This window comes from Cetorhinus maximus, chromosome 6, assembly GCF_964194155.1.
Source record: "Cetorhinus maximus chromosome 6, sCetMax3.hap1.1, whole genome shotgun sequence".
NCBI lineage: Eukaryota > Metazoa > Chordata > Chondrichthyes > Lamniformes > Cetorhinidae > Cetorhinus > Cetorhinus maximus.
This window is the reverse complement of record NC_135884.1, coordinates 66,167,180-66,279,193: the sequence shown is the minus strand read 5'-3', so window position 1 is coordinate 66,279,193 and position 112,014 is coordinate 66,167,180. Positions and strand designations below refer to the sequence as shown.

The following is a 112,014-nucleotide window of genomic DNA, read 5'->3' as shown; positions in this document are numbered from 1 at the left end:
CAGCACCCTGCATACCAGCAGCACCCTGAATACCAGCAGCACCCTGTGCAACAACAGCACCCTCAATATCAGCAGCACCCTGAGCACCAACAGCACCCTGAACATCAACAGCACCCTGAACATCAACAGCACCCTGAATACCAGCAGCAGCCTGAATAGCAGCAGCACCCTGCGCATCAACAGCACCATGAATAGCAGCAGCACCCTGCGCATCAACAGCACCCTGAATACCAGCAGCACCCTGAATACCAGCAGCACCCTGAATACCAGCAGCAGCCTGAATAGCAGCAGCACCCTGCGCATCAACAGCACCCTGAACATCAACAGCACCCTGAACATCAACAGCACCCTGAACATCAGCAGCACCTTGCATATCAGCAGCACCTTGCATATCAACAGCACCCTGAACATCAATAGTGGGAAAGTGCTGGAATCTATTAGTAAGGAAGTCTTAGCAATGCTCTTAGAAAAGCATGGTATGATTAGAGCAAGCCAACATGGTCTTATGAAGGGGAAATCCTATTTATCAAATATATCAGCGTTTTTTGAGGATGTAACTGGTGGAGTAGATAAACAGGAACCAGTAGATGTAGTATATCTGGATTTCCAAAACCGATAAGGTGCCACACAAAAGGTTAACACACAAGATAAGGGTTCTTTCAGTTGGGGGTGTTTATATTAGCACAGAGAGAGGATTGGTTAATGGAAAGGAAACAGAGAATAGGCATAAATGGGGCATTTTCAAGTTGGCAGGCTGTGACTAGTGGAGTGCAGCCAGGATCAATGCTGGATCCTCAGCTATTTATAATCTATATAAATGACTCAGACGCAGAGGTAGAGAGTAATGTAACTAAGTTTGCTAATGATGCAAAATTAGGTGTGAAGGCAACCAGTGAGGAGGACACAAAGAGGCTGCAAAGAGATATAGACAGGTTAAATGATTGGGCAACAAGGTGGCAGATGGAGTATAATGTGGGGAGGTGTGAGGTTATTCACTTTGGTCACTTGAATAGAAAAGCAGCATATTTTATAAAGGCGTGAAACTTGTAAATGTTGTTGTTAAGACCGACTTGGGAATATTTGTAAGAGGTACTCAGAAAGTTAACACGCAGGTACAGCAAGCAATTAGGTAGGAAAGGTGCATGTTGACCTTTATTGCAAGGGGATTGAAGCACAAGACTAAAGAAGTCATGCTACAATTGTACAGGGTTTTGGAGAGACCACACCTGAAAAACTGTGTTTAGTTTTGGTCTCCATTTTTAAGGAAAGATATACTTGCATTGGAGATGGAACAGCAAATGTTTGCTGGATTGGTCTCTGGGACATGGGTTGTCCTAGGATAAAAGGCTGAGTAAATTGTGTGTATATTCTCTGGAGTTTAGTAGAATGAGAGATGATTGCATTGAAACATTCAAGATTACGAAGAGGTTTGACAGGTCTGAGAGATTATTACCCTTGGCTGGGGAATCTAGAATAAGAGGGCAACTTTCAGGATAAGGAGCTGATCATTTAGGACTGAGAGGAGGAGAAATTTCTTCACTCAAAGGGTTGTGAATTTTTGAAATTCTCTACCCCAGAGGGTTCTGGAAGCTTCATCATTGACTATATTTAAGGCTGGAATAGATGGATTTTTGGTCTCTCAGGCAATCAAGGGATATGGGGAGCAGGCGGGAAAATGGAGTTGAAGCCCAGGATCAGCCATGATCGTATTGAAAGGTGGAGCAGGCTCAATGGGCTGTATGGGTCTACTCCTGGTCCTATTTCTTATGTTCTTAGGTTGATATTGTCTCTCCCAGTGATCATTCCTAGTAGGTATTTCTCCTTCTGTCCATGTCTATGCTGTGTTACTATTACCTCTCACTCAGTGAACATTCCCAGTGGATGTCTTTGGGGAAGTGGTGGTGTAGTAGTAACATCACTGGGCTAGTAATCCAGAGGCTGAGGCTAATGCTCTGGGGACATGGGTTCAAATAGCACCATGGCAACTGGTACAATTTAAATTCAATCAGATCAGCCAAGATCTTATAGAATGGCACAGCAGGCTAAATGGGCCAATCGATCTACTGCTACTCCTATTTCTTATGATCTCTCCCTCAGTCATTGCCTCTGCTGGGTCAATATTATCTCTCAGTGATCATTTCTAGTAGATTGCTCCTTCAGCCATTGACTCTGCTGAATTAATATGATCATTCAGTGATCATTCCCAGTAGATCTCACTCAGTCATTGTATCTGATGGGTTAAAATTATCTATTAATCATCAGTCGTAGCAGATCTCTCAATCTGTTATGTCTCTGATGGGTTAAAATGATCTCTTAATGATCATTTACAGTAGATCTTTCCCTCAGCCAATCCCTCTGCTGGGTCAATGTGATCTCTCAGTGACCATTCCCAGTAGATCTCTCACTCAGACATTGCCTCTGCTGGTATAATATGATCTCTTACTGTTCATTCACAGTAGATTTTTCCTTCAGCAATTGCCTCTGCCGGGTCAATAGTATCTCTTAGTGACCATTCCTAGTAGACCTCTCCCTCAGTCGCTGGGTTAATATGGTCCCTCAGTAATCACACCCAGTAGATCACTCCCTCAGTCATCGTCTCGGCTGGGTTAATATGATATCTGTGATCATGCCCAGTGGGATCTTTCCCTCAGTCATTGTATCTGCTGGGTTAATATGATCTCTCAGTGATCATGCCCAGTGGGATCTTTCCCTCAGTCATTGTCTCTGCTGGGTTAATATGATCTCTGTGATCCTGCCCAGTGGGATCTTTCCCTCAGTCATTGTCTCTGCTGGGTTAATATGATCTCTGTGATCCTGCCCAGTGGGATCTTTCCCTCCGGGACACCCTGGTCCACTCCTCCATCACCCCCTACTCCTCAACCCCCACTTATGGCACCTCCCCATGCCCACGCAGAAGATGCAACACCTGCCCCTTCACTTCCTCTCTCCTCACCGTCCAAGGGCCCAAACACTCCTTTCAAGTGAAGCAGCATTTCACTTGCATTTCCCCTAACTTAGTCTACTGCATTCGTTGCTCCCAATGCGGTCTCCTCTACATTGGAGAGACCAAACGCAAACTGGGCGACCGTTTTGCGGAACACCTGCGGTCTGTCCGCAAGAAAGACCCAAACCTCCCTGTCGCTTGCCATTTTAACACTCCACCCTGTTCTCTTGCCCACATGTCTGTCCTTGGCTTGCTGCATTGTTCCAGTGAAGCCCAACGCAAACTGGAGGAACAGCACCTCATCTTCCGACTAGGCACTTTACAGCCTTCTGGGCTGAATATTGAATTCAACAACTTTAGATCTTAAACCCCCCTCCCCCCATCCCCACCCCGTTTCTTTTCCCCCCCCCACCCGCCTTTTTTTTCAATAATTTATATAGATTCTTCTTTCCCCACCTATTTCCATTATTTTTAAATCTAAAACTAAAACCTTTAGTCTTTCCACCCCACCCCCACTAGAGCTGTACTTTGAATATCCTGTCTTGCATTCTTAATTAGCACTTTTCTCAGACAAAGACCACCACCTTCAACACCTCTTTGACCCTTTTGTCTCTGACATCTTTTGATTATCTGCTCACACCACACCCTCAATGTGTCTCTTCCCCCCCACCCACCTTAAACCAATTTATATTTCTCCCTTGTTGAAACTATGCTTCAGTTCTGCTGAAGGGCCATGAGGGCTCGAAACGTTGACTGATTTCTTCTCCGCCGATGCTGCCAGACTTGCTGAGTTTTTCCAGGTAATTCTGTTTTTATTTTGTTTGGGATCTTTCCCTCAGTCATTGTCTCTGCTGGGTTAATATGATCTATGTGATCATTCCCTGTACATCTCTCCCTCAGGGTGTTGCTGTGAGGTGAACTCCCGGAAGGTGCCACTAGGTCTCGCTGGGGGGACTGCGGGTCGCCGGCCGCCGGCACAGTCTCCCCCGCTCTCCTGACGGCGATGGTCTTTCCCAGCAACCTCTAACCTCCGGTTAACGTCAGCTAAGCGCCATCTTCTCTCATGGAAGAGCAGCGAGGAGCTGCAGGATCAGTGTCCGCAGCTCGGAGTCAGGCCTCACACTCTCCACAACATGGCCAACATATCCTATCACATCTCCAACCTGCTGGAGAAGATGACATCCAGTGACAAGGACTTCAGGTAAACAGCCAGAGCCACTGCCGCCTGCTTTAAACAGGGATTGTCCTGTTCCTGACTACTGAACAAAAATGTCACAATTCTCACCTAAAACTCAATTCCCTCTTCTGAACACTTGAGTCTTAACAGTTTGTGAGTGGTACCGTCCTTCTGCTCTCAGTGCCAGTGCTCAGGGAGGGTAGCTGCTTGGTTTCTTGTCTAACTCCAGCATTGCACCTTCCTCAACTTCACAGAAAACATTAATTGGGCTATTTATTTTAAAAACAAAAAAACTGCGGATGCTGGAAATCCAAAACAAAAAATAAAAAATACCTGGAAAAACTCAGCAGGTCTGGCAGCATCGGCGGAGAAGAGCACAGTTGACGTTCCGAGTCCTCACGACCCTTCAACATTTTGTTTGCACAGCGCGAAGCTTATAGCCAGCTCGTTGATGCAGCCTGCAGCCATATACAGGACTGTTTGTATAAGTCCAGGCCACTCTACTCTGAATCAATTTAACTCACTGTCCCTTATTGCCTGTTTCTGACACTAGGTTGGTGTTCACGTGGGGTGTGTTCACGCACTGGGTCGCAGTGTATATGAGCTTTTTCCTAAAATGCATGCTGTGCAGAAGTCTGCTTATGGCTGTACCTGTTATCCCTAGTGTTATCGTTGTGTTTGAAGTGTCTCAGTCAAGTGATAGTGCAGAGAAAGAGAAACAGAAAGTCATTTATTTAAATGATTGCTCAATATTATAGGCCCAGGATCTGCAGGTTATGATCATCTTTAAAGGAGCCATGCACCATTGTTTTGTAAGTAGCTGAACTAAGGCTTCTGTAGGTAAAAGGAACCAAACGTGTCCAAAAGGCTGCACAGAGGTTTTTGAACTCTTGTGATTCCTGCATAGAATTATTAAAAACCATATCATTTTCTCCTTTCCCATTCCTTTCAAGAGCTTTGGTAGGGTTTTCTTGAAAATTTCTGCAGTTTTTATCTTGTACTAATTGTTTCTCACTTTACTTGAAATTGAACTTTAAAACAAGGAACTTTTATTTATGTGAAGAAAGAATGAACTTGCCTTTATTTATTGCCTCCCATGGCCACAGTACATCCCAAAACACTTTACTACCAATGAAATGCTAGTAATGTAGGAAATGACTGACACATTTTTCTCACTGAGCAATCCTTCAAACAGCATTGATGTGGGTTGAGGGAAGAATGTTGACCAGGACAATGAGAGAGAGCTCCCTTGAGTATTGCTGAAAAAAGAGATGTCGAAGTTTTTTGCCTTGCACTTGTCAGGACTCTTTGCAAGAGTACCAATTTGAGGGGAAAGCAACAATTTATACTGTATGTGAAGAGAGTGCTGATTGGTTGATAAGTGGACTCTGATTGGTAGAGGTGTTGCCATGGAGAATGCACCAGTGATGATGACTGACAATTAATTGCCAAGCATTATTTGAAATTTAAACCAAGCAGCTTGAGCCTGATTGGTCCTCTTCCAATAGTATTTTCGGATCTTTTATATCCACCTGAGAGGGCAGTACAAATGATCTAACATCTCACCTGATGAGTGCAGTAGTGTAGTGGTCATGTTACTGGACTGGTAATCCAGAATGCTAGACCAATAAACCAGTTTATAAAATTTGGAAATAAAAAGTTGCTGCAGTATAAGTAAAATGACCATGAAGCTTTTAGATTTTTTTAAAAGAAACACAGCTGGTTTATTAATGTTCTTTAGGGAATTAAACCTGCGATCTTGACCTACATGTGACTTCAGCACCACATCAAGCTGCTTCACGCTTAACTGCCCTCTGAAATGGCCCAGCAAGCCACTCAAGGCATATCAAATCAGAGTTTGGGGCAATTAGAAATGGGTAGTAAATTTCTGGCCTTGCCAGTGACGCTTACATCCAAGAATGAATTTTTAAAAAATAAGTGATTTACCAACTGTTGCAGCCAGTTGTGCAAATACACAAATGTCGGAATTAAACTTACAGCTGCTCTTTACTGAGACTGTATGAATGTAAACGTGGGACAGCAGTGCACTTTAGGCCACTCTCCCTTGACCTGGTCTCTAAATCAAAGAGCCAAGTGTTGTTACGAGTAAGTTCTTGACTGCAGACGCAGGGTTTCCTGAATCACTGTTTATCATGAGTCTCCCAGTTAGACTCCCTCTTGTGTCCTGCTGAATACACAGCCAGTTCGTTGTGTTGGCATGCTTGTACTTTGACATGGAATTATATTGTGATACATGCACGCTGATCAATAAACCTACCACAACATCAAAATTCCTGCCCGTTACAATGATGTTTTGGCAAGTCTGTCTCCCCACCCCCGCCCCCAAAACCTCCCTCCTCCCCTCAGTTGATCATTGACAGGACTGTATGAAGACCAGAACAAGATGACATGATAAATGGAGATGGCTATAATGACTGTCCTTGCTTTTGATCCCACTGGATCCTACAACCACCTAAACCTGTGGGTCTTTGTTTGAATAGGTGATAGTTTAGTAGCAAGCAGGTTATGATTTCAGATTGTTGTGTAGTAAAATTGTAAAGCTGTTCAGTGTTAAAACCATGGGTCTTGGGCTCTGTGTCATGTATCTCATCTACCTCAACATTTCCCCCCCCTCTCTCTCTCTCTCTCTCTCTCTCTCTCTCTCTCAAAGGAATTAAGCAGGATAAAAATCTCGCTCTTTCTGTGGGGGCATTGTACTTAGCGGACTTCTGGAAGCTGTTTATCCATGAATGTTCTGGAAATGTATTTCGCATTCCCTACTGCACAGCCATGCTGAAGGACTTTTTTATTCCAAGAGGCTGAGAGAGCAGCAAGCTCTTGGAATATGCATTCAAGATTTATATGCATTTTAAAGGCATTATCTTGCACCATAAAGGATCTGCTTCAGATATTTGTTCTAGTAGGCTTGTAAATATGCTTGATTTGGTAACTTTGGGCTGTATAAATGAAGAATATGAGTGTGATATTTTCTGTAATCCGAAAGAGCGGGGATAATAGAACCATACAGCACAGAAGGAAGCCATCCAACTTATTGTGCCTGTGGAGGCTCTTTGGAAGAGCTATCCAATTAGTCCCACTCCTTTGCTACATTTAAGGCCAATTTTGCTGGGTTTTTTTTTGAAGATTTGTATGAGTGTCTATTGTTGTCTAGGTTCATGGCCACCAATGACCTGATGGTAGAGCTGCAGAAAGACTCCATTAAGTTGGACGATGACAGTGAGAAGAAGGTGGTGAAGATGTTGCTCAGGCTGCTGGAGGATAAAAACGGGGAGGTGCAGAACCTGGCTGTGAAGTGGTAAGTGACAGTTGCTGAACCTGTATCTGTGTATTGTTTTAGGCCAGCCATTCTGATTATGTAGCCTGGTTCCGATTTTCTGCCAGCCTCTCCTCGACTGGTGGCTCTGGATCTACATTGTCTCATGTCCCTTGAGCCTCCAGCCTACCTAGTGTTGATGGGAGTTGTCAATTTGGTGCTTGACTGTATAGCAGAGAATTAATGCAAGGTTATTGTGACAATGTAAGTGTTTTCCACACGTTCACCTGTTTGGCAACAGTGAATCCATTATATCACAGTCATCACTGTTATATCCCCAGTGACAACCTGGCTCTCCATCTGTTTGCGTAATGCATGAGAGCAGCAAGTAGCCATTTGTGTGCTGATTTATTCCTACCATTGAAGGCCATTGTCTATTTCTGCCTGAGAGTTAACATTGGTGCAGGCCAAAGTCAGGGTCTTGTGTGTGCTCATGTGTTAATCTACCTTGAATGCAATCATAAGAACATTGGAACAAGAGTAGGCCATTTAGCCCCTCTGGTCTGTTCCAACGTTCAATTAGGACATGGCTGATCTGTGACCCACCTCCACACATACCCACCTTTGCTTCATATTCCTTGGTACCTTTGGCTAACAAAGATCTATCAGTTTCAGTTTTAAAATTGATAATTGAACTAACATCAATTTCTGTTTATGAAAGAGAGTTCCAAACTTCTATCACCCTTTGTGTGTATGTGGAAATGTTTCCTAACATTTAGGCAATAGTTTCACTAGTCGGGAGCAGTTGCTCTCTATTTACCTTATCCATTCCCCTTAATATCATGAATGTTTTGAAAAAAATAACCCTGCAACCTTCCAAATTCCATGGAATACAATCCTGATTTGTGTAATCTGTCCTCATTACCTGGACTCCAAGGGTTAAGCTTTTATTCTACACTGCTTTCCTGCTTGATCTGCACCCCTTACCCCACCTTAAACACGCACTCCCTCCATCACCAGTGCATAGTGACAGCAGTGTGAACGATATACACAATGAATCGCAGCAACTTGCCAAGCCTCCTTTGCTCCTTTGACGGCACCGTTCAAAGCCACGATCTCTACCATCGACGAGGACAAGGGCAGCAGATGTGTGGGAATGCCATCCCCCACAAGTTCCCCTCCGAATCATGCACCACCCTAACTTGGAACTATATCACCATTCATTGACTGTCACTTGGCTGAAATCCTGGAGCTCCCTCCCTAACAGCATTGTAGGTGTACCTACGCCACGCAGACATGGGGGTTCAAGAAGACGGCTCACCACCACCTACTCTGAGGCAATTAGGAATAGACGACAAATGCTGCCCTTGCCAGCAATGCTTGTATCCCACGAGTGAATAATAAAGAAAAATAGTTTCCTTAGAATGTCTGGCATGCTGACCTCTTCTACTGTAAATACTGACACAAAGTAATTGTTCAGCATGTCTGCCATTTCCTTGACGACTTCACCATTATCAGTTTTCAAGTGACCCGCATTGCTTCTGATCACTTCTTTTCCTAATATAACTTTGTAAAAGTTTTTTTGTTGATTTTGATATTTCTTGTAAGTTTCATTTCGTACTCCCTTTTTCTATCTCTCACTATCTGTTTTGTGATCCTTTGTTGTTCTTTGTATCTTCCCCATTCAGCACAATCTGTACTATTTTTTTGCATTTTTCCTATGCCTTTTTTAAAGTTTTATGTTGTCTCTTAGCTCTTTATCCATAATATTTAGGCAAGTGGGACTCTAGCCCTTTTGGGCTATAAACTGGTTTTGTATCACCTTTTTTTGAATACCTCCCACTGATCTTCTGTTGCTTTTTTTCACTCAGGGTTGTGAATCTTTGTCCCCAGAGGGCTGTGGAAGTTCAGTTATTGAGTATGTTTAAAGCAGAGATTGACTGATTTCTAAATACCAATGACATAAAGGGAGATGGGGATAGTGTGGGAAAAAGGCATTAAAGTGGGTGATCAGCCATGATATTGAATGGCCGAGCAAGCTCAAAAGAGCTGAATGGCCTACTCCTCCTATATTCCTATGTTTTACCCATTAACATATTTTCCTAGTATACTGTGGACAGTCGGTCTCATCACATTGAAGACAGCCTTGCCTAAATACAGAATCTCAGTAGCTGTTTCGTGTTTCTGCCTTTCAAACACTACGTTGAACTTGATCATACTATGACCACTGTTAGATAAAATTTCGCGCATCATTCGTCTATTACCTATATCTGATTCTTTGCTCATTACAAAATAGATCATGACCTGTCTACTAGTTGTTTCTTGGACATATTGTTTTGGAAATCTAACCCGGCTGCACTCAAGAAATTCACTACCTTTACGGCATGTGCTAGTCTGCTCATCCCAATCTATATGAAGATTAATTTGCCCCATTAAAACCATTGCCTTTGCTACATGCTTGTCTAATCTCAGCATTTATACAAGCTATCACTTTACCTGATGGGCCTTTTGGTGTTGATGCAGGAGTGTTCCTGCAGCTTGCTGAAGGGATGTAAAATTGTTGGGGAATGGGAGGAGAGGCAGAGAAAGGGGAATAGTGACGGTGTCAAATGCCAGGATCACAGTATTTCATTTGTTCACTCACTCAGCTTGGGCCCACTGGTCAGCAAGGTCAAAGAATACCAGGTGGAGACGATCGTGGACACGTTATGTACGAACATGCTGTCTGATAAAGAGCAACTACGGGACATATCCAGCATTGGCCTGAAGACTGTCATTGCAGAGCTGCCTCCTGCTTCTAGTGGTAAGATTGTCCTTCGTTTGTAATCTTTGAATGTTGCCTCCTTTACACTTACCTCCTGCCAATTCTGACACAATAGTGTATTTTCAACTTGCTACCAAATATGCAAACCTTTCAGCACCAAAGCACATGATCACTGTCCATGGTTTGAGGTGTGACGTACTTGGGATGTGAATATGTCAAATGCAAACAAGCTGCAGCTAATTGTTCCTTGTGTATTTTAAGGATGGGATTTTCAGTGTTTTCTCTTATTTTTCAGTTTGCCTTCTTCCTATCATAGCAGTGTTGTCTCTCTGGATACTGGCTTCACAGCAATCAAAATCATCAGTACCAAACTCAAATGGCTTTTTTTTAGCTTGCTGTTAGGTCATGAGTGGCATTAGCCTGACCCTTCTTCACCTGACATCCACATGCATGTATTTCCAGTAACAGGTTACTGGTAAGCGATCATGAGTGCAACCCTAGTTGAATTGTTTTTCTTTGACCTTTGCACCCTTGAGGGTCAGTGAGGCAATTGTCATGTCCCATCTGGTTGAGGCCAGCTAACTTGGCCCAACCCTGGATTAAAGCTAGGTCTTCACTCTTCTGTAAGGTTCAGTCACTCACTGTCTCAGTTGGATGAGCCATTTGGGGCACACCAATTTTCATTGTTACTTAAATATCGACTTAATAATTAGTCAGCTCAGTCCCAGACTTCCAGCAAAGCTGCTCTATGAGCAACCATAAGGGAATGATCCGCTTTCCCTTGAGCCTCATGCAAAACGCTCAGTAATTGTGGCTGGGAACATGAGGAACAGGAGTAGGCCATTCAATACCTTGAGCCTGTTTTGCCCAACATTCCGTTAGGTCCTGGCTAATCTGTGCCTCAAATCCTTTTGCCTGCCCTGGCTCCAAATTCCTTGACATCATTACCCATTAAAAGCCAACTCAGTTTTGAAAGCTCCAGTTGTCTCAGCATTCACAGCCTTTTGGGTTCAAGATTTGTACTGCCCCTTGTGTGGATTAAGTGCATCCTGATTTCATTCCTAATGACCTAGCTCTCACTTTGGGCCCCTGTATCCTACCACTCCTTGGCGTAATATGATTCAAGCATAAATTGCGGACGTTAACATTTCTGGATGGCTTAAAGAAAGCCCGAGCTGAAGGCGTGAAAAGGGTCTGGGCCTTAGAACTGTTTTATGCTGTGTGAACTTGTCTCAGTGGATGACAGAAGCTGTTGAGTTGTCAGAGCAAGTGATGTGTGAAGAAATGCTTCACTCCCATTCAACCCAAAATATACTGCTGTGAAATGCTTCACAATAGAATTTTGTTCCCCAGTTTTCTTTCTGCTTCTGAAGCTGTTGACTCAATAGGGTTCCACAGGCACCAGCCATCCTCTGGTACTTCTATCAAGGATCCATATGCAAGCCTTGGCGTTGAATTCCAGTAAACTACTAGAACAAGGCTTGCAAGTCTAGTCCTGGCATTTCGTGATGTCTGTTGTCCATCTGTCATAGGATAGTCATTGAGAGCAGGAGCACTGGATGTTTTTCTTCCCTGTTTATCAGAGATCGACTTACTTGGAATAGACTGGGAAAGGAACCTGGAGGCTTTCTGGTTTTGTATGGCTCACCACACTGGAAACTTTTTTATTCGTTCATGGGACGTGGGTGTCACTGGCAAGGCCAATTAACTGCTGCAGCCTCTGGTCTGGTGCTATTAGGTAAGTAGTTCCAAGCTTTCGACCCAGTGCTGATGTAGGAACGTATGCTGTCCTTGTTCTAGGCAGTAGAGGGAGTGGATTTGGAAGAAGCCTTGGTGAGTTTGCTGCAGTATATTTTGTAGGTGATGTATACTGCAGCTATGGTGCACTAGTGGTGGAGGCAGTGAATGTTTAAGGTGAAATTCATTAATCTGTGGATTAATTCAAAAGCTCCTTATATAATTGCTTTTAGTACGACCTTTTTTGATTAACGTGCTCCCTGTAGTATGTCCTGTTGGACTGCACGTCTGGACTTGATTGATAGGACCAGCAACTGATTTGCTTTCCAGTAAAGGATGGTAAAATTAATCTGGACTACCCTTTAGGCTTTTGCCAAGTGATATGGGCTGAGGTCTTGAATCTTTGAGGCTGCTATAGCATTTGCCAAGGCCCAAGGGCCACTGGATAGTGCTGGCAGAGGCCTTGCAGCAGCCTAGGGACATTAGCCAAGTCCTCAATGTTTGAATGAGACTAACTAAAGATTCAAGACTACCAAGGAACACTGGAGCTTTCAGAGTCACCAGATTGTCGTCATAAGATGGTGGTAATTTAACAATTTTTACTTAGTTGCTTCTTCGTTGCAACAATGAGAAATGGGAATTTTGAGCACAAAAATCTAGGAATGAATGGGCGCACTTTCCTGCCTTGGAGCCTGCTGGCCAGGGAAAGGAAATGTAGAATTTACTAAACTTGGTCATTGCTGTCAAAGTAAATAAACCGAGAAAATACCTGCAGTCAGTAAACGTTTTCTGCTATTCTAGGTTTAGCCCTGTCCGCCAATGTCTGCAAGAAGATCACTGGACGCCTAACGAGTGCTATTGCCAAGCAAGAGGATGTGTCTGTCCAGCTGGAGGCCCTAGATATACTGTCCGATATGCTAAGCAGGTAAACTACAGGGTATCTTAGACAAAAATGTTCCAATTATTATCGAGAAACTACTCTCTGTACTATCCTGGTATATAGGCATGATATGTGGAGTAATATGCTTCATGCTGGTAAACTGACACTGTTATTCCGAGTAATATTCTGTAGCGGTTCACAAGGATGGTATTATTAGAAGTAAATTATTCTATAGTATAAACGGGGTGTTATCTTGAATGAGAGATCCTAGAGCTAAATTCTATAATTGTGCATATTAGATAGAGCTCCATGTTATAAGACAGCAGCCACAATCATTGTGATGGTGGGAGACAGGAACAGCATTGCTGAACATCCACTGAATGATGAAAAGGAAGAAACAGTGAGAAGTGTTGGGATCAGATGGCATAGGAACCTGCATGACATGTTATCTTGTGGTTTTGACACCATCAGATGCAGCTGAAGTGACCCAGGGTTTTGTTGAAGTTCTTAATGGCTGAGGTGAGGGAAGGGGGCTGGTCAGCTGTGACTTAACATCTTCCATTTTTTTTCACCCTGATAGCATCACAAGGTCAGCAAAAGGACAGAGGTTGGATGGTATAGAGGGTAATAACTCTAAATCAGAAAATCACAATCACAACACACACATCAGGCATTCTCATTTCACAAAGCACCTTGCAGAGCCACAATTTGCATATCTGTGTGGCAAATTTCCACCAGTTAAACTGCTCCTACCAAAGCGCCCACTCATTAAAAAATAAAGCTTTTATTTGCATAGCACCTTTAACACAGTAAAATGTCCTAAAATACTTCACAGAAGTGTAATCGGCCAAAAAGAATTGACAGCCGAAGAGGGAGACATTAAAACAGGTGATCAAAAGCTTGGTCAAAGTGATAGGTTTTAAGAAACATCTGAAAGGAAGGGAGAGAAGTGGAGAGGTTTCGGGAGGCAATTTTGGAGTTTTGGTCTGTACAGTTGGAGGCACCACCCTCCAGTGATAGGATGAAGGATGTTGGTGATGCGCAAGAGGCCAGAATTGGAGAAACAAAGATCTTGGAGGATTGTAGGGCTGGAGGAGGTTATGGAGCTAGGGAGGGCCAAGACCATGGAGGGAATTGAATGTGAAGATGAGAATTTTAAAACAGAGGCACTGAAGATCAACAAGACAATGAGGTGTGGATGAGGGTCTCAGCAGGATCTGGGATGAGGCAGGTATGGAAACAAGCAATGCTATTAAGATCAAAGTAGGCAATCTTGGGGATGGTGAGGTTATGGAGTCAACCTCAGCTTGATCAAATAGGATGCGAAGATTGCAAACAGTCTGGTTCTATGGTCGAGGAGGGGGGTTGAAAATGGAATTTGTGGAGGGAAGTGGCTTTGGTATTCTGAATGTTTAATTGGAGGAAATGTCTGCTCATCCAGTGCTAAATGTTGCAGAAACCTTAATATACTATTTATACTGCATTTCTGACATTGGTGCAAAACCCTGACACTGACAATGCAGTATGACACATAGTCTCATATTTAAGGAAGGATATTCTTGCATTGGAAGTAGTTCAGAGAAAGTTCACTGGGCTGATGGGATGTGGGGGTTGTCTTTTGAGGAAAGGTTGAACAGGTTGGATCTATGCTCATTGGAGTTTAGAAGAATGAGAGGTGATTGAAATGTGTAAGATCCTGAGGGGGTTTGACAGGGTAGATGCTGAGAGGGTGCTTCCTCATGGGAGAATCTAGACTGGGGGCACTAGTGCAACTTTTTAAAAATAAGGGGTCTCGCAATTAAGGCTCAGATGAGGAGGAATTTCTTCTTTCAGAGTCTCGTTCATGTTTGGAATTCTCTTCCATAGCAGTTGTGGTTGGGTCATTGAATATATTTCAGGCTGAGTTAGACAGATGACAGGGTAGTCAAGGGTTATGGGGGACAGGCAAGGAAGTTCTATTAAGGCCACAGCCAGATCAGCTATGATCTTATTGAATGGCAGAGCAGACTCAAGGGGCTGAATGGCCTACTGCTGCTCTTATTTCTTAGATCTTATGATTTTAAGTGTGCACTTGTGCATTGTCCATTAAGTGACTGGTCTCGTAAGCACAAGTGTCGACTGGAATGGAAGAACAGCTAGTGGGCAGATCCCACAAAGGTTCTATTCTGGGGTGCACTGGACCACTTTGAGCCTGCAGGTGAGCATGGCTGATATCCAAATAACTAGCAAATGCCCCATTGGCATTGTAGCCACACTCTAGTTGTTTGTTGAGGGAGCATGGTGGGTGTTGCTGAGATCTGTTCAGATTTCTTGGCCTGCTGGTAGCAGGAGGAATATCTGAGGTTGGGACTGAGTCCAAGGGATCCATGACTATTCAAGCTGGGCCGATGTCTCTAAGAAATCCTAAGAAAAATTTGGAGGTTGAGGCAGGACCAGTGTATAGGAATTTGGTCTTGTGGCCTTATTTCAGCCAGGGAAAGGTGGAGCTGTTGTAGGTTTGTGCAGGGTAAGGACCATACAGTGAAGGATTCTGAGGTGACTCCCTCTCATTCTGCTGCAGGTGGAGGTCATGAGGGTCAGTCTTAGAGCCTCCATCCAATGTTATCCTGAGAGTTGGTGGCCCAGGTCACACTCCCAGGAGACATGTAAGTTTTCCATGTCATCTGGTGCTGAGGAAGATGGCATTGATTGGAGAGCAGTGGTGATACCTGCAGGGCAGCTCTTATTTGTTCTCAGGAAGTGGGCCTCTGGCAAGGTTACCCATATCTAGCTACCCTAAGAAGTTGTTGGCAGCATCTCCTAGTGACGATTGTTTTTAATAACTGATTGGCTCACGAGGCCTCTTCAGGGGACATTGAGTCAGCTACTCACTGTGGGACTGTAGTTCCCTCTAGGCCAGACCAGGAAGGGGTATCAAGTTCTCTTCCCTAAACCATTTGAGTTTTTAACAACAATCAGGCAGCTGTTGTGATCAGTTTATTTCTGTTACTGATTATCTCCTCAGTTCTGACAGATTAAAAGTCGCACTAGTGAAAGGCAGATTCATGACCGTGATTGAGTGGGAAAACCTAGCTCCCGTTCCCTTTCCTCCTCCTCCCTTTTATTCTAGTTATTTTTGCTTGTATCTCTTACCTCTACCTCCACACACACATCTAAAGTTTGGAGCCCGCTACTATTCAGTGATGTTCTTTTTCTGCTACATTGCGGAAAGACTTAGTTTATAGAGCTCCTTTCACAACCTCAGGATGTCGCGATGTGCTTTACAGTCAATGATGTACTTTTAAATAATAGTCCATTGTACTACAGAAAACCTGACAGCCAATTTGCACACACAAGGGCACATAAATGTGAAAGAGATGAGTGACCATTTTAGTGATGATGGTTGAGGAATAAATATTGACCAGGAGAGAGGCAGTAGCTTCCTTCTGTGCTGTGATTCGCTTGCACTAGGGCGAATGCTCCTGCTCTTTGAAGTAGTGCCGTGGGATCTTTTAAGTCCATCTGAGAAGACAGATTGGGCCTTAGTATAATGTCACATCCAAATGACTACACCTCTGACAGAGCAGTATTCCCTCAGCACTGCACTGGAATGTCAAGCTATGCTGTATGCTCAACTTTCTGAAGTGGGACTGAGCCTACAAACTCTGACGGAGGTGAGAGCAATGATCCACAGCTGAAAACACAACATATTGTATTTGAAATACTATGGAAGTAGGGCAAGCTCAGCATCCACAACACTAATGAAGGAACTACATAAAATAAAAGAACCTTTAATGTTAATCGAGCATTTTCAGTTGAGGTGTGGATATTGAGTTAGTCTCACCTCCATAGTCTTCTCTTGCTGGAGAATTAAGGCGGAAGAGAAAGTGTTTGAGCAGGAAGTGCTGGTGCAAATCAGGCAGCGAATAGTTATTATCTAGAATACACTGTCTGAAGGAGTGGTGGAAGCAGATTAACTAGTATTTTTCAAAGGGGAATTGGATATGTACTTGGAAAAAATTGCAGGACTATGTTAGGACTAATTGGAAAGCTGCTTCAACAAGCTGGCACAGGTGCAGTGAGCTCAATGGCTTCCTGTGCTGTATGATTCTATATATAAGTGGGTTAATAAACACTAGAATAGAGTCATCCTAGACTATTCAAGGCAATACTGACCTTTCACTTCTAGGATCTGCTTACAATCCCAATCTAGGCTGATATTGATGAAGATCTCTCTGCTAATTTAAGGCAGTTTAGCATCCAGTTTAGTTGGATTGAGGGTGGCCAAAAGCTGGCAGGTGTGAGATGGAAATGTCGCAGAGCTTTGGGTTAATACTTCTCAAGAGTAGGGCAGAGGGAGCTTCATTAAACGGGTGCGACATCTAAGGCAGGTATACCTATAACTGTGGGGATTATGCATTCTGAATGTCTCTTGTTTCTCGTTGCAGGTTGGGGGGGACCCTGATCACATTTCACTCTTCCATCCTGAGCTGTCTGCTGCCTCAGCTGTCAAGCCCCAGGCTGGCTGTTCGCAAGAGAACCATCATCGCCCTGGGGCACTTGGTCATGAGCTGCAGCAGCTGTCTCTTCTCTGAGCTAATGGATCACCTACTGGTCGAACTGTCGAAGAATGAATCTACCTCCATGACCAGAACTTATATCCAGTGCACCGGTGCCATCAGTCGACAGGCTGGACACAGAGTTGGTGAGTAACTGGCTTTACATTCTCGTGGTCATTTCAGTAAATCGAAGGGATTGTTTAGCATTTTCCCTGTTATTTGACAAGCTTGTGGATGAAAATAAAACAGTGGGTTCCGTTCCTGCCAATGAAAGGGATGTGATGGTGCCATTTGCTGAAGTACCCTCCACATGGACAGAATGATATATTGCATGGACTGACAAACCATGGACCTCTGCTTACTGAGAGCTTGCTAGAATAGTGTGGAGCAAGCTTTGCACTATTTCTAACTGGTGTTGCACCTGAAGTAATACTGCGGATGCTGGAAATCTGAAATGAAAATAGAAAATGCAGGAAGTACAGAGGTCAGGTAGCACCTGTGGAGAGAGAAATAGGGTTAATGTTTTGGGCCGATAACCTTCCATCACTTGAATGGAATGTTAACTCTGTTTCTCACTGCATAGCTGCTGCCTGATCTGGGTATTTCCAGCAGTTTCTGTTTTTATTTCATTTTATACTTACATTGACGCTATTTGATGCATGGAAGAAGGAAGTTTTGCTCTGTATCTGACCCATACTGTACCTGACCTGGCACTGTTTGAAATAGTGTAGAGGTAATTTTTTTCTGTATCTAATGCATGTTGTACTGCCCTGGGAGTGTTTGGGACAATTTCGAGACAATTTCTGTTTCTATCCTGTGCTGTACCTAAGAATGTGGGAACAAGAGTAAGCCATTCAGCTCCAAGAGGCTGTTCCACAATTTGGTTAGACTGTGGCTGATCTGTATCTTGATTCCATCCACCTCCCTTGGTTCTGTAATCCTTAATACAGTTGCCTTAGAAAAATCTATCAATCTTGGTTTTGAAATTGACCCCTAACTTCAACAGCTTTTTGAGGGAGAGTATTCCATCTTTTCACTATCCTTGTGTGAAGACGTGCTTCTTGATATCCCCTCTGAATGGTGAAACTCTTAATTTGAAGGTTATGCCCCCTTGTTATGATTTCCCTCCGTGTATCTTATCCCTTACCAACACCTGCATTAAATCACACCTTTATTTTCTATACTCAAGCCTAGTCCATGCATATTGTACTCTTAATTTAAAATGAAAACAGAAGAAGGGTCATACAGACTCGAAACATTAACTCTGTTTCTCTCTGCACAGATGCTGGCAGACTTGCTGAGTTTTTCCAGCGTTTTCTGTTTTTATTTCAGATCTCCAGCATCTGCAGTATTTTGCTTTTATCTTAGTGCACTCTTAACTCTTAATTTAATTCTTTTAGCCTGTTAACATTCTGGCAAATCTGTGCTGTACTGCCTCCATGGTCGTCATATCCTCCTGATCTACAATGCCTAGAACTGAACACAGTACTCCAAACCAAAGCTTTTATATAACTTTGCCACTTTATATTCCAGTCCATTGAGATAGCGCTCCATATTCCGTTAGCCGGGGTGTGGTGGGGGTGGGGGGGATGGCAGCTGCTGTAACAATGGCTGCATTACAGATAGCTGTCAAAATACTGACCCATCTACAGCATAGGCCCATCCAAATTTGCTAAATTATGCACTCATCAATAAATATGAGATTAATAATTACCAAGAAACTTCTCGGGTGGTAGGGGGAGTGGAGAGAGTAGCGCCGTGGTAATGTTACTGGGCTAGTAATCCAGAGGTCCAGGCTAATTCTCTGGGTGCACAGATTCAAACCCCACCATGGGATTTAAATTCAATTAATAAAATCTGGAATATAAAGTTAGTCTCAGTAATGGTGACCATGTCATAAAAGCCCATCTGGTTCACTAATGTCCTTTAGGGAAGGAAATCTGCCACCCTTGCCTGGTCTGACCTACATGTGACTCCAGACCCACAGCAATGTGATTGACTCTAGCTGCCCCTTGAAGTGGCCTGGCAATCCACTCAGTTCAAGGACAATTAGGGATGGGTACCAAATGCTGGCCTTACCAGCGATGCCCCACATCCCATGAAATAAAAAAAAAATTCTAGCTGAATTAATGTGATTGAGCTGCCCAAGGTAATCAGCAAAATGTGAATTTTAGCCAATCCATCTTGATCCAAATAAATTAACATGAATAACATCCATGCAAATAATATTGCTAACATTTTGGAACTTGCAATTTGGTCTATTCCCAGTCATTTACAATTGGAATCTGAATATTTGACACAGAATGTGGTGAGAACTTGTGACATGCCATTATTGAATGAACAGCAAAACTGTCATAAAAGCAAAATACTGCAGATGCTGAAAATCTGAAATAAAAACAGAAAATGCTGGAAAAGCTCAGCAGGTCTGACAGCATCTGTGGAGTGAGAAACAGAGCTGACGTTATGAGTCCGTATGACCCTTCTTCAGAGCTACCCTTCTTCAGATGCTGTCAGACCTGCTGAGCCTTTCCAGCACTTTCTGTTCTTGTTTCAGCAAAACTGTCATGTTATGTGGCTGGGTTCATTAAATATATTGAATAAAGTTCATTTAATAAGTCTTCTATTCTTGTCAATGTTATGCTTGGTATTTATTTAATGCGTAGGGATTCATTAGGTGAGAAAATGATGGTAAAATACATTGGGTGAGACTCCCAGTTCAATGGATTTTTCAGAAACTATAGCGTAAATGATTTAAGGATGATGGTCAAGTTAATTGAAAGGTTATTTTACTATATAACCAGAAATATTTCAAGACAAAATCACATATTTTCTAGCAACAATCTAGAAATACCTTGTGCCTGAGAGATCCAGTATTTGAGCTGTCACTGCCCAGTCACTGAATCTCCTGCATTCACCAAGTCTCATGAAGTACTGTTGGCCTCTAGTTGGGATGTTCACAGAAGGTCCGGTAACTGTTCATCAATGGCAGAGTGAATGTCACGATAAGGAAACGATCGCAGACAGATGGACATTAATCCAAGAATTCTATCATCTGTCCTCCAAAGCCAGACCTTTCCTAAATCCTCATTCTGTAGGAGCCACTTCCATGCCTGTGTGGGTGAAGGAGAAGGGAAGGCAGGGGCGGAGTGACAGGGGAATGGGAACAGAACCTGCGGCATAGGAATGAAACCGGGGCTGGAAAGGTGCCAGCTGTGCAGGAGAGATTTGACACTCCTGATGACTTAAAGGGCTGCGCTCCTGAGCAGGCTCTATGCCTGCTTAGAGTAGCTATAAATAAATCAGTGTAAATATTGAGGTAAGTACAGGGCAATCACGGGTCCCAGCAGGATCATCAGCATAGGCTCCCCTGGAGTCCATTCATGTGAACCACAACTTGAGATTTGAGCGAATGTGGACTCCCGGGAACTTGTGGTTCCATTGCAGCCCTCAACAGTGGCTTACTTTTCAACATACGCTGCTCTTGGCACCGTAAGATCTGGGCCAATAGAGCTCTTTGATTCATGTGAGAGTTAGGGAATTGAAGTTCCTTTGATCTTGCATAGGGGATAATTTTGATGTTTGGGGTAGCCATGGATTGTGTGGAGATGGAAAGCATGATGGGCTGAAAGGCCTTTTCTCATTTCAAGTTTCTTACGTTCATGGATAAGTGCTGGTATCAACACGTATAGATTCTATAGACCCCACCCAAACCCTCAGTCCCTCTAACACAGTATCTTGCATGTTGTCTTTTTCAGGAGAACACTTGGAGAAGATTATTCCACTGGTTGTGAAATACTGCAATGTGGATGATGATGAGCTGCGAGAGTACTGCTTCCAGGCATTCGAGTCCTTTGTGAGAAGGTGTGTTACTGCGTGACAGTTACTAGGCTTCCATTCCCTCCCTCTTCTTTCTCTTCACCTTGATTGAAGCTCCTGGCTCAGCCAAGTGACCTGTTCCAGTACCAATCTTGCTCTGTAATTAGGTACCTCAAGGCTGCCCTGTACTTTGCCCTCAAACTCCCTCTCAATTCCTCTTTCAACGCCCCCCCCCATCTCCGCAGCTCTTGTTCCAAAGCATACTATGCTACCAGACTGATTTATAGATTTAGACAGGGCTGGTACTGCCACCACCACTTCCTTCAGGTACCGTGCCCTAACAGGGTTTTGGCAACCATTATGCTTGGCAAAGCACTGCAGTGGTTTGCCATTGTCTTCTGCAGTATGGCTGACCAGGAAACTCTCCTGCTCTTACCATCTGCCATCAGGTGTATTGGAATGATTTACAGGTTGATAATCAACCTGTTAGACCACGTTATGACCGCATCTTCTATGGCCATTAAATATTGAAGTGGGACTTGAATCTGGAGCTTCTGGCCTAGAAGTAGGGACGCTACCACTGTGCCACATGACCACCTCCCTATACCGTCACAGCATCTCAAAATGAGTGGGTGGAAAGGGGGGGCGGGGTTGTTGAGGTAGTTAACCACTGGAACAAGGTTTTACTAACTTAGATCATGAAGCATCCAATCTTATCAGATTAATGTAACAGTTGGATCCATAGCTCAGTGGTTAGAGCACTGGTCTTGTAAACCAGGGGTCACGAGTTCGATCTCACTGGGGCATGTAATTAAAATTTAGTTGGTGATACCAAGTTAGATGGAAATATAAGCTGTGGGATGGACATGAAGGCTGCAAAGAAATATACACAGCTTGGGTGAGTGGGCAACAAGATGGCAGATGGAATATAATGTAGGGAAGTGTGAAGTTATTCGCTTGGTCGTAAAAATAAAATAAAAGCAGAATAATTTTTATTCAGGACAGAGATAGATAGATTCTTGGTAAACAAGGGTGTGAAGGATTTTCGGGGGTAGGTGGAAGGTTATAGTCAGATCAGCCATGATCTTATTGAAGCGGAGCAGGCTTGAAGGGTTGAGTGGCCTCCTCCTCCTAATTCATAAGTTCATATTGAAACTGTTCTGTGACACCTCTGTGTGTTGCACAATCGCTGGTTTACTAGCTTTACTCTGTGACTTTCTTGATCTTTTTCCCATGATGCTGCTTACGGGAAAAATTCTGCATTGGGGCTATCATGTCATTCTGTTTCTTTTTATCTCTCTGACACTTGTAGGAACTTGTAGTAAGCCATTGACTCCCTCAAGCTTGTTCCACCATGGTCCCATTCCATGCCGCTGTTCTTCTCTGCTTTGCCAAGCTGCAGGGCCATGACATTGCACATGGTATTCTCGCTGTAGACAGCAGAAGGAATCTCAATTTAATTGATAGGGTAAACTGAAGAGAAAATTTAGTTTATATAAAAGATAAAGGGGGAAGGAATTTGTTCACGTTGTGCTACGCAGATTTATGTAGGTTCTCCCCAGGACAGAGGTGCTGTGGGCGGCTACCTGCACGGTCCACGCAGCTTTCTTCATTGATTCCTTTTTGAAAATTTTCCTGCAGGTAGTGGGCCACACACTGCCAGCCCCAGTGAATCGGCACAAATCTGTATCCGTGTACGTACATGAACAAATTTCTCCCCCACACTGTTCAAAGCTTGGGGCTATCCAGTATATATGAACCCATTGCCAGGGATCCTGTGCTTTCTCTACTGACTTGATAAGTCAGTTTCTTGTTTGTAACTCTGCCACCTAATCTATATATTCCACATAACACCCTTGTCCATTCAATGGCTCTGTACAGATAAAAATTGCCATCTCTGTGCCTGTTAACATCTCTGTAAAAGGGACACATTAGTTGGGTATAGTGGAATTTTCTTGATTTCAGGATAATGAAGCTTTTGAAAGGGTACAACACAGATTTACTAGGATGCTGTCTGGTATGAGGAAATACAAATATGGAAGACCGATTTGGAAAAATTGAGTCTCTGTGTTAGAACAATACAGATTATGGACAAGGTAATAGACTTGTTTAAAATCATTTAAGGATGTGACGATAGTTAGAAGCAGACAGTTTCTGAAAATTTGAGGGGGTCAAGAACAAAAGGCCATAGATATAACGTTAGATGCAAGAAATATATAACAGGACAGGTGAAACGCCTTCAGAGTAATTTTGACTTTGGGTAATTGTGTAAAATGGATGACATTAGTTTCATGTTTTCCATTCTCTTGCTTTTCATTTCCACTCAATATCACCCCCAGAGAGTTTTGAGACTGTGTGGTAGGTTTAGTGAAAGAGGTGATAATTATGTCAAGATTCAAGATTTGTTTGGATAATTGGTTGAAGGGCTATGGGAACAAGATGTAAATATGATTAGATCTGTTTGCTCTAGTGGAAAGTTTAATGCTGACAAATATTAGTTGGGCCGATTGGCGCCTTTCCATGTTCTAACTTTTATTTGGTGATATAAATCGGGCAAATTCTAATGGCCAGCCACTGCCTTAACTGAGATAAATTACAGACAGGGGATTCAATTTGGAACCTTCATGATCTGTATAAATCACGTAGTGAGGAGTGTTTACTTACTGAGGTGTTAAGCGTGAGAGCTTGTGATCTTCTATTTTTGACTTGGTCATCAATGTCATTCTGTTTCATTTACCTTGCCTCAGTGTAGGACCATCAAAACCTACTGTCCTCCATTCTGAAAACCTGACTGTTTGACCTTTTAACTCATGGTAGATTCTGATTTGGGATGTACTGGGCTTTGATAAACAACAAACCATCCTAATGTGGACAGAAAGCACTTGTTTGATACTACGGAGCATGGTGGAAGAATTAAATACAAAACCACCAGCTTACAAGTCTTATTATTTGTCCATAGCAAAACATTTTTCATTTTTGTGCTTACTCTTAAGGTGTCCAAAGGAGATGTCCCTTCACATCCCTGCTATGATTGGACTGTGCCTCAAATACATCACATATGATCCTAATTACAACTACGACCAAGATGAGGAAGATGATGATGCCATGGAAACAGACAAGGGTGATGAAGAAGAGGATCAAGGTCAGTACCTTGAATTGTTGGGTGTGATCTTTATAATTTGCAAAGGGAAATGTAAGTGCAGAAGTTGGCTTGACCTGAGTCACTAATGAGGGAAAACAGGTGAAAAAAACCCTGTTGCACATCCTGCACTAACTGCAGATATGATGTGATGTCAACTCCACCAATGGCTGAGCAGATTAATACTGCGAATAGCTAACTAGGAAGGCCCTACATTTGATAATGAGTATAAACTGAGTTGGCTAATCTGGCTGTGGGTTGACCTGAGTGTTCCTGGCTGGGGAGAGAAAAATAAGCCAGGATTAATAATCCTGGCAGCTAACCAGCTGGAAGTATGTCTGTGGAAATCAGACGAAGACAGGATCGGGATTTGCAGTGATGTGCCCACACACACCCCCCCCCCCCCCCCCCCCCCCCCCCCCGTTCCCTGGCTCACATGTGAATAAATGACACTTTGAGGTATCCAAAATTAATAGTGCCCATGGTACTATGCCCCAGGAAGGAATCGGCACCTTTGGGGGAACATAAGAACAGGAATAGGCCTTTCAGCTCCTCAGACCTGTTCTGCCGTCCATGGCTGATCTGTACCTCAACCCAATTTACCGGCCTTTACCCATATTGTTTGGTAGGCTGACCGGACAAAAATTGGCCATCTCAGTCTTGAAGCTCAGTTGACCCAGCCTTTTGGGGGAGAGAGTTGCACAAACTACCCTTGGTTTGAAAAAGTTCTTCCTGTTTTTTTTATTCCTAAATGGTCTAGCTCTTTTTTCGAGTTTTACCCCCTTGATCGGCATATGCCCAGTAAAGGAAAAGGGGGAAATAGGGAATATCACTGATGTCTTTAGGTTGGAGCTGAGTTGAGTAGTTTGTTAATTGAGGTAGGGAAAATGCTGGAATCTATTATAAAGGATGTGATAACAGGAAATTTAGGAAATGATGGTGGGATTGGGAAGAGTCAACATGGATTTATGAAAGGGAAACCTTTTGACAAACCTGTTAGAGTTTTTTTTGAGAATGTAACTAGCAGAATAGACAAAGGGGAGCTAGTGGAGACCAGTGGACGTAGTGTATTTGGATTTTCAGAAGGCACTCTAGGTTAATAAGCAAAATTAGAGCGAATGGGTGTGGGAAAATATACTGCCATGGATTGTGAATTGGTTAATAGACAGAAAACAGTTGGAGTAAACAGGCATTCTCAGGTTGGCAGGCTGTGGGGCACCACAAGGATCAGTGCTTGGGCCCCCAGCTGTTTACAATCTTTATCGATAATTTGGATGTGGGGACCATATGTAATATCTCCAAATTTGCTGATGACACTAAACTAGATGGGAATGTGAGTTGGGAGGAGGCTTCAAGAGGATTTAGACAGGCTAAGTGAGTGGGCATGAACATGGCAAATGGAATATAATGTGAAAAAATGTGAAATTATCCACTTTGGTAGGATAAACAGAAAAGCAGAGTATTTTTTAAATGGTGAGAGATTGGGAAGCGATGATGTCCAAAGGGACCTTGGCATCTTTGTTCATGAGTCACTGAAAGCTAGCAAGCAATTGGGAAGGTAAAGGACCTTTACAGCAAGAGGATTTGAGAACCGGAGTAAATAATTGCAATTGTGTTGAGCCTTGGTGAGGCTGCACTTTGGAGTATTGTGTGCAGTTTTGGTTTCCTTACCTGTGGAAGGATATACTTACCATAAAGGGAGTGCAATGAAGGCTCACCAGATTAATCCTTGGGATGGCAGGACTGTCCCATGAGGATGAATTGAGGAGACTGCATCTGTATTCCTTAGAGTTTAAAAGAATGAGAGGTGATCTCATTGAAATGTATTAGAATTGCTTTCTCTGGGGTGAAAACTAAAAATTAAAAATTTGAAAGCAGTGTAAAATTAAAACTTTTATGGTATGAACTGACTTTGCTTAGTAACATACAACTTTTACAATAAATATAGAAAATTAAAACAGGCAAATAAACTGTGCTGTCAGACAGCCCCATTTTATTATTTCCCAATATTTGTTGAGGTGTAAGAGGCGTAAAGCAATTAGTGTGCCTCTTTTAAAATATGTGCTGATAAAGTTCCTGAAACAACTTTATGGAACATGTGGAAAGAAAAGAGCATATGCATTCAATTTATTTTCCAGGACTGAACCTAAAACGTAATCAAAAATTTTGAGAGCAAAGCTCTTGGCTATGTTTTTAGGATCATAATCTTTTCCCGAAAAGAAAACAGACTGTCGGCTTAGAGGCGGAAATCAAGTAATCAGTGGCTAGGATATAACCCTTTCAACTCTGGGATTAGCGTCAGATCTAGCTTAGACTGTCTTTTCAAATATAACCTGGGGCTATTGGGAGCCAAAGTTCAAATGTAGTTCAGAGACTTGGGTTAAAATGCCATCCCACTAATGTGGACAGAAGTGTCTCTCCTCTCTGCTCACTGTAAAGATGCTGAATTATCCAATTTTTGGGGATCTCAACTCTATTCCTAGCAAGATTAGGCCTACAAAACCAACCATCATTTGGTTTAAAATGACTACCTCCATTAAAGAGGTGTAAAGGATGTTCACTGGTTTGGGGAAACACCTGTAGCAGGATACTTTTCCAAAGTTGAGGTTAAAGCACATTGTAGGGCATGGTAGAACATTTTACTGCATTTAACCCCTATAATATGTGACCTCGAATTACTCAATAAAGTAAGATCATAAGAAATAGGAGCAGGAGTAGGCCATTCAACCGCTCAAGCCTGCTCCACCATTCAATAAGATCATGGCTGCTCTGAGGCCTTAACAGCACTTTCCTGCAAGTCCTCCATAACCCTCGACTCACTTGTAGACAAAAAATCTCTTTAACTCAATCTTAAATCTATTCAATGTCCCAGCCTTCATCGCTGTTTGGGGAAGAGAATTCTAAAGATTGAAGGCCTTCTAAGAGAAGAAATTCCTCCTCCTTTCTGTCTTAGTCAGAGACCACTTATTTTTCACTGTGCCCCTTTGTTCTATGAGCGGAAGCATTCTCTCAGCAACTACCCTGTTAAGTTCCCTCAGAATCTTGTATGAGACACTAGTTAGACCTCAGCTGGAGTATTGTGTACAGTTCTGGGTGCCACGCTTTAGGAAGGATGTGAACACATTGGAGAGAGTGCAGAAGAGGTTTACAAAAATGGTTTCAGGGATGAGATACTTCCATTATGAAGATAGATTGGAGAAGTTGGGACTCCTCATTGGAGAATAGAAGGATAAGAGGAGATTTGATAGAGGTGTTCAAAATTAAGAGGCGGCTGGATAGAGTAGCTAGGGAGAAACTGTTCCTGCTCGTAAAAGGATTGAGAACAAGAGAGCACAGGTTTAAAGTGATTTTAAAAAGAAGCAAATGCGATGTGAGAAAAATCTTTTTCACACAGCGGGTGGTTCAGGTCTGGAATGTGTTGCCTGGAAGTGTAGAGGAGGCAGGTTCAATCGAGGCATTCAAGGGAGCAATAGATGATTATTTAAATAGAAAAAATATGTAGGGTTATGGGGAAAAGGCAGGAGAATGGCACTGAGTCATAATGCTCATTCGTGAGCTGGTGCAGACACGATGAGCCGAATAGTCGCTTCCTGTTCCGTTATGATTCTGTGATTCAATAAGGTCATCTGTCATTCTTGTGAACTCCAATAAGTACAGGCCCAACCTGCTCAACCTTTCTTCATAAGACAATTAACCCCTTCATCCCTGGCATCAGCCTAGTGAACCTTCTCTGAACTGCTAATTCAAGTAAATCCCTCCTTAAGTAAGGAGACCAAAACTGTACACTATACTGTAGGTGCAGTCACACCAATGCCCTGTACAGTGGTAGTAAGACTTCCCTACTTTTATACTCTATCCCCCTTGTAATAAAGGCCAACATTCCATGTATCTTCCTCATTACTTGCTGCACCTGCATGCTAACTTTTTGAGATTCATGTACAAATGCCCCTTTGTACCACAGCATTCTGCAGTCTTTCTCCATTTAAATAATATTCTGCAGTTCCATTTTTCCCCACCAGAATGAACAACCTCACATTTTCCTATGCATGTACTGGCCTTGTCATTCCAGGTGGTAGAGATTGTGGCTTTGGAAGGTGTTGCCTGAGAAACCCTTGTGTGTTGCTGCAGTGCATCTTGTATTTAGTACACGCTGCTGCCACTGTGTCGGTAGTAGAGGGATTGAATGTTTAAGGTAGCAGATGGGGTGCCAAGTAAGCAGGCTGCTTTTTCCTGGATGGTGCTGAGCTTCTCGTGTTGTTGGAGCTGCACTCATCCAGACAAGTGGAGAGTATTCCATCATACCCTTGACTTATGCCTTGTAAATGGTGGAGTCGGGCTTTGGGGAGTCAGGAGGTGTGTTACTCGACTCAGAATTCCCAGCTTTTGACCTGCTCTTGTAGCCACAGTATTTATATGGCTGGTCCAGTTCAGTTTCTGGTCAATGGTAAACCCCCCAGGATGTTGATAGTGGGGGATTCAGCAATGATAAAGCCGTTGAATGTCATGGGGAGATGATCTCTTGTTGGAGATGGCACTTAGGTGGTGTGAATATTACTTGCCACTTATCAGCCCAAGCCTGAATGCTGTCCAGGTCTTGCTGCATATGGGCATGGACTGTTTCAATATCTGAGGAGTCGCGAATGGTGCTGAGCATTCCCACTTCTAACCTTGTGATAGAGGGGGAGGTCATTGATGAAGCAGCTGAAGGTGGTTGGACTGAGGACACTGCCCTGAGGAACTCCTGCAGTGATGTCATTAGGCTGAGATGATTAACCTCTAACAACCACAGCCATCTTCCTCTGTGCTAGGTATGACTTCAGCCAGTAGAGAGTTTTCCCCTGATTGCCTTTGTCACATCTTCAATTCAGCTCATTTGTCCTTGTTTCAACCAAGGCTGCAATGAGGTCAGGAACTGAGTGGCCCTGTTAGAACCCAAACTGAGCAGTTATTGCTGAGTAAATGTCACTTGATAGACTGTCAGCAACACCTTCCATCACTCTGCTGATGATCAAGAGTAGTCTGGGGTGATAATTGGCCAGATTGGATTTGTCCTGCTTTTTGTGGATAGGACATGCCTGGGCAATTTTCCACATTGTGTGTTGTAGCTGAACTAGAACAGCTTTGCTAGGGGCATACCTAGTTCTGGAGCACAAGTCTTCAGTATGATTGCTGGGATATTTTCAGGGTCTATAGCCTTTGCAGAACCCAGTGCCTTCAGCTATTTCTTGATATCACATGGAGTGAATCAAATTGGCTGAAGACTAGCATCTGCTGGGAACCTCTGGAGGATGCCGAGATGGATCATCCGCTTGGCACATCTGGCTGAAGATGGTTGCAAATGCTCCAGCCTTGTCTTTTGCACGTCCCCTATTATCGAGGATGGGAATATTTGTGGAGTTATCTCCTCTGATTAGTTGTTTAATTGTCCACCACCATTAATGACTGGCTGTGGCAGGACTACAGAGCTTTTATCTGATCTGTTGGCAGTGGTATCACTTAGCTGTGTCTATCTCATGCTGCTTCTGCTGGTTGGCACGTAAGTAGTCTTGTGTTGTAGCTTCACCAGGTTGACACCTCATTTGAAGTATGCTTGGTGCTGCTCCTGGCATGCCCTCCTGCACTGTTCGTTGAACCAGGTTAATCCCTTGACTTTATGGTAATGGTAGAGTGGGGGATATGCTGGGCCAAGGTACAGATGGTGGTTGAATACAATTCTGCTGCTAATGGCCCACAGTGCCTCTTGGATGCTACTGGTTCTGTTCTGACACACAGCACGATGGAGGATAACCTCAAGTGTGAAGACGGGTTTTCACCTTCACAAGGACTGTGCGGTGGTCACTCCTACCTATATGTCATGGGCACATGCATCAGCGACAGGTAGAATGGTGAGGACAAGGTCTAGTAGGTTTATCCCTCTTATTGGTTCCCTCACCACTGCTTCAGGCTCAATCTGGCAACTATTCCCTTCAGGCCAACTGAAGGGATGGTGATACCGAGCAATTCTTGGGGATGGTGATACCGAGCAATTCTTGGTGATGGATAATGAAGCCCCCCACCCAGAGTTCATTCTGCGCCCTTGCCATCCTTGGTGCTTCTTCCAAATGGTGTTCAATGTGGAGGAGTACTAATTCATAACCTCAGGGAGGGTGGGTGGTAATCAGCAGAAGGTTTCCTTGCCGATATTTGACCTGATGCCATGAGACTGCATGGAGTCCGGAGTCGATGTTGAGGATTCCCAGGGCAACTCCCTCCCGACTATATACCACTGTGCTGCCACCTCTGGTGGGTCTATTGGTGGGACAGGACATAGCCAGGGGCGATGGTGGTGCCTGGGACATTCTGTAAGGTATCATTCGGTGAGTATGACTATGTCAGGCTGTTACTTGACTTCTATGAAGGCAGCTCTCCCTATTTTGGCACAAGCCCGCAGATGTTAGTAAGAAGGACTTTGCAGGGTTGATCGGGCTGGGTGTGCTATTGTTGTTTCTAGTGCCTAGGTCAATGCCAGGTGGTCCGTCCAGTTTTACTCCTCTTTGACTTTTCTGTAGTGGTTTGGTACAACCGAGTGGCTTGCTAGGCCATTTCAGAGGGCAGCTAATAGTCAACCACAATGATCTGGGTCTGAAGTCACATGTAGGCCAGATCAGATAAGGATGTCAGATTTCCTTCCCTAAAGGATATTAGTGAACCAGATGGTTTTTTATGACAATTGATAGTTTCCTGCTGCCATTACTGAGACTAGATTTCCATTCCAGAAGTTGTTCTTAATTAATTAAGCTATGACCAAGTCTTGGCTAAAAGAAGGGCAGGATTGGCAACTCAACATTCCTGGTAACAGGATATTCAGACGTGATAGAGAGGGGGATAGAAGAGGATGGGGGGTCGCAGTATTGATCAAGGAATCAATTATAGCAGTGAGAAGGGATGATATCTTGGAAGATCATCAAATGAGGCCATATAGGTAGAAGTAAAAAAAACACAAAAGGGGCAAACACACTGTTGGGTGTGTACTATAGGGCCCCAAACAGTCAGGGAGAGATAGAGGATCAGATATGTTATCAAATTTCAGAGAAGTGTAAGAATAATAGGGCAGTAATAGTCAGGGATTTTAACTATCCAAATATTAACTCGGATGGTTTTAGTGTACAAGGCAGAGAGGATGCAAAATTCTTAAGTTGCATCCGAGAGAACTTTTTTAGCCAGTATGTAGAAAGCCCAATAAGGGAGGGGGCAGTTCTGGACCTCATATTCAGAAGTGAGCCCAGGCAGGTGAAAGGCGTATCAGTCGGGGAGCATTTTGGAGATAGTGACCATAACTCCGTTAGATTAAGGATCGTTATGGAAAAGGGTAAGGTTGGGCCGGGAATAAAAGCTCTCAATTGGAGAAAGGCTAATTTTACTAAGATGAGATACGATTTGGCCCAAATGGACTGGGAGCAGCTACTTGCAGATAAAGCTGTGTCGGAGCAGTGGGAGGCATTTGAGGAGGAAAAAACGAGAGTACAGGGCAAATATGTTCCCGTAAAGACAAGGGGTGACCAAGTCTGGAGATCTCTGGATGTCAAAGGACATAAAGGTTAGGATTAAGAAAAAAAGAGAAGCTTATGGCAGGTACCGAGGGCTCAATACAGCAGAGTTGCTAGAGTATAAAAAGTGCAGAGGGGAACTTAAAAAGGAAATTATGAAAGCTAAGAGAGTGCATGAGAAAGCATTGGTGGATAGAATAAAGGAAACCCAAAGGGGATTTTTAAATATATAAAGACCAAGAGAATAACTAGGGGAAGAGTAGGGCCAATTAGGGACCATAGAGGTAATCTGTGTGTGGACCTGGAAGACGTGGGTCCTCAGTGAATATTTTGTGTCGGTCTTCACAATGGCAAAGGATGACGCGGGTATAGACATCAGGGTGGGGGACTGTGAAATATTAGAGGAAATTAACATAGAGAGAGAGGAGGTGCGAGCAGGTTTAGCAGCCTTAAAAGTGGATAAATCTGCAGGCCCGGATGAGATGTTCTCCAGACTGTTGAGGGAGGCAAGGGAAGAGATATCGGGATCGGGGCCCTGGCAGTAATTTTCAAATCCTCTCTGGCCACAGGCGAGGTGCCAGAGGACTGAAGGACTTTTAACATTGTCCCATTATTAAAAAAGGGAGGAAGGGATAGATCAGGAAATTACAGGCCAGTCAGTCTAACCTTGGTGGTGAGGAAGTTACTAGAAAGAATTCTGAGGGACAGACGTTGGAGAGACACGGATTAATCAGGGATAGTCGGCGTGGATTTGTTAAGGGAAGGTTGTGTTCCACAAATTTGATTGAATTTTTTGAGGAGGTAACGAGGAGTGTTGATGAGGGTAATGCATTTGATGTAATCTACATGGACTTTAGTAAGGTTTTTGGTAAGGTCCCTCATGGCAGACTGGTCAAGAAAATAGGAGCCTTGGGATCCAAGGCAAAGTGGCACATTGGATCCAAAATTGGCTGAGAGGCAGGAAGCAGAGGGTGATGGTAGAGGGATGTTTCTGTGACTGGAAGTCTTGTTTCCGGTGGGGTTCTGCAGGGCTCGGTGCTGGGGTACGTAAATGATTTGGACTTAACTGTAGGGGGTATGATCAAGAGGTTTGTGGATGATACGAAAATTGATAAGGTGGTAAATAGTGAGGAGGATAGCCGGAAACTGCTGGATGATATCAATGGACTGATCAGGTGGGCAGAGCAGTGGCAAGTGGAATTCAACCTGGAAAAGTGAGAGGTAATGCACATGGGGAGGGCTAACAAGGCAAGGGATTACACTATGAATGGTAGGACCCTGGAAAGTACTAAAGATCAGAGGGACCTTGGTGTGCATATCCACAGATCCCTGAAGGTAGCAGGGCAGGTAGATAGGTGGTTAAGAAAGCTTATGGGATACTTGCCTTTATTAGCTGAGGTGTAGAATACAGGAGCAGGGAGGTTATGCTGGAACAGTATAAAACATTGGTTAGGCCACAACTGGAGTACTGTGTGCAGTTCTGGTCACCACACTATAGGAAGGATGTGATTGCACTGGAGAGGGTGCAGAGGAAATTTACTAGGATGCTGCCTGGGCTGGAGTGCCTGGGCTATGAGGAAGGATTGGCTAGGCTGTGGTTGTTTTCCTTGGAGCAGTGAGTGTTGAGAGAGGACCTGATAGAGGTATATAAGATTGAGGGGCATAGATAGGACAGATAGGAAGGCATATTTTCCATTAGTAGAGGGGTCAATAATCAGGAGGCATAGATTCACGGTACGAGGTAGAAGGCTAAGAGGGGAGTTGAGGAGAATTTTTTTTACCCAGCAGGTGGTGGGAGTCTGGAACTCGCTGCCTGAAAGGGTGGTTGAGTCAGAAACTCTCGTAATATTTAAGAAGTATTTAGATATTCACTTGTGTTGCCGTAGCCTCCAGGGCTATGGGCCAAGCGCTGGAAAATGGGATTAGTGTAGTCAGATCTTTGTTGACGGGTGCGGACACGATGGGCCAAATGGCCCCCTTCTGTGTTGTAAACATCTGATTCAAGGAGTTTTTTTTTTATTCCACGAGCTGCTGTGTTGAGATTTAAGCCCTTGCCCCAGGGTCATTACCTTGGGTCTCTGGGATACTAATCCAGTGACATTACCACTACACCACCATCTCCTGTACTTACTCCCTTAATAATGGATTCCAGCATTCTCCTAATGACAGATGTTAGGCTAACTGGCCTGTAGTTTTCTGGGGCAGAATTTTGCCCTTGATGGGCGGGCAGCCAATCACCGCCGCCGAAACGGGCCCTGCTGCCATTTTAAGTGGGCGGGCCAATTAAGGCCAGCCTGATGGAAAGTGCTATGCGCTTCCTGTGCGCGGGGGGTGGGGTTTCCCCAACTGTCAGTGCGCTCTTTCACGCACATCTCCCTGAGACTAAGTGCTGCCTCAGGGAGAGCGCTGACAGTGTTTGAAACTTTAAAAATAAAAAAATTATTAACATGTCCCCCTCATGTGACAATGTCACACGAGATGGGACATGTTAATAAATATCACAAAAACTTTATTAAACTTTTTTAAAACAGACATGAAACCTCATCCCGCAGGTGGATGAGGTTTCATGTTTTTTCAGAAGCCCGCTGGGGCTCCTGGCCTGCCCACCAGCCTTAAGGTTGGATGGGAAGGGCCTTGAATTGGTTTAACTACCCTGTCAATGGCCTCAATTGGCCATTGACAGGTCGGCAGGCGGACAGCTGATCGTGCTGTGCCCCCGCCTTCCTGAATATTTAAATAGGGTGGGTTTCCCCCGACGTCATCCCGCATCGACGAGCAGGGTCTCCCCCCTCCCCAAGCTTGCCGACGGAAAAATTCTGCCCCTGCTTTCTGCATCCTTCCTTTCTTGAATAGAAGTATTGCAATTGGGGTTTTCCAATCCACTGGAACCTTTGCAGAATGTAGGGAATTTTGGAAGGTTGCAACCAGTGGATCCACTTTCTCTGCAGGTAATGTAGAGAGTCCTCACTCTGTACCTACCCTCTGCTTTGATCTGAGAATGCTTGATGGCATAGTGTAGGGAAAGCTTGACTTTGCCTTGTTCTCTGTGCTTAATATGGGAGTTGTTGATGCCTAGAGTCGGGGGAGGGGGGGGAGAAACGCTCCTTTCCCTCTGTATCGACATACCATACCGCACCTTGATCATAACAAAAATCCAAACAAAAGTGGGGAACAGAGAGAAGCAAATCTCTGTTCTGTGCTGACAAATTTCATTAGCTGGTTAAACTCCAAGCAGTACCCATGTGCGCACTTGAAAGGTTCCTGAGCTGCAACTTGCACTTCAACTCTCTGGGTTTGGATAAGAGGGGTGGATCCCAAAATGGAGTGATTGTGTTCTCCAGACCCATCAAACATACACTCCACCTCTGTGGGTTCTCACTAACTTGGTTTGGAACTCTTTGGCAAGGTTGATGCACCTCTCAAACCCAGCTGACAAAAAACCTTAATGGCAAGCTAATTTTTGGGATGACTGGATTTTCCATGTGATGGGACCATGACTTTCAGTGCCCCCACCAGCCCCCCTCCCCCCTGCCTCCCCAAACAAAGGAAGGAAGAAAGAAAGACTTAGACATACATAGTGCCTTGCATAGCCTCAGGATGCCTCTAAGTATTTCACAGCCAGTGGAGTACTTTTGAAGTGTGGGCCCTGTTGTAACATAGGAAATGAGGTAGACAATTTGAGTACAGCAAGACCACAACAGCAATGAGGCGAATGACCAGATCATCTGTTTTAATGATGTTGGCTGAGGGATAAATATTGCCTTATGAGAGTAAGGAGACCTCCATGCTTCATTGACCCTAAAGGAAAAACAAACATCTTGGCCTATTACACTGTTGGACTGCATTGCTTTTAAACTCCCCAGAAATGTTTTGAGGTAGTCAGGCTTGACCAGGTGCTTTAGGAAGGGCTTTGGTGCCTTTCTAGGCCATGGACCTCATTGTGTTTCCTGTGCTCGCCCCAGATAGCGAAGAAGAGTACACGGATGATGACGACATGAGCTGGAAGGTGCGCCGAGCCTCCACCAAGTGCTTAGATGCCATCGTGAGCACTAGGCATGAGATGCTGCAGGAGTTTTACAAGACGGTTTCGCCGGCCCTAATCGGGCGATTCAAGGAGCGAGAGGAGAATGTGAAGGCTGACATATTTCACGCTTATGTGTCTCTCCTGAAGCAGACCAAACCAGTCCAGAGCTGGTTGCAGACTGCAGATGCCTTGGGACAGGGAGATATGCCCCTAATGATGCTCCAACATCAAGTGAGTATTTTCTGTAGGCTGGTATTCTTCCCCAGTGTTCCCTGTTCTTTCCCTTAGTCTTAGCCTGTCATCATAAAACATACATGCAGGAGCTGAGAGAGTGGAGGGAACTGTACCTCATTCTTTCCTTCCAATCTCAGGGACACTGAGACCAAGCACAGTTCTCTGTCCCTTACTGAGATCACTAACTCAGCACAGACTGGATCAGTCCTAGGTAATTACCAGGCTGGCAGTGAGTGGCATATGTGAAAATACGTTGTATGTTATAGGCAATGATAATAGGTTGGTACTAGATTATACACAGGGCAATAGTTGGGGCACAAATGGTCCATAACGTAGTAACAATACATGGAAGAGCAGCTGAGCAGTAGGTTAGAATTCTTGTAATGATAATGAGCAAATACAGTGGAATAGCAGACTAGCAATGAATTGCTTGCACTGTGTAGTAATGGATTGGGAATAAGTTACATGTGCAGGGTAATAGGTTGGGAATGTGTTACACAGAGGGTAATAGCAGCCTGCAAATCACTTACACAGGGTGATAACAGTCTACAAATAGGTTATACACACAGGGTAATAGTCTGCAAATTAGTTACACGCACAGGGTAATAACAGTTTGCAAATCAGTTACAGGCAGGGTAATAGTCTACAAATCATTTACACACACAGTAACAGCAGCCTGCAAATCAGTTACACAAGCAGGGTAATAGTCTACAAATCATTTACACACACAGTAACAGCAGCCTGCAAATCAGTTACACAAGCAGGGTAATAGTCTACAAATCAGTTACACGCACAGGGCAGCAACAATCCACAAATCGTTTATGCGCACAGGGTAGCAGCAATCTGCAAATCTGGATCATGGGGGTTATCATTAATCAGAAACTGAACTGGACCAGCCATATAAATACTGTGGCTACAAGAGCAGGTCATAGGCTGGGAATCCTGTGGCGAATAACTTGCCACCTGATTCCCCAAAGCCTGTCCACCATCTACAAGGCACGAGTCAGGAGTGTAATGGAATACTCTTCATTTGCCTGGATGAGCGTAGCTTCATCAAGAAGCTTGTCACCATCCAGGACAAAGCAGCCCACTTGATTTGGCACCCCACCCTCAAACATTCACTCCCTCCACCACTGACGCACAGTAGCAGCAGTGTATACCATCTACAAGATGCACTACAGCAATTCGCTAAGGCTCCTTAGACAGCACCTTCCAAACCCACGATCTACCATCTAGAAGAACAAGGACAGCAGATAGATGGGAACCCCACCACCTGGAAGTTCCCCTCCAAATCATTCACCATCCTGACTTGGAAATATATCGCTGTTACTTCACTGTTACTGGGTCAAAATCCTGGAACTCCCTCCTTAACACCACAGGGACTGCAACAGTTCAAGAAGGCAGCTCATCGTCACCTTCTCAGGGCAATTAGGGATGGGCAATAAATGCTGGCCTAGCCAGCGATGCCCAGATCCCGTAAATTAATTTTTAAAAAGCTACATGGTGTAATAGCAGTCTGCAAATCAGTCACACACAGGGGTAATAGCAGTCTGCAATTTCATTACACACAGGATAGCTGCATTGACAATTCAGAAATCAACAGAGCAAACCCTGAAAATTTGCAGAACTGCAATGAATATAACTTGCATAACCCCTGCAGCAAAATTGCTTATTGAGTTTGCGTACCAGTATTGTCATGGTCATGTGCCATCTTTGGTTTACCTTGGAGTGATGTGTAATTACATAGACCTGAATTTTCACTCCCCGGTCGGGAGTGTAGTTGGGAAAGTCCTGGCTCCGTAAACCTGACTTGGGAGAAGGTGTCCCAGATGTTCATGGGGGTTGGGTGGAGGGGCACAGGTTGGCACAAAGGGAATAAGGGGCCATGGGTGGTGGAGGTGGGGGGGCGGAAATGAGGTGTCATGGATGGTGCATGTAGAATCTGTGGGGGAATGAGGGCTATAAGGCTGTTTTTTGTTTTATTGTTTTTCCTTTTTGCAGCTGGATAAGGTGCTGGGTCGCTAAAGCCCGTCTTTCACCCAGCCCACCTCCAGACCCGGCAGACCCTTTGCTCCCTCTGAACTGTTTCCAGGGGGTGATAGGCATGACTCCTGTTAACATCCACCCCCACTCCCGGAATGAAAACCTGACCATCTGGGGCACTTTCTCCCAAGTTTGGTTTGCAGAGCCAGGGAAAGTTCAAGCCTGTGGAATTACATGTGGCATCCTCTGAAATCAATCTTAACAGATTAGAGAGTAACTAATTCATGTGGCTTTTAAATGTTTTCTCTTCTCCTTCATATTCCTCCTCACTTGCATGTGTATACCCTTTCTTTTCCCTTTTTTTTTTCTCCTCCCTGCCTCCTTCCTGTACCCCTTCCCCTGCAGGTACCTAGTATAGTGAAAGCTTTGCATAAGCAGCTCAAGGAGAAGAGCATGAAGACTCGACAAGGCTGTTTCAACCTCCTCACTGAATTGGCCAGTGTCCTACCCGGAGGCTTGTCAGAACATATACCAGCCTTGGTACCAGGTATGAACAATGGCGGCGGTGGGATGCAGTTAACACCTTAGTTCTAAAATAGGTAGGGTGCAGAGAAACTCAAAACAGTAACATTTCCTGGGATTGGTGCAGGAGCATACAAACAGGCCATATTTGCAGAACAGTGGGGCACTGCTTCCTCCCACACATTCTAAATTCCTGATCTCATACATGTTGCTATCTGGAATCCCAAGCGGAGGTCACTCATCACAGGCTGAAGCGAATTACTCAGGCCATCATTATGCAGTTGGCATCAAGGTGACCTCTAGCCTACCCTTTTGGCCATGGATTTTGTTTGGTGCTAGGAGGTCTCCAAAACAAAAGGGGCAATTCTTCTAAAAGCAGGATTCACAAAACGCTTCTTTAAACCGACGATCCCATAGCTAACTCAGCAAAATAAGGATTTAAGAAAAGAAGCATAGAATCAGAAAAGGCAACCCTGACCATCCTGTGCATTCCTTCCACTGATACTGTCCAACTTATACTGTCATGGCCTCCAGCCAATCCATTTAATCTCCTGAGGAGAGTCTTGTACAAATACTGCAAGATTCACAAAGGTAATCTAGGAAAAATGGAGGATATTCATTCACCCTCACATCTCTTATGATTCAGCTGACCTGTGACCCTCCACAAACAACATGTCTCTTGTATTTAACCATTTTGATTTGTACCTATATCCTGATTACTGTTAATACATATTCCCTTGGGAATGGCACTCAGTTCGATTTTGGGAAAAACTAATTGATTGGGAGTCTGTCGCAAGAGTTGGGAAAAAACGTTCCACCATTATCAAAGGCTGTGTGGTGCCACTATCCTGATTGAGAACTGCATCATGTGGTGTGAAACAGCTACACAGACCAGTAAAAGCCCAGATTCTGTTCCCAGTCTGTGTTTAGTTAACTGCTCTCATTTAGGACAAGAGTGGAGATGCTGTAATTGACCTTGATGTGCCTCAACCAGCAATGGAGGCTAGATTGGACCAAAATTTCCTATCCAGTGATAGCTGTTGGGAAGTTCAAACTCTCACTTTGCCCAAGGATGGAAAAAAAAACATGAGGATTAAGTGAGACTTGGCATGGAAATGATCACGGAATGTGAAGACCGAGGAAGATTTGAGTTCTTAAGAAAACTTGGGAGTAAGAGATAAATCCTGATTTCAGTGCAATGTGCGTGGAGCTGGCAGAAACATTGGTGGATGAGATGTAGGAGCATAGAAACAGGAGGAGGCCATCCAGTCCCTCAGGTCTGTTCCACTATTCATTTAGATAATGGCTGATCTGTATCTGCACTCCATCCCACTGCCTTGACTCCATAACCCTTAATACCCTTGCCTAAAAAATCTGTTGATCTTCATTTTGAAATTTTAATTGACCACCCCCTCAGCCTCAACAGAATTTGGCAGGGGAGAGTTCCCAGATTTCATTGTGTGAAGAAAGGCTTTCTGAAATCACCTCTGAACAGCCTGGCTCTAATCTTAATCTTGTATCCCCTTTTCCTGACTCCCCCACCAGAGGAAGTAGGGACAAGAGACAAAAGTTCAAAGGAATACAGACTTTGGCGAGAATAGAATAGAGGCCTGAAAGGTTGCATTGTGAGAAGGTGATATGAGGTTGGATGTGAGAGGGTTTGTATACCAAATGAGTTGCTTTTTCCTTGTACCCTGTCCATGCGTGTGAGATGCTTGCTATTAGAGGAATTGACAAATTGAAGTCTTAGATGGACTTGGGTTTTATAGAGAATTAGACTTGTGGAGAAGTGTTTATTTAATAGTATTTGAATGCTCAGTCACAATAAACAAATTCCATTTTCTTCATTTTACAGGCATTATTTACTCTCTCACGGACAAATCGAGTACCTCAAATATGAAGATTGATGCACTGACCTTCTTCCATGTCATCCTTTGCAATCATCCCCCAGAAGTGTTCCACCCTCACATCAAGACATTGCTGCCACCAACAGTAGCCTGCATTAGTGACCCATTCTACAAAATCACTTCTGAAGCCTTGCTTGTGACCCAGCAACTTATAGAAGTGATCCGTCCACTGGGCAAGCCTTGTTCATTTGACGCTAAGCCTTACGTGAAGGATTTGTTTAGTAGCACTTTAAAGAGATTGAAAGCATCTGACATCGACCAAGAGGTGAAGGAGAGAGCAATAGCCTGCATGGGACAGATCATTTGTAATCTTGGAGACAACCTAGGTGCTGACCTGAATCCCACTTTGCAGATTTTCCTTGAACGACTGAAAAATGAGATCACAAGACTGACCACAGTGAAAACCTTGACCCTGATTGCGAGTTCTCCTTTAAAAATTGACCTGCGCCCAATTCTTGGTGAGGGTGTTCCCATCCTGGCCTCCTTTCTTAGGAAGAACCAGCGTGCATTAAAGCTCAGCACCCTAGCTGCACTGGATATTCTGATTAAAAATTATGGTGACAGTCTTAAGCCAGTGATGATCGAATCAGTCTTAAAGGAGCTTCCATCCTTGATTGGGGAGAGTGACATGCATGTCTCCCAGATGGCCATCACCTTCCTGACATCACTGGCCAAAGTCTATCCATCGTCTGTGTCCAAGATTGGCGGGTCCATATTGGTGGAACTATTCAACCTAGTTCGCTCACCGCTGCTCCAAGGAGGGGCTCTGAATGCCATATTGGACTTCTTCCAGGCTTTGGTGGTATCCAAGACTCCTAACATGGGCTACATGGAGCTTCTCAAGCAGCTGACAGGAACCATCTATTCATCAGCTCAGTCAGGCGGTGGCGTGGTTTTGCACAAACAGGCCTATTACTCTGTGGCTAAATGTGTAGCCGCACTTACCTCAGCTTGTCCAAAGGATGCCAGTACGGTGGTGAACCAATTTGTCCAAGATGTGAAGAACCCCAAATCCTCTGACTCAGTCCGCTTGCTGGCTCTACTTTCTTTAGGCGAGATAGGCCGCACCATGAACCTAGGTGCACAAAAGGAGCTCAAGATGGTCATCCTTGAAGCATTTTCATCACCTAGCGAGGAGGTAAAGTCAGCTGCCTCCTATGCATTAGGAAACATCAGTGTGGGAAACCTCAGCGAATATCTTCCTTTCATACTCAAGGAGATCACCAGTCAGCCCAAGCGACAGTACTTGTTGCTGCACTCATTGAAAGAAGTCATCAGCTCTTCCTCAGCAGACAGTTTGAAACCTCATGTCCAGGATATTTGGGCCTTGCTGTTCAAAAACTGCGAGTGTGCTGAAGAGGGGACTCGGAATGTGGTGGCCGAATGTTTGGGAAAATTAACCCTCATTGACCCGACCCACCTGCTGCCCAGATTGAAGAAACAACTCACGTCAGGTAACTATAGAACAGGATAAAACCATTGCTTCTGTCATAAACTTTAAAAAAAAAACTTGCATTTATATAGCATTTTCACACCCTCTACATGTCCCAAAGGACTTCACAGCCAATGAAGTATTTTTGAAGTATATAGTCACTGTTGTAAAACGCAGTTATCAAATGCGAGAACCCACAAACAGCAGTGTAATATTGAGCAGATTTTTTTTTAAAGTTTGTGCTGTGGTAGTCAATGGTCTGAGGGATAAATAAAGACGACAGGGATCAAGTGGAGGAGTGGGACTATGACTGGATTGCCTCACGGGGAGCTAGGACGTGCTTGAAAGCCAAATGGCCTGCTTCTGCATTGTAAGTGACTGTGACTCTAGGACACTGGGGGGAACTCACCTGCTCTTCTTCAAATAATGTCTTGGGATCTTTCATATCCACCTGAGAGGGCAAATAGGGCCTCAGTTTAACATCTCATCTGAAAGTTGGCACTCATGGCAGTGCAGCACTCCCTCAGTAACTGCACCGGAGTGCCAGCCTAGATGTTTTGCTCAAGTCTTCAGAGTGTAGTTTAAAGAAAACGGCCTCGAAACTCAGAGGTGAGGGTTCTACCCTCTGAGCCCAACACTCATTTTTGATTTGTTTCTCTGTCTGCATCTTCTCTCTGTCCCTCAATACCATGTGGAAATCACAAATCAGGAAGTGCAGCTTTTATCCTTTAACCCAACATTGAAGTACATGAAAGGGTTCTACCTATGTACATTATGGCTGCTTAGATCCAGAAGCCGATCTCTTTTCTTTCCTTTTTTTTTCTTTCCTTTGCCCCCTCACTCCATCCTCCACCATGGTTGCTAATGGCATGTGAGGAGGTCTGAACGAGGGAAAAGTATAGATAAGAGTTCTGAATGATGGCTTGGTTGATAAGTGACCAGCAAGGAGTGACCAAAATTGATTCCTGATTTGTTTAAGTTAACTGCTGGAGTTCAAGTGTCCCTGTTTTTGGGAAGAGTGAACCTCAAATTCAAATCTAGATGTTCCCATACCACCTGCTGGTAACCCATGTACTCCTGGCTCAGATGTGATGGCTCCTACAGCCAATAGACTCGTTTGTTTGTACTGACAAAATGAAGCGTAGCTACTTGAATAAGGGCAGCTAACACCAATGGACCTGTCCCCTTCATGGGCTATCACCATTGGGGAGGGATTAGGGAGTGAAAAATGGAACAAAAATCACAATGACATAAAGCTCAGACGGAGAAAAGAGTCACCTGTCCCATCATGCCTGTTCCATCCACAGTCCATGTATGATGATTTAATTTGGACTCCCCTTCCTCCAACCTCTCACCACCAACTATCCATCTCTATTGAAAGGAGCACTTCTACCTCCTCAGCCACGTGGTGTTAATATTACCTCTCTCCCTCCCTAATGAGTATAGAGCCAGCTACTTCTGAAAAATGTCACTTGATCCTGAATTGAATAACTTTTCTGGGAGTGTGCCACTATCATGAGGGAGTTTTTATCCGCTCCCTAATCTTGCTCAAATCTTGCAAATTTTGTGCAAAGAAAGTACTGAAATCATATTAGCAGATTATTAATGAGTGAAGCTAGGCTTAATGGAGCAGAATTTAACTGTGGTTATTATTGATCAAAATTGACACTGAATGAGCATGCTTTTAAAAGCTGCTGTCTATTCTAAAGAATATTGGATCCAAACTAATTGGCATCAGATGCTTCATCAATGACCTGCCTTCCATCATAAGGTCAGAAGTGGGGATGTTTGTTGAAGATTGTGCAATGTTCAGCACCATTTGTGACTCCTTAGATACTGAAGCAGTCCGTGCCCAGTACACAAGACCTGGACAATATTCAGGCTTGGGCTGATAACTGGGAAGTAATATTCACGCCACAGAAGTACCAGGCTGACCATTTCCAACAATAGAGAATCTAACCATTTCCCCTTGACATTCAATGGCATTCCTATTGCTGAATCCCCCACTATCAATATCCTAGGGTCACCATTGACTAGAAACTGAGCTGGACTAGCCATATAAATACTGTAGCTACAAGAGCAGGTCAGAGGCTGGGAATTCTGCAGAGAGTAATTCACTACCTGATTCCCTAAAGCCTGTCCACCATTTACAAGGCACAAGTCAGGAGTGTGATGGAATACTCTCCACTTGCCTGGATGAATGCAGCTGCAACAACACTCAAGGAACTCAACACCATGCAGGGCAAAGCAGCCCACTTGATTTGGCACCCCATCCACAAACATTCAACATTCATTCCCTTCACAATGTCAGCAGTGTGTACCATGTACAAGTTGCACTGCAGCAACTCACCTTAGATAGCACCTTCCAAACCCACGACCTCTACTATCTTGGAAGACAAGAGCAGCAGACATATGGGAACACCATCCTGATTTGGAAATAAATCATCATTCTTTCGCTGTCGCTGGGTCAAAATCCTGGAACTCCCTTCCTAACAGCACTGTGGGTGTTACCTACACCACATGGACTGCTGCGGTTCAAGAAGGCAGGCCACCCCCACCTTCTTGAGGGCAATCAGGGATGGACAATAAATAGATGGACGAATATAAAAATGAAATTGTACAGCAAAGAAACAGACTGCTTTCCCTGCAAGTCTATACTGGTCTATATCTCCACATGAGCCATTTAGTCTCATCTTGCTTTCCTGCTCACTCTCCATGAATATTTCCTTTAAAAGAACTTACAAGCTCTGGTTAAGCAAGGATTTGTGGCAGAGAATTCCATTTTCTGTCCACCCTCTGTGAAGATATTATATCTGACCTTCCCTTTGTCTTTTGTTACTTTCTTAAATGCATGCTCACCCACCAGCCAGTAAAAACAATCTGTTACCATTTACTTATTGAGAACTTTTCATATTCTTGGAGACCTCTGTCAGATCACTCCTTTATCATTTCAACTCTGGTGGAAAAAAAACCCTAGCTATTTGTGTTTCTCTTCATAACTGTTAGCCCTCTTCCCAATTACACCCTGGATGTTGCACCTTTCCCAATACTCTTATCCTTTCAGGAATGGGCTGTCTGAACTGTACACAATGATCCAACTGTGGCCTAAATAAGATTTTCATTACTAACTCTTTGCTCTATACACTGTCTCTTGATTTAAAAAATAAAGCAAGCTTTATTGCTGCCTTTATGGCCTTATCCACTTGATGCCTTCAAATGACCTCTACATCTGCACAGTAAGGTCCACATGTTCCCAGTCACACTTAAAAATGTTATTGTTTAAAGTGTATTTCCTTTGCCTAATCCTACATGCAATGTGTATTACCTCAGTTTTCCACCTTGAACTGCATCGGCCTATGTTGCCAGTCTATTGGCCTCCTGCAGTCTTTTACAATCTTTTATCTCAATTTCCAATGCCCGCATTGTCAGCAACAAATTTTGATACTCTTCCCTCAATCCCTGGTCATTAATGCATATAAGAGCAGCCCCAGCATGAATCCCTGAAGATTCATGAATCACTCACCATGGGCAGCATAGTACTGGACTGGCAACTTTGAGGTTATGAGTTCAAATCCCACCATGTGTGGTATGTTTGAAATTGAGCTCAATAAATCTGGTAATTTTGTGAGCTGGTATCAGAAAAATTATCATGAAAAGTTTCTGGATTGTCACAAAACTCAACTGAATCAATGCGGGTCCTGGCCTGGGAGTGTTTGATGACTCTGGTTGAGGGAGGAAAGCTGAGGACATTCATCAGAAGAGGATGTATGCCTGTTGCTTGGTGAGCACGATATTTTCTTAACTGAACTAAAGCTGTTTTATTTTTATACAGACGATCTCGAGATAAAAAGTATTGAGTTATGTGAATTTATAATGTACTTCCTAAAATTCTTGTAATTCTGTAACAAGAAGCAAAAAGGGTCAAACCTCCAGTCATTGGCTGAACCATTTGCTAGCTTGGTTATCAATTACTATTTCAACACCTTTGAATCTTGGGACAACTTAGGCAAATGTCTTTTATGTTAGATGTCAGATGTCTGATGTCCCTTCACCCAACTAGTAGGAAGACAAGAAGGTTAACCCTTTTAGTACAGAGGATGCCATCCAGTGCAGCTTAGATTAACAATTCAATCTGTGACCTTGCTGCTCCATAGCACTGGACAATTTTTTTATCTCCCTTGGGCGAGGTATTTTCCCACTGTTTGGTGTCTAGCAACCCATCTGTGAGGTGATGCTTTGTCAGCCATCTCTCCCACTGTGGAATTATTGGGACCCCACTTGACATTGACAGAGCAAAATCCAGAGCACATAAATACCTGGGACAAGGATATTGAGGTATTTGGAACAAAGGCAGGTAAATGGTGTTGAGCTACAGATCAGCCATGACTTAATTAAATGGTGGACCAGGATCAAGGGGATGAATGACCTGCCCCTGCTCCTATGTTCCCAAACCTACCTCTTTCCACTTTACAGTCAAATAGAAAACCTTTTATGTTCAGAAAATATTTTTTTTTCTTTCCTGCCCCACCCTACCCTGGGGCCAACAAAATCATTCCTGTATTGTAAAAAATGATTTGAGGAAAGTTGAGGAAGTTAATTTATGTGTTTCAAGTTTTGAATGCCCCACAGGTTCAGCTTACGCTCGAAGCACAGTGGTGACTGCTGTCAAGTTTACAATTTCAGACCATCCGCAGGGGATTGATCTGCTGCTGAAAGGTTGTATAGGTGAGTTGAAATTGGGAAGTGACTTCTGCCAGAAGGTACAAAGTAAGGGAGGGTAATGCCCAACTCCCATCTCCTTACAACCTTGTGGTAAAGGCACCAACCAACATAGTGCTGGAACATACAGACCATGAGGTCCCAGTTTCAATCCTCAATCTACACTGGACTCAGTACCCAAGGGCTAGAAGGGGGTTAAAAATCGATGGAAGTTGTTCTTATCACTAGCCAGTGGGCCTGGCTGGAATATTCCCATTGCTGAAATGTAGACGTTTGGTGAATACCTGACTCCTTTATACCTACCTGCACACCCACAGTGGTGGGTGGTCCTCTCATTACTCTACACCAGTTAGCTCAGCGTTCATGTGATGAATAGGAACTTGTACAAAACACCAGAGGACAAACCAGTGCTGCAAAAGAGTGAAGGGAGCAGTTGAGGGAGAATGAATTTGATTACAAAGGGGTAGCATCTTCAGGGGAAATGTGTTTTGGGAGATTATGTTAACAGTTTTTATGAGGCGCAGGGTGTAATTGAGAGGACAATGGCAGTTGAATACTTTCTAGTGTAGACAGTGCCACTACAATAGAATATTCTAGATGAGTAAAGAAAGAACTTGGATTTATATAACACCTTTCATGGCCTCAGGGCATCTCAGAGAAATTTACAACCAATGAAATACTTTTGAAGTGTAGTCACAGTTGTAACACAGAAAACAAAGCAGCCAATTCTCCCACAAGCAGCAATGTGGTAAATGCCAGATAAGTTGTTTCAGGTATGGCTTGAAGGATAAATGTTGGCCTGGAGAAAACATTCTTGTGCTTGCTCCAATATTGCTGTGGAATCTTTTACGTTCACATGAGAGGACAGGTGGGGCCTGGGTTTAGGGTCTCGTGCAAAAGACATCCCCTCTGACAGCCTGGTTTATGTGTTCAAGTCTCTGGAGTGGGACTTGAACCCATGACCTCCTGACTCAGAGGGAGAGTGCTACACTCAGTTTTGTAAAAATTGCCATCTCTGAGCTCTCCCTTGACAGTTGGCAGATGATAATCTTGGCACAGTCTGAAATGATGCAGGAGTGCTGAATGCTAGGTCTAACTTTGATGGATTGAGCCCACAATTGCAGCCATGTTTATAGTGTTTACATATGCTGCACCATGGGCCCTGAATGAAAGGAGTGTAAGGACTAGACTCTGTTCAGTCAGCTTCAGCCGGGTGGTGAATGGGTGTGCTGCCGTTTTGCTGTCCAGCGACTTCTCTTGCCAAGGTTTCTCCTTGCGCACCAGCCGTTCCAGAAGGCATTAACTCCTTGCTGGGATTCAATTTTGAGAATGTTCGGTGCTCTGCAGCATGCTGCCCTAGTAGCTGTTTCTCATGTGAGATTGGACACTTGAGGCTGATGAAATGCATCTGGAGATTTGGCTGCCCACTTTACCCTCTGCTCAGTTTTTGTTTCCATTGACAGCTGCCTGTTCACTGTTGTCTGTTTTGTACAGATACCAGGCGCGCTTGAACCCCTGGAATATTGCCAACTTGTTAAACCAAGGGATCACAGCAACTGAACCTAACCCTGTTCTCGTCTGAGACTCCAACACATGCATTTCTGGTTCAGCCCACTAGACAATTTTCCAATTTCACACATGGTCTCCTCTGCCTGAGGGGCTTTGAATTCATCAGTTTGTCATTGGTAGGTTGACAGGCCTGGGAAGGGCTCTGTCCCACGCCGAGCAGGGCAGCAACACCAGCCATTGGGAAAGTTTACTCTTAAAAAGGGAATGACATGCTGTTCTGCAGTCGTTAATGTTTATCTTTTTTACAGGAGATTTCTTGCGGACCCTAGCGGACCCAGATCTTAACGTCCGACGTGTTGCCTTGGTGATGTTCAACTGCGCGGCTCACAATAAGCCTTCTCTGATCAGGGACTTGCTGGAGACGGTGCTTCCACAGCTGTACAATGAAACCAAAGTCAGAAAGGAGCTCATCAGAGAGGTAAGCACGTCACACAGAAGGTTTGAACAGATAAAAGATAAAGCACCTAACATGACCGTGCCATATCCTAAATGTGATAGCCAAGTTGTTCACAGCAAGGTCCCAAAACAACAATCTGGTTATGACCACATAACCAGATAAATATTGACCAGAACACTGGGCATAACTCCCTTGCTATTCAGTATAGCATTGTGGCATCTTATGTCCAAATGAGAGGGCAGATAGAGCCGTTTAACATTTCATTTGAATACCTCTGACAGTGCTGCACTGTCTCACTGGAATATCCGCTTAGACTTTAGGCTCAAGTGTCTGGAGTGGGACTTGAGCCCATAACCTCCTGACACTGAGGTGTGAGTGCTATCACAGAACCACAGTTCAGAGGAGGGGCACAGAGACCCTCCTAGTGGATCCAAATGCAATATTGGGGAAGTAGGTAAGGGGTTGAAAAATGACGTTGCCGAATCAGTTACATCTTCCTGTCCTCGTGAGAATGGCTGTGCCTTCTTAGAGTGTGACCACTCCACCCATCTCTTGGGGGTGTAGGGCAGGAAATCCCTAGTATGACAGGTCTCCACTACTGCTTTGTGCCTGGGAATTATACATCCAGGCACCCGTCGCAAAAGAGAACAAAATCAGCCCTTTATTGTGTGTGTCAATTTTCCATCTTTAGGACTGTGGTGATCTAATTCTGTAAATATTATTCTTGTGTAATTTTAGTAGGAATAATGACTGATGAAGTATAAAGGACATTCATACGTATCCTAGTGTGGATATAAGTTCAGATCATTGTCTCCATATGGCAAAAATTAAGATGGAAACTGAAAATACCAAAGAAGAAAAAGACATGTGACCATTTAGACCCTGACATGTTGAAGGATGAGAACATCGGAGGGGTATTCGCTCTTAAAGTCAAAAAACAAGTATGAATGTCTCAGGATTGAGGAAACAGCACAGATGTCAGAATAAGAAATAGAAAGCAAATGGAAAAATATGAAGGAGAGTATACAACATGTTGCAAAGGAAATATTACCAAAATGGAAAAGAACATACAAATTAGGAGCAGGAGTAGGCCATTCGGCCCTTTGAGCCTGCTCCGTTATTAAATAAGGTCATGACTGAACTGATTGTAATTTCAATCCCACATTCCTGCCTACCCCCCTTGTTAATCAAGAATCTATCTAGCTCTGCCTTAAAAATATTCAAAGACTGCTTCCACTGCCTTTTGAGGAAGAGTGTTCCAAAGACACTCTGCCCCCTGAGAGAGAGAATTTCTCCTCACCTCTGTCTTAAATGAGTGCCCCCTTATTTTTAAACAGTGACCCCTAGTTCTAGATTCCCCCACAAGAGGAAACATCCTCTCCACATCCACCCTGTCAAGACCCCTCAGGATCTTAAAGGTTTCAATCAAGGTGGTGGATAACAGATGAGATACTAACAATAATGATAGAAAGAGGAATTAAAAAAAAAACACACCTGTGTATGATGAAATTGAAGACAAAATAAAAAATGCATGTAGGCAGGCTAAAGAGATGCATGATGAAGTATTCGAGCTGGAAAGAAATCACAAAATGAGTTATACACCAGAAGGTGAAATCTTTAACGGATAGAAAGGGATAACAATAGATTGTGGGTGCCTAAAAGACAAAGATGGTTAAAATATTGTTTGAAAGGGATGCAGTAACAAAAACGTGGACAGAATACATAAGTGAATTGTACGATGATCCAAATCGAGGGAATCCTCAAGATATAGAGGCAAACGATAGACCAAACGTTATGGTGTCAGAGGTAAAGAATGCTTTAAAATTGAGGACAGGAAAAGCTCCAGGCATAGGTGAAGTAACAACAGAATATCTAAAAGCCCTTGGAGAAACAGAATTAACATAATAACAGTGATAATTTTTATGATCAAATATATACCAAAGGGTACATTCCAAGCTACTTGAGACATTCATTATTCGTTAAGCTAGCTGAGAAACCAAAAGCAATAGAGTGCAATAATTTTAGAGCTATAAGCTTAATGAGTCATCTCATTAAAGTGATCTTGAAAATCAAAATAGAAATAAATAATGACACATTTGAAGCAGAAATTGGTGAAAGGCAGTCTGGATTTAGACCTGGAGTAGAAACCAGAAAGGGACTATTTAACCAAAGAACAATCTTCGATAAATATCTAGAAGTAAACAAAAACATTTTACATATCCATCAGGGACTATGAAAAAGCATTCAATTGTGTTTATCACCAAAAGCTAATGGACATGTTGCTGAAATGTGACGTTGACAATAAAGATGTGAGAATTATTGGGAGCAAATAGAGAGCATCATAGAAGATGGACAATCGGATAGGTTTCAAGTGAAGTCAAGAGTAGAAAAAGGCTGTGTACTGTTGTCAAAGTTATTCAGTCTGTACACACAACAATATTCAGTGAATTAGATGTACTTCCAGGGGTAAAAATTGGAGGCTAGAACATAACAAACTTGAGGTATGTTGATGACACAGCGCTACTTGCAAAATCGGAAGAGGCCCTACAAAATATCTTGGATCAAGTAAAATCTAGAAATTCAGAATATGGATTGAGTATGAACACCAAGACAACAAAAATAATGGTAGTTAGAAGGAATACATCAGAAGAAACTAGCATGAAGATTGAAGTGGATGGTGTCACACTGAAACAAGTAGATAAGTTTGTCTATTTAGAACAAATGATAACAGAAGATGGTAGATGCGATGCTGAAGCCAGAAGAAGGGTAGAAATAGCCAGAGGTAATTTCGTGAAGATGAAGTTTGTGCTAACAAGAAAACTCAAACTTGTAACAAGGACAAAACTCATAAAATGCTACATTCTATCTACTTTTCTGTAGCCTCGGAAACCTGGACAATAAATAAAGATCTGTTGAAGAAAACAGAGGTCTTTCAAATGTGAATGCTAAGACATATGCTAAAAATTCCATATACTGACCATAAGACCAGTGAAGAGATGGTTAAAACTACAAGAACAAAAAGAACTCTTAAGTGACATCCAGATAAGAAAACGTCAGTATTTCAGCCATTCAATCAACTGAAAATCTACAGAGCTCTCTTCTCAAGGGTGAAAGAGGGGTCACCATAGGTGTAGTTGGGTGACAGATGTCTGAGTGATTGCAGATGAGCTACAGTGTCTGTATGAGGATGGCGCAAGACTGATGAGTGTGACGTACAGCAGATCTCCTGGCAGGATTAGCTACAGGCAGCAGCAATGAATGATGAAATCTGAACTTATTTACTGCGACTCCCCACTGATTTACACACCCGCCATGTTAATCTTCCATTACTTGTGTTTTGTGTAATTACCCTGGGTTTCCTGACTAATCCCTCCATTTCTTCCCAGGTAGAAATGGGACCTTTCAAACACACGGTAGATGATGGGCTTGACATTAGGAAAGCTGCTTTTGAATGCATGTACACCTTGTTGGACAGCTGCCTCGATAGGCTGGACATCTTTGAATTTCTGAACCATGTGGAAGATGGCTTAAAGGATCATTATGACATCAAGGTAAATGAGCTTATCCATAAATGCCAAACGTGTGCTGTGTGAGCAATGGACAGAGGCACAGTGATGGGCAGGTGATAGACAGAGGGGTGGTGACAGGCAGATGAAGGGCAGTGTGATGCCAAGCAGAGGCATGCACCTGGGTGGGCGAGGGGCAGAGGCAAGGTGACAGGTGGGTGAGGGGCAGCAAGGGGCAGAGGCGAGGTAACGGTGGGCGGTGGGCAGAGGCGTGACAGGTGAGCAGATGCGTGGTGGCGGGCAGAGGTGAGATGACAGGCAGGCGGCAGGCAGAGGCGAGGTGATGGGCGGGTGATGAGCACGGGTGTGCCTCTGCTGGTAAGTCCTTCAAAATGAACCGATTTGAGACTGCGAGAAACTAATCTTAGAACCCTTAGAATCTAGTGCAAGAGAAAGGACATGCAAGTCCCTTCAGTCTGTGCTGCGTTCATACTCTGGTAGCAGATACATAAGGACGCTTGGTTAACCCGACTTACAGATGGTGATCTGACTCCGGTGACCTGCCTCTTGGCCCCGCCCAACCTGGTAATGTGAATTTTACTTTCTCGTTCCTTCTAAACAGCTTCACTTTTCTTCTTGTTCCTGCAGATGCTGACTTTCATCATGTTAGCGCGATTGTCAGCCGTTAGCCCCAGTGCCGTGCTCCAGAGGTTAGACAGGCTGGTGGAGCCCCTGCGTGCAACCTGCACTACTAAGGTAAGTTTTTATTTGTTCATAGGATGTGAGCATTGCTGGGAAGTGCAGCATTTGTTGCCCATCCTTACTTTCGCTTGAGAAGGTGGTGTTCAGCTGCCTTCTTGAACTGTAGCAGTTCATGTGGTGTAGGTACACAGTGCTGTTCAGAAACGAGTATAAGGTTATTGACGAAGTGACACTAAAGGTACGACAATATAGTTCCAAGTTAGGATGTTATGTGGCTTGGAGGGGAACTTGCAGGTAGTGGTCTTCCCATGTGTCTGCTACCCTTGACTTGTCGTAGAAGGCTTAGTGAGTTGCTGCAGTGCATTTTGTATGTGGTACACACTGCTGCCACTGTGTGTCGATGATGGAGGGAGTGGATGTTGAAGATGGACGGAGTGCAGATCAAGTGAGGTGCTTTGTCCTGGATGGTATTGAGTTTCTCGAGCATCGTCTGAGCAGCACTCATCCAGGCAAGTGGAGAGTATTGCATCAGACTCCTGACTTGTACCTTGCAGATGGTGGAAAAGCTTTGGAGAGTCAGGAGGTGAGTTACTTAGTGCAGAATTCCCAGCCTCTGACCTGCTTTTGTAGCCACAGTATTTATGTGGCTAGTCCGATTTAGTTTCTGGTCAATGGTAACCCCTAGGATGTTGAGAGTGAGGGATTTAGTGATGGTAATACCATTGAATGTCATGGGGTGATGGTTAAATTCTCTCTTGTTGGAGATGGTGATTGCCTGGCACTTGTGTGGCATGAATGTTACTTGCTGCTTATCAGCCCAAGCCTGGATATTGTCCAGATCTTGCTGCATTTGGACATGGACTGCTTCAGTACCTGAGGAGTTGGGAATGGTGCTGAACATTGTGCATTCATCAGTGAACATCCCCATTTCTGACCTTATGATGCTGGGAAGGTCATTGATGAAGCAGCTGAAGATGATTGAGCCTAGGACACTGCCAGGGCAAACTCATGTAGCAATGTCCTGGGGTTGAGATAATTGATCCCCAACAAGTCCTTGCCAGAGATTGCTGAACACTGTTTAGTGAGGATTAAAGTAATATCTGCATGGATAATTGGCCAGCAATATGCATGTTGGATTTACATCTTCTCCCTCCCAGGGGTAAGAGAATATAACTGAAATGAAGCTGAGACAGAGTTGATTGTAATGTACTGGAGGGAGTGGGCTAAATGCACTAAATGTCCTTCCCTCATTCAGTATTTCCTGCCTTATCGTAATGAGCAGAGCAGGTGATTGTCCAAGGTGAAGCCTTTTCATGAGTCTTGCTCTCTCTCTCTTACTCTGGTGGTCTGTTCTTCACCTATGGCTCCGTGGCAGCATCCTTATGTTGCTATCCCACTCTCTTGACACCTATCTCTCACTGAACCATTACCCCCACCAAAAAGCATCAAATCATTGTTTCCAAAACCATCATTGACCTCATCTGCTCTTGAAATCAGCCCTCAACCCTCGACAGCCCACTTCTACCTCCTGTCCAAGATCCACAGAGAGGACTGCCCTGGTAGACTCATCACTTCAGCCTGTTTGCCACATGGAACTGATTTCTTCCCAATACGTCTCATCTCTTTTCTCCACTTGTTTAGCCCCTACCCACCTACGTCCACAACCCATCTGAGGCCCTCCTGTCCCTCAGTATCTCCTCTTCACCATTGATGTCCTGCTATACCTCCATTCCCCCACCAGGATAGTCTGGGGACCCTTCCACTGCTACTTCCTTGAATGAAGGCCCAACCAGTCCCCATCCACCACCACCCTCCAACTGGCTGAACTAGTTCTTACTTGGAACTTTTAATTCCACTCACTTCCTCCAAATAGGAAAGAATAGGATTGTTACAGCACAGAAGGCCATTCAACTCATGTCTGTGCTGGCTTCCCTAAGGAGCAATTCACATATGGCAGTTCCCTGCCCTCTCCCCACATTCCTCCTTTTCAGATAGTTAGAAAATGTAGAAAAATTTATGGCTCACATTGTGACTGCACTGGCTGAAAAATGAGCCACCCAGCCTAATCCCATTTTCCATCACTTGGTCCTTACAGGAGTTCAGATGCATATCCAGACACATTTTTAAATGAGCCGAGGGTTTCTGCCTCTGCTGCCCTTTCAGGCAGTGAATTCTAGATCCCCATCATCCTTTGGGTGAAAAAAAATTCTCCCCTCTAATCCCTTTACCAATCACTTTAAATCTATGCCCCTAGTCACTGACCTCTCTGCTAATGGAAATAGGTCCTTCTCATTCGCTCTAACCAAGCCCCTCACAATCTTGTACACCTCAATCAAATCTCCCCTCAGCCTCAAATAAAACAGTTTCCTATAGCAACACCTATGGGTAACAGCTATTTGCCTTGAGATAGGTGGAATTGTTTCACTTGTAGTCGGCTCCCCTGCCTCACTACTTTTTCTGGTATATTGATGACTGTAATGGTGCTGTTTCCTGCTCTTGACCTGAACTAGAAAATGTCATCAACTTTGCTCCCAATTTCAAACCTCCCTTCTTCTACTCTTCCCTTCCTTCCTCAACTTGTCTGTCTCCATTTCTGAAGATAATCCTATCAACCTATATCTACTTACTCCTAAAGTGAAGAGCAAAATACTACGCACGCTGGAAATCTGGAATAAAAAGAGAAAATGCTGGTCTGGCAGCATCTGTAGAGAGAGAAAAACAGTTGATGTTTTGAGTCCATAATGACTCTTCAGAGCTAAAGAGAAGTAGAAATGTGATGGATATTATACTGTTTGGAGTAAGGTAGAAGGTCAGGGATAGATGGGAGCTAAGGAGAAAGTTGACAAAGATGTCATGAATACAGACAAAGGGAGTGTTAAAGACTAAAGATGATAGTGGCATAAAGGTAAGATAGCAGAATGCATTAATAGCAGAACAAGGATCAGCGCGCTGTGAAATCATGAAAACAGTGACAGATGAACCTGTGGAGTTGGGGAAAAAGGATCAAATAAATAAATAGTGAATAAATAAGAAGTGAATAAATAAATTTTAGAAATGATTGGATTAAAAAAGGGGTAAAAATGGAGGAGAGAGTTCATGGTTTGAAGTTGTTGAACTCCATGTTAAGTCCGGAAGCTGTAAAGTGCCTAATCAGAAGATGAGGTGCTATTCCTCCAGTTTGCGTTGGGCTTCACTGGAACATTGCAGCAGGCCAAGGACGGCCGTGTGGGCATGAGAGCAAGATGGTGTGTTGAAATGGCAGGTCTGGGTCATACTTGCGGACTGAACGAAGGTGTTCTGCAAAGCAGTCACCCAGTCTGCATTTGGTCTCCTCTACATTGGGGAGACAGCATTGGGAGTAGCAAATGCAGTAGACCAAATTGAAGGAGGTACAAGTGAAGCAATGCTTCACCTGAAAGGAGTGTTTGGGGCCTTGGACGGTGAGGAGGGAGGAAGTAAAGGGGCAAGTGTTGCACCTTCTGCGATTGCATGGGAAGTTGCTGTGGGAAGGGAGATGAGGTGTTAGTGGTCATTGAGGAGTGGACCAGGGTGTCATGGAGGAATGGTCCCTATGGAATGCTGACTGGGTAGTGAGGGGAAGATGTGTTTGATGGTGCCATCATGCTGGGGTTGGTGAAAATGGCTGAGGATGATCCTTTGAATGCGGAAGCTGGTGAGGCGAGAAGTGAGGACAAGGTGGACCCTGTCATGGTTCTGGAAGGGAGGGAAGGGGTGAGGGCAGAGGTGCAGGAGATGGGTCAGATACATTTGAGGGCCCTGGCAACCACAGTGTGGGGAACCCTCGGTTAGGGCAGAAGGAAGACATGTCAGAAGCGCCGTTTTGGAAAGTAGCATCATTGGAACAGATGTGATGGAGGAACTGGGAGAATGGGATGGAGTCCTTAAAGGAAGCAGGGTGTGAGGAGCTGTAGTCGAGGTAGCTGTGAGAGTCGGTGGGCTTGTAGTAAATATTGGTAGACAGTCTATCACCAGCAATGGAGACAGAAGCCCAGGAAGGGAAGTGTCGGAGATGGAACATGTGAAGGTGAGAGAGGGGTGGAAATTGGAAGCAAAATTGATGTATTTTTCCAGGTCCAGATGAGAGTATGAAGTGGCACTGAAACAGTCACCGATGTACTAAAAAGAGTTGTAGGAAGGGGCCTGAGTAGAACCGGAACAAGAGATGTTCCACACACCCCATAAGGAGACAGGGATAACTGGGGCCCATGGGGGACCCATAGCCACACATTTTATTTGGAGGAAGTGAGACAAGTTGAAGAAGAAATAGTCCAATGAGAGAACAAGTTCAGCCAGATGGGGGAGAGCAGTGGTGGATGGGGACTTTTTGGGCCTCTGTTCAAGGAGGAAGTGGAGAGCCCTCAGACCATCCTGATCGGGGCTGGAGGTGGAGGGACCAGACTCCCATAGTGAAGAGGAGGTGGTTCGGGCCGGGAAACTGGAAATTGTTATGATGTGCGATGCCGGAGGAATTGCAAATATAGTTGGGAAGAGGCTAGACAAGGGGAAAGGGAATGGAATCAAGATAGGAAGAAATAAGTTCCGTGGGTTAACCAGGACAGTCCTGCTTGTGGATTTTGGGAAGGAGGTAGAAGTAGGCTGTCCGGGGTGAGACACTGAGGTTGGAAGCTGTGGAGGGAAGATCGCCAGAGGAGGTAAGGTCTGTGACAGTCCTGGAAACAATGGCTTGATGTTTGGTGTTGGGTTCATGGTTCAGGGGAAAGTAGGAAGAAGTGTCTGAGAGTTGGCATTCTGCCTCTGCAAGGTAGAGGTCATACGCCAGACAACAACAACACCTGCCGGCAAGGGTGACAACTTTGCAGAACACCTTCACTCAGTCGTAAGCATGACCCAGACTTTCCTGTCGCTTGCCATTTCAACACACCATCTTGCTCTCATGCCCACATGTCTGCCTTGGCCTGCTGTAATGTTCCAGTGAAGCTCATCTTCCGATTAGGCACTTTACAGCCTTCTGGACTTAATATTGAGTTCAACAACTCTAGACCATGAACTCTTTCCTCCATTTTTACCCCTTTTTTAATCCAATAATTTTATTTATTTTTAAATATTTTTTATCCTTTTACCCCAACACTCCCCACCCCCAACAGGGCCATCTGTCACTTGTTTTTGATTTGCTTTAGCGGAGCACTGACCTTTGTTCTGCTGTTAACACATTCTGCCATCTTCACTCTATGCCACTATCAGCACCTTCTTTAGTCTTTAATGCTACCACTAATACTCCCTTTGTCCTGTGCCCATGACATCTTTATCAAATTTCTCCTTAGCTCCCACCTATCCCTGACCTTCTATTTTGCTCCACCTGCTCCATGCCCTCTTAAACAGTATAAGATCCATTACATTTCTACTTCTCTTCAGAGCTAAAGAGTCATACAGATGCTGCCAGACCTGCTGGGCTTTTCCAGCATTATCTGTTATTTCAGACTCCTAAAGCTACCTTGACTGCAAGTCTGCCCTCTGTGCTTCTTGTAAGGACTCTGTTCCATTCTCCTAGTTTCTCCATCTCTGGCACATCAACTCTGACAATACCACATTCCACACCAGTGCTCATAGCCAATATCTCTATCTGCTCAAGTGAGGAACTCCCTCCCTGCAACCCCCCCCCATTCAAACGTTGTTAACCAGGTCCTCGATCGTGTCTCTTCCATTTCCTTCACTTCTGCTCTCATCCCCTTGATATCATTCATAAAGTGAAGTGTCCAAAAACTGGACAGTGTTCCAACTGTGACCTAACCAATGGTTTGTGCCAATTTAACATGACCTCGTTTGACTCTTGTTTGTATTTCTGCAAATTTCCCCCTAAGGGTGGACACGGCACTGAGAGGGTAGAGTATAATGCTGTTGACAGGTTGCTGAGCGGGTAGGGTATGATGCTGTTTACAGGGAGCTGAGAGGGTAGAGTATGATGCTGTTTACAGGGAGCTGAGAGGGTAGAGTATGATGCTGTTTACAGGGAGCTGAGCGGGTAGAGTATAATGCAATTCACAGGGAGCTGAGCGGGTAGAGTATAATGCTGTTTACAGGGAGCTGAGCGGGTAGAGTATGATGCTGTTTACAGGGAGCTGAGCGGGTAGAGTATAATGCAGTTCACAGGGAGCTGAGCGGGTAGAGTATAATGCTGTTCACAGGGAGCTGAGCGGCTAGAGTATAATGCAGTTCACAGGGAGCTGAGCGGGTAGAGTATAATGCTGTTTACAGGGAGCTGAGCGGGTAGAGTATAATGCTGTTTACAGGGAGCTGAGAGGGTAGAGTATAATGCTGTTTACAGGGAGCTGAGCGGGTAGAGTATAATGCTGTTTACAGGGAGCTGAGCGGGTAGAGTATAATGCTGTTTACAGGGAGCTGAGTGGGTAGAGTATGATGCTGTTTACAGGGAGCTGAGAGGGTAGAGTATAATGCTGTTTACAGGGACCTGAGCGGGTAGAGTATAATGCTGTTTACAGGGAGCTGAGCGGGTAGAGTATAATGCTGTTCACAGGGAGCTGAGCGGGTAGAGTATAATGCTGTTCACAGGGACCTGAGCAGGTAGAGTATGTTGCTGTTTACAGGGAGCTGAGAGGGTAGGGTATGTTGCTGTTTACAGGGAGCTGAGCGGGTAAAGTATAATGCTGTTTACAGGGACCTGAGCGGGTAGAGTATGTTGCTGTTCAGAGGGAGCTGAGTGGGTAGAGTATAATGCTGTTCACAGGGAGCTGAGCGGGTAGAGTATAATGCTGTTTACAGGGACCTGAGCGGGTAGAGTATGTTGCTGTTTACAGGGAGCTGAGAGGGTAGAGTATAATGCCGGTTACAGGGAGCTGAGAGGGTAGAGTATGATGCTGTTCACAGGGAGCTGAGAGGGTAGAGTATGTTGCTGTTTACAGGGAGCTGAGAGGGTAGAGTATGATGCTGTTCACAGGGAGCTGAGAGGGTAGAGTATGATGCTGTTTACAGGGAGCTGAGAGGGTAGAGTGTAATGCTGTTTACAGGGAGCTGAGAGGGTAGAGTATGATGCTGTTCACAGGGAGCTGAGAGGGTAGAGTATAATGCTGTTTACAGGGAGCTGAGCGGGTAGAGTATAATGCTGTTTACAGGGAGCTGAGAGGGTAGGGTATGATGCTGTTTACAGGGAGCTGAGAGGGTAGAGTATGATGCTGTTTACAGGGTGCTGAGCGGGTAAAGTATGATGCTGTTTACAGGGAGCTGAGCGGGTAGAGTATAATGCAGTTTACAGGGAGCTGAGTGGGTAGAGTATGATGCTGTTTACAGGGAGCTGAGCGGGTAGAGTATGATGCTGTTTACAGGGTGCTGAGCGGGTAGAGTATAATGCTGTTTACAGGGAGCTGAGTGGGTAGAGTATGATGCTGTTTACAGGGTGCTGAGCGGGTAGAGTATAATGCCGTTTACAGGGAGCTGAGTGGGTAGAGTATGATGCTGTTTACAGGGTGCTGAGCGGGTAGAGTATGATGCTGTTTACAGGGAGCTGAGAGGGTAGAGTTTGATGCTGTTTACAGGGAGCTGAGCGGGTAGAGTACAATGCTGTTTACAGCGAGCTGAGAGGGTAGAGTATGTTGCTGTTTACAGGGACCTGAGCGGGTAGAGTATGATGCTGTTTACAGGGAGCTGAGCGGGTAGAGTATAATGCTGTTTACAGCGAGCTGAGAGGGTAGAGTATGTTGCTGTTTACAGGGACCTGAGCGGGTAGAGTATGATGCTGTTTACAGGGAGCTGAGAGGGTAGAGTATAATGCAGTTCACAGGGAGCTGAGCGGGTAGAGTATAATGCTGTTTACAGGGACCTGAGCGGGTAGAGTATGATGCTGTTTACAGGGAGCTGAGAGGGTAGAGTATGATGCTGTTTATAGGGAGCTGAGCGGGTAGAGTATAATGCTGTTTACAGCGAGCTGAGAGGGTAGAGTATGATGCTGTTTACAGGGAGCTGAGCGGGTAGAGTATGATGCAGTTCACAGGGAGCTGAGAGGGTAGAGTATAATGCTGTTTACAGGGAGCTGAGAGGGTAGGGTATGATGCAGTTCACAGGGAGCTGAGAGGGTAGAGTATAATGCTGTTTACAGGGAGCTGAGCGGGTAGAGTATGATGCTGTTTACAGGGAGCTGAGAGGGTAGAGTATGATGCTGTTTATAGGGAGCTGAGCGGGTAGAGTATAATGCTGTTTACAGCGAGCTGAGAGGGTAGAGTATGATGCTGTTTACAGGGAGCTGAGCGGGTAGAGTATGATGCAGTTCACAGGGAGCTGAGAGGGTAGAGTATAATGCTGTTTACAGGGAGCTGAGAGGGTAGGGTATGATGCAGTTCACAGGGAGCTGAGAGGGTAGAGTATAATGCTGTTTACAGGGAGCTGAGCGGGTAGAGTATGATGCTGTTTACAGGGAGCTGAGAGGGTAGAGTATAATGCTGTTTACAGGGAGCTGAGAGGGTAGGGTATGATGCTGTTTACAGGGAGCTGAGCGGGTAGAGTATAATGCTGTTTACAGGGAGCTGAGAGGGTAGGGTATGATGCTGTTTACGGGGAGCTGAGAGGGTAGAGTATGATGCTGTTTACAGGGTGCTGAGCGGGTAAAGTATGATGCTGTTTACAGGGAGCTGAGCGGGTAGAGTATGATGCTGTTTACAGGGTGCTGAGCGGGTAGAGTATAATGCTGTTTACAGGGAGCTGAGTGGGTAGAGTATGATGCTGTTTACAGGGTGCTGAGCGGGTAGAGTATAATGCCGTTTACAGGGAGCTGAGTGGGTAGAGTATGATGCTGTTTACAGGGAGCTGAGTGGGTAGAGTATGATGCTGTTTACAGGGAGCTGAGCGGGTAGAGTATAATGCTGTTTACAGCGAGCTGAGAGGGTAGAGTATGTTGCTGTTTACAGGGACCTGAGCGTGTAGAGTATGATGCTGTTTACAGGGACCTGAGCGGGTAGAGTATGATGCTGTTTACAGGGAGCTGAGAGGGTAGAGTATGATGCTGTTTATAGGGAGCTGAGCGGGTAGAGTATAATGCTGTTTACAGCGAGCTGAGAGGGTAGAGTATGATGCTGTTTACAGGGAGCTGAGAGGGTAGAGTATAATGCTGTTTACAGGGAGCTGAGCGGGTAGAGTATGATGCTGTTTACAGGGAGCTGAGAGGGTAAGGTATGATGCCGTTTACAGAGAGCTGAGAGGGTAGGGTATGATGCTGTTTACAGGGAGCTGAGCGGGTAGAGTATAATGCTGTTTACAGGGAGCTGAGCGGGTAGAGTATAATGCTGTTTACAGGGAGCTGAGTGGGTAGAGTATGATGCTGTTTACAGGGAGCTGAGAGGGTAGAGTATAATGCTGTTTACAGGGACCTGAGCGGGTAGAGTATAATGCTGTTTACAGGGAGCTGAGCGGGTAGAGTATAATGCTGTTCACAGGGAGCTGAGCGGGTAGAGTATAATGCTGTTCACAGGGACCTGAGCAGGTAGAGTATGTTGCTGTTTACAGGGAGCTGAGAGGGTAGAGTATGTTGCTGTTTACAGGGAGCTGAGAGGGTAGGGTATGTTGCTGTTTACAGGGAGCTGAGCGGGTAAAGTATAATGCTGTTTACAGGGACCTGAGCGGGTAGAGTATGTTGCTGTTCAGAGGGAGCTGAGTGGGTAGAGTATAATGCTGTTTACAGGGACCTGAGCGGGTAGAGTATGTTGCTGTTTACAGGGAGCTGAGAGGGTAGAGTATGTTGCTGTTTACAGGGAGCTGAGAGGGTAGAGTATGATGCTGTTCACAGGGAGCTGAGAGGGTAGAGTATGTTGCTGTTTACAGGGAGCTGAGAGGGTAGAGTATGATGCTGTTCACAGGGAGCTGAGAGGGTAGAGTATGATGCTGTTTACAGGGAGCTGAGAGGGTAGAGTGTAATGCTGTTTACAGGGAGCTGAGAGGGTAGAGTATGATGCTGTTCACAGGGAGCTGAGAGGGTAGAGTATAATGCTGTTTACAGGGAGCTGAGCGGGTAGAGTATAATGCTGTTTACAGGGAGCTGAGAGGGTAGGGTATGATGCTGTTTACAGGGAGCTGAGAGGGTAGAGTATGATGCTGTTTACAGGGTGCTGAGCGGGTAAAGTATGATGCTGTTTACAGGGAGCTGAGCGGGTAGAGTATAATGCAGTTTACAGGGTGCTGAGCGGGTAGAGTATAATGCTGTTTACAGGGAGCTGAGTGGGTAGAGTATGATGCTGTTTACAGGGAGCTGAGCGGGTAGAGTATGATGCTGTTTACAGGGTGCTGAGCGGGTAGAGTATAATGCTGTTTACAGGGAGCTGAGTGGGTAGAGTATGATGCTGTTTACAGGGTGCTGAGCGGGTAGAGTATAATGCCGTTTACAGGGAGCTGAGTGGGTAGAGTATGATGCTGTTTACAGGGTGCTGAGCGGGTAGAGTATGATGCTGTTTACAGGGAGCTGAGAGGGTAGAGTTTGATGCTGTTTACAGGGAGCTGAGCGGGTAGAGTACAATGCTGTTTACAGCGAGCTGAGAGGGTAGAGTATGTTGCTGTTTACAGGGACCTGAGCGGGTAGAGTATGATGCTGTTTACAGGGAGCTGAGCGGGTAGAGTATAATGCTGTTTACAGCGAGCTGAGAGGGTAGAGTATGTTGCTGTTTACAGGGACCTGAGCGGGTAGAGTATGATGCTGTTTACAGGGAGCTGAGAGGGTAGAGTATAATGCAGTTCACAGGGAGCTGAGCGGGTAGAGTATAATGCTGTTTACAGGGACCTGAGCGGGTAGAGTATGATGCTGTTTACAGGGAGCTGAGAGGGTAGAGTATGATGCTGTTTATAGGGAGCTGAGCGGGTAGAGTATAATGCTGTTTACAGCGAGCTGAGAGGGTAGAGTATGATGCTGTTTACAGGGAGCTGAGCGGGTAGAGTATGATGCAGTTCACAGGGAGCTGAGAGGGTAGAGTATAATGCTGTTTACAGGGAGCTGAGAGGGTAGGGTATGATGCAGTTCACAGGGAGCTGAGAGGGTAGAGTATAATGCTGTTTACAGGGAGCTGAGCGGGTAGAGTATGATGCTGTTTACAGGGAGCTGAGAGGGTAGAGTATAATGCTGTTTACAGGGAGCTGAGAGGGTAGGGTATGATGCTGTTTACAGGGAGCTGAGCGGGTAGAGTATAATGCTGTTTACAGGGAGCTGAGAGGGTAGGGTATGATGCTGTTTACAGGGAGCTGAGAGGGTAGAGTATGATGCTGTTTACAGGGTGCTGAGCGGGTAAAGTATGATGCTGTTTACAGGGAGCTGAGCGGGTAGAGTATGATGCTGTTTACAGGGTGCTGAGCGGGTAGAGTATAATGCTGTTTACAGGGAGCTGAGTGGGTAGAGTATGATGCTGTTTACAGGGTGCTGAGCGGGTAGAGTATAATGCCGTTTACAGGGAGCTGAGTGGGTAGAGTATGATGCTGTTTACAGGGAGCTGAGTGGGTAGAGTATGATGCTGTTTACAGGGAGCTGAGCGGGTAGAGTATAATGCTGTTTACAGCGAGCTGAGAGGGTAGAGTATGTTGCTGTTTACAGGGACCTGAGCGTGTAGAGTATGATGCTGTTTACAGGGACCTGAGCGGGTAGAGTATGATGCTGTTTACAGGGAGCTGAGAGGGTAGAGTATGATGCTGTTTATAGGGAGCTGAGCGGGTAGAGTATAATGCTGTTTACAGCGAGCTGAGAGGGTAGAGTATGATGCTGTTTACAGGGAGCTGAGAGGGTAGAGTATAATGCTGTTTACAGGGAGCTGAGCGGGTAGAGTATGATGCTGTTTACAGGGAGCTGAGAGGGTAGAGTATGATGCCGTTTACAGAGAGCTGAGAGGGTAGGGTATGATGCTGTTTACAGGGAGCTGAGCGGGTAGGGTATAATGCTGTTTACAGCGAGCTGAGAGGGTAGAGTATAATGCTGTTTACAGGGAGCTGAGAGGGTAGAGTATAATGCTGTTTACAGGGAGCTGAGAGGGTAGGGTATGATGCTGTTTACAGTGAGCTGAGAGGGTAGGGTATGATGCTGTTTACAGGGAGCTGAGAGGGTAGAGTATAATGCTGTTTACAGGGAGCTGAGAGGGTAGGGTATGATGCTGTTTACAGGGAGCTGAGAGGGTAGAGTATAATGCTGTTTACAGCGAGCTGAGCGGGTAGAGTATAATGCTGTTTTGCCGCCTTTTACAGGTGAAGGCTAACTCAGTGAAGCAGGAATTTGAGAAGCAGGATGAGCTGAAACGCTCAGCGATGAGGGCGGTAGCAGCTTTACTCACCATCCCAGAGGCCGAGAAGAGTGCGCTGATGGCAGAGTTCCAGTCACAGATCCGGTCCAACCCGGAGATGGCAGCCATTTTTGAAAGCATTCAGAAGGACAACACATCAGCGAATAGTACAGAAACAATGGACATCAGCTAAAAAAGCAAACCAAAAGGATCTAAACAAGATGCTTTGGCTTCATAACTAACTCCTGTGTGAAATATTATTTATATCTTGCCATTTGTTTTTTTTCTGTTGTTGCAGCCCCTCCTATCAGCACAATGACTGGTATTATGGGCTGGCTGTCTGTGTTGCCTTTGCATGACTTTTGTTTCTGGATGTTAGTGACTCACAATACGGTCCATATAGTGTCCTCCTCCGCCACACCCAGCACCCAGCTACTGTGTTGGAATGTTGGGGATTTTGAGGTGACTGATGGTCGTAGTTGGACTCGCTCTCCCCATTGGGAAGGAAGGGCAAACTGGGCTGTGAGAGGGAAAGAGTTTGAAGGGTCCCAATGAGCATCACTCAAGTGACCTCATAAGGCACAAAATGAAGCTGCTGAGTTGGAGATATGTCTGTGGATCTCGTTGCCCTAACCAAAGAAGATTTTCAAATTTGGTGATTGTATGCTCGCCCCAAGTACTGACCTGAATTCTACCATCTCAATCGTGGGCTGACTGATTCAATGCATGTTCAGACCTCTGTTCTGGATGTAATGCTCACAGTACAATCTGGGAGGCTTGACCACCTACCAGGTGAGAATTCTGGGCTGCCAGTACCAAATAATGGTTGCATTTGGACCCTTCTCTAGAGGAAGGCAGAAAAAACTAATTTTTGGAAGAGAGGCATATGGGTGAGGAAATAGGTTGGGAGGGGAAAGGACAGTCAACTTAAATAAACAAGACTGCTGGAAGACAGTTACCAGATTAATACAGTCCCATGGTGTGACCTCGAGTAACGTCAAGTGTGTTGGCACAACAATAACCTATGTAAATACAACCTGACCATTGCTATTCTGTATGGATGAACCCTTTTTTGTCACATTGGCCTGGCAATCCTGGGTACTTTCAATGATGTCACATGTTGCTGTGAGCACCACTGCCTTACTGCCGTACATTTTCCTAGGATATTAGTGCAGGCTATTGAGCGTTCCATTTGGAACAGCCAAGATTGGGGAATGGTCTAGTCTAGTCTAGTTGTGAAGCCTAGCTCTATGCTTCATGGTGTTGATACACAGCAACCTGCACTGTCCCCAGGCTCTACTGTTGTAAAATACAGATCTACAAATCTGTTTCTTAGTCATGGGCTCCTCCAATCCATGATGGTCACCACTATGGCTCAGAAAGGTATAATTCAGGAATGTACAGACAGATTTTTCCAATCCTGTTTGCATTTCCTTATCCCAGACAGAATGATTTTCTTGCTGCGAGGTGTGAAAAGTAAAATGAAGGCATCAGAAGTTTGGGACTTAATCCTCTAGATGGTGGCTTGGGTGGCAGATAACATTTCCTTTTGCCATAGTGCTCCAGGCATAGTATGTTCCACTGAGCGGTGATCGCTGAATTTCCCCAACCCTGTACCTTCATCCCCGATCAGTATGAGGTGCTACCCTTAAAAGCCAGGCACCTTTTTTCAACTTTCAACAGCCAAGTTCTCCTGGTGAGGAACTTTGGACTGAGACAAGCTGTGCTTAGGTGACTGTTTTAGTCCTTGCAGACTCTACCATTGGGGGGAAAATCATTTGTTTCAAAGCATTTCATTTTACCATGTGGGAGCAGTTTATTGGGAATGAAAATGGTGAATTGTTGATGCAAGCAAATCAACCCCCTCCCCCTTCTATAAATGAAACTGAATTAGACTCGGTGCCGACAGATTGCAACTAAAGCAAATGCATATTCTACTCCTTTGCCCTCTGGCACAGCTAATTATGCTAATGCTAAATGTCATGTGATGCAAGACCTTGCTCTACATTCAATCTTTTAAGAAATAAAATTAGTGAATTGGATGGAAGATGGACCATTCACTACAACGCACTGTTAAACCTGGGATCCTGAAGTGAAGCAGTCTACTTGGGCTCCCAGTGTCAATTTTCAGGTATTCATCAGTATTGGACTTGGGAAGTTTAACAACAATGGGAGAGATTGGGTGCAATGATGATGATCAGTATCTAGATGTCTCCAGCACAGCTTGTAAATATATCATCCATTAGTTACCAAATGCATTACTGGCATCTAGTGTCATATGCTAATACTGTGGCAGCTGTCAATACACAGAACTGTGTTGGCATTACTGCCTGACATTAGGTCTGTTTGATCTTTCAGTTGTGCCCAGTTGAAATGTTGGCTGCCCATCAAGCACTGGACCAGATGGGGTGCTGCTAAATAGGTCTTCTGGTATCTATAAGCTTAACATGCAAAGATGACTTGAACAGTTTGCAAGCTATAAATGTGGTTTTTTTGAACCTGATCAGCTCAAAGTGTACTGGAAAACTGCCACAGAAAGCAATATAGTGACTCGTTTGCAACTTTTCCAGGTTTTTTTAAAGTCAAAGGCAACTGTCAATATGGAGTGTTATATTAAAAGTTCATGAATATTTTGGAGCAAGTGGTATTATAAAAATAAAGGTTGAAGCACGGGGTTGTTTGTGCAGGCTGTTACTGTATGTTGTGCATGCCTTATTAGAGGTGTGGGAGAATCTCCTCCATTCGAGTCAATTTTCCTGCTGCCCAAGTTGCAGCCTGTTTGATATATTGTCTCATGTGGTTGAACCTGTATCATTGAAGGGAAAGCAGCTCAAAGGTAAGTGACTTGCATCACATACTGACTTCCCTGCTCACTGACTCTTCCACAGCAGATGACTCGTGTCAAGAACTCAGCAAGTTGGTGATTGATCCTGTGACCTACCACTTGATAATGCACACCAGTGTGGCAGTATTCATTTTCAGCTGGTGCCCATGAATCTTAAAGATGAACCAAGTCCCCAGGGTGCCCTTTTGATGCTGACTTCACCCCCACTTTGCTTCCAAACCTTCACAAAGATAGTTTTCCATCACAAACATTGCTGTTGGCTTCCCATCTGTAAGACCGATTGCCATCTTGCTTACTCATTCAGCCAACAGTGTGGTATGGGACACATTGTCAAGTGTGACCATGCTTTGTTTCAGCTTGTCCTGTTCACTTGCCCTTGAGATGGGAGTGCACCGTCATCGCGGAGGGGATGGGGGTAGGGAAAGTGACCAAATATTGGCATGCAATGCACCTGGTGCTTACATTGGAAGCTAACCTTATGTTAACTTTGCACAAATGTTCAATACAGTAAGTACCTTTGTTATTTTAAAAAAACATATTTCCCTGCTGGCCCAGTAATGTAGCACTAAGCCACCATTCTGAGGGTCTAGTTAATGTCAGACCAATTGCTACCTGGAGCAAAGGACAGGATGGGGTGAAGGATGAGTTTGAGATAACTAGAACATTTTTGGTTGAAGGCCACCACCCTATAAATACTGTACAATACTCTATGAAAGTGCTGCATGTGAAATGTTTAATAATGCTTTCAACCAAACATATTTACTTGGATATCTGAAGGTGGGAGGGGGGGTATAGCTACTTAAATATTTTTTTTTAATTGTTGAATAAGGCCAAGCTCTCAGTGCCTTGCAATCTTTGTGCCACACTACACTTCATGTGTGATACCCCTCCTAGCTGAGACAGCTAACCTACTGTGCTGCATATGTAGCTGCTGCACTCTTACCTCACACCAAGCCTGCCTTTGGCTACCACTCGTTCACTTACTCAGCCCCAAGTCTACAGCTGTCAATTTGAGAACCAGTAAATTAGGGGAGGGGGGGCAACCATACCACCATGCCCAAGGTTGGGGTTAGGGGCTGGATGGGTTAGGAAGGTTTCAGACAAAGGTGGCTTATGGAAAAATTTTCCATTTGAGTTGTGCAAGTTTTTAGACATTTTTAACACCACTTTATATCTCAAGCAATTTCCACAGTCCAACTGCAGGGCACAAGGTGAGATCTTTACTAATATATCCTGCAAACAAGAAGCCCTGGTGCTACAGCAATACAAAATTATTTTTTAAAATTCGTGATGTAGGTATCACTGGCTAAACCAGTATTTATTGCCCATCCCTTATTGCCCTTGTTTAGAGGGCATTTAAGAGTCAACCACAATGCTGTGGATCTGGAGTCACATGTAGGCCAGACCAGGTAAGGACAGCAGATTTCTTTCCCTAAAAGAACATTAGTGAACCAGGTGGGTTTTAACAATTGACTGGTTTCATGGTCATCATTAGACTTCTAATTCCACCATCTGCCATGGGATTTGAACCCTTGTCCCCAGAGCATGTCTCCGCCTCCCACGTTGCTGTTATGAACAGAAGATTAAATGTGCTCAAGTGGAGATAAGACCCATAATTGTAAGTACAAGAGTATGAAATGAGGACTGATAATTTCAACAAAGAATCAGAATGTAGCATGGAGAAGGTTTTTAATCTGATCTGTAACCTGTGACAGCCAGGATAAGGGTAGAACAGTCCCTTAATGTTGCCTTGTCCTGCAGCTTATCACTGCTCAGGTTGAATGTTTGTAATAAGACAACATATCATCCAGGGAGTTTAATCTTGCAGATTGATCCTGTTCCAAATTTGCTTGTGATTTCCCCACATTTGTGTACTGCTGTCCCCTATTTTGTTCAGTCTGCTGATAGGAATATCTGGGTTGGCCCGTCTTCCAGCCTCCATAGTTAATTGACCTCTTGAGATCACTATAATACTCTGATGGGGGTGCAAACTCTGATGGCCTCTCATCCCTGGGATCCGGGCAATTCCTGGACCAGTGTCCGAACAGTTGCTCTGGAATGATTAAAAATAAAACACACAATCAGTTAAAATGGTGCATTACCTGCTTCCTCAAAATAAACAGAACCATGCATTTTACTCATGTCGACAGCAATGAATAGAGAAAGTGTATATATTGGAGGGGGTTATCATACACCAGGTCTCACAACGTTTGTCATGGTCCATCATATTAATCTATGTCACAGAATGCAAAGCCAGAAAATCCACGCATAACAACAGCCCACCACCCTCAGATGTTGATTTCTGTTTTAAAGAACACCAATTCAATCTCCTACATCTGAAAAAGAAAACCAAGCATGCTATTCATTGTTCCAATCTACAATCCTCCTTTCATTAGATTCCAATCTAATTACCTTTTCCTCTGTCCCATTCCCTGATGTGAGGTATGCCAGATTTTGTGTCCTTCCGCTCCTGTGTTACAACCTCCACCTTATTTCTCAGGCAGGTAGCTTCGTTCTGCATTACATCTGGTTCTGCTGCTGTGGATATCAATTCCTTAATCTCTTCATCTGCACATGAACAAAGATTACATGGGTGACATGAGTTGTATTGTAAAGGTCTCGATTAATTTTATCATAACTTATAAAGGGCAGAACCTTGCTTATGGTGGACTTTATTCTTAGTGCTGTGCATCATACCTTTACAGCACTTTAGAATCCACCTTAGGAAGGATATTTTAAAGCACACTACATACTTTAGGCCCACACAATGTATTTTTTAAACAATATCATGCAGTTTTGACACCCAGCCTCAGAGCTACAGAACATGGAACTGCCCCATTCTTCACAAAATCTTTCCATAAGAGTCAGGGGAAACTGGTTTACCAAAAGATGAGAGGGAGGAAGAAAGAAATGGATCAAAAAGCCAGTCACCCCCAACTCACACTTGCATAGCTTCTCATGGAGTTTCTGAGAGGGTCTGAAGGATTTCAGTCCATTCCCCATTGCTGAGCTAGTACATGGAATAAAATGATGGAAGCAAACCAATGAAAAATTGAAACGTTCAAATAACTAAACAAGTTTTAGGTGGGGCAGCTGGAGCATGATCAGAAATACATCTGTAATTTTATTGCCTGCGTATAATCGGATCTACTCATTGTATAGAAAAGGCATTTAACTGATGCCCACCACCAGTCTGGTATCTTCCATAGAGATTTTATATTATTAAATGAATGTAACCAAACTTCAGGAAACCTTTTCCAGTTTTTAAGATGCATACGTTATAATTTTAAAATTGAAATTAAAATGCAATTATATTTCTCCCTAGTTGAAGCACCATTCACCAGCTGACTGGTCATACAAATATCTGACAATACAACCCTTAAAATGCCCAATGAAAAGTGGCTCACTCAAATTTCCAGAGAAAAACAAAGCATCCACTCTTCCCAATTCTCCTAGTCATGCTATGAAAGGGAACATGCATTCTCTCATTCTTTCTGGGATTGTTGTAACAAACCCTCCATATTTTTTTTATTCATTCACCAGGATGTGGGCATCGCTGACTCGGCCAGCATTTATTGCCCATCCCTAATTGCTCTTGGAGAGGTGGTGGCGGTGAGCTGCCTTATTGAACTGCTACAGTCCATGTGGTGTGGGTACACCCACAGTGCTGTTAGAGAGGGAGTTCCAGGATTTTGACCCAGCGGCAGTGAAGGAACTGATATATTTCCAAGTTAGGATGCTGTGTCACTTGGAAGGGAATTTGCAGATGGTGGTTTCCCCTTACTGCTGCCCTTGTCCTTCTAGGTGGTAGAGGTTGCAGGTTTGGAAGGTGCAGTTGAAGGAACCTTAGTGCCTTGCTGCAGTGCATCCCGTGGATGGCGGACACTGCTGTCACTGTGTTAGTGGTGGAGGGAGTGAATGTTTGTGGAAGGGGTGCCAATCAAGCGGACTGCTTTGTCCTGGATGGTGTTGAGCTTCTTGAATGTTGTTGGAGCAGCATGCATTCAGGCAAATGGAGAATATTGCATCACACACCTGACAATGTAGGGATACATTGTTTCATATACATGGTGTGACAAAGATGGAAAGGTGAAAATCCTTGCTTCTATTCTAGTGCTCTTTCACATGTCCCATTTTCTGGGCCTCACCCAGCACAAAGATTTGCTCACACCTTCATTCTGCTCTGGCAGCTCTGCAGTGTCTTCAATTCCATCGCCTTTCAGTTTCTTCATCTTCCTCTGACGAACCTTCACCAATCTAGCATTCAACATGGCTTTGCGCTTCTCCTTCAGCTTCTCTCGTTTGGTTCTTTGATCCATTGTCTGCAACAGAAAGCAAAGCTCAGCCACTGCAACACTCACTGGAATTTAGGGATGGCAACTGAAAGAGCCAAATCAGAACTCTTATGCACTCAGGTGATACTGACATCTCCCAGCTTGGGAGCTTATTATCTCCTCACCGGTATCAAGGCTGCTCCCAAACACCATCTCTAGGGGTTCTCTATAGAACAGAAACTGTCAATCCTCATTGCTGACCTCGTGTGGCACAATATAGCAATTCTTCACAGGGATGGAAAAGATCAAAGCAAGATTACTTCTCACCAGCTTTTATTTATATTTAATAGCAGTGACTGGCTGTGCTATACCAAGAATGGAGGATAAGCATGCTAACTGCAGTGTAAACCTTTCAGCTGCTGTACTGGACAATTCCTTCATATGGCCAGTCAATTGCATGGTCTACCTTTGGTTTTCCAGAAATTTATGGTTGACCTCCAATTGTAGCAAAGAAAAGTCTGAGCATCTGGAGAGGGATGGATCAGAATGCCTCATCTTTTGAAAATGTATTCCTTTCTCCCAAATCCTCTCTCCGACAGCAACTCAGCATTATAAAAACTAATTTCGTTGTGGCATTGCTGGTATTTATTGCCCATTTCTGGTAGAAGAATGTAACCAAGCTTCAAGAAACACATTTCCAGCTTCTAAGCTGTTTTTCTTCATAATTAATTTTAAAATTTCAGTTAAAATACAATTATATTTCCCCCACAGCCCAAGCACCATCCAGGGGTTCCCTTGTAAAACTGCTTGCCAGGCTGCCTCAGAGAAGTTAAAAATTAAACATGTTCGTGTGGGACTGCAGTCATTTATAAGCCACAGCAGGGAAGGATGACAAGTTTTCCTAACCTAAAAAGACATCAGTGAAGCCCATCTGACAGCTTCATGGTCACGTTTACTGACGCTAGCTTACTATTTCCAGATATAATTTTATTTTTCAAAAATTGAATTCAAATTCTCAAACTGCCATGGTGGGACTTGAGCTCACTTGAATTCTCAGGCCTCAGGAGTACAAGTCGAGTATCGTACTCTTAAACAAGACAGTGCAACAAAGCTTTTACCAAGTCAGATCTTCATGTACACAGATTACTTGTTCTTGTCTACAGAGCTTGGTCACACCCACACATGCTTACTTTCCACTGCATGTCACTTAATAGGAATCATGAGTGGGCAACCAGGGTTAGGATGCCCCCTCCTTGGCCCATGGCCATGAAGGCTAGTAGTAGCAACCCAAAATATTGCACTATGTAGTATCAGTTAGTTCAGCGCAGACAGGCAACTGAGCCTGGGACCTTCATTCCTGGTATATTGAATTTTCATTCTACCTTCTCCATGGCTTTATCATTCTTTCTATAATAGTTCTCCAACTTTAGCCTCACCAATGTCTTGTATAAATTTAGCACCTCTTTGTTTACTTATTCAGTGAAATTATATAAAAATACTAAAAAGCAGACACCTAATTTGTCTTCTTTTGGCCATTTCATAGCTATTTCTACCTGCACTTCTATCTTTTAAGATTAAGGTATCTACACGCCCAGATCTCTCCTTCCATTCATTTGGGATCAACCTCCTTTCAGTTTTCTTTTTCCCCAGAATGTACTTGTTCACATTCTACTGCACAAAACTGCCCACTCATCTAATCAGTCTATGCCTTTCCTCAATAGTTGTCTGTGTCCAAATCATTTATCTAAATGTTAAGGCATTGTAACATGGATCCATGGAGCAGTCCACCCTCCACATCCTGCTTACTTATCTCTATTTTATTCTTCCTTCTCCCCCAGCCCCGACCCAAAACCATTCCTGTATCCACGTGGTGAATGGTCATGTAAAAGCCTCTTATCGCACAACCTGCCACTTTACAGATTCACGTGGACTGTCCCTGACAAGTCCTGCTTACTTATCTCTATTTTATTCTTCCTTCTCCCCCAGCCCTGACCCAAAACCATTCTTGTATCCACGTGGTGAATGGTCATGTAAAAGCCTCTTATCGCACAACCTGCCACTTTATAGATTCACGGGGCCTGTCCCTGACAAGTCCATGCTCCTGGTCCATATGGCTCAGCTACTCAGAGCCTTAACCAGCTGAGCAACTGGGAGAGCCCAGTATCCCCACTGTAACCATTTAATTCAAATGGCAGCAGTACATCAACACATCTGGAACGTACCTGTTCTCTCAGCATGTCGAGGGTCTCGATCTGTTTCTTCCTGGCACTTTCATCACGAGCAAAGGCAAAATAACCTACACCCAGTTCTCGAGCCTCTGTAATACAGTAAGGTCATTCTATCAGAACAGCTTCTATCAGCTATCAGTTTTCAAGACTATTTTCCCCGTACACTTTGGGCTCTGGCACCTCACTTTTCAGCTGGCAGATTGGGCCAGCAACACAATGCCAGGTCTCTGAAGACGTTGCTTTGACTACCAGCAATGCCAAGGCGATACAAACTCTAGCTGCAAACAGTACACTACACAATTTTGCACCATGTCTGTTTTAACTATGAGAACAGTTTCCAAAATAACATTTACATTGGAGGCTCCTCCAATGGATTAAATGAAGGAGCTGCAGATCAACCTTTATCTGGTATTATACCCCAACTACTTTCAGGAAGGGGGATAGGGCCCTCCGCCTCCCCTCCCTCCCTCCCACACAAATTCTGGTTGCCGACTGTGGTGCAGCTCCCAGCTTGCTGAAGGTTGAGGACAGGGTGTGACAGCTTTTGACCAGAGAATGGGATGTGAAACAGCTTAGAAAAAGAATCAAGAAAACCAGTCGAGCAGTCTTGGAACCTCTGGGTCAATGGCGGATAATAGCAGACATCTGGGAAGACCAAAGTTATCTGCAGTTCCAGGCACCAGGGTATCTGACAGACCAAAGAGCTCCTTTCACTCCAGCTCCCCCACTATTACGACAAACATGAACTTTGAAACAAGCTAAAATAGTAGAGATCTAACTTTGCAGCTGTTATTGTTAGAATTTGACTAACAACCCTATGGGAGACACCAAGCAGGCTGAAGACTGAATTGCAAATTCAGCCTCTTCATTGCTACTTCATCCAGGAGGTAATGGGGTTTTTACTGTTCCAGCCTTTCACAAGTTTTCCAAGGCATGCCTGCTGGCTGAGAACAGGGTGATGTTCAACTGTGATGCTGTCCACAGTGGAATAGCCTGTCAATAATCATTGCACAGATACACACACCAAGAATAGTCTTTTTGGGTAAGGTACAGGAGGCAACTGTTACAATTGGAATCACAAGTATGCACCAAAAACAGAGAAAAAGAGAAAATAGGAGAAGAAAATTAAGTGGAGAAGAAAAGAATGTCCTGCAAGAGATCAACTTAACCCTGGTAAATCAACTAAGGACACTAAAAGATACTTCTTAATGAAGTGTGTGGCACACACTAAAATTTATACCATTTTGTCGGATGTCTTCGTAGTGCATTGGTCCGATTGGTTTGTTCAGGGCCTCCTCTTCCTCTCTTTCCCACTGCTGCCGCTGAAGCTCCCTTCTCATGTCTTCGGAAAGCAACGTCTTTTCTCCCACTTCTTGCCTGTGAACAGTTCAAGCCAAAGACATGTCGCACAGACCCATGTCAACACCTACCGTCACAGCATCACAGGACAGGAGTACTTACTTCCCAACAAGCAGGAGCAGAACTTCTTTTTTGTTCCATTATTAATTACCAAGTTAGAAATGATGGTCAGGCAAATCCAGACATAGTGATAAGTGGACACCAAACTTGGATTTGAAGATTACCAGTCAAGACTGAGGAAACCAAAGAGTATGATGGAATGTGATCTGCCTGGTTTCAAGTTCTAAGGTTTCCTATACCATGCATTTTTATGCAAGATCAAGGCACTGAAATGTTTAAAATATTAGTCATGAGGCTATATTTTGTGATTTACTTTGTCTTGCTGACTGAGTGCATGGATTGTTTGGGAACTTCACACAAAGTACAAGTGACATTTTGTGTAAGTATGAGCATTAGTATGATAAAATTCCATTAGACTTTGTCTGCAGCATAGCCAGGTAATCAAAGAACCAGTACAGCTCTCCTATCCCCCACCCAATTAAAATTAAAACAGAAAACGTTGGGAAGCACTCAGCAGGTCAGGGAGCAACTCCGGAGGGAGAAACAAGAGTTCACGTTTCAGGTCAATGAACCTCAGGACCAGATGAAATGTTAGATCTATTCCTCTCTCCACAGATGCTGTCTGATCTGCTAAGAGCTTTCCAGCACCTTCATTTTAAGATTTTCAGCATTTGCAGCTTTTTGCTTTTACTCTAGAGATAATTATTTATTTGGCCATTGGGGAAGAAAGAGAACAGTTATCTGTAATGGCTGATTCACCACATCTACCTCCACATGAAGACACTTACCTATATTGACAGGTCACCATTCTTCTGGAGACATAATAAGCGACTTAACAGGTTACACCTAAGTCACAGGCCTAGCTTGAGTTCAGTTCAGTCACTTCAAAAGGATGTGGTAAAACAAGGCAGAACTACTGTGTACAAAAGGCATGTGCTTATCCAAAAGGCAACGGTTTTATTATTTTGATATTCAAAAAGGTTTTAATGCATTGGTGAAAATTAAGAACTATATTGTCATTTTAATCTACTGACCTATTTTATTTTAAATAAACACAAATTTATAGTTTTAGTCTGAACTACATATTCTAGTGTTTTCCCTTCTATCAACGAGTTCAGTATGCCTCAGTGGGTAACCTATGCCATTTCCATTGCAGGCTAAATGGTATAGGGATTCACTCTTCACCTGCGGCATGCTATCCAACATACCTCACACAAAGTGAAACTCTAACACTCAGGAGTGTAAGCTGCCTATGAAGGTTTCATTTCGTGCTGAGCATGAGAAAAGAGTATTGGAAAGCATTCTGAATCGTAACAGGTATTTGTGCAGCAACTGAACTCCTGAAACAGAATAAGTTAGAATAGGAAACAATAGAGTCATAAATACTGCAGCAAGGGAAGACGGCGAGAAGAGTATCTAGTGCGCAAGATGCAAAGGACCTTACAAACTAGCGAACTTTTTGGGAAAGCCAGAAATAATTCATAACAAAAAGTTTTCACAAGTCCTTAAACTGACTCTGTGCTACAGGAAGGATCATATCTACAGTGGAGTGAACTTCTGCAAGGTAGTTTTTTTTTGTTGTTGGTTGAGGCTTGTTTTCAGTTCAACAGAAATATAGTGTGAAACGACAAGTGACAAGTTTACTTCAAGGCAACAATTTATTTAGGATATTGGAGAGATCATATAGTTTAAATACTGAGCAAGTCTAAACAGAAATGCATGAGAAAGTTGGGTTTTGGTGGTTCTAACTTGTTAATAGAATCCAAGTTGGTTGGTGAAGTCAAAACCAAGAAACAGAGCTTTTCTTTACTGAGAGGGTTTATTGACTTTGTTCAGTCTCATAGCTCTCCTTCCACCCAGTGTCCCAACTGTCCCCTATTTATATGTGATCATAGTACTTAATTAAACAATGCCCTTCACCCAAGTACCCTAATGTAAATATAATTAACATACTGTTAACAGTCACCCTTAAGGGTGAAAGGACATTGTCATAACCCACCCTCAGGAATGGCATTCAAGTTCCAGTCCAGACTGATGAATTAACAATCTCCCCTTTTCATCAGCTGGAAGGGTCCCAGTGAATGATTCTGCAACTGTTTCAACCCAGTAGCTTATGAGCATGAATCCACAGATACAACTGCCCAGAATTTAGCAGTAAATTGGCAGTCTTATTCAAGAGACCACTAGATTACTGAAATTTAAATGTCACTCTAGGTACAAATAAAGAATGTTCTTCAGGTTAAGGTTAACAAAAAAAAAACTCAAATCCATAATGCGCCCTATCAGGTCAAAGCTCTCCATAGTGGATAATTTCTGAAGAGCAAGGACTGTTACATAGGGAAATATGTCAGCTATCCTGCATCCCACAAACAGCCAAGATGCAAATGATTAATCAATCTGCTTTTGGTGATGTGATTCGGGAGGAATTTTGACCAGGGTACCAGGAAAACTCCCTGTTCCTCACATAACATGGAACCTTTAGAGCACACTAGAGGAAGCAAACGAGATTGCTGGTTCAACATTTCATTCAAAGGACCGAGCTTTCAACAATGTATCTCTCCATTAATATAACTACAAATGGGACACTGCCTGAAGGATTGCAGAGAAAGCTTTGTCATAGAACTAGGAACACTCAGCACATGCATTAACAGGTCCTAAGGTGGAGAAATGTTCCAATTTCTGACACCAATACTGATCATTCAGGCACAAACATTTTGCTTAGAAAGAAAGATTATAAAGGTGTATGTATGTTCTGGATAATCAATCCAAATACCTGGCTATTCCTACGAGGTGCAGCACCCTTACCCTATTCTCAAGGACAACTAGGGATGGGCAACAAATGCTGGCCTAGCCCACATCCCATGAAAAGATTTTTAAAAATCTCATGAAGTATCTATCACTGCCTCCATTCCTGTAGCTCATTCTTCCTAAAGACACATTATTCACGGCTACAAATGCAAAATATTGTGGATGCTGGAACTCTGAAATAAAAGAACATTTCCAATTTTATTTACTCATGTTACCTTGATCCTTTTAGATCTTTATCCATAGCAAGTAGTCCTGACAAATCTTTCTTCATGCATCTTCTGGATCGGCCTAAAGAATCCACATAGTCAATCCTGGGGATGGGGGTGGAGGGGGGAGGAGGGGATGGGGAGGTGTGTAGAGGGAAGCACACAGAAAAGTACAGCCTTTAGTTCAAACTGCTATTTAATTAATTGGTAAGGGGATCAAAGGTTATGGGGAGAAGGTGGGAGAATGGGGTTGAGAAACTTATCAGCCATGATTGAATGGCGGAGCAGACTCAATGGGCCGAATGGCCTAATTTCTGCTCCTATGTCTTATGGTCTCCTACCCAAAATAAAAGCTGACACAAATGTAAGTCATGTGTACACTTTTAAGCTAAAAACTAAATTGGAAAATATATCTAATTAATAATTATAACAATATAGAACTCCCTGGATGTCTGGCAGGGGAAATCAAGAACATAATTTAAGCCAGGCCTTAAAATGGCAAAGCACAAAAGAAAAGTTTTCAAATGGATGCTATCTGAACCCCAAGATTTAAAGAGAATCTTTAAGCTCTCTCCTGAGGTGACTATACATACATTACAACAGGCATTGTTAGTATTTCAGTATCTCGATGGATGGACCATTGTTAAGATGTAATCCTAGACAGAGTGTGTCAGGCTATTGGGGATAGGCTTAGCCATGTCCCTATGAGCTCTCTGCTCATTCACACTTTCAGTATCACTTGCTTGGGGCATTATAAACCCAACGAAATGAGAATACAAATGGCCATGAAATGTAGCTGACTGAAGACTCTTAATGCATTCCTACAAGATTAACAGTGCCAGGGATTTAGAACGTTTCTTGCAGCTTCAAGTATAAACATTTGCAAATTGAAATTTTAGGATACTATAGATTTCTCCCCCATATTCTAGATTCTCACCATTCCTCATCAGGGTTCAGTGGTGGTGGAATTTCAGACTCAGGCACTGCATCCTCATCTTTCTCACTCTTCGCTGCCTTCTTTGCTGCCTTGCTCTCACGTAGAGCCTGCAACTGTTTCTGCTTGTCAAAAATCTTCTGTGTGAAATCTACCAAGTACATGCTTTCTGTTTCTTCATCTGGTACAGGATAGTGGGGTGTCCGTTTTGTATTAAGAAGGGCAGAGATAAATTTTTTAAAAAACAATTATTGGTAATTTGAGATTTTAAAAAGTCATACTTTACTATATATTAGGAGCAATCGGCTCTGGTCAAAATAAAGCCAGCACCGTTTGGTTTTACGTTTTCTTTTTACATGGCAGTTTCTTAAAAAAAAAATCCAATTCAGACTGCATTCCATCTTTCTTTAAATTCTGTCCAGAATGGCAGCCCCAGATGCAGAAAGGATAGGTCAATTCAACACCTTGAGCCCATTCTGGCAATCAGATTATTGCTGATCTGTGTCTTAACTCCATTTACCCATTTAATACCCCTGCCAAACAAAAACCGATCAAAAGCAAAACACCACAGACGTTGGAAATCTGAAATAAAAACAGAAAATGCTGGGAATACTCAGCAGGTTAGGCAAAATCTGTGGAGAGAGAAACAGAGTTAATATTTCAAGAAGATATCATCAAAAAGCAATTTCAGTTTTGAAATGTTAAAATGAACTAGCCTCAACAGCTTTTTGGTGAGAATGGTAATTGTATATTAATTGTATGCATGTGGTGGGCATTAACTAGGGATTCACTTGCGTACCTATCAATAGAAACAGACTGAAATTGTGATTGTTGGGTTAGGAGGTAAGTAAGTGTAATTCTGTAAATAAAAAATAAAGTGTGTAAAAACTGACTCCAATTCTTATCTTTCACCAACTGCTTTCTGGAATCTTAAAAGAGAGTTCTCAGATTTCCACTGTCCTTTGTGTGAAGAAGCATATTCTGACTTCACTCCTAAATGGCCGAGCTCTAATTTTAAGACCATGTCCAATTGTTCTGGCCTTCTCCGGCAGAGGAATTGGTTTCTCTCTATTTACCCTATCAATTCCATTAAGAGCACATGAATTGCAAATTATATTACTGACCTCTGCACCACTCCAATACTGACCTCTTGTGCATTGCAGATTTTCACTGCTCCACCACTCGTGGCCAGTTTTCAGCTGCCTAGACCCTAAGATCTGAATTTCCCTTCTTAAACCTCTCCTCCATTCCTATTACTTCCCTGCGGGGCTCGGCTTAAAACTTTGTTTGATAACTCTCCTGTGAAATGCCTTGGGATAGACCATGTAGTACAGGCTTGGCTAACATACAGCCAGTGAAGCCCCCCTATGCACCCACCGAGACAGTTTTCAAAATCCCAGCCAAAGAAATAAGTTTGAATGGAAGATTCTGTATGGAGTCGCTCCTCCACTCACAGGCCATTTCTCTCCCACGTTTACTATTGGAAGGCTCACTAGGTGGAGCGGAGCCCAGGGAGCGGAGGTGCCAGCGGGGCGGGGCCCAGGGAGCGGAGCGGGGCGGGGCCCAGGGAGCGGAGCGGGGCGGGGCCCAGGGAGCGGAGCGGGGCGGGGCCCAGGGAGCGGAGCGGGGCGGGGCCCAGGGAGCGGAGCGGGGCGGGGCCCAGGGAGCGGAGCGGGGCGGGGCCCAGGGAGCGGAGCGGGGCGGGGCCCAGGGAGCGGAGCGGGGCGGGGCCCAGGGAGCGGAGCGGGGCGGGGCCCAGGGAGCGGAGCGGGGCGGGGCCCAGGGAGCGGAGCGGGGCGGGGCCCAGGGAGCGGAGCGGGGCGGGGCCCAGGGAGCGGAGCGGGGCGGGGCCCAGGGAGCGGAGCGGGGCGGGGCCCAGGGAGCGGAGCGGGGCGGGGCCCAGGGAGCGGAGCGGGGCGGGGCCCAGGGAGCGGAGCGGGGCGGGGCCCAGGGAGCGGAGCGGGGCGGGGCCCAGGGAGCGGAGCGGGGCGGGGCCCAGGGAGCGGAGCGGGGCGGGGCCCAGGGAGCGGAGCGGGGCGGGGCCCAGGGAGCGGAGCGGGGCGGGGCCCAGGGAGTGGAGCGGGGCGGGGCCCAGGGAGCGGAGCGGGGCCCAGGGAGCGGAGCGGGGCCCAGGGAGCGGAGCGGGGCCCAGGGAGCGGAGCGGGGCGGGGCCCAGGGAGCAGAGGCGCCGGCGGAGCAGGGCTCAGTCATGTAGAGCGGATGTCCGTCCAGCTCACTCCCCGAGACTAGGAGTGAGCCTGACACATAGAAACATAAAAAACAGGAGCAGGCTTTTCGGCCCTTCGAGCCTGCTCCCCCATTCATTATGATCATGGTTGATCATCCAACTCAATAGCCTGCTCCCGCTTTCTCCCCATATCCTTTGATCCCTTTCACCCCAAGAGCTATATCTAACTCCTTCTTGAAAACATACAATGTTTTGGTCTCAACTACTTTCTGTGGTAACGAATTCCACAGGCTCACTACTCTCTGGGTAAAGAAATTTCTCCTCATCTCAGTCCTAAATGGTCTACCCCGTACCCTCAGACTGTGACCCCTGGTTCTGGACTCCCCCACCATCGGGAACATCCTTCCTGCATCCACCCTGTCCAGTCCTGTTAGAATTTTATAGGTTTCTATAAGATCCCACCTCATTCTTCTGAACTCCAGCGAATATAATCCTAACCAACTCAATCTCTTCTCATATGTCAGTCCCACCACACACAACCTATTACGCTCTAGTACTCACCTGTATTCGTTACTCATTATTTTCACACCTCAGCTCTTTGAAGTTCATGTTTAACATTGCGCCAAACTTTCTCTTTCCAAAATTTGCTCATCAGCCACTTGAGTGAGAATAACTTTGAAATGTGGCCCCCTGCTTGAAAAGGTTGGCAAGCCTGATATAGTATGTTAAAGGTGGCGCATAAATTCAAGTTGTTGTTGTAAAAATCACAGTCACGTGGTAACAAGGTTCTTTGCCTAAGGGAGGCACAATGAGGCAGCCTTGTTCAGTCCTGCTCGCAGACTGTCTGGAATGCCACTCAGTGGGAATAAGTCAACAAACTGTAGCTCATGGAGCTGGCAGAGGGAGAACTGCAGAACGTGAAAAAAAAAGAAAATAGGAGAAAAAAAAAGTACATGCCTAGCGCAGATTCGCAACACTGGCATGCACTGACGAAAACGGCCAACACAGTGAGAACCCAACCAATAGAAGCAGACAACCAGAACTATCAATAGCCTAACTGACATCATTCTGCTGCACATTATAAGAGATTAAGCAATGAAGGCTCCTTGTTTTTCAGTGTTTTATGTGACTTTGCACTCATCAAAATGAGAGATGGCACTGGAGAATGGAACACCTTCAATTTCAGGCTCCTACTATCAGGCAGACCCAGATGAGATTCAAACCTTAGATTGAGACTTCCCAAAATCACGTCACAACTAAAGATGTGTTTGCTTTTTTTAAAATCCAGAGTTAAATGGAAGTATTTGAACAAAACTTAGAAACCACAATCCAAATTACCTGGCAAGTTCCCTTTTGTCATTTGCTCATAAAGTTTTGCTTTTTCCTCCAATCTCTGCCTAAAGAAAGCACAAATTAATTTAGTCTACAGTAGTTAACACAAGGCATGAGCATAGCATTTTACAACACAGCATAAACACTCTATCACAGAGCATTCTTTTGAAAGGAAATCCCTTTTTTGAAAGAGCTGCAGTTCGGAACCGTGAGCACAAAATCTAGGCTTACCATTCCATTTGGCTGCTGAGGGAGTTGGAGGTACTGTTTTTTGGATGGGACCTTAACCCAAGACTCCATTTGCTTTCTCAGGTGAACATTAAAAATCACATGGCATTATGTCAAAGATGACATTCTCTGTGGTACCACAGCTAATATTTGCCCCACAACCAATATTATTAAAAATATAGATTATCTGGTCATTGCTGCTTGTGAGATCTTGCTGTGCACAAATTGGCTGCCACGTTTCCTGAAGTATAACACTTATAAAGTATAAGACAACAATTTTTAAAAATGCATTTAATTGCCTATAAAGTGTGAAAGGTGCTGTGTAAATGCAAGTCTTTCTTTCAATTGGTTCTTTTTAAATTAAGGAACCAAAGTGAAGAGCCACAGCCTAAAATGCAGGACACCACAGAGGTTGAAAAAAAGGAGTTAAAAGATGAAGATGGTGTGAGGAGGACGAGTATTTGAAAAGAATGAGAAGAATATCTGAGAAGCCCAGAAAACAGCATCAACAAAGTAAGAGAGTTACCCACTTACATTATAAAGCACTCCTCACAGACAGGATGACATGGCAGAATGCTTTATAATAATGGGGAAAAGAAAGGTTGTGTCAACGAGAGAGATAGAGGCTGGAAGTTAAAGATATGAGAGGAATTGACTATCGGGCAATAATGCGGGAAGCAACACCGAGATAAGGGAGCAATTTTCAAACATTGGACTTTTTGAGGCTAACAGCTGTAGAGTGGCACAGCCCAGTGTCAATGAAGAAACAGACAGATTTAAATCCCACTCCATTAAGTTACTGATCTTAGCCATGCTGCTGTGGGACTCAATAAGCAGTGGCCAGGTTTGAATATATTTGTCCATTCCTTGGCCAAATGTTGAAATCTCCCACAACCAGCATGTAACATTGTTCCTCATCTGTTTAAACATCATCAGATCATTGCCTGCTCACATTGCAGAGGAGGTCTATTAACAACATTAATTGATAATTTTGCACCTTTATGAGTTTCAGTCATATTATTTTATTATATGCTCTTCTGCTGCTAGATCCACTCTTCCAAGTTCTCTAGCTCTGCCCACCTCCCCCGAAAGGAGAGAAAATCGCCTGACCATGTCATGGTAAATTGCAGTGTACTCCACTTCAGTCAGAAGCCCTTGACAATCCTCCCCTTTCAATACCAGTGCATTTTAGTAGGTAACTGGAGTGGGATATAACATTCAATTGCTTAAGTGTCACTGAATAGTTATTGACAATATGCCTTCCTGGGACTTTGACTCACAATAAAGATCAATTCCAGTTAAAACTCTTACTTTGATTTATCGAGGGTCTTCTGTTCCTCAATACTTTCTTCTATATCCTTCTCAGCCCGATCTAAAACACCTGCATTTTGCTTGATCCAGATACTCGGCTTCTGTTAAATTTATAGATCATCAGTTTAACATTTCTCTGCATCTCAAAAAGTATAGAACATGTTGTAAGGCAATGACTGTTAAATTATGGAGGATCAATAAGGCAACTTTTGTGTCAGAGAAAGTACAGAGAGTGCTGATTATTTATTTTGAGAAGTTTATTTCTGCTCATCAAGGCGAGGGGTGTTAGTGGGAGAAAGACCTGTAATCAGGTTGCCACTATCAAATACGCCTGGGTCAGGTACAGCACAGGTTAGATGCATAATAAAGATCCTCTGGGCTGCACCAACAATGTGCCTCAGCTGCAACCTCAAATGCTTTGGGTATGGGCCAATGCTTAGCCCGGATTTGCTTACAAGCAGCAATTGAAGGATGAAATCTCCCATACTACAGCTATAGAGTGAAAAGGACACAAACCTGGGAGCAAATCCCTCCTTGTCCATTTGGTGAGAGGGAAGATGCTTGTCATACAGCAACAGAAAAACTAAATAAAACCTAGCTGACTGAGAAAGCCCAAAGTGCAACTTTTTTCCAGAAGAATTTAAGGTCACCATGAAGCACATCAACCAGGAACTATATTTTGCACTGTGATCACCAGGTTCCTGTCAAACACTGGCACAAATACACGGAAAGGAAAATGAAAATCACACTTGAGCCTATGCACCTCAATATGCAAATATCTTGATTGATATTCTCAATTCAGCTACTGTGCCCTCTCCAAATGGAACTGAAAGGAGAAAATTGTACTGTTGGGTGCTTTCCATAGCTCATCCGAACATAAGCATGAAACATTCTCATGGCCATCGTTAACAACATTGCTGCCACATGGCAGCAAGTCAGGTTAATTACCACTACTAGCAAGACCTCAATTAGCAATAGTGACAGAGAACTCTCATACCTTGTTGACTGGCTTGGCTTTAAATGGAGCCCCTGCTTCTTTCAGTAGTTTATCCTGCTTGAACTCCTCCTGTTTCCGATAAAGTTCTGCCTTCAGATCCACCAACTACAACACAGAATTGTTTAAAAAAAAATCATGAGATGAGATTGTTGAAACAATTCAGAAATTAAAAACCTGACAATTGCAGAATACATGAGGATAGAGAAGAATTTTGTACTGTCCTCAAAGACAGCGGACCTCATGTTTTGATGCTATACAATGTGATAGACAAGTTTTTATCACAGATATCGTTTTGGAAAGGCCAAATCTTTGGCTTATTAAAACCAAACATGACAGATTGCTGGTTATGAGGAAATAATTTTCTTTCTCCCCAGAACTCCATACATAATAGTAATAAATACACTGTAACTTTATCTTTATTGTTCGATGAGTTGCAAAGCACTGTTAGGTTAAAATGAAAAACTGAATAACATTGCCCAAAGTGTTTAAGGTGGCACATTAAATATTTGATGTGAGTGCTACCTGGTGGTGCTCTGAATGAAACCTCAAGTTGACATATGGATCAGCCATGATCATACTGAATAGTGGAACAGGCTCAAGGGACTGAATAGCCTACTCCTGTTCATACGGCTAAGTGGAAGCACTCCTGCCTTTGAGTTTGTGAAGGCTGTGAGTTTACACCCCACACCAGGACTGTAATACACAATCCAGAGGCATAGTACTCAGGGACAACTGCACCCTCGAGATACCATGTTTTAGATGACAGGTTAAATTGAGGCCTCTTCAGGTGGCTGCAAAAGATCCACTGGCACCATTCAAAGAACAACAGGGAGCTTACCCAATATCCTGGCCAATATTTGTGTACCAATTGGATGTATGCTTGCCAGCAACAACACCGACTACATTTCAAGGTAGGCAATTCATTGGTTTTAAAGAGCTTTGGAACATCCCAAGGCTACAAAAGGTGCTACACAAATATGTATCTTCCTTACTTTCATTCATTTTGCTTGGCTTAACAAGGTTTTGTTCAATTTTGAATGACTATTATAATTGATATTTTCTAAAAACAGGTTATTTTATTTGTTTCCACTTTATTATTCTCTTGCATCTGACAGAAGGTTTGAATCAATAGGACAGTGGGTTCCTTGCTCAACATTAAACGTCAAGGTGACTGGTGACCTGCCCCTGTGAACTGCTCTATAACTGGTCTGGATTGAACTCTCCTATTGTGCCTGTATAAATTGGGTGGTGGGTTACTCACATTCAATTAGCTGCCTACCACCGTTATCCTGCAAACCTTAGGGAACTGCTGCAAAAGTCCCTTCCAACATCACTATAACAGATTATCTGCTCATTATCTGATTGATGTTTGTGGGAGTTGGCTGCTCTATACTGCATTACAATAGTGATTGCACTTTAAAAAGTACTTAATTGACCGTAAAGCATTTTGTCACACCTTGAGGTCATGAAAGATGCTTCATAAGTACCATTTTTTTCTCTCTTGAAGAAGCTGCAGGGAACCAAATGGCGCTCACACAGAGCAAGAGGTGAGAGCAAGCTGGGGGGCAATTACAGAGAGCTGGGTGCAAGGAAGCAAAATGTAGTCATTCTAGGGCAACAGATAACGCAAAAATCGCCACCAAGCAGAGCTGTGCTTGTGCACAAGAGCCCAGAAGAAACAGCTCTGAGGCAAGTATGCAATGGCAAAAAAGTTTGTCTGGGAAGCCTTAATTTCACAAAAGCTCAGGAGGGATGCACTGGATAAACCTCATCTCTGGAAATGAAACAAAAGCCAACCAAAGGCCCAAGAAAGTGGCTGGCCTGCTTGGAAAGTTGCTGGAATGCATTTCTATGGCAGTAAAGGAAATTTTACAGGGAAGTTTAGTAACTTTTTCCAGAATTATTATTTTTTTGCTTACAGTAAACGTGACATCATTGGGAGCAATGTGGCTGCTAATAGGAAATCAAATGGCTGGTTTTATTCAACTGTAACTCACTGCTTGCTATATGGTTCTTACATACAGCACAACAGCCTACAGGGTCCATGTGTCTGTGTTGGTATTTAGAGTCTTCACCCATTCTATCTGCCTCGGCTTAGCCTTAGCAGATCTTTCTATTCCCTTTTCTTTCATGTACTTGTTTAGTTTCCTTTTGAAAGCATCTAAGCTATGTGCTTCAAACATGATCTGTGATAGTGAGCTCCACATTCTAACCACTCTCAGTACAGAGGTGTATTTTTATTTTCCTATTGGATTTATTTGTGACTATCTTGTATTTATGGCCCTAATTTTGGATTCTCCCAAAGTGGAAACATTCTCTCCAAACTACCCTATCCAACCCACTCTTAATTTTAAAGATTCTGAAGAGGAGTGGCACAGACTTGAAATGTTAACTTGGTTTCTCTATCCACAGGTGCTGCTGAGTTTTTCCAACATTTCCTGTTTTCATTTCATAATTTTAGAGACTTCTATCAGGTCACCTCTAAATCTTCTTTCTTCTAAAGAAATCTTTCTTGATAGCTGTAAACTCTTAGCCCTGGTATCATCTTTGTAAATATTTTTTGCACTTTCTCTAGTGCCTTTATTTTTTTTTTAAACTTATTCACGGGATGTGGTCTTTTACTGCCCATCCCTAATTGCCCTTGAGAAGGTGGTGGTGAGCTGCCTTCTTGAACTGCTGCAGTCCATGTGGTGTAGGTACACCCACAGTGCTGTTAGGGAGGGAGTTCCAGGATTTTACCCCAGCGACAGTGAATGAACTGTATGGAGTTCAGAACTGTGCACAGTACTCCAAGTGCAGCCTGACCAGAGTCCTATACAAGTTTAACATAACTCCACAACTTTAGAAATCCATATTCTTATAAATAAACCCCAGTGCCTATTATAATTTTTAATTGCTTTGCTGACCAGCAATGCTGCTTTTAATCATTTATTTACCAGTATCCCTCGAATCCATTGTTCTTCTACCTTACACGTTTTTATATTTTCTAAGCTATAGGTGATGGTTCTATTTTTCCCACCAGCATGTATCACCTCACATTTACCTATGTTAATGCTCATTTGTCAATTACCTACTCAATCTACAAGTTTTTTAATCGCATATTAGATTGCATTCTTCCTCAGTGTGAGCTATAGCCCCAGTTTAGTATCATCCGCAAATGTTGATATTGTGTCTCTTACTCTTAAATCCAAAGTGTTAATGCAGATTATGATTAACAGTGGTTCCAGCACTGATCCTTGTTGAACAGTACTTTCTACCTTTCTCCCACTTGAATAACTACCTTTTGCAACTACACTCTGCTTTCTACTTTTTAAGCCAATTTGCTGTCTGCTCAGCTATTTGTCACCTGAAGTCAAGTCCTAATCTTTGCCACAACTCTATCATGTGGTACCTTATCAAAGACTTTTTCAAAATCTATGCATTTGACATTTACTGCATTACCCTTGTCTACTTTTTGAGGTAATGGAAAGAGTAGTTAGTTAAACCATGACTTAGCCTTTCAAAAATCTACACTATTGTCATCATATTTTCTGTCGCTAGATGCCCTTTGATCACTTCTTTTAGTATAGATTCCAGTATCTTTCCTATCAATGACAGTAAGCTGACTGATCTGTAGTTCCCAGATTTGTTCTATCTCCCTTTTAATCGCTGTTTTACTTTGCTGCTTCATAGTTGTTTGCTGGCCCTTGCAACCTGTGTGCTGAAACTTAAACCAATCAGTTGTTGGTCAGTTAATAATCTGGTTAATAATCATTTATTTCAGTCACAATGTTGGCTCCAGTGACAAGTGTGACACCCGAGGCGTGGCAGATACTTTCCAAATGTGACAATTCGAGTATGATGGGACAGTGTGATGCAATTGGATATGACAGTTACCCAATAGTGGAAGACATTTCGTTATATAGTTATTTATAGATCATGGAAGCGACTTAATTTTTCATCTCAGAAAAACAATCTTCATGGTTACTCAGACTAGACAACTGTCAGTAGGTGAGGAGGATTGAAATGCCTCATGCCTTAGCCTATCAGCAGAAAAATGCCAGCTGCTATTAAACTGACAATCTTGCTCAGAGAAACCATAAGGTTGGCTGATGTGGGAAAGGCAAATGTAAAGTTATTCCCTCTACAAAAAAAAAAGTCCAAATTTTCTCAACCTTTTCAATTTTCCCTTCACAAAAGTATTGCTTGATGTTGGGTAATGCCACTCTAAATAGTACTTAGCTATAGTGGCCATTCTTTGCGTGCAAGTCAAAACAATGACCAACAGCAACCTACTCAACTGACAGAGGCATCACAACTAAGCCAAAACTTGTACAGTCACACAGATACATTTTCTAGCAGAGTTCATTGGATAACAATCAGGAACGCATTACACTGACTTAGTGTCACCCCTGGCTCAATCGTAGCATTCTTTCCCATGAATGAATGTTCAAGCCCTACTTCAGGACTTAAGCACATAATCCAGAAATCAAAGCTAATGTCTAATTTTCCCTGCTCCTCCACAAGCTTCATCACACTGGTACTTTGCTGATAGACTCGCTACTAAAACATGTGAAAGGGCTGAAGTTGTGGTACATACTCACTAGATACTCAAAAAAAGACACCAGTTTGTCCATTCAACTGCAAGTGAATTTTGACTGGTGTGATAAATCCTAATTACTACAACAGCTTATATTGATACAGCACTCGTAATGTAATAAAAGTCCCAAGGCACTTCACAGGGGCATTATAAAACAAAATTTGACACCAAGACACCAAAGGAGATATTAAGGTAGATGACCAAAAGGTTAGTCAAAAAAGGGGGTTTTAAGGGCTGTCTTAAAGGAGGAAGCAAGGTAGAGAGATGAAGAGTTGTAAGGAGTAAATTCCAGAGCTTGGAGCCGAGGCAACGCAAGGCACAGCCACCAATGCTGGAGCAATTAAAACTGGGGATGCATAAGAGGCCAGAATTAGAAGAGCGCAGATCTCCAAGGGTTCCGGGCTGAAGAAAATTAGAGATAGGAAAGGAGCGAGGCCATGGAGGGATGTGAAAACAAGGATGAGAATTCTAAATTCAAGACATTGCTCAACTGGGAGTCAATGTAGGTCAGCAAGCACAGGGGTTAAGGAACTGAACATGGTGCAAATTACGACACAGGCAAGAGTTTTGGATGACCTCAAGTTAACGGAGGGCAGAACCCTGGGGGTTGGTCAGAACATATGAAGTAGGAATAGGCCACTTGACCCTTCGAGCCTGCTCTGCCATTCAATGAAATCATGACTGATCTGATTGTAACCTCAACGCCTCAGCCCCACCTACCCCTGATAATCTTTCACTCCCTTGCTTTTCAAGAATCTATTTACCTCTGCCTTAAAAATATTCAAAGACTCTGTTTCCACCGCCTTTTGAGGAAGAGAGTTCCAAAGATTCACAACCCCCAGAAAAAATTTCTCATCTCTGTCCTAAATGAGTGACTCCTTAATTTTAAACAGTGGCCTCTAGCACTAGATTCTCCCACAAGAGGAAACATCCTCTCCACATCCACCCTGTCAAGACCCCTCAGGATCTTACATGTTCCATCAAGTTACCTCTCATTCTTCTAAACTCCAGTGGATACAAGCCTAACCTGTCCAACTTTTCCTCATAAGACAACCCGCCCAATTCAGGTATTAGTAAACCTTCTCTGAACTGCTTCTAAAGCATTTACTCCTTCCTTAAATAAGGAGAACGATACTGTATACAGTACTCCAGATGTGGTCTCACCCATGCTCTGTACAACTGAAGCACAACCTCCCTACTTTTATAGTCAATTCCCCTTGCAATAAGTTATAACATTCTATTAGCTTTCCTAATTACTTGCTTTACCTGCATACTAACCTTTTGCAATTATGCACTAGGGCACCCAGATCCCTCCGCATCTCAGAGCTTTGCAAACTCTCACCATTTAAATAATATGCTTCTTTTTTATTTTTCTTGTCAAAATGAACAAATTCACACTTTCCCACATTATACTCCATTTTTCAGGTTTTTGCCCATTCACTTAATCTATCTACATCCCTTTGTAGCCTCTGTGTCCTCTTCACATCTCATTATCCTACCTATCTTTGTGTCATCAGCAAATTTAGCAACCATACTTTTGGTCCCTTCATCCAAGTCATTTATATAAATTGTAAAAAGTTGTGGTCCCAGCACTGATCCCTGTGACACACCACTCGTTACAGCCTGCCAACCAGAAGTGCGTTGGAATAGTCAAGTCAAGATGTGACAAAGGCATGGCGAGAGTTTCAGCAGCTGATGAGCTGGGGCAATAACAGAGGCGAACAATGTTATGGAGGTGGAAATAGGTGGTCTAGTGATGGCGCAGATATGCGGTCAGAAGCTCATCTCTGAATCAATTTGACACCAAGCTTGCAATCAATCTAGTTCAGACATTTGGAAGGGAGTAGAATGGAGTCAGTAGCAAGGTATTAAAGACAATGGTTTTGATCTTCCCACTATTTAACTGGAGGAAATTTCTATTATGCAATACTGGACGCCTGACAACAGCCTGACAATTTACAGACAGTGGTGGTGAAATAGAGCTTGGTGTCATTAGTGTGTATGTAGAACCTTAAGCCCCACAGAGGCAGCACCTAGATGGGAAATAGGAAAAAGCCAAGGATAGGTCTTTAAAGTACTCCAGAGTGGAAAGAGATGCCATTGCAGGTGGTTCTCTTGCTATGATAAGATAGGTAAGAATGGAACCAGATGAGAGCAAGACCCATCAAGCTGAATGACAGTAGAGAGGTGTCGGAGAGGATAGTGTGGTCAACTGTGTCAAAGGTTGCAGACAAGTCAAGAAGAACAAGCAAGGATATCTGTTACGTCCAAACCTCTCCAACACTGAAAATTTCCTTTTACAATTGTGGAATCTTATTCAATAATATTTCAATTATTTTTGGAAATGTAAAAACTTCCTTTTAACTTTTTCTGTCTCTTATATCCTCTCTCAGTTCTATCTTTCTTTCCCTCTCTTCGTTTCACTCTTTATACATGATTTTACATTGATTTAAATATTTTAACTGACACATCCTGGTTTAGGCTCTTCATGTGTCAATGCGAATTCTTCAATCTGATTGACAAAGAGGCAAGCAGTTGCTTGCCCTGTTCACACAGGTCACAAATCCCTGTAAAAGGACACTGCACTGAAATAGCTCTCTGATTATTCTAAGAGCTCACCATAAAATTGTGGGCTAAACATAATGAATAGCATATACAGTTTATTTCCTACTGACTGCAAAATCTGGATCAGGACAGGTGAAAAGACTGGCTCTTCAGGTAAAAAGGGTCCTTAAGGGGAAGAAAGACAGGGAACTTTCATGAGTGAATTGTTGAGCTTGGGGCCTGGAGGGCTGAAGATAGCCGCTAATGGGGGGTGGGGATGGTGGTGAAGAGAAATGGGGGATGCACACAAGACCAGAATTAGAGCAGCAGAGATATCTCAAACGGTTGTTAAGATTGCAGAGATAGGGAAGAGCAAGGCCGAGGATGGGGTTGAAAATAAGGATGAGAATTTTAAAATCAAAGTGTTGCCAGAGCGGGATCCAGTGTAGGTCACTGTAGGGGTGTAGGGGTGATAAAGGAACAGGATATGGTGCGAATTAGGGTACAATTAGCAGCGTTTTCGACGAGCTCAAGCTTATGAAATATTTCAGCTAATCCAGGGAATAAAAGTCATGTTTTTTTTTTCCAGTGTGAGCCATAGAAACCCGCTAAATGCACCAAAAGTACTCCAACTGTCACCGACCCCTCTGCTGTCTCAGTACCCAGAGACGGACATGGATAGCAGGCAGAGTAGCCAGGAAAGCCCGGGGACTGACATGGGGCCTGCTCTAGTATTTACACAATCCAGAAGCATCGCTTTCAACAAGCTCTGAGAGCGACTCACCGACGCTACCGTCACGTCGAACGTTTTCTTTTTCTTGTCCATAACGAAAAGGATTCATTTAATTCCGACAAAACTACAAGGGAACTGAGTTGCCTAGCGCGGCCATTTTAGTGAGGTTGAGGTAACGTTGACAGGCACGTCAAGCGGCCATTTTAGTAAGGTCTATTGAGGGTCAAGGTTAAACCGGCCGCTGCCTAAGACCTTTCTGCCACAGTGCGCTGAGGGGCTGGAAACTGTGTAGAGCCCCTCGGGCTGTACAGCTGAAAATGAATGTCTGCAAATGATTGTAATATTCATTTATTGTATTGATGCATTTCGTGATACACGTTGTAAAAGTTGAACCTGATTGTATTTTTGTGTTGGTGATTTTGAAATGGTTTGAAATGTTGTTGAAGATATTTTGTGAATAAAGTATATTTTTGCAACAAAAAATAAATAAATAACGTAACGTTCTGTTGAAGGGTTGTGAGGACTCGAAACGTCAACTTTATTCTTCTCCAACGATGCTGCCAGACCTGCTGAGTTTTTCCAGGTAATTCTGTTTTTGGAATGTACAGGTCTATCCGCCATCTTAATGAGGTTAAAGATTGCTCCCCAGACGAGGGAGGGTAATATGTAACCTACCACCATGTAATCAGTGTCCATAATTCAGTAAAATTCTTTTGATGATTGTTTTAGGATAATATGCCATGATTTGATCTCTCTGTTAAAGGGTTGCCACAGTCCAACAGGACTGGCCTGGAGGCTCCAGGAATTGAAGATCAATCTCCAGGACACTGTTGTGTGCAACCCTGGAGAAAAATCATCAGGACATTAAAAAAGATTGGATTTTTAAAAATTTCTATGAACATTTCTCTCTGCCGGATATAAAAATATTGAAAATTAGGGGAAAGGCTGGCTGACAGTGCAAGCATCATCCAATTGGGCGAGTCTTTTTGCTTTCCAATTGACAAGGAAGGCAGTATGTCACAAAGATAGATGGATGTGTTGGCCGCAGCATCAGAGCAAGTCATGTGATGAAACCTCCAGGAATACACTCAATCACAGTTGGCAACCTTATTTGTAAGGAACAAAAACAGAAAATGCTGGAAAAACTCAGCAGATCTAACCGCAGCTGTGGAGAGAAAACAGATTTAACGTTTCGAGTCCATATGACTCTTCTTCAGCGCTAAAGAGAAGTAAAAACGTGATGAAATTTATACTGTTTAAGGGGGGTGGAGCAGGTGAAGCTGGATAGATGGCCAGCGATAGGTGGGGATAAAGGAGAGATTGACAAAGATGTCATGGACAAAAGGACAAAGGGGGAGTTAATGGTAGTGGTAAGGGATAAAGGAGGTGCTGATAGCGGTGGAACACCTTCGGTCTGTCCGCGAGCATGACCCAGACCTTTCTGTTGCTTGCCATTTCAAACCACCATCCTGCTCTCATGCCCACATGTCTGTTGTTGGTCTGCTGCAATATTCCTGTGAAGCCCAACGCAAACTGGAGGAACAGCACCTCATCTTCCGATTAGGCACTTTACAGCCTTCTGGACTTAACATTGAGTTCAACAATGTTCAGACCATAAACTCTCTCCTCTATCCTCACCCCTTTTTTATCCCTTTTTCAAAATAATTTTTTATTTTTTAGCCACTTATTTTCATGTTTATTTTCGTTTTTATTCATTGTTTTATCCCCACCTTTTATCCTATTTTCGATCTTTTTTCCCCACCACCGTCCCCTCCCCTCACCCCACCCCCACTGGGGCCATCTGTTACTTATTAATGTTGTTCTTTCCAGAGTGCTTACCCTTGTCCTGCTATTATCACATTCTGCTTTCTTACCATAATGCCACCAACAGCACCTCCTTTAGCTCTTTCAGCTGGTCCTTTTGTCCATGACATCTTTGTCAATCTCTCCTTTGCCCCCACCTATCGATGGCCTTCTATCCAGCTTCACCTGCTCCACCCCCCTTAAACAGTATAAATTTCATCACATTTTTACTTCTCTTTAGCTCTGAAGAAGAGTCATACGGACTCGAAATGTTAATGCTGTTTCTCACTGCACAGATGTTGTTAGACCTGTTGAGTATTTTCCAGCATGTTCTGTTTTTGTTTCAGATTTCCAACGTCTGCAGTATTTTGCTTTTATCTTATTTGTAAGGAAGCTTATTTGCAACCATATATATATATATCACAGACTGTGCACATAATTCCTAAGTACTTTGAGACACCCTGCTGCTTAAGGAGTTACTATATTCATTTTTGCAGGATGGCACACAGACTGTCAGTCTACAAAGTTTGATAACTTGTGAATGATTGCCTATCTGATGCGATTATAAGAAATGCTTCTGTTGCTTTGTGACAGCATAACTATAGGCATAGCCACAAGGGGGCAATTAAGACACCTGTTCATAGGTTGAAGAACACACCTCAGCCTGAGGTATAGTGATTTTGATGGTTGTCTGAGGCCTTTTGAGAAGGGAACAACTCCGCTTCTTGTGCGGGGCTCTATGAGAGAAACCCTGGGTTCAGAGAGCACCTCATCAAATTGTACAAAGCAGGAGGCCATTGGGCCAAACATGCTTGTAGTTAGAAAGAGCTACTCAATTATTTACACTCTTCCCCTCTTTCTTCATAGCCCTGCAAATTTTTCCTTTTCAAGTGTACACAACCATATCTTTTGAAGTTTACGATTAAATCTGCTTTCACACCCTTTTCAGGTAGTGCATTCCAAAGTATAACTTAGATAAAATTCGCTCTGGTTCTTTTGTTCCTTACAGAATTATAATGATAGACAATAGCCAATGTGTGAATTTTGTAGCCAAGAATACCAGGGCTGTGATTTTAAAAGTCAATGACATCCTAGCCAAGGAGGTAAACTAGATTCAGTTTGCTGTATGTGGACTTCTGTTTGATCTCAATGTTTAGCGAGAAAGCAAGTAGCACATTCATTGAAAGATATATTTCACTGTAATGCTGTTTATTCATTAACTTTATGTAAATGTAAAAATTTATGTAAAAATGGCAAGTGACATTCACATCACACAAGTACCATCTTCAACAAAAGTTGAGCCATCACGTTCAATGGCACTGTCATCATCAAATTCACCACCGTCAAAATTGATGTCACTATGGGCAGAAACTGAACTGGACCAGCCACATATGCTGTGGTGCAAGAGGAAGTTAGAGGCTGGGTATTATGCAGTGAGTGGCTCACGTCTTTATTCCCCAAAAACCTCTCCAATAAGGCAGAAGTCAGGAGTGTATTGGAATACTTCCCAGTTGCTTGGATGGGTGCAGTTGTAACAGTACTCAACAAGCTTGACCATCCAGGACAAAGCAGTCTGCTTGATCGGTAGCCCATCCACCACCTTAAACATTCACTTGCTGTACCAGTGGCATACCATGTCTGCAGTGTGTATCATCTACAGAATGCACTGAAGTAACTCACCAAGGCTTCTTCCACAACACCTCCCAATCATCTGACCTCTACCAGATAGAAGCACAAGGGCAACAAGTGCATGAGAACATTCCCACCTGCAAGTTCCCCTCCAAGTCACAGACCTCCAAGATTTGGACATGCAACATTATTCCTTCATTGTTGCTGAGTGAAAGTCCTGGAATTCCCTAATTAACAACAGTGTGGAAGTACCTTCATCACATGGTCCTTAGAATTTCAAGGTTGTGACTTTCTACTTTCTTAAAGTCAAATAAGGATGGGTAATAGATGCTGGTGTTATTGGTGACAACCATTTCCAAGAATGAATTTAAAAAATGTTTGTTCAAAGACTGGCTTAATTTGATAAATGTGTGTCCAGTGTACTGTTTGAAGAGGCTTAGTGATAGCACTCTCACCTGAGTCCAGAGATTGTGGAGTTCAAGTCTCACTGCAGAGACCTGAACACAGAATCTAGACTAACACTTAAGTACACTACAGAGGGAAAGCTAGGCCCTGTCTTGCCCTTTCAGGTGTATTTAAAAGATCCAATAGCATTGTTCAAAAAAAGAACAGGTATTGGCCAACACTTATTGCTTGATCAACACCACATCTCAGGTCCAGGATGTCACTGCAGGGGTTCCTCCGGGTAGTGTCTTAGGCCCAACCATCTTCAGCTGCTTCATCAATGATCTTACTTCCATCATAAGGTCAGAACTGGAGATATTCGCTGATGATTGCACAATGTTCAGCACCAATCAGATACTGAAGCAGTCCATGTCCAAATGCAGCAAGACCTGGGAAATATCCAGACTTGGGCTGACAAGTGGCAAGTAACATTTGCGCCACACAAGTGTCAGGCAATGACCATCCCTAACAAGAGAGAATCCAACCATTGCCCTTTGATATTCAATGGCATTACCATCACTGAATCCCCTACTATCAACATCCTGGGGGTTACCATTGACCAGAAACTGAACTAGACTAGCCATATAAACGCTGTAGCTACATTAGCAGGTCAGAGGCTAGGAATAGTGCGACAAGTAACTCACCTCCTGATTCCCCAAAGCCTGTCCACCATCTACATGGCACAAGTCAGGAGTGTAATGGAATACTCCCCACTTGCCTGGATGAGTGCATCTCCCACAACACTCAAGAATCTTGACACCTTCCCGGACAAAGCAGCCCGCTTGATTGGCACCACATCCACAAACATTCACTCCCTCCACCACCGACACACAGTAGCAGCAGTGTGTACCATCTACAAGATGCACTGTAGGAATTCACCAAGACTCCTTCGACAGCACCTTTCTGGAAAATCCAGGAACTCCCTTCCTAACAGTACTGTGGGTGTACCTACACCACATGGACTGCAGCAATTCAAGAAGGCAGATCACCACCACCTCAAGAGCAACTAGGGATTGGCAATAAATGCTGGCCCAGCCAGCGAAGCCCACATCCCGTGAATGAATAAATAAAAACACTAAAACAGATGAACTGGTCATCGACACTTATTGCTGGATCTTGATATGGGCAAATTAGTTGCTTTATTTCCCTATCATACAACAACAAAGTACATTAATTGTGATGCTCTTTGTGCAATATATAATTTATAATTTTTTTAATGAAACAAAATAGATGGGTTTTTCCTACAACACCCAAAACCACATTGGGGAGAATTTTCCCCATGTCAGGCAGGCCGGTCGGGAGCAGGCATGGGAGGGCATGGACCCGATCGCCACCTGTGATCGGGTCTGCACCGCCATTTTATGCGGGCGGGCCAATTAAGGCCCGCCCAGCGTACTTCACGACTCCTGTGCATAGCAGGAGTGGGCAGGCAGCGGAGGGCACGCTCAGCCCACCGGGTCCAATGGCGACCAGGCTGCCTGTATAAATGAAGGCCTGGCAGCTTTGGAAAGGCTGCTCACAATGGCTGGGCAAAGAGCTCTGCAGAGGGGCAATGGAGGTAACACAGGTCCAGAAGGTAGGACATGGGGGCAGGCCAGGCTGGAGGGTAGGCCATCGGGGCAGGCCAGGCCGGAGGGTAGGCTAGCAGGGCAGTGTGGCCCTCGTTTCTCCGAGTGCCTAGCTGCCCTCCTGGAGGAGGTGGCAGCGGTGGGAGGTCCTTCTTCCGAGGGACGGGAGGCGGAGGCCCCTCCACCTGACCAAACATGGGTGGGAGGAGGTGGCCGAGAGGGTGAGCTCTCATGATGTGGTGCGGCACACATGGCGCCAGAGCCGCAAAAGGTTCAATGATCTCCTGCACTCGGGAAGGGTGAGTAACATGTTGCCTCAAGTCACTGAATGCAGCCGTCACCCTTTCCCCCAACCACCCCCCACACCCACATGCCCCCACCAACTCTGAGTACAGTAACCTCATTGAGTCCTTCACGGCATGGATCCCTCGCTGGGTGTGACAGCAGAGATTGCCCATGCCCAGTTCACCCTGAGAGGGTTGAGCTAGGACGTGTTCTGCATCCGCAGCATGTGTGACACTGACACCCAGAGTATAGAATGGGGGTGAAAGTCAAGGGTCTGCACCCAGGCAGAGTGCTGGAACTGGGAAGCATGTCAAAGTCAGGGCGCTAACATGCTGGGAGGGGAGCTTGCAGGTGGCGGGGCACCAATCCATCTTTTGGTGCTTGCACTCCACGTGCTTGTGCCTCCTTGCTTAGCACATGTGATGGAGGCAGCATTTGGCCAATGGGGGTGGGGTCAGCCCCAGCTTGTTTGGGTGAGTGTGTGGCAGCTGCGGGGTGACGAAGAACTGGAGTCCTGCAATGTCCCACTCTGGCTGGGTTGGCAGGGATGTGATGGGAATTCAGGTGCAGGCTGGACTAATCAATGCTCCTCTCTCCTTTTCAGGAGAAGACTGTGCACAATACGTCAGACAAATGCGGGCTGGCGGAGGGCAGGCCCAGTTGGCCATCCTGGCTTTTGAGCAGCAGGCCATGGACCATGAGAGGCACCATGCCCCCAGGTCCACCGGTGGCGGTGAGGCTGGGGTGCCACGGGGAGCAGTCAGGTCACCATGTGTGTCACAGAAGCCATGGCACTGCTGAATGCTCCATGATTGAAGTTAGCAACATGGGTTTACCATTGATTATGGGAGGATGAGCGCATAATGACGCGGAGGAACGGCATGTAAGTTGACATTGTCTGTACTGTAACTAATCAAATGTCCTTTCTCTTCCTTTCAGCATCACCGGAGCAGGGCCGGGAGGAGGAGGCAGAGGGCCCAGCTCTCACCCCTGAAGCCCCCGAATAAATGCACTCTCCAGCGTCACACCATCTCAGCCAGGCAGGCACCAGCTCAGATATTAGCATCTTGGTGGGAATTCGATCTTCGGCTAGTGTGCCGGGGCGTGGAGGTGAGGGCACTCCACACTCACTTGAGGTGCAGGCAGAGGTTTGAGGTTCAAACTTAAGGTTTGAACAGAGGGTGCCCAGCGTGCCGTCAGTGAGAGGACTGCTGGGGTCCAGGCACATGCTCGGTCAGTGGCTGATGATGTGCCTTTGGAGTTGTCCCTGAGGCAGCGAACGCTGGAAATGCAGCAGGATATGAAGGACAATCTGGCGGAGATACATGAGGCTATGCGTGGCATGGTGCCCGTGCTGGAGGACTCCACATGGAGCATCACCGTGTCAATGAGCCTCATAGCCGAGCGCCATGCTTCCTCCATGGAGAGAGTGGTGACTCTTGTGGAGAGGCACCTCCAGGAGAACAATCAGGTCCTCCTCAGGTTGCGCTCGGACCTGCAAGCCCTCACAGCAGCATTGGCCACAGCTGGTCAGTGTGGGAGATGGTCTGGGCACCAAGTATCCCAGCTCGGTGCCCATCCACCTATGGAGTGCAGGGAGGTCCAAAGTGACCACACGTCAGCGCAGCAGCTGCCTGTCGTCTCTGCGGGCTTCTCCCAGGGTGCATTGGATGAGGGCAGCAGCTCCTCCGTCCCTCTACTAGTGACCGTGGCATCCGATGAGGCCGTGACGACTGGGGAGAAGCCAACTATGGAACTGGCCGCTCCCTCCCAGGCAGGGCCATCAAATGCTCCGCGGGCCAGAGGACGTTGTGTAAAATTTTACATGCATGGGATTGGGGGTAGTGTATTGAGATGGATAGAAAACTGGTTGGCAGACAGGAAACAAAGAGTGGGAATAAACGGGTCTTTTTCCGAATGACAGGCAGTGACTAGTGGGGTACCGCAGGGATCAGTGCTGGGACCCCAGCTATTCACAATATATATTAATGATTTAGATGAGGAAACTAAATGTAATATCTCCAAATTTGCAGATGACAGAAAGCTAGGTGAGAGGGTGAGCTGTGAGGAGGATGCAGAGATGCTTCAGTGTGATTTGGACAAGCTGAGTGAGTGGGTAAATGCATGGCAGATCCACAGGAAGATAAATTATTATCTGAATGGCTATAAATTGAGAGAGAGGAATGTGCAACGAGACCTGGGTGTCCTCGTACACCAGTCGCTGAAGGTAAGCATGCAGGTGCAGCAGGCGGTAAAGAAGGCAAATGGTATGTTGGCCTTCATAGCCAGAGGATTCGAGTACAGGAGCAGGGATGTCTTGCTGCAATTATACAGGGCCTAGGTGAGACCACACCTGGAATATTGTGTGCAGTTTTGGTCTCCTTATCTGAGGAAGGATGTTCTTGCTATAGAGGGAGTGCAGCGAAGGTTTACAAGACTGATTTCCTGGGATGGTAGGACTGACAAATGAGGAGAGATTGAGTTGGTTAGGATTATATTTGCTGGAGTTCAGAAGAATGAAGGGGGGTCTCATAGAAACCTATAAAATTCTAAAAGGACTAGACAGGGTAGATGCAGGAAGGATTGTTCCCAATGGTGGGGGAGTCCAGAACCAGGGGTCACAGTCTGAGGATATGGGGTAGACCATTTAGGACTGAGATGAGGAGAAATTTCTACACCCAGAGAGTGGTGAGCCTGTGGAGTTTGCTACCACAGAAAGTAGTTGAGGCCAAAATATTGTATGTCTTCAAGAAGGAGTTAGATATAGCTCTTGGGGGGAAAGGGATCAAAAGATATGGGGAGAAAGTGGGAGCAGGCTGTTGAGTTGGATGATCAGCCATGACCATAATGAATGGTGGAGCAGGTTCGATGGGCTGAATGGCCTACTCTTGCTCCTATTTTCTATGTTTCTAAGGTCATCGAGGCCAACAGGAAAGCACAGTGAGCAGGCTGTCTCAGATGCCAGTGCCAGCGAGGGGACAGCACCTAGACATAGCACCCGTAAGCATAAATTTAAGGCACCTTAGGCACACCACGGGTTTCTCATTGGTGCTTTTATGTTGGCCCATAGTACTTACTTGAAGCCTTGCTGTGATGTCCAACACCATTTTTGTTTTGCTTTACTTTATGAATTTACTTCTGTTTACTCAATATATTTTGATATGTTGCTACGCCTCAGGGTGAGTCCTAACTTCTGCATGTGTACGGGAAGCCAGGATGTTATGAGTGAGTTGTTTGACATTGAGCTTTATTGATAAGGGCCTTAGTTAATGTTATTATCCAGGCTGATTTAGCACTCAGGTATCGAGCGTGGAGCCTGCAGCCCTGGCGTGTGTTGAAGGTCCATCTGTGGTGGGCGAGCTGAAGATTCTTTGGATTAAAGCCTTCCGAGTGTCCCTGCTTCCATGGAGGATGCCCAAGTCAGTGTCTACCCCCTCAGCATTCTCCTGTGCATACTCATCCTCGGACTCACTGCTGGTTTCATCGTGTGCATCCGGAGCAACTGCGTCCACGTCTCCCTCGTTCACTGCGTCCCCCCTTTCCAGCACCAGATTGTGGATAGCGCAGCATGCAACCACTATCATCAACACACGATCTGGGGGGTACTGGAGTGCGCCCCCTGAGCGGTCCAGGCATCGGAAGCACATCTTGAGAAGACCAATTGTTCTCTCCATCACAGCCCTTGTGAAGACATGGCTCCTATTATACCACTGCTCAGCTTCTGTTCTTGAGGGGATAGCCCTTGTCACCCAGCAGCCATCCATTTAGCCGGGCTGGAGCACTGAAGAGCCTCGGCACCTGGCAGTGTCTGAATATGTATGCGTCATGGGAGCTGCCTGGGTACCTTACACAGACTTGCAGAATCTGCATCCTGTGGTCACACACTATCTGCACGTTCATGGAGTGGAAGCCCTTCCTGTTGACGAAGGCACCGGACTCACCTACTGGCGCCTTGATGTCCACATGTGTGCAATCTATAGCACCCTGGACGTGGGGGAAGCCAGCAATGGCCTCGAAGCCTCTGGCTCGCTGTGCCTGGCTGGCCTTGTCCCATTGGTAATGGATGTAGGTCAATGCACACCTGAACAAACCGTCTGTAACCTGCTTGACACAAGTGTGGACAGCTGATTGGGAGACTCCGCAGAGCTCAGCCACCAACCCCTGGAAAGAGCTGGAGGCATAGAAGTTGAGGGCAGCTGTGACCTTTAGAGCCACTGGCATGGGGTGCCCACCCACATAGATCTCAGCGCCAATCATCTGACAGATGGAGGTGACTGTCTCCCTTGAGAGACGGAGCCTCCTTTGGCATTGGACCTCAGACATATTGAGGTAGCTGCTTTGCCATCTTTAAACCCTGCCAGTCCCTTCCGCCTTGCACTTCCTGTTGTCCCTGCACCCCTTGTGCCTGCGCCTCTCCTCCCAAAGGTGGCTCCCCTGGAGGCTGAATGCGGACTCCTGGCCTCCTCCCCCTTCTAGACCTCCCTTCCTCCTCAGAGGAGGTGCCACCAGTAGAGAGCAGTGGAAGGTTTCCTGAAAGCTGCAGGCCCCAGAAATGATCTCTGCTGTCAAGTCCTGACCAAGGCTTTTACTCCTGTCCTCGCAGCTGGTATGAATTTTGAAGTCTTCCTGCTCACTCAGGCAAGTAAAAGTTACTTTCACACTTAAATACCTCAAACATCACTTTTGCGACCCCATTCCTCTTATCCCGTCTGTGGATGAGGTTTATACAAATGTCTCCTACCCGCATGCCTCTTGTGCCAGTGCGACGTCCTGAAGATCGCATGGGCTGCGAAAAATTGAGATCAATTGGCGCCTCAAGGGCCTTAACTGGCCCGTTAATTGATGACGGACACGCATCGGAACTTACAGCACGCCCACCTTCCCAAATATTGCGATGGCTCGTGGTGACGTTCGCCCGACGTCACCGCGCATCATTTTACACGCGGGTGTGAGGATCAGCAAATCCTTTTATGCCGGATTGTATGACGTGAAGCCCACGGACAGCACGGCCTCCCAGTCCTTCCTGTCCTCTATCACGGAGGTCTTAGACCACAGTACGCGGGAGAGCCTGGACAAACCGCTAACTCCTGATGAACTGACTAAGGCCCTCGAGTCCTTCGAGAAGAGTAAAACCCCCGGAAGCGACGGCTTGCCGGCGGAATTGTATTCGGCTCTGTGGGACTTGATCGGCCCAGACCTGCTAGGAGTGTACGAGAGTATGCTCCTGGCCGGTAGTATGTCAGAATCCATGAGGAAAGGCATCATCACCCTCATCTACAAGCACAAGGGGGAAAGGGAGGAAATTAGAAATTGGCGACCCATTTCACTGTTGAATGTGGACTATAAGATTCTGTCCAAGGTCATCGCCAATCGGGTCAAATCCGCTCTGGAATTGGTGATTCACCCTGACCAGACCTGCTCTGTGCCAGGCAGGAAGATCTCTGACAGCCTGGCGCTGCTCAGGGATACGACTGCCTATGTACAGGACAGGGGTGTGGATACCTGCCTCATCAGCTTGGATCAGGAGAAGGCCTTTGACAGAATATCGCACACCTACATGGGGGATGTGCTCTCCAAAATGGGGTTTGGGGAGGGAATTCGAAATTGGATCCAACTGCTCTACACTAACATCAGTAGCACAGTCTCAATCAATGGGTGGGAAACAGATAGCTTTCCGATTAAATCTGGAGTCAGGCAGGGCTGTCCTCTCTCGCCTGTCCTTTTCGTGTGTTGCATAGAACCCTTTGCCGAGTCCATCAGGAAGGATCCGGGCATAAGAGGAGTGACGATCCCAGGCAGTGGAGGCACTCAGGTAAAAGCCTCCCTGTACATGGACGACGTCGCCGTCTTCTGCTCGGATCCGCTGTCGGTGCGCAGACTGATGCACATCTGCGACCAGTTCGAACTGGCCTCGGGAGCCAAGGTAAATCGTGGGAAGAGCGAGGCCATGTTCTTTGGAAACTGGGCTGACCGATCCTTTGTCCCCTTCACTGTCAGGGCTGACGGCCTGAAGGTGCTGGGGATATGGTTCGGAGGGACCGGGGCATGCGTTAGAAACTGGAAGGAGCGAGTGGCTATGGTGAAAAGGAAACTGGGCATGTGGGAGCGACGCTCCCTCTCCATTGCGGGTAAGAACCTGGTCATCAGGTGTGAGGTACTCTCGCTGTTGTTGTACGTGGCGCAGGTCTGGCCCATTCCAGACTCCTGCGCGATGGCGATCACTCGAGCCATCTTCCGCTTTATCTGGAGGTCGAAAATGGATCGTGTCCGCAGGGACGCGATGTACAAGCCTCTAGATAAAGGGGGAAAAAACGTGCCCAACATCGCCCTCATACTGATGGCCACCTTTGTGTGTGGCTGCGTCAAGCGGTGCGTAGACCCTCAGTACGCAAACACCAAGTGTCACTACGTGTTGAGGTTCTACCTGTCCCCGGTGTTGCGAAGGATGGGTCTGGCCACGCTGCCGCGGAACGCTCCAAGTAGTTGGACCGTGCCGTACCACCTGTCCCTGGTGGAAAAATTTATGCAGAAAAACACCTTTGACCACAAGTCCATCAGGCAGTGGTCAGCACGTAACGTCCTAGAGGCCCTGAGGGAAAAGGAGAGGGTGGACCCTGTGGGATGGTTCCCCGAGCAGACTGTCAAAGTCATTTGGCAGAATGCCTCATCGCCAGAACTTTCCAACAAGCACCAAGACGTGGCTTGGCTGGTGGTGAGAAAGGCCCTCCCCGTCAGATCCTTCCTACACGCCAGGAGGCTCACCCCCTCTGCACGTTGCCCTCGAGGTGGCTGTGGTGGGGAAGAGACCGTTGTTCACCTCCTTGTGGATTGTGCCTTTGCAAAGAAAGTCTGGAGAGAGATGCAGTGGTTGCTGTCGAGGTTCATCCCGAGCAGTTCTGTGACACAGGACTCTGTGCTCTACGGGCTGTTCCCAGGGACACACACCGAGACAAACATCGACTGCAGCTGGAGGATCATCAACTCGGTGAAAGACGCGCTTTGGTCTGCCCGAAACTTGTTGGTCTTCCAGCGCAAAGAGTTGTCCCCGACCGATTGTTGCGGACTGGCACAATCCAAAGTCCAGGACTACGTGCTGAGGGACGCACTAAAGCTTGGGGCAGCGGCCGCAAAGGCGCAATGGGGAAGGGTCGCTGTCTAAGACCTTCTGCCACAGCGCACCAAGAGACTGGGAACTGTTTAGAGCCCCTAGGGCTGTACAGCTCAAAATGAAAGGCTGTAAATGATTGTGATATTGTCTGTACTGATGCACCTGGTGATACATTTTGTAAAAGTTTAACCTGGATTGTACCCTTGTAATGTTGTTTTTGAAATGGTTTGGAATGTGATTGAAGATATTTTATGAATAAAGTATATTTTTACAAAAAAAAAAATTTATCTCTCCGTAGTACTGCTAGAAAATGCTACTGGGAAATTTCTCCCCAGTGAACTGTTATGATCTGAAGTGCACTAACTAAAACGGTGATGGAAGTGGACAAATAGTAAATTTCAAAAAGGAGTTGAATAAGTACTTGAAGAAGAAAACATTACAAGGATATGGAGAAAGGGACGGGGAAATGGAACTAACTAGATAGTTCTTCCAAAAAATCTGGCACAGGCACAACGGGTTTAATAGCTTAATTCTGTGTTTTATGATCCCAATAATGTTATGAGAAAACTGTGGTTGTTTGTTCAAGATTGCTGATGCCAGATGCTATTTGTAACATTATTGTGTTCTTGTGTTATTCAGTCCCTTAAAGCCATTGGTACAACCCACAATGACACTTGGAAACTTCAAGTGCGAGACTTGTTGCAGAACCTGCCTCTCAAGGGTTGGCCTATTCAGCCATCAGCGAAGGTGCGTCACATGAATACAGTCCACCTAAATTGGATAGTTTTGCAATTTGCATTTATTTCGAAATGCTTGCATTGAATTCAGAAGTAATAAGACTTTTAGAAATGTTTTTAAAGAACTAAATTAAAATATTTATTAGCAAAAGAAAAGATTTCAAGCACATACATAGGACAATTATTATAATAACTCCTAAAATTCCTAATTAACCTGACTCCCAGCTACACCCTCTTTAAGGCAATGGTCCAAAAGTAGATTTTAGGTTTTAAAAAAATCCAGAAAATTAACACAATACCCTGGACAATAGAATTTCAAATGGCTGTTCTCCAGCTTCAGTAGACAGCAGACTTATGCACAAATACTGGAGGCTTCATCTAAGGCTATTTCACTCACTTCTGTTAGATCTCACAATGCCTTCTCATGACACATATCCTCATTCTCCTTTATATATGTTTCTATCTTCTTAATATGCAAATTCTATTGTTTGATATGTCTTTGAAGCTGTATTATCCTCACAGTATAAAAACTTTCATTTGTCAGTAACCTTTGGAAAAAAATAAACATATTCCTTAGCCTTTCTTATTTGGCTAGTTGTAAACCAACTAAAATCCCTTTGAAATCCAAATCTCCCTTCATCTATCTAAAAATGCAAATTCCCTTCAGACCTTACATGCTAAGCCAGCATCCATGTTTACTCATTAGCACATCAAGCATCCAGCAGTAGCACACAACGTTATGAGCATGTACTAAAAATAGAGGTGAAAATACTACATAATAAATTGAAAAGTCATTTTATTTTGTGTGGAAGGAAACTGTTATTGTTATATTATTTGTAAGGAGTTAGGAACTAATTGTTATATGAATGTACAGCCAAGGGTACCAGATTTACTGCTGCACTGCAGTCAGGTGTTGAGCAACAATGTATCAGTAAACCTCCAGACACATGGAGAGCAGCATGAAATACATTTGATAAGCTCTTTGAGTCTAAAAGTGTCTTTATTTCAGACTTCTGGGAACCAGAGGACATAACATGGTGGTAGCACGTGTCTGCGAGTGAGACTAAAACATTTTAAATGGATTTAATGTTGAATTAGTACCAAGAAAAATCAGCCTGAATTAGTATTGGAGAGAGAGAAACTGAGTATATCATGCAAAAGGTAAATGGCCGCTGCATCAATGAACACACAACTACAGCCCATAATGAACTGGGAAGTTGATGATGTCAGAGTCATTTGAGTAGTTTTCACAAAAGTGCAGACTGACATTCATTAGCTTTTTAAAAGGCACTTGGGAAGAGGAAATGGTCAGTTACATCCATTTGTGGGCAGAAAATATAGTATTAATTTTTTGATGGAATATGACATTAAAAATCCAGGCAAAATTTTTGAAAAATTGAGCACATATCTCCAGCCAAAGTCAAATCATCGGATCTACTTATATGATTTTCAAAGCCTGAGGTAGGAACCAGATGAGCCTGTAGACAATTTCTTAACAAGATTGAAAAAAATGCAGCCAGAAAATGCAAATTCAAGGAAACAGCTGAAAGGCTGATAGATCAGCTCATCTGGGGCTCTGTACACCCTGGAGTACAAAATGATTTAATTGGAAAGCACAAGCTCACAATATTGCAGGCTGTAGACAATGCCAGAGCGCATGACACGAGTAGACAGATGAAGACGCTGATTACCCAAATGGCTAGCCTTCAGTTAAGTCAAGGGAAAGGCAGCAGGGCTGACACAGTGAATCAGTAACAAAAAATGCACACCAGAGAGAAAGATGTGCAAGAGCTGTGGATGACCACAAATTCACAGAAAAAAGGAAATGTCCTGCATATGGGTCAAACTGCACAGTTCGCATGAAGCCCAATCTCTGGGAAAAGAAGTATAGAATAAAGAAAGGTGGTAAATGAGTTAGAGTCAGGGGCAGGGGCCTTTCAGCCACTGGTTCTAATGATGACCTGGTGGGTGGTTTAAAATAGCTCCTTGAAGGCTGCTAGGGACGAACGTATCTTGGTGCTGAAGACCGAAGCCATGGCCTCAAATGTAAGAGTGCAGTACACAGATGTGAGTGTTTCAGAAGGTGCAAAGTCTTGTGTAGTCTCCTCATTAATAGGAGCCTCAAACCTGATCATTAAAAGAGGATGGCGCCATGATGAAAATCTCCATTGTCTCACCAGGGTGCCTGGCATGCACAGTGACAGTGTGATGACTTAAACTAATAACATAGCGTGGTTCTCCCTTAGATTCACCAGTACGCACTCATTCTTAGGGCCCCAAAGAGCGAACCCCTGACACCAGAGGACTGATGGTCTTCAGCTGCACCTGTGTCACACCTGCTCTCTGAACCAGGCACCAGCACAGATACCAGCACCTCGGTGGGCATTAGATCCACGGCTAGAATGTTGAGAACAGTGGCAAGGGCACTTAACACTCCCTTAAGGACCAGACGAAGACAGAGTGTGCCCAGGGCGTCGGCAATTGGAGGACTGCTGGAGACCAGGATGATGCTGAGTCGAAGACAAATGATGAGCCTCTGTATTTGTCCATTAGGCGACAGATGCTGGATGTCCAGGAGGATCTGGCAGAGATCCGGCAGAGATCCATGAGGGTACGCGTGCCATGATCTCTGTTGTGAAGGAGTCCATGCAGGGCATAAGCACTGGTGTTGACCTTCATGGCTGAGCACACTGCCTCCTCCATTGAGAGAGTGACGACTCTCACGGAGAGGCAGCTCCAGGGAAAGAATCAGGGGTTCCTGGGGTTGCGCTTGGACCTGCAAGCCCTCACACAAGCAATGACCTCAGGTGATCAGTGTCAGTGTGGGAGATGGATGAGGCACCCTGTATCCCAGCTCGGTGCTTGTCCATCAATGGCGAGCAGGGAGGTCCAGAGCGACCTCACGTTGGCGTAGAGCTGCCTGTCATCTTTGTGGGCTCTTCTAAGTGATCGTGGCATCTAATGCGGCTGCGACGACTGGGGAGATGCCAGCCCCAGGCAGGGCCAGCATAGAGTCCACTGGCCAGAGGACGACTGCCAAGGTTATCAAGGCCAACAAGATACCAGAGTCAGCAGACTGCCTCCAATGTTGCTGCCAGTGAGGCCGGGAGGGGTGGGGGTGTGCACCAAGACGTAGCAGTTGCAGATGTAAGTTTAAGGCACCATGAGCGCAAGAGGGACGGTTCACAGGTGATCTTCTGTTCTGTAATGTTTTGTTTATGTTTACTGGTCTGGGAATGAAGACCAGAGGTGGCTATGTTAATTTGTTTGGATTGTGAAAATGACACAAATTTTGTTTTTGTCTTAATGGCCTGAGTATGCTTCACCTTTTTATTTTTTTGGTGCAGGGTATACCAATAATGTAATGGTGGACGTGAGTGGCTCTAAACTTTATTGCACAGGCAATGAGTGGACTTTGGGTTCAAATGAAAGGGTCATTTCAGAATGAAGGATGGAGGTGACAGCCCTGCCATGAGGTGGAAGCAGACCTTTGGCAGCCTAGCTGAAGGAGCATTGGATCAAGGCGTCCCTGCCTCCCTGAAGGATACAGAGATCTGCCTCCATGCCCTTAACATTCTCTTCAGCGTGCTCCTCTTCTGACTCACCACTGGATTCATCCTCTGTGGCCTGTGGAGCTGCCACAAGATCCTCTTCCTCCAGTGGGTCCCCCCCTTGCTAGTGCCAGATTGTGGAGAGCACAACATGCAACCATTATCAGTGACACCCGTTCTGGGGGGTACTGAAGTGCTCCCCTAACGGTCCAGGCATCGGACGCTCATCTTCAGGAGACCTATGGTCCTTTCCATCACTGCCCTTGTGGAGGCATCACTCCTATTATAACGTTGCTCTGCCTCTGTTCTTGGGTGGTGGAGAGGCATCATAAGCCACCTTTTCAACGGATAGCCCTGGTCACCCAATAGCCATCCATCCATTCAGGCTGGAGCGTTGAATAGCCTCGGCATTAGGGTAGCTTGAACAGACTTGCAAAATCTGCATGTTGTGGTCACATACTATCTGGATGTTCATGGGGTGGAATCTCTTCCTGTTGACGAAGGCACCCGGCTGACCCGCTGATGGCCACGTGTGCAGTTGATTGCACCCTAGATGCAGGGGAACCCAGCAATCACTGCCAACCCTCTGGCTCGCTCAGCTTGGCTGGCATTGTCCGTGTGGAAATTAAATAAATGTCATTACCCACCTGAACAGAGCTTCTGTCAATTGACGCAATTGTGAACAGCCGATTGGGACACCCCATAAAAATCCTCCACTGACCCCTGGAAAAGCCGGAGGCATAGAAGTTGAGGGCCACTGTGACCTTCAGAGCCGCTGGCATGGGGTTTCCACCCACACAGGCCCAATCATATACAAATGGAGGTCACAGTCTCTCTGGAGAGGTGGAGTCTCCTTCGGTATAGCACCTTGGACATATTGAGGTAGCTGAATTGCTGCCTGTAAACCCTGGCAGCAGGATAGTGGCATCTTCTGCAGCCCCTTCCGCCTTGGACTACTTGCTGGCCCTGCACCTCTCCTCCCATAGGTCATTCCCCTAGAGGGTGGATTGGAACACCTGGCCTCCTCTCCCTTCTGCCCCTCTCTTCCTCCACAGAGGTGCCTCCAGTGGAGACCACAATCCCCATTACCAGGGTAACAGAAGGCCGCTTGATACCCGGAAAGGTCCACACGGTCAAAATCCTCCGTGGGCCTTGAAGAAATCAATGAGTCCTGAAATGAAGCCTAGAAATGCTAAGAATAAAGCTCAGAATAGAGATGAAGCTGTCATGTGCAAATAAGCAA

At 44.6% G+C, this 112,014-nt stretch overlaps 2 protein-coding genes across 2 annotated transcripts; one reads left to right on the top strand and one right to left on the bottom strand.

Moving 5' to 3' along the window:
• Positions 1-3,992: 3,992 nt before the first annotated feature.
• LOC144681799 (cullin-associated NEDD8-dissociated protein 1-like) lies at positions 3,993-67,695 on the top strand. The gene is made up of 15 exons (XM_078543809.1): positions 3,993-4,145; positions 7,294-7,437; positions 10,044-10,198; positions 12,698-12,821; positions 17,204-17,460; positions 21,070-21,175; positions 24,124-24,272; positions 35,758-36,050; positions 38,442-38,583; positions 40,414-41,919; positions 46,527-46,622; positions 48,434-48,603; positions 51,969-52,133; positions 52,737-52,844; positions 64,986-67,695. Exons 1-15 carry the CDS (start codon positions 4,078-4,080, stop codon positions 65,211-65,213), a joined length of 3,711 nt encoding a protein of 1,236 aa, XP_078399935.1. The 5' UTR covers positions 3,993-4,077; the 3' UTR covers positions 65,214-67,695.
• A 1,844-nt stretch (positions 67,696-69,539) lies between these two features.
• Positions 69,540-93,846, bottom strand: ccdc174 (coiled-coil domain containing 174). The gene is made up of 11 exons (XM_078543806.1): positions 93,698-93,846; positions 85,791-85,895; positions 84,794-84,894; positions 83,261-83,319; positions 79,738-79,915; positions 78,810-78,905; positions 75,608-75,744; positions 74,362-74,456; positions 72,037-72,187; positions 70,278-70,433; positions 69,540-69,918 (listed from the first exon to the last, which is right to left on the bottom strand). Exons 1-11 carry the CDS (start codon positions 93,737-93,739, stop codon positions 69,638-69,640), a joined length of 1,401 nt encoding a protein of 466 aa, XP_078399932.1. The 5' UTR covers positions 93,740-93,846; the 3' UTR covers positions 69,540-69,637.
• Between the last annotated feature and the right edge of the window lie 18,168 nt (positions 93,847-112,014).

Excerpts from the sequence above, each read along its gene's own strand:
- ccdc174 (XM_078543806.1), bottom strand. The coding sequence starts at position 93,739 with ATGGACAAGAAAAAGAAAACGTTCGACGTGACGGTAGCGTCG. Across the intron at positions 83,320-84,793 it reads AAGACCCTCGATAAATCAAA|GCAGAGATTGGAGGAAAAAG; the intron begins GTAAGAGTTTTA and ends TGCTTTCTTTAG. Across the intron at positions 78,906-79,737 it reads CTGAACCCTGATGAGGAATG|GATTGACTATGTGGATTCTT; the intron begins GTGAGAATCTAG and ends CCCCATCCCCAG.
- LOC144681799 (XM_078543809.1), top strand. The coding sequence starts at position 4,078 with ATGGCCAACATATCCTATCACATCTCCAACCTGCTGGAGAAGATGACA. Across the intron at positions 10,199-12,697 it reads GCTGCCTCCTGCTTCTAGTG|GTTTAGCCCTGTCCGCCAAT; the intron begins GTAAGATTGTCC and ends CTGCTATTCTAG. Across the intron at positions 12,822-17,203 it reads CTGTCCGATATGCTAAGCAG|GTTGGGGGGGACCCTGATCA; the intron begins GTAAACTACAGG and ends TTCTCGTTGCAG.